The sequence below is a fragment of the Strongylocentrotus purpuratus genome, unplaced genomic scaffold (assembly GCF_000002235.5).
Source record: "Strongylocentrotus purpuratus isolate Spur 01 unplaced genomic scaffold, Spur_5.0 spur5_contig_865, whole genome shotgun sequence".
NCBI classification, from domain to species: Eukaryota; Metazoa; Echinodermata; class Echinoidea; order Camarodonta; family Strongylocentrotidae; genus Strongylocentrotus; species Strongylocentrotus purpuratus.
In genome coordinates this window covers 847,491-991,669 of record NW_022145574.1, presented here as the reverse complement: position 1 = coordinate 991,669, position 144,179 = coordinate 847,491, and the positions used below count along the sequence as shown (strand labels likewise).

Sequence of the window (144,179 nt, the reverse complement as noted above, 5' to 3'; positions counted from 1 at the left end):
TATCCAGGGAAGCCTCAAAAGCTCCAATGCTGTTCATCCTGAGGCCCTGCAACTTAATATCCTCGAGCAATTACCAGGTACACTTGTTTACACCTGGGTGAAGAGTGTCAAATGTGGATTGATATGTTGCCCACATTCTTTAGTGCCGGGTTGCGATTCGAACCCTCAACCCTCAGATTGAGGATCAGGTGAATGAACCACTGTACCACAACCCCCTTCAATTTCTTAAGTTTTTTAAATCATTGCATGTGGGTATATTTTGTTAGGGCTTTTGACTTCAAATACAAAAAGTCCCAGGTTTTAACTTTTCTCAATGCTTCCATTCTTGGACAGATGTATTAAATGGATATCTGACAAGGTTGGACAACTTTAGTTACAGGGCGTGTAAGAGTAGTAACTGATTTAGCTTACCTGGGTTAACAACTTCAAAATATTATCTATATTAATATAAAATCGTAAAAAATAACATAACAGAAATGAACGAAAATGTATGCCATTACCTTAGTTAGGGGGTCATTATTTTACCTATTCAGTTAAATTATTTGATCTTCTATTTCTCAACTACTTTCTAAAAATCCAATCGAGGGCAATTTCAATAGCCTTTTGTATATCCAATCACATTCACGTTCGCATTACGTCATAAGTCATTGTCATATTCGTAAATTTCAATTGGTGACGCGGCACAAGGCTATTGAAATTGCCTTAACTTGATGTTTCGAAAGTTGTTGCGATCGTATTTGAAATTGATTTATTACTTCTCAGGTCCAATCGCCAGTGCCTTGGTTGGTAGGTTTGGTGCCCAAGCTGTTGCTATCGTCGGAGGCTTGATGGCATCAGCAGGTTTCTGTCTAAGTGCTCTAGCGCCCTCTCTGGACTACCTCTTCTTTACATACGGCGCTTTGACAGGTGCGTGACTTAAAGGCTAAGTCCACTCCAAAAATAATTTCATTTTGATAGATGCAGGAAAACAAGAGAAACAGAGCAAACAGAAATTGAGTAAATCGAATAACTTTTAAGGAAGTTATGAATTTGTTTTAAAGTATGAAAAACTATAGAACTTAGAAAATCACTACACAAAATGCTAATTTGATTTTCATTTTGTGACGTCATTGCCTAACTATTTATCAATTGCTTGAATATATTTTTCATCCCATTAATTTCCCTTTTTATCCCCAAAAACTTGATTTCCCCATGCCTTTGCCCAGGTTATATGATTTGTATCATATTGCGTGCATGACATTTCAAAAAATTGATTATGAACTTTGAAAAATTGATAGTGTAATTTGGTATAAGATGGCGGTTTTCAACCTCTCCAAGATTATTTGCACCAAAGAACTTACCCTCTGTTTAATATCTACCACTATTTGCGTTTACCAAATTCGTTTCTTCTTTCCCCCATGTTTTTGGTCAGGTTTTGGATTCGGTCTCTGCTACCTTCCTTGTATTGTCATGGTCGGTCGATTCTTCGAGAAGCGTCGATCTATCGCTACAGGATTTGTGGTCGCTGGTTCCGGCATGGGTACTTTCATGTTCGCTCCCATCGTTCAGATCATTGTCGAAGCAGTCGGTTGGAGACACGGTTTCCTCGTCCTGGGAGCCATGGAACTTACTCTCTGCCTATGCGGCGCTACCTACATCCCGAAGCTGATACCTGAACGTCCTTCTCCTGAGGATTACCAGAAGCACCTTAAAGATCTTGAGAGACAGGAACACGAGATGAGTTTGAACGACATAGAGCTAACGGAACTGGACTCTATTTTTTCACTGAGTACGTACCTGCCTGTTGGAAGTGTGAGTCAAAATGTTAGTCGGAACGTCAGCAAAAATGTGTCTGCGGCATCACTGTCAGCCCCATCAAAACCATCGGCCGATGAGTCAGCAGAAAACCAAGATGCGGAGTCACTAAATACGTTGAAAGCTGAAACTGTGACGCGGGTGAGCATAGCAGAGGATGCACGGACCCTGATAAGCATTATGCCTTATACTGCAGCAATGGACATCTACTCTAACAGGATACCTTCGGCCTCCACCGTAGCAGTGCCAGAGTCGATCCACGTAGACAGACGTTGCGGGCGCTGCATATCTCCATTCTACAAAGTGTTGCGGTTACTGAATAACCGCTTCCTGGTGGTGTTTGCCCTCTCAAACTTCGTCCTTTGTATAGGTTACCAGTTACCATACGTCTACTTCAAATCTTATGCCATTCGTCTTGGTGTCGCCGAGGATGAATGGTCCTTCATCCTCTCGGTCATGGGTATCATGGATACCCTTGGAAGGATCCTCGTCGGCTTCGTGTTTGATCGTGTCCTCGGGAAACATTGGCGGATGTTGGGTTACGTATCAAGCTGCACTCTTGCGGGCGCTCTTCTCCTCATTGTGCCGTTAGTTTCAGGATACCTGAGCCTCGCCGTTATTGCTTCTCTTTTTGCGTTGATTGCCGGATCCACGGATTCGCTGACACCTGCCTTGCTTGTAGCATTTGTGGGGCTGGACACACTAGGTTATTCCTTTGGGTTCGTCATCGAAATGCAAGGATTGGGATTTCTCGTTGGACCACCAATTGCAGGTAATAACTTTATATCGAAATCATAATTATTGTAAAATCGTACATTCTAAGAATCATATTCAAGTTTTTCAAGAATGCAGTTGGTATGGGACAATGAGATTCAGGTGAACTACCACATTAGATTTTATCATTGTCTTAAACGCTACTGCTTTATTTTGTCCAGTTTTGGTTAGGGTAAACATGTTAAGATCCGTCCGAAACCTCGTCTACAATGATTTTAAACAATTATTAAAACCATACTCAACATCTCCCGCCCCTAACGCTTTCGGATTTATTTCCAAACAGGCGCCCTCTATGGCTTGTTCATGGATTACGCTGTGGTCTTCTATGCTGGAGGATTTGCTTTTGTGCTTGCTGGGATCATCATGGTGGTCGAGCCGGTGCTGGGTGGAAAATTCCGATGCCGATCAAGAACCTAGTTGAATTTTTTTAAAGCATCGCCGATCATAACTTTAAGTTTAACCGTAAAGCTCTGTTGGAAGTTCACGAAAGCTCATGAAGTTTATGGAACCAATTCTTTCTGAAGTATGTACGAAATGGCATTTGCAATGTTCCTTTCTTTCGGAAATGATATGTATCAATTAAGAGAAAATATAATTAATTGGTAAGATCTGAGTCTCTTCTTAAAATTCATGATAATATGAATTTAGAGACACTAAGAGCCTCGATGTTTTGATTAGAGAAAGGTAAACTTATAATGAACTAAAACTAGCATGTAGACATGTTTTATGAAAGCAACAATAGCATATCTAGATAAATATTGAAAACAGAAAAATATGATTGTGGAAGTATTACAAAAAAGAAAAGGGAAAACAAATATTAATGACTGGTATTTCTGGCTTACCCATAAAAAGTAGCGACAAATAAAGGAGAAGAGCTGAAGATGGGAAATGAAAGAGACGGAGAGAGAAAGAGAAAGAGAAGAAGAAGAGGTCAAATTTATTTTCAAAAAAGAAAGGAAGGAGGATGTAAAAAGAGAGAGAGAGAGAGAGAGAGAGAAGGAGAGAAAGATAGACAAAACTCTAGAGAAAAAAAAACACGAGAAAAAGTTGAGAAATGTGAAAGAAAAAGACAACGAAGGAACACAGATAAAGCAAGGAGTTTGAGTGTAGATGATGAAAGGGGAAGGAGCTAGAAAGAGAGCGGAATAGGGAGGCGAAAGAGAGAGAGAGAGAGAGAGAAAAAGAGAGAGAGAGAGAGAGAGAAATGGGAGGGAGAGCAAGTGAGTTAAATACATGACATGATAAAACAGATAGAATTTTTACCATGGCCCAATAATAACCTATAAAAATGCAGGAAATGTAGCACAGGGACGATGAATCAAATGATCGCTCTTTTCTGTACTTGTTATACTGACGATAGGGTGATACCCCTCAAATGTTTGCAATTTGCATTAAATTAACTAACGCTCGGTCGATATTTTTCCAAGAACCTAATTTTTATTTTGCGTAAAGTATTTTCTTTCTTCAAACGAAATCGTTATCATTGAATAGCGAATATTTTCGAAGCCTTGAAGGAGCAATTTTGTTTCAATGGATTTTCTGGTTGGTGCTTAATATGTTTGATAACTTTATTCACTGACCATAGTAGTAGTATTAGTAGTGGTAGTAGCAGCTTGCATTCTGCAGGTCTGAAGATCATTCCCGAAAATATCTTTTACTTTGTTCATTTTGTAGTGAATAAAAACAATTTTCAAATTTCTCAGCACGTGTTCTTTCGTTTGATTTGTATATTCAATTGTGGTCTGCAGTGAAATAAGAAATAGATGGAGGGAGAGAGAAAGAGAGAGAGAAAGAGAGAGAAAGACAGAGCAAAGATAGACAGTGAGAGAGAGAGACAGAGAGAGAGAGACAGGGAGAGAGAGAGAGAGAGAGAGCGAAAGAGAGAAAGAGAGAAAGAGAGTTACTACTTCTACTCGGATGAAAATAAGCAATTGAGTAGTGATAAGAATGAGAACAATTTTTTCACAAAAAATCTAACAAGATTCAAAATAAATTCAACGAGACTGAGTTGTTAGATGCTCGCCAGTGAAAGATGAACGACAACCTACCAATAAATGAGTACAATTTTTTTCTCACTTAATATGGATTCATCGACATCCCTTGACCTATTTTCCTTGTTAATCTTCGATTTACCTCATGAAATAAACTATTATAAAACATAGAAATATGCAAACGCATCCTGGATAATTTTGTACTTTGAATGAGACCTTCGCATGTGCAGTGGAAAACTTCAAATATCGCAGTGGAGTGGCGTAAACTGGATCGAGTGGAGGGGGGGGGGCACTGGTCCTTACCTGGGAAATGAAACGTAAACTTACAAGGCTTCTGATTATGGGGAGGGTGCTGGACATGGTCACAGCCTCTTCTTTTCTCGTCTTTTTCCTCCTTCCTTTTCTCGATTTTGTCTTTTGATTTTGTTTTGCTCACTCGATATTTTTATGTTGGGGGGGGGGGGGGATATAGGGGAGGGGGCATTTTCTCCCGTGTCTTTATGTAGCTTCGCCACTGCACCACGGCGCTCTCAACATTGGTCTCCCAACGAGACGAGCCGAGCAGCCCCCGTCATTTAAGTCTATACCGTTTCCATGGTGATGTCGCATCATCGCTCATGCCGTATCGATATGGGATGATGTTAATGTAGTTCAAGACCGTCCCGCGCACCGCAGATCGGATCCAAGGCGAGTACACTGCAGACGATATCGCTTCTGCATTCGGCTGAGCAGAAAATTGAAATAGGTTTCGGATCGAAGTGAAGGCTAAAATGGATTCGAAAAATGTTGCAGCAAATTTTCTCGTAAGTCAAATTTGTATTTTACATTATCTACTTACTCGATTCAATTGTAGATTCATTTTTCATCTACTTCCTAGCCTCTTTTAGTAGTTATTATCATCAAAGTGTACTCTAAGAATTGGTACATATTTTGTACTCGCCGAATCCGTGTATTTCCATAGATGAGTAGGATTACTATTATTAACATTTTGGAAAATGATTTATATCTAAATATCAATTATACGGTTGGTTATATGTAATCTTAAAATTGCCAATCCTTTTTAAATAATCAGTTGCAATTTCGACATAACTTCAATAGCTAATAGATATCACTAATCCAAATTTTTGAATTGGTCGAAGAACAGCCTGAGGGCTTGTTTGATAGATAATAGATAATGAGAAGCAAGAAAGAGGATAATCATGATAATCAATCTAGGCGTTTTACCGAATTGAAAAATCATATGTTTTCTCTTCTGCGGAAGTCAGAGAGAATTTTTTTTCTTCAACTGCTTAAGATTGAATATTTGTTTCTTTTATTGTCTGGCGTTCTTGTTTATCTTATAGTCCATAATTTATTTAAGAGATGCATTTCAATTCTTGGCTCCATATTTTACTTTTAATCAATTTTCACATTGCATTAATGATCTCGTTCATTTTTTTTTTTTATTTCAGTTCATCCTCGTTTTGCAATTTATTTGCATAAGTGGACAAACTACGGGTAAGTATTCAAATTCTACTTTCTTGAAAAGAATATGGAAGATTTAGAGATTTTAGGCCTATAGCCCAGCTATTTTCAGTAATCAAAGATATAATTCCGTTCCTTTCTTGTTGGGAAGAATTTAAATTTTCGAATTTCCGTGACCTTTGTTTAAAAAATAATCATTTGCTGTTGATTGATTATTTTGTCATAGATTGTTAATACCAATCGTCATCAGACTTTCTGCGTTCCATATTATATGGAAAGACTTAATTTCTCTTTTTCCAAATATATAGTTATTTTGTATAAATGTAAATGGCTCACGTTTTAACAGAATATAATTTATTAGGTGAAAAATATAATAAATAGACTCGGGAGTCATTACAATAAATCCTTTGACTTTGATATTGATATTCATTGTATATATTTCATACAAATATCAATATTTATTGACAATAGATTTCTCTCATTTTCAATTTAGTTCCATTTAACTTATTTATCATATAACAAGTAAAAACATATCGGGGGTCTCGGGAGTCATTACAATAAATCCTTTGACTTTGATATTGATATTCATTGTATATATTTCATACAAATATCAATATTTATTGACAATAGATTTCTCTCATTTTCAATTTAGTTCCATTTAACTTATTTATCATATAAGAAGTAAACCATATAACAGTCAAACATAAATGGGTAAATTAATAGATTTATTTATTTTGTTTTGTTTTATTTACCAAGGGCAACCCCATCAGTGAGTAAAACATTGTTGTCTTCCGAAAATGTCTAAAAACTCTCCTCTTTGACCATGATCAACAATAGATTCTTTGATAACTTTTTATGTAAAGCGCTGTGAAACAACAGTTAGTTCGTAAGAGCGCTATAGAAATGACTTTATTGTATTGTATTGTATTGTACTTGAGGGGCCCTGCAAATAGTACAACAAAAGTTTAAAACATATCCATGAATACAAAGCAGCGAATATTACAAAGACATCAGAAGAAAGGATACCTTTAAACAAAGACACACGGCTTGTAAAACAGAAGGCATCTCAAGTTAGAGATAGTAATATTATTGGTATTTAACAGTTCTTTGTCTTATTGATCAATAATTCTTTAGGGTCGTGCCTGACCGACTTCGTCTATATTTCATCTCGATGCTATTACGTAAGTGTTAACGATGTTGAAGGGAGCTTGGCTGAGACGGAATGCGATGGACTTCATCCAGGAACAACTCTAGCCGTTTTTCAAACTGATGCTGAGAAACAGAACGTTGCCGAGAGTTTGAGGTAAGAGATCATCATCATTTGAAATCATCACCAACTGTGAAACGATTCAAAAAAGAGTTTGAAGAAAACATCCATTTTGAAACCTCATCATCATCATCATCCTCATTAGTAAAACAATTTAAATAGAGTTTGAAGAAAATAACCATTCTAAAAACCTTATCATCACCAACAGTAAAACAATTTAAATAGAGTTCGAAGGAAGTTTTTATTCTGTAACCACATCATCACTAACAACAGAACAATTCAAACAGAGTTTGAAGAATATAACTATTCTGAAACCATGCGGCGTTCATTTAACTCACACTTTAACTGGTTGGTTGCATATATATTTCAACCTTAACGCTGACCCAGAAATGGCAAAGCGCTGTGTATCCACTGGAAACGTGCTAAATAAATTAAAAATATTTCATTATTATGACGATGAAAATGATTATGATAATAATAATAATAATAATACAAATTATAAAATTACTACTGCTACTACTAATAATAACAATAATAATGATAATGATGATGATAATGACAATAATAATAATGATATTAATCATAATAATAACAACAATAATAATATTATAATGATAATAATAAAAACAATAACAAATAATAGTGATAATGAGGATGACAATAATAATAATAGTAATAATAATGATGATAATAATGACAATAATTATAATGATATTAATGATGATAACAACAATAATAATAATATAATGATAATGATAATAATAACTAAAATAATAGTAATAATGATGATGATAATAATAATAATAATAACAATGATGATAAAAATGAAAACTTCAGACCTCCTTTTAACCAGACGAAGATAACGAAAGTCATGATAGAAGAGGCATGCCAATCATGATAACGGAAAATTGATTCTTCTTATTTGGAGATATCCCCCACAAGGCCAAGAGCGGTGAAATTGATCCAAATTACTTATATTTCACGACACGAGACAAGTACCTGTTCACAGTCCATTAGCAGTATTTATTAGCAACATGGTATCAACACTGTTATTTTCATTAGGACCCGCATGTTATCGAGCCGTTTTATGAGTTTGGTGACGTACAGATATTGGCGATAGAGCATTTTTGATTAAAAAACGGGGTGTATCGTTTCATTATGATGGGCATCTAAATAAACAGTCTGTGTTTCTTCGAAAAATCTTAGCAAATATTGGCATGATCATTACCGTTTTCAACGTTGTTGGGGTGAGGAAACTTCTAATTTTAACGATTGACAGCAATTTTCTCTCAAAACGAAAACAAGACCATAAATTTGACTGAACAGGATGTCAATTCTTCATGCATTAAAAGTGCTCTGCTTCTTGACTTTCTATTTTAGCTTGTTTTGTTTTGTTTTGTTAGCTCTGATCATCTTCGTGTGCTTCTTCGGAAAATCGTAGCAACCATGGACACTTGAGGGTATATAAAACATGTTTATTTATGATACTGATAGTGTTTTACGCTGTTAAATGGTGAGACCACTTGTCGTGGTGAAGACATTATTAGGGACTTTTAGATTTGCACGAAGACAATGTGGATTGCTACGGTCGACGTCCTTTTAATACACTGCCTTGAATGTACGTCACACGTATCAGTCCACGCAAATCTAAAAGTCCCTAATATCGATTGGAAGCAATTTCCTTTCAAACAAAAACAAGACCATACGTTTGATTGAGCTGGACAAGAGCTTCCATTCTTGATACATCAGAGAGCTTTTGGTTTGGGGGCTTTGTATTTCAGCTTGTTTTCCTTTGTTTTGTCATCGTCAGAGGATGGGAATAATTTCTTTCGCGTTTTATTTTAAAATCAGAATGAAGACAATATGAAGAAAATAGAAGGGGAAAAAATGAAATATTTCATTTCATTTCATTTCATTTATTTATTTCACTCTCTTTTAAAAAACATCAAATCTATAAACATGTTCGTTCATTATCAACATAAGATAAAATGAAGTGGGGGAATCATGAAAGCCAAAATTGGCTTGATGAGAATGATCCCCAAATAAATACTTTGCATAAACAAGATACAAACTTATTTCATATTAAAAAAACATAGTACATACATCCAAATTACAGAGGACAGAGGATATATAAAGATAATATAATGTAAAGCCAGTTACAGGAAGAAAAGACGAGAGAGAAGATAGGAAGAAGGAAGTTGCAGCTTCAATTTTACATTTTTAAATAACAACTGACAATTTCAATTTGTTCCACATAACTAATCCTTATAGTGATATTGATAAGAGAGAGATTTCGAAGGGCGGGCAACAGAGAGCTCTCCACTACCCTTGCAAATAATTATAGCTAATATTTGCATTCCAAGCATGCGATTCTACATACATCACATAAGATAAAATTCATTAAAGAACAGAGCTTTTTATTAGGTTCTCTTTGAAGGACGCTATTCTCTTGATCTTGGTTCGAATTTCGACCACGTTTTTCGACGTTACAATGACCTATATGAACACATCGAGGACAATATTCATCAACATTTATAAACAAAATAATATGGGAATTAAGGGAGTATTGACCTTTAATATAGCACGGTTCTCCCCAAATGTTCATTTTACGTAAATAAAAACAATTTATTCATACTATACGTCATGACATATTATTCTCATTTCTTCTATATCGTAACAATTAATTCTTCCTTTATTTTTCTGAAATATTTGACTGAAAAAATGTTTTGTAGCGTAGGTTTAATTGTAACCTGATATTTCATCCGGTGAGATTTTTAAAATGTAATTTTTTACAATGAGCAATTATATTGTAATCTTTCGTGTGCAATATACAGTGAAATTAATTCAATTTAGTTCAATAAACGATTGTTGTTCTTTTATGATCTATCTTCGAAACATTCCTAAATAGTTTAACAGATGGGACCCGTTATGTGATTGGTCCATACCCTGCGTGTGATAGCGGATGCTATACGATTCGACCAATGGCAAGCCTTGAAACACCGCTCATCGGGCTTATATCTTGTGACACCTTACTACACTATATATGTGAAGCACCCATTATTTATGACGGTAAGAATAACTCTACATATGATTACGGAACAATTTTAGAACATGGCATAAAAATACTGAGAATAATGTACATTATGCAATAATTCAATGCAATTCAATTCACTCACTTCTTTGATGACCTAGTTTCAAGTGCATCCACTCTGTCCTTGTACATAATTTTATTTGTTCCGCTTGCACTTTTTGACCTACAATGATGTTACTAAATATTTATAGTTTTACCATCGTATTTGCACTGCATATTCTACTGCATATACGAGTCTCTCTCTCTCTCTCTCTCTGTCTCTCTCTCTGTGTCTCTCTCTAATACATTTTATAGACCTTCTCTCCCTCTCTTTCTCATTATGTCTCCCCATCTCCCCACACGCTCACTCTTTCTCTAGTCTGTTTTCCCCACATCCAAAAATGGTGCCTCCTGAACTATCAGTTTCTTCACTCATCTCTCCTATCTCCCCGCTCTATCAATCCATGTATTACCTTGATGAACTAGTTCCAAGTGCATCCAATCAGTTTGTCCTGGTACATAGTGTTATTTGTCCCGCTTGCACGTGTAGACCTACAATGACGTTACTAAATAATTATAGGTTAACCGTCGTATTGTCACTGCATATTGTATATGCATTAAATTAAAATGAATTCACCTCTACTTCATATCACAACAAATGTTGCAGTGCCAGATGACGTGACCATTACCACAGTAACCAGCGACTCGACGTCGATCACTGTACAATGGTCCTACCCATCCCCATCCACATCCTACACGGGGTTCAAGGTCATTGCGGTGCCCTCTACGGGTGCCCAACACGCCAGCGTTGAGGTAGCTATGGCCGAATTATCCACAACCTTGAGCCATCTGTACTCCGGGACGGAATATGACGTGACTGTGTTTGCTGTCAATGAAGACCAGTTTAGCGGTGGAGTAACAACGGATACATTTACATGTGAGTGCCTTGATGCCAATTCTGTCGTAGTGTAGTGTAGGGTATTATATCATCATCATTATAAGGATGATGGTTATTATTATTATCATCATCCTCTTTACAGATCCTGGATTTGTTCCATGTCTCTTAGCAACCAATGTCGACGAGGATATAACGATCTCGTGGTCGAGTGCCGCTGGCGAGGTCGATGGTTACCGTGTTTGGGCCTACGTCACTGACAAGACCCAAGAGGACGAAGAGACCGGTGACCCGTCCACGCTTTCGCATACGTTTAAAGGGAAGGACCATAAGATATATGCCATTGACATATACAGTTACGTGTGGATCGCTGGCGTACAACACTGGAGTAGTCCAATAGAAGCTGATTTCGAGTTAGGTATGTCTTAGTCCACTGCCTGGACTGTTCTCTATTCGTACCTCTGAGCAAGGAGGTTGGATTAGCTTGGTCTTAGCGATGTACGCGCCTGCTCACACATTAGCTACGTGTATAATGTACAAGAGGACACAAGTAAAAGTACAACATGTCTACAATATAACTAACTTATGGTTATCGTGTGTGCGTTTTGTGTTTTGTTGTATTTTGACTTTTATTGTGTGCTTTAAGCGTATAAAGAACAAGAAATTGAATACTGTTTATCTGTGTTCGAAAGCATGGAACTGATTAACCAAAGAATTCTTACTGTCATTTTTTCTATGTTATAGATAAAAACGAAGAACGAACTGTAAACGTGGGGTCCTATCCTTGTATGGCTATAACTCCTGCTCCTGTCACAACAACATCCCCAGCTTCTTCTACAACATTTTGTCCAGTTGTTGATATCTACACTACAACGTTACCGACAACAACTGACATTCCTTCGACTCTTCAAACTACAACAGATGCTACAACGACCATCCTGACCACCACTAATCCTACAACTACAGCTCTTCAGACTACTAGCAACCCCACAACGACCGCTCTGACTACAACTGTCCCCACAACAATAGCTGAGACTACTACCGACCCAAGCACAACCTTACGGGTTACTACTGACCTTACAACTCTTCAGACAACCAGTTATTCTACAACGACCGTTCCAACTACGTCTGACCTTCCAACAACTATTCAGACAACCATTGTTCCTACAACTACTGTTCAGACAACGAGTAATCCTACAACGACCGTTCCGATTACTATCGGTCCTACGACATCTGTACTTCAGACAACCTTTGAACCGGGAACAACCGTTCTTCAAGGATCAAGCGACATTCCAATGACGACTAGCCTCACCACCAGTTTTCCTGAGACTGAGACACCGATTGTGGAAACTGACATTTTCACTGCCATCCTGGAGACAACGCAAGAAGCGCTCAATGTGACGTCATATACTGATTCAAACGTCACATGTGATTCAACCGAAGGGGTTTTAAATTCGGAAGGTTAGATGACAGACCTACAGTCTTAATCTTTATTATTTAAGTGTTTCTCCGATAAAAGACTATTGCCCCTTCAGCTTCCAGCTGATAAATCGATCAAAATATTAGCGTCGAATACCTGCGCAAGGTTAATGGTGGAAGATGATGATATCCCATCTTTAATATTACCACTCTTGGAAGTTTTTCTTTCCTTACTGCACCTATATTGTAAACCAAAATAATCAACGTGGCAATGTAATAATATTAATCAATGGATAAAATATTAACGATTTAAAATATCAGATGTCGGAGCAGATATATCAGCTCTGTATCATTTAATTTTTTATTTGGAGGCTAGTATTCATCTGTTAAATTGTTATAATTCGAAAATCAGTTGACTAATCAATGTGTATTGTTTATGTTTACTACAGATTATCTGGCTCTGATAGCCAACGAGAAGGCAAACTATACACAGGATGTAATCTTCGATTTGATTTACTACTTGAATGAGGTAATTTGGACATATCAGTCAGTACACTGTCTTATTACCCTAACGGAGCACTTTATTCTCGATCTGAATTTGGGGTAAATGGTTTTGTGCATTCGGGCTCGTCCGCGATACCTGTGGTATCAGAAATCCTGTGGTATTTGTGTGGTAACGTACAACTCGTACCACATGAAACACCAAAAAGACCACATGGATACCAAAGCCGCTCGCATTACCACACGAGTCTATGGTACATTACCACAAGAGTACCTGTGGTATCGGATATTCCTGTGGTATTTTGTGTGGTAACAACAGGTACCACAGGAAATATCAAAGGACATTTTTGTAAGGGTCATGTTCAAAAGAAATGACGTGTTGTTGACAGAATATTCTCTGTAAATGCCATTAATATTCTGTTGTTGACAGAATATTTTAAACCAGAAGCAATATGATGTTTCAACTACCTTTGAGGAATGCACTTTTTAATTTCAAATGTGGGTTATAACGTCACCATTATTCAGCTCATGAACTCTGTCAATGTAGAGATAACATATATAATTAACAAGGCTTCCAGAATACCACTTATGTAACCAATATCTTACTCAAATGTTTATTGTTGTTGTTTTTGTGTAATTTTCACCACTGTTGTTGTTGTTGTATTCTTTTTTTAATTCTTCAACGATTGTTATAATATCCACAATAAAAAAACGAGAGTAATTCCAAATAAACGAGAATCATTCGCACAGACCAGAATCGGTCACAATTGCCTACAGTGGGAAAAACATTTAACAACAAATTACGAGCATATATCCTTCTACATCAACGTGCAGTATATGATTATATTTATGATCATCTTTTACATAGACCAGAGACGCGGAAACAGTTTTCTCTCACATGGAGTCGGTCTGGCCCTCATTGTTTGGTCCAAACTGCGAGCCCATCGCACCAATCAGGTCCAAGCCGACACCGTTCATGATCGAATACCTCGGAGCCACCCTCTTGGAACACCTCCTCAACGTCACCAACCAGACACTCGAGCTCGCTTTCTATGATGTCGGCATTGTCAAAGGTATGGGACGCCCTCATGTTTGATTAACCCTTCATATGCCATGCAAATAATCCCTTTAAGCCACATTTAATATTTCATGGGGTAAATATATCAAGGGCTATTTGCATATTTATTTCTCCATTGCCGCCTGCCTTGAATATCTTGTGTATGATTTGTTTATTGTGATTGTTTTTTGATTTTGATTGATAACAAGTTAAATAATGATAATGATTATAATAAATATTTCCAGTGCAATATTAATCTATACATTTTTTTAAGGGTTGCGGAGCTATTCCAGATCAGAAATGGGCACTTTTACAAAGCCATTGGAGGTTTGTCGACAAACCTAGGCCATATGACGCGTTTCAGACCAAGGTTCAGACAAACCTCGGTCTGAAACGCGTCAAAACGCGTCATATGACGCACATAAAACTAGGTTTGTTGACAAACCTCCTTTGTGAATTCGGGCTATTGTGTCGCTGAAAAATAATCACGCACATAACCCCCCCCCCCCCCAAAAAAAAAAAAAAAAAAAAAACCCCGGAAAACACACCGACACACGCACAAACGTACGCACACGAGCGGGAGAATAGATACCAACATATAAATTCACCGATCTCTTCGAAGTTCGGTTAAATAATAATAATAAATTACGTATTTTTGTAACAAGAATGAGGCCACTCCGTAAAAACATTTCCTTAGCATCCGATCTTCTTGCAAAATCCTTTCTCCATTTTCTTGTCATACTTTTGGCAACAACTTTAGCTGATGGTAATATGCGCAAGGTTGGTGACTGAAAATGGGATAGTATTTGGGCAGTTGTTCTAGGTGAAAAACAGTCTGTGTTTCCGTTTTTCATTCAATTACATGTATTTTAATCACGCATGAATTGTTTTGTATAAATTTGTAAAAACATATGCAAATGTAATATGATAATCTCCACAAACGACGAAACAAATAAAAGAAGATCCGAAATGTAACGATTGTTTGTTTATTCGTTCGTTTGTCTCATGTATCTATTGTTTGTTTATTGTGATTGCGTTTTGCAATGTTTGCTTAAAATGTAAATATTTCTGATGAATTTTTTACCAGAATTTCGAATGATCGTCAACCTTGCCATCAATGACAGTGATGTCCAGCTGACGTTCGGTGAAAGAAACGACACCTTTATAGAGATTCCAACGTCTGCTCTCAGAAATGGTAAGAATAAGAATGTCACTTTGGCTACAGAATCTAATCATATTTTGGATAATTAAATTGGAAGACAGAAAAAAAATCGTATTACGCCATTCCTTGTTATGTATTCCTGTTTTCAATCATAGCTGTTTAGTGTCACTTTTGAGTGACTTTCAACATTATCTTCTAATCCAAGATTCTAGTAATTACATGGTGTACATGAGCAGAAAAAGCAAAGATCCCCACCGAATTGAATCAATTACCAATGCAGTACAATCTGCCATTTATGAAAAAGAATGATTTGACTGTACCTTATCATTTCAGTTTCTAAACTGGCAACGCGGCGTGAAATGTTTCATTGATATATATGTGTACAGAGCGGCAATCTTCTTGAATTTAGTTATTTTCATACATTTTTGTCCATTTTATATGTATTTTAACTACGCTGTAATGAAAAATAAGAATGAATGATACCCATATGAGAAGGAAAAAATGATTTATTCAGACTTTAAAGCCTATCTGCACAAGTTTGGCCAGGAGGGATTAGACCTCCCTGTCTGGGTACTGACAGGTGGTTATCTCATCAAATCAGCTCTCAATTAACATAAGAAAAATGGGACCATTGGGGACCAACGGGTACCGCTAAGGCATTGTTTATTATATAGAGGGCGCAAGAAGCTACAAGTAGTGTAGTCCCGCTTTAACAATACTGCGAACTGATATGGTTCGAACCCGAGAAGGGTGACGCTCAACATCAATGACAGCTTGCATTACGCCACTAAAGAATAATGAGCTTGTAGCCAATTTACTCTACATCGTGTCTTCATCTCTCGCAGGTGATTGTTGCAAAGGTTTGATGTTCATCTTGTACAATGAGCCGCCTTTAGATGAGGACGGCAAACATTGTGCAGACAGGTAACTGCCCATTCTTATTTTGTCCACTTTGTCCGTTTCAATATGAACATATTTAAACAAGTACAAAGTACATATGAACTCAATTATGTCGTAAAACAATGTAATAAGACTGCACCTCGACATTGTGATTTGATAGGGCTAAAAGGGTCAAGACCATGACCATATAAAATCTCTCTTAAAAGTATTATGTATCACATACACCTGGTTGGAATTAATTATCCCTTCGTTTTACTATTGCATTGAAATTATTCTACGACATAATCAGGAAGATTTGAAAGTTTCAATGAAAATAATCTATAAAATACCAATGTAGAAACAAAAGCCCTTTGATTTCAACAGAATTATATTCAGAAAGTATCGAGATTCACCATTGATGATATTATCATAAAGGTAGATTAATCCCCCCCCCGTACTAACACATTTGCTTGCAACAGAATCATGAAAAAAGCTTACTTGATGCATCTGTCAGCCTTGGTATGGACCTTGCTTTGCAGTCCTCTGAGATGCAGTCAAGCCATCTTTTGGGTGGACGGCCTCTGGGTCGATTTCCTGTGACATTTCCTTCAACGGCAATCTTGGGTTTCATTCTTAGGACGTGGCCAAAATATTTGAGTCTTTTAGTGGAGACTTTGTCCATAACATCTTGGTCGAGGTTGAGGGATTCTTTGATGTGTGTGTTACGGATCTTATCTAGTCTTGTCACCCCCATTATGCGACGAAGGCACGCCATTTCAAACACTTGAAGCCTGTTGCTATCTACTTTTTTAACTGTCCAGGATTCTGTCCCATAAATCAATATAGAGAGGATGAGTGATTGGTACAGTTGCATCTTCGTGTGGCTACTAATGCCTTTTGAAGTCCATATGTTATTTAGCCTTTGGAAAGCAGTCCCTGCTTTCTTGATACGATTCTTAATGTCACTTGAACGAAGCAAACGATGAGAAACTACCTACAGAAATCTTGAAGATAAAACCAACTTTTCCCTCCCAAGATGCTATGCAATTGTATTTAAAAGCCAACCCGTTTTTGTCTTAGACCATATTTTATCGAGTCCGCCTCCATCATTCATAGGTCCTGCATGTCTAGTAATTCTGTTTATATTTTTTTTTCTCTGTCTTTAAATTATCAATATTTTTTGTCTCCAGTGATCAATGTGAGGGGAATGACATCCTGATCGGCGATTTTCTCTCTTTGGAGATTTTCCCGCCCAATCCTGAGCCATTTCTCGCCCCAGTCGTGCTCCACTTTACACAGAAACAAATGGTGGTAAGTACACGTGGCGTTGTTGTTATTTATTCTATGTAGATATATATATGTACTCATTGGCCCGAATTCTCAAAGGAGGTTTGTTGACAAACCTTGGTTTTCGTGCGTCATATGAGGCGTTTCGACGCGTTTTTACAAACCAGGTTTGTAAAAAACGCGTAAAAACGCGTCATAATGACATACGAAAACCAAGGTTTGTCGACAAACCTCCTTTGTGAATTCGGGCCATTGAGTACGTCATGATTTATCAAATCATGCTTAATATATATTTTTTTAGAATTAGAGCTTCGAACTTTGAAAGTAATAGGCTCATATAGCCACGATAGCCGTTTCTGATTGGGTTGATTACTGAGGTAAAATAAAGTTAGGGAAACATTGATCTAGAGCCAATAAAAAACACTAATTGAACTTAAATGAGTGAACATGCCCTCTCAATTTCATGTTTTTGTTCCTTTTTTAAATTTTTGTTTTACCTCTTGCAATAATCCTTTCAGTCATTTCCAAACGAGACAGTGTGCGTGTGGCTTGACGAGACAACGAGGTAAGTTTTTGTAAAGGCAACTCGATCATCCGATTATTGAAAGTCCCTGTAAAATCTTAGATTATGTATCAACTAAATAAATAAACATTCCAAAGGAAGAATAAAAAAGTTTGCTGTAAATAGTAATCGGATTTTTAAAAGGCTAATGAAGACAAGCTCTTCTGAACGTTTTAATCAATTAGACAGTTTAGAGTTTAGACGTACTACTGCATAAAATTATATAGAATAAAGTGGGGAAAATGTTACATAATGCTGCAATTTATCGTGATATCGACGGTTACATACTTAGTTTCATCAATATGGACAAGAATTATTATCGTTATCAGCGATATTGTAATTTGTTATTGTCATCGTCATTATCATTATCATCGTCGTTATTATCTTTATTCTTCTTATTATTATTCATTATATTATTATATCATCATTATAATTACTATTGTAAGTAGTAGTAGTAATAGTAGTAGTAGTAGTAGTAGTATGGTTATTGTTATTACTATCGTCATCATCATCCTCATCCACATCATCGTGCTATTATCCTCTAGTAACTATGACAACAATATATGGAGTACTAGTGGATGTGTCACCATCAACGAAACAGGAACCGGAACCAGATGTGAATGTGATCACCTGACAAGCTTCAGTATACTCATGAAAGTCACAGAGTATGACGTAAGCAGCCTCTTTTAAAACAAGTGACTTAATAAAAATTCACGAATAAATACCTAAATATGAAAAAAGTAAATAAAGGAATACTCAGATAAGGTAAGCTGTTTCAATTTATAAAAATGTTACTTTTCATCAACGTATTTGTTTGCAAGTCGCACACTTTAAAAAAGTTTTATATCCTTGTCCGCACATTTTGAATACTGAGCAATGAGGTCTTATATCGATTTTTCATTTTAGCCTCAAAATAGCAATTTTCGCTTTTTTTTCTCTCCAAGCACTGACGACGGCGGGTGCATGTTTCCCCAAGTGCCACAGTGCCCTCTGTTTGTTTGTGTGTTGGTTGTTTTGCTTAAGAGACCATTTAACATATTAATAGATGAAGTAGTAATAACAAAGCAGATATTTTTGTGATAAACTAAAAAAAAAAACTTTTTGAAGTATCATGCGATCAGGATATGGTCTTATTTACAACTCAGAACCTAGAATATAAATGATCTCAAATCATTTTCTCTTTATCCGACTGGAAGAAACTCATGGGTGATAATGAATATATCAAATTGGCTAATTGTATAATATACCGAGTTTCTTTCTTTTGTACAAGTTGCTTTTAAATGATATATTTCGTTTTCTTTTGACGATTTAACTGATTGTTTTCTTTGTCTCCTAGATACCTATGATCCATGGTAAAGTTTTGTCTATTCTGACATTCATCGGATGTGGTGTATCCATCGTGTGCGCTATTCTCATCGTTATACTGTTTCTTTGTTTAAGGTATGTATATAAAGTCCGTCTGCACTAGTTTGGCCAGGGGGATTAGACCTCACTGCAAGGTCACTGACAGGTGGTTATCTCATCAAATCAGCTCTTAATTAACATAAGAAAGAGGGGATCATGGGGGACCATCGGGCACTGATTAGGCATTGTTTGCTATATAGAGGGCGCAAGTAGTACAGTCGGGATTTAAGTTAAAATGTTAGACCCTTGATCGGGGATCAGGGATCCAAATAAATATGTTTTTCATATGAAAAACATGGAGGAGCGATTGCTTAGTGGTAGAGCAGTGGTCACGTAACTAGAAGATCCTTGGGTCGAAACCAAATTGATGCGCTGCTGCCATTTGGAAATACGTTAAATCCTTATTACCAAGTCCCTCGGAAACGATTTGTGGCCGTTGATCCCCTAATTAGGAACATATTGCATGAAGTGCTCTAGAAATACAATGTATTGTTATTATTACTTACGTAAAAGCATACTTGCTTTCGTAGCATTTCGATAAAACAAACAATTAAAACCTCTAAACCATCAAAAACATTTATTATTGAGAAATTTTCCAGAAAACTCCACCTTGAAAGGAAAGGTCAGTCACATATTATATATTTATAATATATATTGAGATAAAAACCTATCATGTCAGGGCAATTACCAATTAATATAGAAGAATATGTTCGGGGGCTAGCTGCACAAACTACAATTGTATTATATTACCAAAGGACCGGTTGGTGATAGTAAATACTATCGGTGATATTTCCTTTTTTCTCCCTTTGATTTGAAAGGTTGATGAAAGAGGAACGAATTCTCCATTCCATGCTACTTGTGGCTATTGCAGCAGGACAACTGACATTTCTTGTTGGAATAGATCGAACAGATAACAAGGTATAAACGTCGATGTCTTAGAATCCCCTCCTCCTGTACCTCCTTAATTTTCTCTTAGGCCTACTTAAATGCGTGACCGTCCAGGCGCCATTTTGTCTGTTTCTGGTCTGTTCTTGTGCCCTTTTCTCTGCCTTCCTATCTTCACTTTTCAAGATGCCACAGACTTCTAACTAATTGTTGTAGATAGTAAAAGGGATGCTTTTTCATCTGCGTCGTAGAAACACGGACGTCAATGCATGCATATTATTTTGATACGATTGTAGTTCTAGTTTTTTTTAATCTTGTTCATATTCTCCATATCTTTATCTTCCTCCTTTACCGTATTAGCCTTAATTTTCAAGGCCCTGTCTCCTCAAACCTATTTTCAATAACAGTCGTCACATGTTTATAACAAGATTGCTATTAACCAATCAAATGCAGTGATATCAGTAGCCTATAACAGCAATTGTATATTGTTATTGATAACATGTTTCATGAAACAGGGGCCAGGTTTGCAATATAATGTTGTAACACGTTCAAGATATTCCCATTCTTCATTCAGCCCCTATTCATATAGCTATATGTAGTCATATTACTATTTAGAAATCGCGAAATGATTTTATAATCGGCATACCGTCCTTCTTTTATATATATATATATATATATATATATATTCTGCAAGAGACCAGTACAGACCTAAACAATTCACAGTAAGTCATATGTAAGCCTTTAGATTTAATAAAGTCCCCTTTCGATAGGCTCCAAGAAGAAAGTAATACAAGCAAATAAACAAACAACATAACTTCCTTTTTTTATATTACCTGTTTGTATTTAGATCGGATGCAAAGTGATTGCCATAGTGATTCAGTATTTCATGACAGCGAGCTTCTCTTGGATGTTGATTGAATCAATCTATCTCTATCGTCACGTGGTAAAAGTGTTCTCATCTCGTGTTAACATTATCTACTATGTCGTGGCAGGATGGGGTAAGTAATTGTCAACAACAGCGACCTCTTCATTTTTGTTATAGAGTAGGGGTGTTTTCTGGAAATTACATTAAATCAAAAGAAAACTTTTTAAATAATATTTATGGAAACGGCACGAGATAGATGCACGCCATTCGGCCTCGTTTATGGATGATGTTGTAGTGTAATAATAGATACATGTTGTATAATAACAATGACGAGAATTTGAATTCGTCACTGGAGATGAATAAGGTGGTCTGTAATGATAATGATAATAACAAAAATAATAAAACTATAATGAATTGGAAATAGCTTCTCTTCGATATGACATATTGTCATTATCTTTGTTATCACAAAATATGGATTGAAGAAAAAGGTCGTTTCAACATTTATCTTTGCAAGCTTTACTTCTAAAAATGGGAGTTAACAGCTTCACCATTCAAAGCTTACACCTAACATTTATGTTGTTTTTCTTACATTTCAATAGGTGTGCCGATTGTATTGGTTGGTATTTCTCTTGGGATTTCTTTTGATCATATACCAAGTGAAAACTTGTGAGTATTTTATATTATTGTTCCGATTCGCATCTATTGTTTCAGCTCGATGTTTTGCACTGTGTCGTCGTTGCATCGTATTCAATTCAGTAAGCCCCAGAAAATCATACATAGCGGACAGAATCCTCCCTACTCGGATTGGGAGGGGAGAGGGGGATTCATTTTCCCGGCATCATGGGAATTAAAAGGGGCTGGCGTGCGCCTGTGTATCTATTTTCAATTATATCTTTCCACTATATATTTCAAGCGCAGAAAACAAGATTATTATTGACATCGTCCATACAATGTAGATGATGGATAAAGCACATAATAATAAACATTCAATAGGTCTTATTTAATACAGCTCTTCATACAGGCCATATACATTTATCATTACCCTAACATTGCAATGTACCCGTCTACAAAAGGTTACGGAGTTGCACATGCAGATTATAGTCTTGCCAAAGAACGTAAGTGCCGGGATGGGATTCGGTCCCTCAACTCAGGGATTGCGAGTCAAGTGAGTGAACCACTATACCATGACACCTCCATTTTCACCAAACACTGGTATTTTTTCTTATTTGCAGCTGCTGGTTATCGACAGAGGGCGGGGCGATTTATGCGTTCGTCGCACCTGCTTTAGCCGTTATAGTCGTAAGTAGGCTACAAAATCATTACAATACTAATAGATCATTAATCTAATTATTAAGTATTTTGAAAAATGCAAAACGATTTCTGTGAACAATGCTATCCAAATCAGTGTTGGTATGCGAACCATTTAAAATGATTAAAAGCTATAAGGCTTTGGCGAAATTGTCCTTAACTTGTCACACAAAAAGGACATAGGGCTCTCAATTTTATTAATCATGTAATTGTAAGTATTCATAATTGCAAGCCGTTTGCTTTTCTGAAAGATTAGTTAAAGTCATTTGTAATCATTCTGACATGCTATCGTTAATGGTATAAAATACCATTTATTTTCACCTCCGACATTTTCACCTGTTATACTTTTACCTGTGATATTTTACTTGGCACCATCATAACTACCGTCTAAAAATTCTCTCCTAAGGAGATTATAATCCTAGATGATAGTTATCCGGGAGTAGTTGTCCACGACTAGTTGTCCGGGTGGTAGACCAGAGGATGGTACTGTTGTCCTAAAATTGTAAAGCGCAGTAAATTGTAGGTGCTATAAGTAGCAAAGAGACATGGGCAGTGTTTCACAAAGACTAAGATCGTCTTTAAGTTGGACTTAACTATGGCAGGCCATTCTTGCCACTGTTTTCTCTCACCATTTCCTGGCATTGGTTTCTCAAAGAACTTACAAATTGTGGTCACAAATCTTCTGAACTTACCTTTTTTGATAGTTCATTATTGAAGGGAAAATGCTATCTAAAGATCATAATTGAGAGACCAATGGTGAAAGCGACCAGTGGCATAAATGGCCTGCCTTGGTTAAGCCCAAGTTAACTTTAACTTGGTCTTTATGAAACACCCCCCCCTTGGTGTCATAATGAGATACTATCTTGTCTTTCTAACTCGAAACAGATAAACATCGTCCTGCTGGGCATCGTGCTACGAGAGATTAGACGAATCATCGATCGGGATATCACAAAAATCGATGTGTCAAAAGCAAAGTAAGTGTACCTCTATCATTAATTATCATTAATAATTTACAAGAATCGACAATATTTTTGTTTATACCTAAACGTTTCCACAACACTTTGCGTGAAACAAGTTGGCGGCTTTAATATTTTTTTAAGATGATAAGACTTTTAAGTCTTTTTCCTTAAAGGGAGTGTAGCCTGACGAGACTACTGTCTTTCCCGTGGCCTGACTCGGGGCCAATCGGGTATATCACGTGCGTGCAACATACGCGAAACCGAAGCGTGAACTTCGGTTTCTTTCGCGAACGCTGACCACGTAGAGATTAAGTCGGTTCGTTTTTGTGCAGTTGTCCAAAAGGAGACGTAGATGGCATTAACTAATATTCGCCAAGATACACTCCCTTTAATACTTAAATTGTAATAATCTTGACTTTACACATTCATCTTTATCTTTATTACCTTTATCAATATCTTCCATAATGAATGGTATGGTATCATTTTCTTTCTCTCTCTCTTTTTGAATCCATCTCACTCTCTTTCTATCTCTCTCTCCCTCCCTCCCTCTCCCTCCCTCCTTTCCATTATTTATCTTCCTCCGCGCATCCTACTCCTCCCCTTCCTCTGTTCCTCTTCCGTCTCTCCCTACTCATTTATCTTAATCCTAGCTTTCCCTCTCTTTCTGCCTTCTCCGTTCCCACCAGGCACCACCTTTCTTCCGCCTTCGCTTCTCTTCTCTTGTTTGCTTGTTTGGTTGTATTTCTGCATTTTTCAACATAATAGAAAGTAAAATGCAAACTATATACATATATATTATTAAAAAAAAATAAAAAAAAATTGAAATATCTTCTCAAAGAACCACAGCTAAGGTCCTCCTTGTATTTACACCTGTGATGGGAGCGCCTTGGGTGTTTGGGATCCTTGCCATCAACGAAGACACCGTCATATTTGACTATCTCTTCACGGCACTGAATAGTTTTCAGGTAAGAGAAAGACACTCTTTGGTTGGGCCCCAACAAAAAAAAAATCATTATTTCCAAATAGATTATAAACCTTGTTTTACCTACAAGATTTTGCATTTATTTGATATGACTGTTTGCAATTTTAAAAGGTATTTTACATGACTAATTATTTAGGGATTTTTTTTTTGCACAAAAAACTATGCCGACATTTGGTTGACTGTAAAAGATTTGGCCCATGCCTTACGTACACCCTGCCTCGCATTTAACATTGAGGGCTCTATATTCACTACATTATTCGTTGTTTTCCAAGCATTTGCTTGTACTCGGTTTTCTGAAGTTGTGTCTGATTGTTGATATTTATATATTTACAGGGGCTGATGATTTTTCTCATCCACACAGTTGGGAATAAAGAGGTACGTATAATATTCTCAAGTCACCTGTCAACTTAATTGTTACGTAATTTGTAATAGACGGTGAAAAATTATTACCCAAAGGTGTATCCAACACTTTTCTAATAGTCTTCCCCCATTTTAGAGGAAAATACAACCAAATTGCTCTAAAAGAAGGCAGAAAATGTACAGAAGCGGATTGGTGAAAGTTTTAACTAAATCGAGCAAACAAACAATATGAAAGTTCTGAAGTTTTCAAAGTTGTAATCACTTTACGTTTCAAGTGATTCAAATCGGCCGAGTCAGTAATGTCACTGTGGTGAAGTGGCGGACAGCTTTTCCATCTGCTGTGACACACAAAGTTAGTATATGTAATTTTTTTCAAAATGTATGACTCGGGAGTCTCTTTTCAATTAGATGTTTAATATCCACAATTATCTTTAAGACCTATACATGTTACCTCCACCGCCCCCAACCGGCTGATAGGGCTACTGAGTCTCTCTCTGTCTGTCTGTCTCTCTCTCTCCCTCTCTCTCCCCTCTCTCTCTCTCTCTCTCTAAACCCCACTCCTATAACTTTTTACCATTTTTTGTACTTTCCTATTATAACAAAAATCTTTATGTCAATTCTCTTCTCCTCTTCGATTCATAGTTTCGTTCAAAAGTCTACCGCGGGAAAAGGACGGTTGACCCATTCTCGAGCAGCAGAGGGCGCAGTAATCTTTCAAGCAGCGGTGTCACCACGACAACAGTCGTTCCGATTAAAGGAGAGGTTCTTATTTAAAGACCGTCAATACTACTGGGCCAAAAGGGATTAGACCACACAGCAAGGTCACTGGCAGGTGGCTATCTCATTAACTCAGCTCTCAACTAACATAAGAAATAGAGGATCATGGGGGACCAACTGGCACCGATTGGGGAAGTTTTCTATATAGAGGGAGCAAGTAGCTACAAGTAGGACAGTGGGGCTTTAACTCCTGTTTTCCAATAAGGCTGCAGGCACAAACCCTCGTCTGTCGTAAGGTTGTCACAGATTGTCTGGAACTGTTAGACTTATTAAGAACCAACCGTCTGACGCACTTCATGTATGCCCTCTAGGGTTGACTCAAGTCATTCAGATCCCCATTCAATTTGAAATCTTAATTTCTGTTTCAAAGTTCGAAACTAGCTATTGGTGGAATTCGATTTAATGCTTAGAGTCTCCGAAGTGAGGTGCCCGGCAGATTGGGGCATCTTTCCACCTCAAATAATTTGTGAAGGCTGAAACGTGGCTCAACATAGGTCTTGGTCTATCCATGTCTAGTAGGCCCATGGTCTATCATAATATGAGTTGGTCTAGCGGCACGGTCACTTGGTCAGCTCTCTGTCTTCGCCTACAAACTGGCTTAGGGGACCCCGGTTCGACACTGAGCCACATCATTCGGAGGTCGGTCCCCAGACGTAAATAATGATATCTGATTCATACAAGTCTAAAAATACCCAAGTACACACACACATCTCAACAATTCGCAAACTGAAACAGCAGAAATACACAGAGATAATTAATGTAAATGTAAATTTAAATTTAAATGATCCATTAACAAAATTTTAGTGCGAAAAAAAAATGGGTTCACAAACAATAGCTTGAAGAGTATAATAATAATGAAAATATTGGTATTTAACATGCATTCGGGAAGTTAAGTTGAATATGATATGACATAATTGAGGTGAAAATTAAGGTGTAGGCGTAAAATGAACTGGGAGAACTTTCTAATCACAAATCATATTCTGGATTGGTTTCGATTGAAGACTGATATAATTACATGCAGCTATATACGACTCGGAAGAAAAAGTATCACAGGAAAAAAGCCCAATTACAGGTCCATGATTGATATGTAGATTTAGTTGCGCATCATCTGATGTAATTTGCAACTAATATAATGGTATAGACCATGCCAATCCGGACCACCCAGGACAGAGTCACCTATTTCCTTATTGAAAGGGAAAGGTGGAATTTTAAAAGTGTCAAGAAAATAAAGGAAATTAAAGAAAAAATTGAGAGGAATGTCAGAAATATTGAACGATGGGATGGCTCGACATGTGCCTCAGGAGACGAATTAATTTCAAGTAGGCCTATACGAACAAAAAACACAGTTCTATAAAATTGTCTCTAAGAGAGAAAGAGACATTATTTCTAAAGTGAAATGTTAGGGGCTTTGTGACTTTAAAAGAATTACAATTGATATCGCTCGTGATTTCAAAATTGTTACAAAATCAAGAACTTCGTGGGCTCCGCCCTCTAGACCAGGGGCGTAGACAACGGGGGGGGGGGGGGGGGGGGTGAGGGGGATGCATCCCCCCACCTCACAAGGTGGGGGGATGGCATGTACAATCATCCCCCCAGGTTTTGGGGAATGATATTTGCTTACTTAATAAGTCATAATGATGATAATAATAGTAATAATAATAATGATAACAATTATAATATTAATAATAATAATAATTATGATGATGATAATAATATTCCTATTCATTATTGAAATTGAGTTTATTGTTATTAGCCGCATTCACACGGTGAAAGCCAATTCAGACGGTAAAAAAAGAAAATCTTACAAGTATTTTGTGGTTATCTTGTTGTTTGGAAACCACAAGATAACCACAAGATTAAACAGGCGCGGATCTACGGGGGGGGGGGTTTAGGGGGTTTAAACCCCCCTTGGGCGGTCCAAAAAACAAACCAAAAAAAAAGGGGGAAAAAAGGGGGAAAAAAGAAAAAAAGAAAGAAAAAAGAACGCACGCTGGAGAGAAACCCTTTCAAGTGCAAATATTGTGAGAAGATATTCAACTCATCTGGTAACTTAACCAAACACATGATAACTCTGGATATAACTGTGTATTTAACTGTTACTTGATTTAAAAAGACGTTATCATGCACTGCTTTTTATGGTCTCCATTGTGTTAATAGATGCCAGGAAAACATCACTTACGGGGTTCAAATAAACACCCAAAAAAAAATCGGCTCGCCGCTTCGCGGCTCGTGGACGATGCTCTGCATCGTCATTATTGGTCAACCCCCCCCTTAGCAAAAAGCTAGATCCGCTTCTGAGTCATCCCCCCAGGTGTACGAACCTGTCTACGCCACTGCTCTAGACCACCGGCAGAGGATTTGCCCCTTAATTGACCCCATCCGTACAGATAGGAGCAGTTCTCAACCAAGATGCATACAATTGTCCTATATTAGGAGAGAGTGTACGTGCTTTGTGTATTTTAAGCTTCTACCAACCTTACAATTTAGTAGGCCAGTCTTGCTTGCTGCTGTCTCGAGATCTCTGGAGCGAAGATAAACGACAATGATTAGCCATAGTCCCTAAATCAGTGAAGGATTATTCCTTTTTATCCAGATGGATTCTTTCACACACCCCTTTTTGTGACCAGCATTGCGTTTCAAACTGAAAAATATGGGTATCATTCCATCGGATGTTTGGACCTGGGGCCCGTTTCATAATTTAAAAAAATCTATAACAATTGCTTAATTTCTATGATAAATTTGCTCTCAGCCAATCAGATGCCTTGATTTCAGTAGCTTATAACAGTAGCTTGTAACCTGTTATTGATATCAAGTTTTATGAAACAGGGCCCAGTATTGAGGGTGTGTTCAGCTACTGCTGGATGAGATGGAATGCTCAATCTGAGGGCTCTTAATTTTGTGCTCATTTATAAAGATTAATCCTACACTGAATAGGGATTCTGTACAGGAATGTGAGTCTGCATGATTGTGTAATGGTGAGGTTGAGTGAGTTGGAGATGGTGGGGTGGGATAAGGATTTGGGGAGGGGGGTATTATTATTACTGAATTATTTCATTTTCACGATCATAATGTATGATTGTACATGTATTAAAGATTGAAAGGATAGTAGTAGCAAACAGCATGCATATTTAATTGCAGGTAATAATAGTACTGAAACAAACACAACTTAATGAATACATATCGAATGCAGTATTCATATAGCAGTCGGGAGAATCAATTTTTTCAGGTTCAAATTGATATTCTGAAAGAAAAGAAAAAGAAAAATATATACACAAAATGGATAGTTGAATAACGAAACCAGAAGAACATAACAGGGAAAAAAAGAATAATGAGTTGAATCTTGAAATACACTCTGTGATTGTTGCCAGGAAATTATCTAATGGTTACAAGTTACATGTACATGCATAATAGAAGAAACAAAGATTAAGGACAAGAGTAAAACAAGTGAGAAAAAAAAAATCACTTCTTCAGACTGGCAAGATCTGCTTCTGATGAGATGATAATTGATGTTGAATTTCCACCTGTCGCTTTGACTTGAGCAAAGATCCTGCCATCACTAGTCCATGTGCTCTCCAAATAGGAATTAGCACACAGATTTGAACACTTTTGTTGTTGTTGATGATGATGATGATGATGATGATGATGATTATCATTTATTTGTATTATTCTTATTTTATTATTATTATTTGTAGTGTTATTATTATCATCATTATTATAACAATTATTATTATTATTATTTCTGATACATGTATTATTATCATGAGAATTAGTAATTTAATTTCTAATAATATAATACAGGAGGAGCCTCGATCTTGGTGTAAACTTCTCTTTTGTTTCTGTTTGATATTTATTATATTTCTCGTTGATCTTTTGAATATGTTATAAAACTGTTCATCTTCAGAACCAGAATTAAACTGAAAAAGTGTCGGAACTGCATAAAAACGAATCAATCGTGTTTTTATATTGAATGTATCTTGTGTCTGATTCAAATGTAGTTTATGATATGCTCTAGTAGGAAAACTATATTATTAACTTTTAACTGAGAATAAATCTATACAAAGACGATACATTATTGAACAATAAAGTGTAAAACTGCATAAGGAAAAGGATTGTTGCTGATTGTTCTTTTTGACACACATGCTATCATTTAACAGGTCGGGGTAAGTGTGATTTGAAAGTGCAAACTATTAAAGAGAAGGTTCATTGATTTAAAAAACGAACTTTAATGTCATCATTGCAAAGGTGACACTTTGATTGGCCAAGGTTATCAAAAGCCAGTGCTTGGAAACATTCGAAGTAATGATTATTAACAATTACAAAATGCTTAGATACAGCCCCGACATAGCACCTGAAAAGCTCCCCGGTCGCTGCTGAGATATGACGTCACATGTTGAACATGATGTGCACAAGCAGACGATGTCCCATGACATCTCACACAATTTCAGTGCCTGTTTTGTTATCTTTTCTTCAGTTATTTCTCTTACTTCAATACCTTCAGGCAAAATGTTTAATCTATTGCCTCGCTCTTAACCCCGTGCATGGTATTATTTTGATGAAAAAATGCAAGGATTAAAAAAAAAAGGAATCCGTCGCTTGTAAACAAAATAAGACGCCATTGTATTTTCAGCTGCATACACCGCGGCAGGTTCGGCGTTTCAAGAGGGAACAATAATGACGTCCAGCTATCATTCCGGAGGTTTTTTAATTTGAAAGTGTGGTTTCTTTGATCGTTCATTAACCCATATCCTGTGTATTTACAAACAAAAGAATTTAGTTATCAGAATGGGGGTCATATCCCTTTTTGAATGGTGTAAAATTCCATCACATTTATATACACTAAACTCATTATAATTTGAGAAATATAAGCATTGCAATTATGTTCATTTTTTATGGGATGTCGTCTGCTTGGGCAGGGTTGGTTCATATTGTGACGGCATGAAAACTTTTTTTTTCCGGCGAATCTCTCGCATATCCCAGATGCTATGGAGGTTGTTTTATTTGTATTTTTATAAACCACCCGATATGTAGTTGACCTAAAACTTGCATAATAGTCATCTAATAGCTTACCAGTTTCTAGTAATACGCTATTATTTGCCGTATTTCTGATTTTCTATGAACCCGCACTTTAAGACTCTCTCAGGGGCCGCAAAGCGCCATCTTGAAAGGGGTTAGGGTGGGGGTACGACCGAGCTTACGAATGATCTAATTCTTTCATAATTTTAACGTATCATGAAGTCTGCTCAGCTCCCCCTCATTGTGTGGCCCTATTCTTGCATAATTTCGTAGATTTGTGCCAGATACGATAACACTTAGTAAATAGAATAGTATTAGTAGGTTATAAATATGATGCTCTGTTAAACGCGTGGAATTTTTGCACCTATTACAATCGCAAAAGTGTTAGAATAGTTTGACATAAAGCGATTAGACCCTGGGTTCCAGGCTATAAAAATTCCTAACCTAAATAATTTCTTTTAATAATAAGACAAGAATGTTCCGGTATCTGTGATGGGGGAAAATTGCCAATTTCAGCTACTGCCATTATTGCGTATCAATAAACAAGTTCTCATTTAGACTTTTGGGCGGTATTTTTCGTGTTTTTCTTGTGTAATGATGCAGAGGTTATTCGTAGATTTAGTATTGCGTAACCTCTGAATAACAGAGTTTTTTCGTTCATGGGATATAGTACGTGGTCTCTTCTATTCTATGTAATAATTAAACGGATACCCCTACCCCCCCCCCGAATATTTGTTTGTTGTTTTAAATGATATTTTATTTCCTTCCCCAAGAATTCACATCACAAGGAATTATCAGAATAAGTCATATAAAACAAGATCTTCGATAATAGACACTTCATGGGTACCTGGTAGGAATTTATTCCTTGAAACGCAGCGCGCGTAACAGCTGCACTGATAAAGCCAGGGTAATTATGCTGCATTATTGTAGAGCGCTTAGAGACTTCTGACAAAGTAAGTGTTAGGCGCTATATAAGCACTGTAATTATTATTATTATTATTCATAAATTCAAACATCAAACAATAAACAATGAACGTAGGAATATCTCAATTTCATACATGTTTGTACATTTTTTCTTTCATGTAACAGTTCATAATCAAAATAACCATAGAAGAAGGTATGAATTTTACATAGTCCGACCCAATCACACACTCGCACACACTCAACTTACACCACACAAACTCATGACACCCCCCCCCCCCCCCCTAGTCCACCCGTCTCACCTCACCTAATCGAAATAACATTCATGGCGCCATCTATGGCAAAGAAGACAGTAAATGGTTATGCAACAAAGTTACTCATTTGTTATGTTGAATACTGCAATAGAAGGGGAGTGGTGATACAAAACTGGAATGATTTGGAAATCGGGTTCGGATGGAGCTTGGAGTTACGAAAAGAGAACATAAGATCTCGGGGGGGGGGGGGCATTCCTGACAGTGTTATATCACCTGAGATGTTCTCACCTTCAAAACACAATACCTCGAATAGAATAGACCCTTTTCGTAATACAGTCAAATCTAATGCACAATCCGTTGTTAAGTGCCTCGTTACAACTCATTTCATTCAGTATGCCAATTGCGTGCATCATGTGTTGTAAGGTAAGACAACGCCATAAGGTTAAAGATAAAGGTGAGTTCTGGTAAAAAAAAAAAAAAAAAAAAATCTTACAGAATCAAAAGAAAATTAAACTGAATGTTCAAGATTACAAATAAATGTCATTTGCCAAACACATTTGGTAGAAAATAGAAAGACAAAGACAAAGGAACATCCCTTCACTGCTATTATGTAAAAATGTGTAGAAGAGGTGTCACATGCATATTCACCTCTTCTACACATTTTTACATAATAGCAGTGAAGGGATGTTCCTTTGTCTACCTGAGGAACTGTATATTTTGTCCTCTCTCTTTGTCCGTCATATTCATAGTGACTGTCATTCTTATCAGGTGAATGAAATAGTTTGTTTTGAGGCACTTCAAAAAGATTTATGTATTCAATTTGGTTGCATTACGAAACTGGCCTATTAATGAATGCAATTCGCACTATGAACATGACGGACAAAGAAAGCGGACAAAATATACAGTTCCTCATTCTACCCTCAACAATTTCTGTGGTAGACAAAGGAACATCCCTTCACTGCTATTATGTAAAATGTGTAGAACAGGTGAATATGCATGTGACACCTGTTCTACAGATTTTTAAATAATAGCAGTGAAGTGATGTTCCTTTGTCTACCATAGCAATTGTTGAGGGTAAAATGAGAAACTGTATAATTTGTCCGCTTTCTTTGTCCGTCATATTCATAGTGTCGTATACTTACTGCTGAAATAAAATTATTCATAACAGGTGAATTAAACAATTTTTTACATGTAACATGGCGCCTAACAAAGATTTATGCATTAACATGTGATTGCATCACGAAAGTGGCTTCTTATGCAAAGGCTCTGTCACATGCATAGCATACTAAAGCATATTTCTATAAATTCTTGAGCAGCGCGTAAGTCTGCCATTCTCCAGCGCTGGCGGTATTAAATAAATCCTTTGTCTACCTGAGGAACTGTATATTTTGTCCGCTTTCATTGTCTGTCATGTTCAACATGACAGACAATGAAAGCGGACAAAATATACAGTTCCTCAGGTAGACAAAGGAACATCCCTTCACTGCTATTATGTAAAATGTGTAGAACAGGTGAATATGCATGTGACACCTGTTCTACACATTTTTACATAATAGCAGTGAAGGGATGTTCCTTTGTCTACCTGAGGAACTGTATATTTTGTCCGCTTTCATTGTCTGTCATGTTCATAGTGATATGGGGTGCATCCTAGACCATGCAGTCAGCTTAGTCTTCTAGTTCAGCCACTCTGTTACGCAATAAGACTGACAAGGGTCTGTGCTAGCAAACTAGTAATAAATCATAAGTGGCGTTTTATCTGTTTCCCATTCATCTTCCTATAATGGTATAGTTTTTTTTTGAAAAAGGGGCCTTGATTTGCTTTTCTTTATCCCTGGGGTGCGGAGTTATGCCTACAAGAAGGGAAACAATGAGGGAATACAAAACTCTGGGATTACTTTTCACTAAAAACGTCTCTGACAAGGAATTTCTTTTTTAAAAGGGGTGCATTTTTGCACCCGGTGCATTCATGAAAGCACCCAACAATTACCCCCCTGCAGCCAACCAACTTACCCTGTCTGTTTGACAGAAGGCCTTCTTTTGACCACCTGAATTCCAAAATGTCATGATCTTAATTATCCTATTTGTTCAAGCACTCACCAATCTTTTACCTGAAGGGGCGTCATAGTCACGTGACTTAACTGGAGATGTGAAGGACATTGGTTCGATCCCTGACATGGCACTTTTTCCTTAAAGGCATCGTTTAACAATGTTAAATCTGAGATGTATGGCCCTACGTGTTATCAGTGTCTGTGATATGATGTAATAATGAAGCCCTTAAACCAAAAAATGCGCTTCAAAATGATCATGAAGTGCCTCAAAAAAGTAAACATAGTTGAGTGACCGGTTTTACCATACTCATTTTTCCAAATAGACTGTAGTGTTATAAAAAACCGTTAGGAAAACGGAAAATTTAATTTCGATTTCCGATCATATATTTCTTGATAATCAGCCCGCCCCCCCCCCAACTTAGTGTTATTTAGAGTACGCATATGCGTGTTCCCTCCTTTCGAAAACACCCCTAAGTCCGTTGTGCAAAGTCAATTTTGTGTATGTACGAACCGGACTTTAACTCACATGCCCTGCCTTTACCGGACATTTTGGTAACACGCATGCGGTAATTCCGACCCCGGTTTGGGGGGGGGGGGGGGGCTGGGGGCGGGATAATCAGACAGGCGATCGGCCTGTAAAAGTCATGGGATTCCTGACTGACCTAAAGGTTTATAATTATCATTGCAGCATGAGCCAAATCCAGGATTTTTGTTCAGAATCTGAGACAAAGATACCCAATCCCTAAGCAAGGCATTTTATCACCATTGTTTCTCCCCACCAAGTGTTAAAGGCAAAGACCAGTTCTGGTCATGCGATTGCATTGTGAAAGAAACGTTGTGGAATCGATCAGAAAAGGTTGATCATCTAGCATCTAGCATCTGCAAGGTTGTGGAATCATCAAAATGATAAGAAATTTGGCCCATTCTTCGTAAAGTTACAAGCACTATACACAACAAAAAGATGTATATGGGACTAACCTATATCTCTCACAGACCATGAGAGAAACAAATTTACCAAATATATGAATTAGTAGGCGGTTTCCCGGCAAATTTTATCATCATGTATTAGTCAAAACATATTCTTTCACATGATTGGTAATGAGAGCTTCCATTTCATTTTTTGAAATTGGGGCGTTTCCAATATTGGTCTTTACCTTTAAATGGGTACCCCGGTACAGGATTCGAAAGCCATTGTACTTTGCTTAGCATCGTGAGCGTCTATACAAATGGCGCCTGGCTGGAATGCTCCCCGGGGAGTGTTGAATGTGCATATGTTATATACACCTAAGGGTGAATCCGATGACAGGGTTGATGCTATTTCTGTTAAGCGCTGAGAGATATTGTTTTATTAAACGCTGTAGAAACCAAGAATAGAATCATAATTTGTATCTTTCTTATAAGTTGTTGTGTGGGGAATATAACACACTTTTGTTGTTTTTTCCGTAATTTGCATCTTTATGTAATTAAATATCAAAATAATGCAAATAATTCTCCAAAATACAGTTATTTTTCATCACCATGATCGCACCCTGCCTCACACGCACAAGCGCGCACTCCACAGACAGTACTATTTCTGAAATCACAAATGACTTCAAGTTAATTCCCTCGTAATCGAGGAATTATCGAATATACGATGTCCTTTGATCTTCACTAATCTGTACAGATCTAGTAGTTTTCATTCTACTCTATTGTTCACAATGGGGCTACAGCTATTAGCGGGGCTTAATTCTTGCTTCGTTGCCTTTTTTGCCTCTCTCCACAGTCGCTCGTTATGCCATATGTGCAATTTTGCACTAAATAACTGGTCGGATTGAAGGAAGGATTATATTCTTTTAGGCAACTTTGGCTTCAAACCTGTCTGCACTCCTTGTAGCTTTGGTACCCCAATTGTCCCTTTTTTTATTATGTCAATTGAGAGCTGGTTTGATGAGATAACTACCTGTCAGTGACCATGCAGGGAGGTCTAATCTCTCCTGGCCAAATAAGTGCAGATAGGCTTTAAATAAATATCAATTTTTATGGACTTGATTAGCTCCATGACAACCCTTTTAACACAGGTATAGATCAATTCTGCACTGTAAACACTTTAACAATTTTGAAGCCTCATCCCTAATAAGGCCGGAGGGGGCATTATGCCCCCCCCCCTCCACGATTTTTCTGATTGCTCGGGAACGCCCCGCCGCTCGCTGACTTTTTTCTTTTGAGTCTCGCGCAACTTTTAAAAGAATTTTTTTTGAAAATCGGATCTACGGTTACAAGGTCACGTGACCTTTTGTCTTTGCATGTCAGCCCGAAAATCGCTCATTTTCGTGATTTGTGTACAAAACATATGGAAAAGTCATATTCCTAAAAACAGATCAAACATGGGTTATTGGGTTTTGTAAAAAGTTTAGGTGGTTGTTTTGGGAGTCAAAATAGTTGAATTGTAGTAAGACATGAAATGAAACAACAAAACAATGAAATACATAAGAAATACATATCAAAACAAGGGATAACATAAGGAAAAAGCTGGCTCTTCCAATTTTTTTTGTCGTATTATTATTTAGAATGGTCTAATGAATATTATGTAGTGAAAAAGAATGCTTAAATATGAATAATATATGATTCATGGGTAAAAATGTGATTTTTATGACTTTATTTGCATAAATTACCATAAATATGCAAATGAGTGGATGTTTCAAAAAATTGAAATTATCATATTATTCTATACACTTCATTTGACATGCGTGCAAATTTTCGGGGCGATCGGCCGCTTCGCGGCCTAGATCTTAATGGACCCCCCGGCCGTACTAAGACCTCAAATAGCCCGGCCTTTTTAGGGTTATGAAAAATACAATGTGGCACAGGGGTAGTTGTGTGGAATATATAGAGTTAGAGCTACCCCATATGTAGTCTTCCAAATCTTTCACCAACAGCGATAATCTGGATGAAGATTGATTGGTTTGAGAAAGTCAACAGAAGTGAATGAATGCTTGCCTACTGAAGTTTGAGGTTGGTAGAAGCCTAAACTTCATGTTATGACAACACCAACAATGAAAGATTTATATGAAACTGTTAAGTCGAGTGATTTTTCTAAAAGCAGTAAACACTTCAACGTTAAGTGAGGCATGGTATCTTTTTAATGCCATTGTCACGAATATGAAGAAAAAGATTCACTTGAAATATCCACGAAAACAATAGAAATAATCAATGAGTATAAGTATGCATCATCTCAAGGGAGATTTAAATGTTCAGAGGACGGCCACATCATATCACATATCATATCATATCATATTATTTCACATTATATCATATCATATCATAGCATAACAAAGCATAGCATATAGTTTATCCTATCCTATTATATATAGCTTACAATAGCGTATCGTTATCATAGCATATTGTATCACCTCATATCATCTCAACTATTTTGGACCAAGTTCCCAAATGCTCCCCTATGCCAATTGGGGGGGGGGGGGATGTACAGTCCTGGAACTCTTTGGTATTCAAAAGTCAAATAACAAAATATCTCGAAACAGTTACTTATTGATAATCCGAGAGAAATGTATGGTGGCCCTGAAGGGACATCGCGAATAGACTAAATCGCGAAAAATTGGCGATAAAATTCACGACGTCGCCAATTTTATCGCCAATTTTTCGCGATTTAGTCTATTCGCGATGTCCCTTCAGGGCCACCATAGAAATGTCTTTGCTGATCATACATTTATAAACGGAATAGTGAATGATAGTTTTAATAATAATAATGATGATAATGACAATAATAATGATGATGATGATGATGATAATAATAATAATAATAATATAATAATAATAATAATAAGAAGAAGAAGAAGAAGAAGAAGAAGAAGAAGAAGACGAAGAAAAGGAGAAAAGAAGAATAATAATGATGATGATAAGGATGACGATAATGATGGTTAAACAAAAATGGTGAATACCTCCGGCAGAAACCCCAAATCACCACAACCTATAAACCTTTTTGTCGATGTTACGCACTACAGTATATAACTTATTTGAAAAGAAATGTTCACACGGCATCGTCGTAGATTCCCCAGACGACCCATAAACAACGACGCGTGTTCACACGGCACCGATGCAAGGATTGTTCGACGTTTTAAAGTTCAAGTCGGGCAGGTTGAAACCTTAAAGTTTGTTGTGTTTGCACGACTTATAACTACGAATTGGGATATAACAGCTCGATCGCTCAACATGGTTTAAAACTGCGAATAAACTACCGCGAAGTTTGACACCAAAACTAAACTTAAAGTTTGGAGACTGCCGTAACAACCTAGTTAATCACGCCATCGTTACGGCGGTGATATAGGCCTATCTGGACAATTATTAAGTGTAACTTCGAGTCTGTATGTAATGTGAACATTTTTCGTTATGTCTTTTTCTAAATCTCAGGCTTATGGCAGTTGTGCCTCAGTTGTGCCTCCACCTTGCCCACCCCACTGTCGATTGCCTTATGTGCACGTGTTCATGTGCTAACACTGCTGTAAAAGCTTGAAAACTAAGTGTCAGGAGTGGGCCTTGGAAAGTATTTTGCAAGTAATGCTAATTCCGGTATAAGTCAAATAAATTCTGTTAAATTGCAATAAGAGCCTTATACATAGATCAACCAATCAACAGCTTTGCGAAATATGTCAAATGAATTTTACTAAGAGCCTTATAGTATTATATCTATCAACAAAGCAAGGGCTTTGCAACATAGTCTCCGGTGACAGCCGCTCTGCAGTCGATATCCTACACTTTGGACCACATTCCTAACTTAAACCCTGGCCCCAAGACTAGTTCTATACCTGAATAACTCTTTACAGGAAACCTCTCCCCAAGAAATAGCTCTGATTATTCTGAATGATTTATTTTATTTCCCCATTAATCTACAAGATTCCCTGGCCACCAAAGTGTAGGAGAGAGGCATAAAGCAAGAATAATGCACAGTTTCTCAGCACGACATGGGCATCGCCATTTTCTTGATAAATCGTTTATCAAATAAATATATTCAAATTTATGGATGCTTCCTTCTCAGGTGTGTGTGGTGATGAAGCATTTCATTCACCTGCTATTATACTTTGTACTACAATTTCCAGAACGCAAATTGCATAAATAAGTTGGTACTCTTCTTGGATGAAGGTTTCTCATAAATGAAATAGATTTGTCAACTACTATATTTTGGTATTTTTAAAATGAATTAGTTACAATTGTTCCCTGCTACATATTTTGTTTACCTAATATAATTTTCTCAGCTATGATTTTTCCTCATTGAAAAGTAAAGGTTTTGTTATTGATTTAAAAAGTCTTTCCAACTAAAACTTGGTGCATGATACATGTACACCTTTACCTGGTACGTCACATCTTCAAGAAAATGGCTGCGTCAATATCATGCTAAAAGGCATCACATTATGCCAATAATATCTTCATTTATATATCTCTGGTACATTTTCGTAAGGAATATAATGCATGACAGGGCAGGAATACATCTCATTTTCAGAAGACCTAAACTTATTCTTTGGGGTTTGGTTTTGCCATTCATAAAATATATAGCATTCCGAACCTAATAAGCCCGGTCTGCCTCGAGCACTTATTGCCGCGCCGGAGCAAATTGTAGGAATTAAGCACCCAACCAAAATTTCATGAATGAACTCGTTGAATGGAACTAAGAAGAAAACCCCAGATAATTGGGTAGAAAGTGAGAGAAAGAGGGACGAGTACTCTTTGCTGTACTTTAAAGAGCAGAAAAGTCGGATCGTATGATAGGCTTAGCTGAAATGTTAATCTTTCGTAAAGGCGGGGCGGTCATACGAGGCCCCCGTCTTATATAAACAGTTACTTATTTGCGATTTATATAAATCACAACTATGTACATATAAGAGATAGGAGAGTGTAAACTTGCGATTAATTTGGGTCCTGAATGCACATTTTTTTTTTTTTTTTTTTTTTTTTTTTTTAGTCGTGTTTAATCGTGTTTACACTTACAAAGTGCAGCCGGGAAGGGGGCACAAGTCTAAATCATCTGCAATTTAGGGGCTATAATTGATATCGGGGCACATTTTTTAGGCCTACTGTTTGTACTGTACTGTACTGGATGTGTAAATAACGTATATATGCCAGATTAAAGTTTTCCGGGGTCAAATGTCACCCAACTCATATTCTCTATGCTGTAAATTTACATAAATTACTCTGTATTTCTGTCTCTCTATCCCTCTCCCCCTCTGTCTCTCCCTTTTTAATTGGCTTTCCTTTTCTCCATCTTCCTCTCTCCATTTTTTCACCCTCTCTCTTTCCCCCTCTAATTTTTAAAGTAATTTCCTTTCTTTTCTGTTTTCTTCTTCTATCTCTCGCTTTTCTACCTCTCATTTTCTCTTTCTCCCTCTCTCTTCTCCTTAGCTCTCCCTACTCCTTCTTTCTCTAATTCTCTCACTTTCTACCTCTCATTTTCTCTTTCTCCCTCTCTCTTCTCCTTAGCTCTCCCTACTCCTTCTTTCTCTAATTCTCTCGCTTTTCTACCTCTCATTTTCTCTTTCTCCCTCTCTCTTCTCCTTAGCTCTCCCTACTCCTTCTTTCTCTAATTCTCTCACTTTCTACCTCTCATTTTCTCTCTCTCCCTCTCTCTTCTCCTTAGCTCTCCCTATACTCCTTCTTTCTCTAATTCTCTCACTTTTCTACCTCTCATTTTCTCTTTCTCCCTCTCTCTTCTCCTCACCTCTCTCTGACCCCTTCTTTCTCTAATTCTCTGTACTTTATTCGGAATCAGAATAACCCAGAAGATCAATGAAACGGTCGTGAAGCCCTATAAATATATACAAAAGTTTCACCAGTTACACTAAGTTCCATATTGTTGTTATACTTTAAATGAAGGTCCATATCACTACCCAGCTACCGTTTTTACGTACCACTTCAAATTAATGACTTGAAATACCCATTGAAAGCCCTCAAACGAGCCCGATTCCAGCTCAAGTGTTTTTAATTTCCTTTCACGCGCGTGCTCATTTAGTAAATTATCTAGGCTTATCTCCCAGGGCTCTTCGAGTGCATCTAACCAGCAAAGAATGCGTAGTTAAATGTCATGGCTCAGAGACTTTTAAGGTATTTGTTTACAAAGAGGATATATTCCGAAGTCACTTCATTGTTGAGAGATGTAAAATTAACTTGCATGAGTGCAAGGTTTCCCTTCTGAATCAGTTCAATACCAGCTACCAGACAAATAATTTAATTTCATTCATTTATTAGTTCAATGAACATTCAAAATAGAGAAAATTGTTTTGTTCAAATGAAAGAGAAGATGAAAAATTATTTGGGAGCTCTTTCATTCATTTGTATACGATAGTGTGGAACAGTGTCATTAGAAAAGTGTCCCCTGGAATTGATTGCTTTTCAAGCGCCCTCATATTTTTCGTTATGGCATAATCATCGCTATATTTTGTATAATTAGAAAGTGAGTTTATTGTTTCTTCAAAATGATACCCCATTTGCTATGACCATTGAAAGGGGCAAGGTCAAAAGTGAAAAGCTGCAAAAAGGTACTGCATAACAATACCAGTGCTTACCAGTGCATTTTGAAACTTGATACCTTTGACCCTGTCCCAGCTCATTCCATGGCTGCAAAGTTATAACACATAATTATGATATCATTTTCAAGAAGAATAAACATATTATCTCATTATACTAAACAAAGCAATAATTATCCAATGACAAAAGAGATATAATTGGCCAAACATGAGTTTCCAAACTTACATGGCGGATACCGGCAGCATATAGAGGACATTGTTATTTTATTGCATTATTATTTATGCCATGGCGGTTAAGCATGTTGAATATTTCGCATGTTATCTGTAGCTTATATGAATGGTAATACACCAAGCGGTTTCATTGTTTATGAACTAAATCGTCCTTTAGTTTAAAGAATGTTTTATTACCTTACTATTATCTTCAATATAAATTGAAATTGAGATCGTTTGTATTCATGTATGTTTTTATTATGTTTGTAAACCACCGACTAATGAGGAGAACCTACCGAACAGGTATTAATTTCCCTTTGGCTATCCTCAAATCGGTGGCAATTCTTACCTCCTTTGTATCAGTACGTTTTGATTTAACTATGCTTGGAAACTCAATGCATAAATAATTACACACACATATATATATATATATACGTAGCTAAATGAATGAATAGATACATAAATGAATTAAATAAATAAATAAATAAATAAATAAATAAATGAATAAATAAAACGTTTCGAAAGTTATTTTTCAAAATTATTTTTCGAAAAGAAAATGACGAGACCTCTCCCGCATCACTCTCTGTAATATTTATCGGTACTGACCTTGTTAATCCACTATTCATTCGTTGAGTAACACCGGTGCCCCCCTTCCCGGTACCACTAGAAAGAGTGGACCTACGCTATGCAAGTGCTCAATGTTACAGAGCAATATTAAAACCAACATGGCAAAATGCTTAATGTCTCACATGAATTATGGGGGCGTCAATGAATCTTTATGAAGGAGTAAAGTAATTCGGGGCAGGTCGTTTATCTTGTGCCCCTCCTACACATTCTTATATGTATATTTGTTATTCATCCCCCCCTCCCCCATATTTTGGTCAGTGATAATCTTCTTATTCACAGTCAACACAAACCACAGGCGAGACGTTAAAGCTTATCCTGACTTCTAGACCTCGTTTGTAAAGAGTTGTAATTGATCCGGGTGTTGATAAGACGGGGCCCCGGAAATCAATCCTATTTTCGAAACCCTGGTCGAAACCAAAGTTGATTAAAACTATAAATTATATACATATATACACGCACACATATTTTTAGGCGTGTGTGTACGCCGGGGTTCGTGGGTGGGTGTGGCCGGAAGCCGTTTGTGTGTGTTGGCTTACATATTAATGTTTTATTATTATTATTATCATTACTGTAATCATCGGGACTACAGCTTGATACCCTTTGCTTTGTTCGCTCTTTACCTGTTTTGCATTTTCTCCCAAAGTCATTTGCAAAGCATCTCAATTTTATGTTGATTTTGCGACAATCTAGTTCACCCAATACCAGAACTCCTTTCACCCTTTCACCATCTTTGCCAACAAATAAAAGTAGAAAGCCTCGGATAACCAACATTTTGTTCATTCGACTAATCCTAATGCTCTTCGAAAAAAAATCCGCCCTTTATTCTCTTTCATCATGTTCATTCATATGTTCTGACCTCTACATTCTATTTCGATGATTTGCATTTTTCTCCTTTTTTCTATGCTGTATATATATCTTTGTTCGTTAATCCTTTTCTAACTTGCATGAAGGTCAAAAAGATAATGTGATTGTGTGTCTTTTCTAAGAGTCATCTACTTGGATTTAACTCTGTATTAATAGGGACTTTTAAATTTGCACGTCGACATAGTAGACTGCTACGTTTGACGTCCTTTTAAGGCTGCAATCATCGCACGTAGCAGGCCACTATGTCGACGTGCAAATCTAAAAGTCCCTACTTACGGATTGAAAGTCCCGATTGCCACATCAGCTAGCTAGGTTTATACGAGAATCCTTAAACTGTAGGTTTGGCTCGTGATTATAAATTTCGAGGTTTTCTTGTACGTTACGGACCACGTGGTCGCATTCGTGGTTTCGAAATACTCGAAGTTAAAAACGAGTGATTTAAAGAATAACGTGCAACTTTTGAGCAGGGAAGCGGGGGAAGGGGGGAAATCCTTACTCCGAGTAATTTTCCATTCGCGCGCAATCAAAAAATGTGATTTAAAACTGCATCTTGTAAATGGGTCATTGTTTAAAACTTCGAAGTTTCCCGAACGTAAAGCTTAAATGTACGAAGGTCCTGTCGAACATAGCTATTGTTGTCAAATATAAATTGACTCTGTGGCGGTCCACTTCTTCTTCTCTTTTTTTTTGGATAACATTCAAATTACAACTAAAAACCTATTTGTTTCTTTCGTTGTAATTATCGCAATATTTTAATTTACTATGTCTAGGAGAATTCCGAATTTGTTTTTCGGTTTATTGTTTTTTCTTTCTTATGCCTGTTACATGTACTCTTTTCTAAGCGCCATGAGCACCGAAAGGTGGACCTGTGCGCTATACAAGTAGCCACTATTATTATTATTATTATTATAACAATCTGGAATGTTCGGAATTCGTTTTTTTTCTTTCAAACACGCATAATCTCTTTACAGATGAATATATCTTCAGGTATATATTAACGTTCTTCCGTCTTCTTGAATTAAAATCATGACTCAGTTGCAAACGTCTTTTGACGTTGTTTGTTACTTTTCACCGTTTGCGGGGGCACAGAGGTTATTTAAAAAAAAAAAAAAAATCTCTTTTGAAGTCATTATTCATTGTTTTTATGTGGGTGTGTATGAAGGAGATGTGAAAAATGTGGAAGATACACCCCGAAAGTTTTAGGATTAACAATGAAGGTTCACAGATGAGGAAAGAACCAGATGAATAAATGTTAATATATATATATTAGCGTTCTACCGTCTCCTTCAATTAAAATCACGACTCAGTTCCAAACGTCCGTTCATGTTGTTTTTTAGTTTTCGCCTTTTGCGGGGGCACAGAGGTTATTTTAAATCTCTTTTAAAGTTATTATTCATCATTGTTATGTGGGTGTGTATGAAGGAGAAATGATAAATGTGAAAGATATGCACCGAAAGTTTTAAGATTAACAATGAAGGTTTACAGAGGAGGAAAAAAAAAAAAAAATTCAAACAAAAATCAGAAGAATTGAGTTCTTACCTCGGGACGACGAATGGCTTTAAAAAAAGTGTTCATATGAAAACTAGATTAGTAATTTCATTGGAATTTCAAACATTGTTACCATTGATCCATAGTCTTGCTTACCATAAACACTTTAACGACTCATTATTCTCAAGACAGTACAAGCAGAGCATTCACTGCAATACTAATTAAAAGTACATCACCACTCTCTGAAAATCAGGAAGCTTGCATATCGTTATGACATGTTGCTCTTAAACAGAGAAGAGGGGAAATGCCGTATGAAGAAAGGTTAAGGGTTCTCAACTGGTCTACCTTGTCAGCTCGTAGAGATTATCTTTTATGTTCATTTACCTTCAAATGTCTGTACTTTTGTTGTGACTGTGAAACACTAATAGAAAACATAGCCATTAGCAAGAGACGCCTCTTTACACTGTCCTTCATTCATCAGCAATCACGAACACAGGCCCTGTTCCTGTCCGCTTCCCGGAGATTTCCTCGGGTATGGGATGAATTACCGTTAGAGGTTAGGGATGCATCGGTGGTCTCCTCACTTTCATCCTTTCTACTCTCTATGAAGCGGTCCCTTCTCGATTCTAACTAATTTTCAAACTGAGAGGGGCTTCCTCACTGAGAGTGGGGGATTCCTCCTTTTCTTTAATAATCATTGTTTATCAATATCCAAGAACTTATTGAAACACTGGATTCAGAATGTTCCTTGTTTAATTTTTTTTTTTTCTCTCTTTCAATGATACAATGATTATATTAATTGAACCTGGAACAATGGTCCACATTGATAGCTTCATATCCACATTATGCCACTCTTCTTAAATGATAACACCATAGGCCCTACTCAATATTTTGTGAATGATTATCAATCCTAATGCTTATTGCACCTTTAATTTCTGCAAAAATTGTACATTATTGTGGTACATGACGTTTTATAATTTCCTTGATTGTATAGCCCAAAACAATATTTACGCTCTATTCATATGTATATTTTTGTTATATACAAGAAATTGCTGGTCAGATTTACCTTGAACAATTACACATCTCTTCTTTTTTCTTTTTAATTAGAATTTCTTTGAATGAGACACCGTTGGATCAATTGAATAATGACGATTTATGTTAATTGTGTTCTGGTTAGTTTAAGTTTTAAGTTTTTTCTGCATACAAATCTTAAAGCACTCTATTCATTGCAGCTTCATATCCTCTTAATGCATTTATCGAAATTTAATTTAATCATGATTTTCTGAATGATTGTTTGTAATTATTTTGTATACTTATATAATGTGAACCTTGCAATATATTCTATTATGTCTCGGAATGGCATGTGAGGGTGCACATGCCCCCGGGCAACAGGGAAGAATTTCGCTTTTGTGCACCCTGACCCACATGCTATTCCTTCTTTATCTTACTTTGTATTTTTCCTATTTCACTCTGTATACACCTATATACACTGTACATGCTGAATGTGTTTTTATGGTCGAATAAATAATAATAATAATAATAATAACATGTAAGAAAGAAAGTAAATGTTTCAACACCACCTTTTTACACTATGAGGGGGATATCGTTACCAAGAAACCATATTCCGAGTTTACCACAGTGGCTCCAGCAGATTCTACGCTCAAATTATCCGTGGGGGAGGGGGAGGGGGGGGGGGTCGCTGATTTTGTCGCAAAAGTCTACCTCTATCGTGTTCCGTGAAATACACTCAAGAATGAATTAAGACGATGATTATAAAGACTTACAAGAAATCAACTCAATAATGAATTATTGGCAATTCATACATTATTGGATTGCATATAGAAATAAATTTCGGATTATGAAATAAGTCGTTTGCAAGTTCGCATATTCGAATACGTGTCGTGCAAGGATAATGGGATTACTTTAAGTTGATTTTTTTTCTGAAGTCTTTGCGATTGTTTTGCAAGATTAATCGAGTAAAAACGGAACTTTCCGTTCATTCTATGATAATCATGTGTATGCCTAATCCTTTTCATGACGAGTGAATACCCTTGGCCAGAAAAATGAGATGAAATATTATCATGATAATAGCTCAATGCCACACATTTTTCCCCTCATGACCAGGGAGATAATGACTGTTTTTTTTGCAAGCGTGGACTGAAAACCTTAGGCCACGAATGATTGATTCCTATTTTCTCGTCGGGATTTTTTTTCGAAAATGAGGAGGAGGGGTTCCATGTTATTCGATATTTGATATTTTCCTACGGAACTGGGTAAAAATTCAATAAAAACCGCCTATTAAATACAATTTGTTTTGCACTTCAGGGGCTTAAAACAAACTGAAATTGCACAATATTTGTGGATTTTTTCCCTTTCACATTCAACAGATGTTCTTACATAGACCGATTCTTATTTGTTTTCGTTTCAGGATAAAACCATCTAATAAATACGAAAGGGGGGACAAGAAACTTGAAATTTGTTTTGTCAGTGGTCTAAACGTTCATTGACTCAACGTACATTACAAGTTGGAAATGTAAGGAATATCATTACTATGCAGTTGGGGACACTAGAAAGTCATGAATACGATGACGCCACATTACGACCGATTATTACAAAATTGAAACCACATGTACTGCTACTACTACTACTACTACTACTACTTCTACTACTACTACTACTTCTACTACTACTACTACTACTACTACTACTACTACTACTACTACTACTACTTCTATTACTACTAGTAGTACTAGTACTACTACTTCTACTTTTACTACTACTACTACTACTACTACTTCTACTTCTAATAATAATTTGCCAGCTGCCTTCCTATATAGCTTCAATATACGGCGCCGTGACTACATTAAGGCTACATACAGTAAAGTGCAGTATCTAGGTTTGAACCAAGAGCAAGGATCAGGTTTGTTTATAAATAAAAAGGTTGCATGAATAATGATCTTCTTCTGAAATGAAGTGCATGGATTACGTAATGCCGAAGGGCAGGGGTAGAACGCGATGACCCCATTCTACGGCCTATTGTAAGAATTCCCCCCTCCCATACAACCTAAACACCACAAGTCAAGGTTTCCATGTAAAGTAAACATGGGTTGAACCAGTGGCAGTTGTCAGATGTTTGTTTTAAAACAATGTGATGGTATGAATAATAGCTTCATATTGACCGCTGACGTCACGATGAAAAACGAGGTCATGTGGAAGCGATCGTAAACGTCTATGTCCCTCACGCTGATTGGTCAATATATGACCGTGGCGTTACTCATCGCACAATAGGTCTACGCCTTAGTTTTGAAGGGAGTGGCGATGTTGTGGATCCTCGTTACATGAGCGCTGAATTGAATTAAGATGAATTTCAAAATGAGTCGTCTTCAGCAAAAACATTTAAGCAATACAGCGTCCCTTGTTTCATCTGCTTCTTGTTGACCTTTACATTTACAGGGAAAGGGGTGGCAAAGAGATTGTTCCAATTACAATAATACTTTATTACAGTAAAGTATCCCAGTCACACCGCCATGCCAGCGCGACCCCGAAACTACCGATGATCGACAAAATCCGGGTCATTTGCGCAATTTTAAAATTCATTTATTTATTTTATTCTTTTATCCCCCTTCTATTTTCAAAACATTTTATATTTCCTTCATTACACAAGTGTGCACATATTAGAACATTCAATAACAGTCTTCATTTTACGAAATAGTAGAGTATTCTTGTATTACCATAGCTTAATTACAATCAATTAAAGATGTTGTGTGTAGACTGATTCTATTAGTAAATTTGTAAATGTTAAATCCAAATTAGTTAAAAAGGACATTCAATGGTAGGTTTTATTCGGTCCATTGTTTGACCGGTGACGGTCTTGTCCGTGTGACCGAAGTACAAAAGCGAAAGTAGAAGGGTTTCATTCATGGTTTAATTAAGTAGCCCCATCAGGATGAATCAACTCATCAAACAGCCAGACAAATCAACAATGAACAGAGGCAGACGTCCAAATAGACTTAAATGGTGAATCAATTCTCAAACGGACACACCTTTATAGTATGGCAATATTTTGAAATGAGGTCACCCTTAAAAAATAAATAATCCGGTGAATCATTCATCAGAAATCGACAATTAGGAACTATCCCTAAACTGATATATCTCTCATCGTTGATTCTCTTTGTTCTCAAGATCTAATTTTACAAAGCAGTCAAGGTCTAGTCCAGCCGTCCAAAACAATAACTTTCTTAGAAATATGGATAAACTTGAAATATATCTATACTATATAGTACACATGTTTAAGTATTCATCGGATGGGACTACTACTACTGCAATTTTTCCAACGCAATGTATGCACATTTCCACTCCCTGGGGAGCATTCTAGTCAGTCGCCATTTTACAAGCGCATTTGCTACTCCAACCATATTAACTTTCGCATCCTACCGGTTACCCATTTAACACCTGGGTTGAGAGTGACAAATGTAGATCTATGTCTTGCGGACCTTGTGATCCACAGTCCGGTGACATATCAACTCGACCACGCCACCTCTGAAATGACGCCTTATCTATCTATCTATCCATCCACCCATCTTTCTATATCTACCTACCGCACTGGGTGACTTTGGCATTAAAGTAACGGCGCTAAAATAATGTCCGGCACCAGTAATTCAATCATGTCTATTCCTTTATCTAAGGCTGTGTGTGGATATTTTAGATGAAGAGTGTTAATGGTAAATGACACGTTTGTTACTGGGTGAGAAGTTTATGGCCGTACATGTCAAATATCGCAACACAATGACCGTACTCCCCCGCGAAAATGAATAGACATAAGAATCAAGCTAGAAATTCAACTTGTGGATGGATTATTGAGAATCTAAAATAAGATGACTGTTTCTTATGTTTTTGTTCCTTTGTATACTTTGTAATGTATTTATTATGTTCCTGGGCAATAAAACAAGTAAAAACAAATACAGTTACAATGCCCTTAATTTGATAATTGTAATGCATAGGCCATTTTCGTAATACAATCAAATTTGAATAATGATGATATAATAAATACGGTGCTTATGAAGCGCTTTCCACTGAAGTCTCCAAGCGCTATAAGGCCAAATAAAAAAATAAAAAAACATGTTTAGAGTCCTGTTTTTTCGAAAAATAGGAAGGAGGAGGCTCTTTTTTTTTCTTTCAAAATGGCCGCTCAGTACAATTTCCCTAACATTCGGAGCTATATTTCAAGATGGCCGCCGACGTTTTTTTTTTTTTTTTACTTAAAAACAGAAATAGATCCATTATAACAGTGTTTTTCTTCTTCGAGAAAAATTCCAAAAAAAAATTCAAAAAAAAAATAAAAAAAAAATAGGAGGCGGCCCCCAAAAAGGAAGCGGGCGGGGACGCTAAACATGTATGTTTTTTTTTTTTACATGGCCTAACAAACAAACCGACTGCTTTAGGTTCTCTCCGAGAGACCAGCAGATAATGAGGATTAGTGCCTTACCAAATGGCACTAGCGCATCGCCTTGGTTTCGAACCCGGGTCGCCGGATTACAAGACCACTACTGTACCTACTGAGCTATCTGCACATGATCGTTACTCGTAACAGTTGAATGAAATAATTTGTAACTTCACAAAGATTTATGCACTAAGTTTGATTACATGAAAAAATTGCCCATTGTACCACACAAAAAATTGATCGGTACCTTGAAATTGAGAAAACAGAGTTCAATTTTAACATTCCCCTTCATCATTTCGTTTCAATTCGGTGACAGTCTATTTCTATTTCTATTCTGCTACTTGTCAAAGCAAGTTCAGCATCTAGACAAGTCCGTATAAGATTATATTGTAAATCAGTGTGACATAATGATGAATTATAGAAATAACTTGCAAATTAGCCCTTTCACTTATTTTACATTTCCCTTAGATGATGAGAATGGATTAAGAAAGTCAGTCCTATTCTCCTTCTACCTGTCATATCCCCATTCCCATCGCACCCTGTTAAGTTGCACCCCATTTTCTCATAAATCAAATTCATTACATTGAGTTTGTCGGGTGTCCGTTTATCTCCGGCGAGGGTTATTCATCATGTCCGCATACATATTCTAACCACTCCTTTCAATTGTGGCTACTCTCTAAACCGGCGCGCCCGTCTTTTGATGACATTCAGTTATGCAACCCTAGACAAACCTTTTCTCATTCGAATCTGCATGACATAATTATTTGTCCTATTGGCGAAAGATCTTTTTTGAATGGGCCCTGAGCTCTCCATATATGTCGGACATAAAGGAGTGAAATTGTTTTGAATCACAATGGTAATTATTGGTTTAAGCTTGAATAACAGATCACTGTGGTTTAAGCCATGATGAGATGAATAAGAACAGAATGGGCCGTCCCCCCTTACGAAAGAGGGGAGCAATAAATGAAACGCGGTCCCTCATTGGTCCTGGAGTTCCCCATTGAGAATGCATCAGCCGGGGCGTGGTGCGATCCCAATTCTATAGATAGGGGGTAAACTGACAACGCTCGTCCCATTCTGTGTGGATCGCGGTAACTCTTAGCATTGTCCGCAAGCCCTTGAGAGACAGCCGAACCTTTTATTCCTCAACACAGGCAATGAGAGTTTTCTTGAACAGTCGCCATTGTATCACAGGATTCCATCCTTTCAGGAGCCGGCGTCGCAGCGATACGGATGAGCACACCGAGTAGTTCAGGCGTGCGCTCCTCAGAATACTCGCACCATCTTCTGCCCCACTTCACAAGTAATCATCAGTGGTTTCTTGACTCCTCCCCAGCTAGGACGTGACTTCAAGAACCTCACCGGAGACGTTGGGACCACAACGCCACTTCATCTTTACCCCTCGCCGGATATGCAATAATTGCCTGAAATACTTTCAAACTTATTCTCTCAGGAGTAGTATACCCTCGAAGAGGGATTTTGTAGACGTTTATCGTCTTCGTTAATATACTCAAGATGGAGTACAAGATGATTTCGACCGTCCTGGGCTGCTTAATTCTTGTGCATATAACGGTCGCTCAGGGTAAGTCAATTTACACGTGTTACTACAAATGGGTGCGTGATGTGTGTGCGTGTGTGTGTATGCTAGTATGGCGTAACTTTTGTGTGGAGTCAATGGGAAAAGGGTGTGGCTGTAGGGGCAGTGCGTCGTCTTTTCTCCTTGCTTGTCAGTTGGCGCGAAACGTTTCTTTTACTTCCCATCCCCATTGCTGAGCTTTAATTAAAGTTCGTGGACTCGACACACCTTATTAATAAGTGTTTGCATTGTGAAATTAAAAATCTTAGGCGTTTCTTTTATCCTTATTGAAATATTTATTTCTTTTGGGATGAAAGTTCGAGTACAGCAACTCATATTGCAGTCATCCTAAATCTATGAAGTATAACTTGCTTAACTTGAAGTTATGTTTTTAAGGTTGATTTATTATGCATACGATGATAGTTATTAGGCCTCCTATTTTATTTAATAGTTTAAACAAATTCGGGTCAAATGGAGCCTTACAGTATCAAACTCTTGACAGCGTTAATAAAGTATGTACACTCTTAAGGACTAAAATTTTAAATCACCATTTATGAGAACCGGGGATCGACTACTTTATCAAAATGCTAGATAAACACTTTGGACATGCTCGATTCGACACAACATAGTTTTAATGTACAGCGTTAAAAGTTTTGATGTGACATTTTAAAAAAGTGGTCACTCCCGGGACCTTTTAAATAAATAGTGATTTAACATTTTAGTTCTTAACGAGTGAACATACTTTGTTCGGTAAGTTGTTGACTTTTGAGAGTATTCTTGGGAGATGCAGAAAGGCATTCGAACGTAAACTTTCCCAGAAAGATGATTAAATGCGTTCAATAAAATAATAGAGAAAACGATCAATACGTCTTTTGTTGAAACGGTCTACCGGATTTAAAGTGCTAGAAATCGAAATAATCAGAGTGTGGCTGAGTGATTTTAAAGTTTGCATAACAATGTATGGATTGTAAAGTTATACGAGAAAAAAAAATATCAGAGTAAAAGGCCCACTAAATTGTCCGCAGGGAATGTCCATTTTCAAGGACCCGTTTCACAATGCCCTTTTCCAATGATAAATGACAAATCTGCCAATGACCAATCAGAAGCACGAATTTCACTAGTGGATGAGTCCCAGATATTATGCAACGCAATCATGGTAATGATGCTGTATACAGCATAAGTATTTTTTTCTCCACTTTTACAAGTAAAAGCATTTTTATGTGAGCTTTCATCATGAAACAAGCATCGATTTTCATACAAATTTACATAGATTAGATGAAGATGTTTGAATGACTCTTAGAACTTCCATTTCCCAATAGTTGTAAAACAGTTACCTTGATTTATGGATACTTTTTCACAAGTAATTGTCTTGTTAATTTAGCATCCAGCACCTCGGAGAAAAGAAATATCCATAAATTTGAAAGTATTTGTGACGTATTAGCTCTCCTTTGACGGGAAACCTAGTGTTAAAGATAAAACAAAACAGTTCGCACTATTTTTACAGATGCATCAGACAAACCTTTTCCTGATTTGAATAGTTTCGCTTTTCTAGAATATTTACCTATGGTATTATTCAGTCCTGGTAAACAGGGAAAGGAATTCCGAGTGGGAATACCAGAAATAAAATGTGCTAAGAGGTCAAACGTATCAAGAGATACAAAGATTGTCTCATAAAGGTCATAAGTTTAGTTGATCAGACTTTGCACATTCTTCAATAATGCCAAGGAGACATTATGTAACTTTAAGAAGATTGCATTCCTCATAATCCCTGAAAAAAATAAAATACCCGAGCTCTTTAGATTGTGTGGCTTTCCTTTTTCACTATTGTAGTTTTTCCATTCAAATACAAATCTATACATCAAATTTATACAATATATCGTTCGGGGTCGTCACTCCCTTAATCCCTTAATAAATGACTTCATGAAGAAAAGGGTAAAGTAAATTATTCAAAGGCTGAAGAAATATCTTTTGCGGATTGGCAATGCTCGGGATGTAACCTAATTTAATGAACGAATCTTTTTTAAGTGCCCCATACGAATGATTTCATTCGCATGTTACGAATAAATGTATTTTAATAATCAGAATGACAATGGCGTACATAAGTTGTTTCTAGGTAGGATAAACATTATGCCTCCCCTACCTAACACCACGTAATATATGCAATTTATATACTGACTACTGAAATTGTAATATTGTAATATGTGAATGAAACTATTTGTAAGAGGCTCTGACAAGGGTCTGTGCCTGCAAACTGTTGCTCAGTTGGACACCAGAGCGTTCCATTACAACAATTACGCAATATAACAATTGCAGAATGTTTGGCGACTCGAGAATTTACACAATTAGAAGCATCCATAGTTTACTAAATGCTCTTGATATGTTTGACCTCTTAGCACATTTTGTTTTTCTGGTATTCCCACTCGGAATTCCTTTCCCTGTTTACCAGGACTGAATAATACCATAGGTAAATATTCTAGAAAAGCGAAACTATTCAAATCAGGAAAAGGTTTGTCTGACGCATCTGTAAAAATAGTGCGAATTGTTTTTGATCTTTAAAAACGCTAGGTTTCTCGTCGGAGGAGAGCTGAATAGGAAAGGTCGCAAATACAAATGTATGGACATTTCTTTTCTTCGAGGCTCTGGATGCTAACAATGCAATTACTTGTGAAAAAGTATTGCATTTCAATGTGAAGTATGTATGTTCTATCATGTTGCTATGTCATAGAAGTCACTGGCAAGCTTTATCTCGATAGTTGCCATTGTTGTAAAATGTTGAATAAAATTTGAATCTATTTGAACTGGTTTGTTTGGGACGAAAAGTCTAAACCACCAAATTTCTAATATACCCACCCCTATATAATTTAACCGACAACTCTTTATGACATAAGACTACGCCATGTTCGTATTGTTACGATAAAACTGCTTTCTAAAACGAGCAAAAAATATAGATATATCGTAAGCTTACCACGCCCGACAAAAAACGAATACCTTGAATCACATTGGACTAAGTTATTTTTGTTTAGCTCATTGGCATAAGAAAGCTGCCTAATAAACGCAAACACATTCCAAAAGTATTATAAGATTCTAGTTGCATAAGCATAACAGATAGCGATAAAGTGAAATGGCCCTTCAGAGTTAAGTAAATAAAAGTGCGCCTCAAAAAGGCTTCTGGAAGAATAGTTCTACCCCTCCTTTACATTTTATATGAAAGTCGCTTCAAGGACTGTCATAATTGGTTCTCTTTATTCAAATCGGGCTCGATTTTTGGGATCGTCTCTTTATGAATCTGAGATAGGATGATAAAAGGAAAAGCAGTCTACCGAGGAGAAGCAAGATGGCCCTCATACCCAAAACCCCGTTCACACCCACGCTACCAACACCAGCCGAGTATAGAATCATATTGCACTGGATAGCTAAGAACCGGTCGGTTTGGAGTCTGTGTGAATACCCCAGTCACACACAGGAGGCCGACACCACACTGAATAAAGTATCATTTTACTCCGAATGGCCAGGAATGGGTCAGTTTGGATTCAGCTTGATTAACAAAAAAACATGTATATAGTTTTACTATCATGTTGTATTTTTCTTTTTATTTGAAAAAAAAGAAAGAAAGTTGCTAAAAGAATATGAGTAATTTAATTTATTTTCATCCTATTCTATTTTAGAAGAGACATGCAGTAGTAAGTCAATGTCTGTCCAACCCTGTTTTAATGTTTACTCTTGCACTCAATTATCTAGGTTACACTACAATTGTGAAATTTTATTTTAAAATAAGAATCTACCCCCGGTCTCCCTCTCGTTGAGTAACAAAGCATCAAAATGCCCTTTCGATTTGTTTTCCTTGTAAGAAGTTAAAATTTAAAGAGGCACTCTGAAAATCCTGATGACCTCTTTTGTTATCTCTTGACCACACCCTCCAAATTGTGCTACCTTCTATTACAAAATCATGATTCTGCCCCTGTATAATAGTGTCGAGTTTTGATTGCAAAAGGTGGTATATAATCTGTACATTGTATTCATATTATGAAAATGCGCTCCAAATACTCACCAGACTGAAAGAGCTGAATGAACTACGTAAAAAACAATTTCTTCCCCTATTGCGTTGCCAAAAGTGCCATTTTATTCTCCTTCAGCTTGACAGATTGAAAGAGTCTTGTCTCTAGTTTGTATAGTTCTTATCCTTAACAAAGGAATGGTTTGCATTAGTCCTTGGGATGTGAATAAAATGAATATAAATGACCTATTATCACTCTTGCTCATTCCTGAATAAGTAGGTTTACATAAAAGATTGGAAAGGTCTGAATTAAATTGTACGTACCACTTCATAGGTTATTTTAAACCTCTGTTACACTCTTATTACTATTAATTTTCTTATTATTTTTTTTAAAGAGGGGATGGGGTAGAGTTTCCTGCTAGCTCCTCTCTCTTTATCCCGTGCCTCCGTCTCTCGCGTTATCCTGTTCTTTCCCCTCGTTCACTTTATTCATCCTCCCTCATTTTATTTCGGTGTCTCTCTCTAACTCCCATTCTGTGTGTTTCTCTATGTCAATCCTTTCCTTTATCGGACTCTGTGATTTTGTTTACCTGTCCGTCTGCCGTCCCTCTCTCCCTCTATGTCTCTTCCTCTCACAACCTTTCACATTCCTGTTCCCGTTTCTCTTTTGTCCCTTTTATCGTCAAGGAAAGTACAAAAGGTAGGCATAAACATCCATCCTTTTTTTGGTGGGGGGGGGGGGGGGGGGGGGAGGAGACTTGGACTCGAAATATTTATTTGAATAATCTGCATCATGCAAATGATTTCAGTGAATATCCTTGCATGCTCAGTAGCTACTCGCAACTCCACGATATTAACCAACTTTTTCCTTCATTTTTTTTCACCCGGTATTCTTTCCGTTTTCACCAATATAAATTTATTACAAAATAATCGTAACATGTCAATGAATTCCCAATCCATTTGGAACTCAAGAATTAAGCTATTGATATTGTCCGTCGTTTCCTGCAAACATATTTTGTTTAAAAATGAAGGTTTGATTAGAGCATGTCGAATAGTATGTAATATGTGTAATTGTGTGGAGACATATACCCACTGATTATTACATAATGTGTTGTGCTTGATATCATGTTTTGTATCCAAGCATTGATTACGCATCTTTTGTTTAAACGGTCTCTTTTGTTCATGTGAATAATTGGTAACGGAACTTTTGTGTTCTTTACCCGAAGCCAAAAACTATAGCCTTCATCATGATATCGATCGCAAACAAGTGCTGAACTCTTCCACCAATGATAATACACTCGGGTTCAACAATGTACCCTTGGTGTAATGATTTTAAAGCGAAGACAAAAAAACAGACGTTAGTTTTACTAGCTGAATATGTGTAAGGGGTTGTGAAGTTCATTGTTTTTTTTTTGAGGACCGGTATATCCATTAGACATGCAAGCGTTAGATTTTTCAAAACTGTTAGCAAGTGCTTGGTAAAATAGTCCCGTGATTAACGACGACCCATTCGGATCTTCTAAGAACTTTATTATCTAACCCACACTTAAAATCCAACGATGCTGAAAAGTTTACGTCACTTTGAAAATGCCACATCTGATTTTCTCAAATAAGCCTATTGTCTATTTTTTGTTCTCTTTCAATTTCTTCTTGGTTCTCATTATAATACTCTCATTAACTACCCTTATTAACCTAGTGTGTGTCTCACATGCAGGAACGTTTCTAAAAGCATATAAAGGGTTGGGGCATGTAAGTGTAGGTGACAACACGACTCCATTTATAAAATGCTTAAAACAATTTTTCCGAGAATTTATTTTAGATTTGTCCGTGCAGTCGGCAAGCCGCGAGAATAATATTGATTTGTTTTGCTCATGCATGGATCCAGAGCCATATTTTGACTAAATTGGTGGGTTGAAATTTCGTGTGATATAACTCCCTCTCCCCCATACATCGAGATGCCCCGTCTAGGAATCAGGGTGTTCCCTCTCAATTTAGCTGCCATTCTCTCATTCTCTGGTCAAAAGTGTCTTAAGGAAATCATCCAAAGTCTTTGTATTGGTTTTTTTTTAGGTATAGGGTTGAGAGTTTGCGAAAGTCATTACACTGTGTTGACAGGAGTTGCTAGAGTTGCTTCGATTTCAATTGGTTTGTTAAGATTATTAGTGAAGATGTCTTGACTTAGGTCTACAGCTCGTGTTTGCTCTGCTACTTATTCTATTGGCTGTAAAGGTTTGCGCTGCTCTTCTGCGAGAATAATCTGCATTTTTTTTTATGCGTAAAGGTGATTTTCTTAGCTATGTAGGCATACAGCGTAGTGGAACCAATTCGATCATGAACAGGTCATATAAAAATAAAAAAAGTACCTGCGGATCACGAATCGTCACCCTTGGCGTTCAATACACTTTATGTCCAGTTGAATAGTAGATTTTTTTTTAAAAGTCGGATTTCATTTCTTGAGTCTACATGTCCATTTTAAAACTTAACGAAAAGTGCATGGATCAGTCCACATTTAAAAATGTAGCATGTTAAATTATAATATTATGAAATCGGATTATTGGTCCAAGTGATTTCCTAACATTTGTTAGTTTAATAGCGATTTTAAATTTTATGAAACATAAATATCATATAGGCCTAACCTGTTTTCATCATTCATCATTAGTCATCGATTTCTTTATCTGCGCATATCTGCCAAGAAATTCGACTTTGTAATTGAATGAAACTTTTAGATTATGTGCATAATTATCTATGAAATAATTCGTCCTCTAGTCAGCATCTTATATACTGTTTAAGTTGCTGTATATTTAGTGGCAGATTTCAAAGGCTCGCCGACGCCGGAAAAGATAAGAAAAAAGTGTGCGTGCGTGAGTAGTTGGTGTATGTGTATGTGCGTGTGGATGGGTGGGTGTGGGGCGTGTTCATAATCCAGGCCAAGACTCGCGGTTCGTTTGAACTCATTCGGCTAATATTAGTAACAGCCTACTAATAATAGTAATACCCAATACCCGTCAATGTCCAGTGAAATTCTAAATTGTCGGTATGTCATATTAATTGAGTTGTATTGAGACTCCCGAGTTCCGTTTGAGAGAGCGATGTGACGAATTAGAGTCTAAACTAAACTGATCAAATTCTGTTGAAAAGTGTACGTGTGGTCCCATCTATCGCTATTTGTGTGTGTATTCTTTAACCATGTATGTAGTTAACTCCAGGGAGCTAACGCGACGCGTACGGCGGTGGAGCTCCATGGAGTTTGTATGTTGTCTGACTATGAAAATTGAATTTGACAGAAAAAGTTTGTAGAGGATCTAATTGGAGAACTTGCAAGCAATCAATCTCAAGTCTGTGTATTAAAGACGAGGTTACTGTAACTGATTAAACCGTTACTTATTATACCAACCATCACTGACCATCAGCGAACCAATTATGATTGGCCTAGACCTAGAATCTATTTGGAATTGGCTTTTGGAGCTCTAGAGTCTCGGCTCCTTGCAGAATGACAGGGACTATCAGTCATATCTGTTGATATCTGAATTGGCTATTGTGCGCAATTGCACAATATTATACACCCCAAAAAATTGAATTATCAAATTGTAAAGTATGTAGATCTAGGTCTTCGCTATACATGTTTGTTGAAATATTCTTGATGAGCTAAATCTTTAACATTTAATTTTGTTTCTTTTCCATATAGAATGTGCTGTGAATCAGTGTTCCTCCGGTCTCAATTGCTATGATAGGGATGTTCCTGGAGAGCTACCTTATGTCTGCGAATGTAACGTACCCTTTTCGCAAGGCATTGAATGTACAGAAAGTGCTGGTAAGTACACGTATAAAGGGGCTATTATTAACCCACATAGTGCCACAATGTGTTCTTCTGACATGTCCGGGGCTGTGGCAAAAAGCTCTGGAAAACTTCAAAAGAATTCTGTAAAAAAAAAAGAAAAAAGAAAGATTTTGCAACAAAAAATTCAAGAAGAGATTTAGTAAAATTGAAAAGTATAGTCCTCTTTAAAAGGGGTCCTCAGCCAAGCTGTACATTATAGTTCATTTCTATATTTTGAGAAATATCCATGATATCTAATGTAATACATGTAACTATTTATTGGATGCAATATATATATATATATATTTTGGCAGTTAAATTTGAAAATCGGGTATTTGAAAATTCATCAAATTTTTTAAATCGAACATTGGAATACCTGGCACACGTTTTTGATACAAGTGGGATTGTATCAGTTTGCATGAGACAAGTTTAATCGTAATATTAAAGGTAAAGACCAGTATTGGAAACGCCCCAATTTCAAAAAATGAAATGGAAGCTCTTATTACCAATCATGTGAAAGAATATGTTTTGAATATTACATGATAACAATTTTGATGAGAAACTGTATCTCTCGCCTGTTGAGAGATATGAAATGCATGTGTCATGCACGTGTGTGTAGTCCCATATACATCTTTCTGTGTACAGTGCTTCTAACTTTATGAAGACTTGGCCAAATTTCTTATCATTTTGATGATTCCAGAACCTTGGAGTACATCTATGCTAGATGATCAACCTTTTCTGATCGATTTCACGACGTTTCTTTCACAATGCAATTGCATGACCATAACTGGTCTTTAGCTTTAAATGTTTTTGCAAAAAAACAAGCATTTTCAATCTCCATCCTTGTGATTATTTACAGACAACCAGGAAGTGTTTACATGTTATGGAGATTCCTGCCAGAGCGGCATCTTCAGGTCAATCAACTACCCCAGTGATTACAACAACAGGTACAGGGCCTTGTATCTCTTGTATGTACCAGGCGCTCAGAGCATCACATTCTCCTTCAGTGTCGAGTTTGATATTGAGGAATTCAAGGATGAACTCTATATCGGTTCTGGTAAGTAGAAGTTGTGACGGTATATTCCACATTTTTGTGGTTTGGTGCAAGACGTTAGGGTTCAGAGCCCTATAAAATTTACAAGGCCCCCCCCCCCCTGTCTTATAGAGAGCCGTTATTATTTGCAACTTATTTGTGATTGATGTCAATAGCATCTATGTACAAAAGAGATGAGGGATTGCAAACTTGCGATTGATAGAGGACTTGCTATCAATTTGGATCAATCGCAACTCTGTCTCAGACAGAGCCCAGATGTATAAGTCGACTGGGCAAACATTTCTGCACAAACTGCATCAAGTATTATTACCTAATCAATTGCGTTTGGTGCCAGGAATTTGAAAGAGTAAAGTAAGCTTTATGATCCTAAAACTGGCAACACATAGAGATTCAAAATATTTTTTTTCGATCAAAGTCAATCTACCTCTTTGATATAAAATTGTTATTGTCCATAACTATGCATTTTGCATTCAGGATGCGTGTTTTTGTCCCACTACATTTTGCTAATAAATTTACCCTAAATATATGGTCATTTTTATTTAACCTTGGATATATCCTATCTCCCTCCAGGGTTGATGTACAACGATGTTCAGCTTGATGGGCTTGGTAGCCCCCCTGATTGGCACTTCTTTGAGGGTTCAATCCGACCCCAGGATTTCACTATTCAGGGTGATGTGGCCTGGATGTACTTTGGAACTGACAAGAACATTCAGAGGACTGGTTTCGAGGTCTCCTGGAATGCTCTAGGTAAAGTTTACATGTTATTGTTGGTGATATTGATAATGATGGTGATCTGTTTCCCTTTTTAAATTTTTTTTTCCTTCTGATTATACCCCTATTTTTCCTGATTTTTTTTCTCACAATTTTGTTACTCAAAAGGGGGGAATTTTTTGTTAGATGCCATTTTTTTTCCCCTCAGATCCTTTTTTTTTTTTTTTTTTTTAACTAAAGGGGGAGAGTGAGGAAAAAACAACCTATTTTTGTTAAAGTGCTCACTATCACCCCTGATTATGATGATGGTGATACTGGTGATATTGATAATGATATCAAATAATACTGTTATCCCTGCACAAGCTTTGACTCTCAGTAACTGTTGGGTACTGGGTAGATAACAATAAGTTATTATATTTTGATGGTCAGGCTATCTTTGGATATGATGAGGATGAAAATATTGATAATGACACTTAATAATGATAAAAGTTGATAACAATGAAGATGATGATGGTGGTGATGATACTGAATGATGTTAATGGTGACGATAGTGATAATGGAAATGATAATGGTGATGTTGATGTTATAAATTGATAAGGCACACATATCCGTAACGTCAAGGCTCATCAATATTAAGAACACAGATAATAAATGGGTAGTTTAGAGTCATTATGGTCACTTGACCTTGATGTCCCATTCTTTGTATGCAAGGCTATAATTACATTACTATTTTCCAACAGTGGATAATACCCCACCTGTTTTCATCAACTGCCCAAGCAACATTGGGGTCAACGTTGAGATCGGAACCCCAAGTGCCTCAGTCACCTGGACTGTTCCCACTGCCGTTGATGCCAGCAGCGTCTCCACAGTATCCAGCCATAACCCTGGTCAATCCTTCACCACAGGCACAACCACAACAGTCGTCTACACCGCCACGGATGCTTTTGCAAACGTTGGGCAGTGTGCATTCACCATTACCGTCACAGCAAGTAAGAAATGTGTACTGCATGTTCATTTGGGTTTTCTATTTTTGCATTCTAGTAATATTTATATCGCTCTTATTACTAATATTTCTTAGCCCTCTGCTATTAATGTGGCTTCAGCATTAAGCAATTCCTGCAGTAATAAAAGCTTCTTACTACAAAAGTGCTGTTATTCGAGCCCTCTTTACTATTTTTTAGGAATGATTCCCATTTTTTGGCCTTCAAGCTATTGTTTTGATCCCTAGATTCCTCTTGTTCTGAAATATTCTGTGTGAAAAGTATACAACATAGATTGTATTACTAATTTTGCCTTCAGAGATATTTGCTGTGAAAGGTTGGCTTAATAACACTGCCCAGGCAAAATGAAATGACCTAGTCACGGTGTCTTTCATATTTCCTATCTTCCAACATGGTTAAGTACGGCTATAGGCTGGGCTCAGCGATAAGAGGCGCCTAACAAAAATCAAAACTCCAACCCTAAAAAATTTCAAAACCTGATAGAATCTGATAACCTCATTCGAGACCCTTCCCAAAAAAGTTACCTGGTAGCATGGATTCAGGCCCAAGCCCTTTTTTCACTGTATCTGCTATCCATTCAATATTTAAAAATTTACATTTTTTTATTAAGCCCTTTGTGTTTCATTTGTGTCAATTCTTTTCATCTTTAGCCTTAGTTACAACATATGTACCTTTGAATTTGAACATTGATGTCTTGTGTCATGTATGAACTGCCCTCTAGGTGTGCCAAGTATATTGTGTGACCAATATATGTGTGCCAATGTTTTTAACTGGCTGTCAGGTTGTGTCATGTACAGTGCAGGGTAATTTTCAAAATTCGTCGCTGTTTTCACGAAGTGACGGTAGTGGAAAAAAATTACATTCACTTTGCGTTACGATTTTCCTCACTACCGTCACTTCGTGAAAAAAGGGCCGAATTGTCTTTTCATTTTATGAAATATTATTAGTGAATTTATAGCCTCTCTTGGTATGCATCTTTGATACAGAATCTATCAAATTACACATTTTCCGCCATGTGCAAGTTGTATTCTTGATCCTACTGAAAATGTAATCAATCACCATTTCTTTTCCTTTCCATCTTTCATCTTGCTTTTCATGCTACATTTCATTCCGAATTTAGCTGACACTACACCACCTGTCGTAACGGTGTCCAGTAGTACAATCACCCGTCAAGTTGAAGTTGGTACCCCCGGTGTCAATGTATTTTTCACTGAGCCTACTGCTACTGATAACTCTGGGCAAGCTATCCTTATCAGCCGTACCAACCAACCTGGAGACTTTTTCTCAGTCGGTCAGACCATTGTGACCTACACTTTCCAAGATCCTTCTGGAAACCCAGCCTCTGGCACTGTTACTATCAATGTTATAGAAGGTAAAAGTCTTTCACCTTTTATTCCACATGTTAGCAATACCATTATAACAATCTTTCTGTTATTGATTTCTGTCAAACATGGCTACTGCCTGTAAGATTCCATCATGGATTTGTCTTTTATTATTGTTTTATTTGTGCATACATGTAGATGTAATTTTGTCAACATCTTTGTTGGTGTCTTTTTAGGCCATGTCGTGTTTCATATCCATTTATGTGTATATCATATCCATTTATGTGTGCATAATATCCATTTACATGTTTATCATCCTACATAGAAATCTAATTTACTCTCCCCAAATCTGTGCCCTTTCTTATGAGCCAAAGTTAGAAGCTTTTTTTCTTCATCTTGTGATATATCCTGCATTCACCTCTTATCTTTAGTTGACAATATTCCACCCGTCGTAACGGTGTCCAGTAGTACAATCACCCGTCAAGTTGAAGTTGGTTCCCCCGGTGTCAATGTATTTTTCACTGAACCTACTGCTACTGATAACTCTGGCATCGCCAATCTTGTAAGCAGTACCAACCAGCCTGGAGACTTTTTCTCAGTCGGTCAGACCATTGTGACCTACACTTTCCAAGATCCTTCTGGAAACCCAGCCACTGGCACTGTTACTATCAATGTTATAGAAGGTAAAGGTCTTGCACCTTTTATTCCACATGTTTTATAATGATCTTTCTGTTATTGATTTCTGTCAAACATGGCTACTGCCTGTAAAATTCCATAGTGGATTTGTCTTTTATTATTGTTTTATTTGTGCATACATGTAGATGTAATTTTGTCAACATCTTTGTTGGTGTCTTTGTAGGCTATGTCATGTTTCATATCCATTTACCTGTATAATATCCATTTACGTGTATATCATCCTACGTAAAAATCTAATTTACTCTCCCCAAATCTTTGCCCTTTCTTATGAGCCAAAGTTACAAGATTTTTTCTTCATCTTGTGATCTATCCTGCATTCACCTCTTATCTTTAGCTGACACTACACCACCTGTCGTAACGGTGTCCAGTAGTACAATCACCCGTCAAGTTGAAGTTGGTTCCCCCGGTGTCAATGTATTTTTCACTGAACCTACTGCTACTGATAACTCTGGCATCGCCATTCTTGTAAGCCGTACCAACCAGCCTGGAGACTTTTTCTCAGTCGGTCAGACCATTGTGACCTACACTTTCCAAGATCCTTCTGGAAACCCAGCCACTGGCACTATTACTATCAATGTTATAGAAGGTAAAGGTCTTGCACCTTTTATTCCACATGTTTTATAATGATCTTTCTGTTATTGATTTCTGTCAAACATGGCTACTGCCTGTAAAATTCCATCATGGATTTGTCTTTTATTATTGTTTTATTTGTGCATACATGTAGATGTAATTTTGTCAACATCTTTGTTGGTGTCTTTGTAGGCTATGTCATGTTTCATATCCATTTACCTGTATAATATCCATTTACGTGTATATCATCCTACGTAAAAATCTAATTTACTCTCCCCAAATCTTTGCCCTTTCTTATGAGCCAAAGTTACAAGATTTTTTCTTCATCTTGTGATCTATCCTGCATTCACCTCTTATCTTTAGTTGACAATATTCCACCCGTCGTAACGGTGTCCAGTAGTACAATCACCCGTCAAGTTGAAGTTGGTTCCCCCGGTGTCAATGTATTTTTCACTGAACCTACTGCTACTGATAACTCTGGCATCGCCAATCTTGTAAGCAGTACCAACCAGCCTGGAGACTTTTTCTCAGTCGGTCAGACCATTGTGACCTACACTTTCCAAGATCCTTCTGGAAACCCAGCCACTGGCACTGTTACTATCAATGTTATAGAAGGTAAAGGTCTTGCACCTTTTATTCCACATGTTTTATATAATGATCTTTCTGTTATTGATTTCTGTCAAACATGGCTACTGCCTGTAAGATTCCATCATGGATTTGTCTTTTATTATTGTTTCATTTGTGCATACATGTAGATGTAATTTTGTCAACATCTTTGTTGCTGTCTTTGTAGGCCATTTTGTGTTTCATATCCATTTACGTGTATATCATCCTACATAGAAATCTAATTTACTCTCCCCAAATCTTTGCTCCTCTCTCATGAGCCAAAGTTAGAAGCTTTTTTTCTTCATCTTGTGATCTATCCTGCATTCACCTCTTGCATCCCCTCTTATCTTTAGTTGACACTACTCCACCTGTCGTAACGGTGTCCAGTAGTACAATCACCCGTCAAGTTGAAGTTGGTTCCCCCGGTGTCAATGTATTTTTCACTGAACCTACTGCTACTGATAACTCTGGCATCGCAAATCTTGTTAGCCGTACCAACCAGCCTGGAGACTTTTTCTCAGTCGGTCAGACCATTGTGACCTACACTTTCCAAGATCCTTCTGGAAACCCAGCGTCTGGCACTGTTACTATCAATGTTATAGAAGGTAAAGGTCTTGCACCTTTTATTCCACATGGTAACAATACCATTACAACGATCTTTCTGTTATTGATTTCTGTCAAACATGGCTACTGCCTGTAAGATTCCATCATGTATTTGTCTTTTATTATTGTTTCATTTGTGCATACATGTAGATGTAATTTTGTCAACATCTTTGTTGCTGTCTTTGTAGGCCATTTTGTGTTTCATATCCATTTACGTGTATATCATCCTACATAGAAATCTAATTTACTCTCCCCAAATCTTTGCTCCTCTCTCATGAGCCAAAGTTAGAAGCTTTTTTTCTTCATCTTGTGATCTATCCTGCATTCACCTCTTGCATCACCTCTTGCATCCCCTCTTATCTTTAGTTGACACTACTCCACCTGTCGTAACGGTGCCCAGTAGTACAATCACCCGTCAAGTTGAAGTTGGTTCCTCCGGTGTCAATGTATTTTACACTGAGCCTACTGCTACTGATAACTCTGGGCAAGCTATCCTTACCAGCCGTACCAACCAACCTGGAGACTTTTTCCCAGTCGGTCAGACCACTGTGACCTACACTTTCCAAGATCCTTCTGGAAACCCAGCCTCTGGCACTGTTACTATCAATGTTATAGAAGGTAAAGGTCTTGCACCTTTTATTCCACATGGTAACAATACCATTATAACGATCTTTCTGTTATTGATTTCTGTCAAACATTGCTACTGCCTGTAAGATTCCATCATGGATTTGTCTTTTATTATTGTTTTATTTGTGCATACATGATGTAATTTTGTCAACACCTTTGTAGGCCATGTCGTGTTTCATATCCATTTACGTGCATATCATCCTACATCAAAATCCAATTTACTCTCCCCAAATCTTTGCTCCTCTCTCATGAGCCAAAGTTAGAAGCTTTTTTCTCTTCATCTTGTGATCTATCCTGCATTCACCTCTTGCATCCCCTCTCATCTTTAGTTGACACTACTCCACCTGTCGTAACGGTGCCCAGTACTACAATCACCCGTCAAGTTGAAGTTGGTTCCTCCGGTGTCAATGTATTTTACACTGAGCCTACTGCTACTGATAACTCTGGGCAAGCTATCCTTACCAGCCGTACCAACCAACCTGGAGACTTTTTCCCAGTCGGTCAGACCACTGTGACCTACACTTTCCAAGATCCTTCTGGAAACCCAGCGTCTGCTACTGTTACTATCAATGTTATTGAAGGTATTCTTTACAGAACTTTTTACCATTTGTATTCATAATTTCTTACATATGTTTATTATTTTCTGGTGTGGTATTTTTGTCTTTTTCTGTTGGTTTACTTGCTTCTCCAAACATTATTTAAACCTTTAAATTCATTTCCACCTCATTTGTCACTGTTCAACCAAGAATTTTCTCACGAGTCTTTGTAGAATCAAAGAATTAAGTTCATCTATGGATAGTTGCCTCATCTTTTCTCTATCATTTCACATTCCTTGATATATCTGCTTGCATCTACTGCTTTCTTTAATATCCTCTTTTCTTTCTTTTAATTTCTTGGTCTATCAAATACATAAGCATGCCTTTGTTCATATTTTTTCAGTTGACACTACTCCACCCGTAGTAACTGTGCCCAGTACTACAATCACCCGTCAAGTTGAAATCGGTACCCCTGGTGTCAATGTGTTTTACACTGAGCCTACTGCTACTGATAACTCTGGCATCGCCAACCTTGTAAGCCGTACCAACCAACCTGGAGACTTTTTCCCAGTCGGTCAGACAGATGTGACCTACACTTTCCAAGATCCTTCTGGAAATCCATCTTCTGGCACTGTTACTATCAATGTTGTAGAAGGTATTCTTTACAGAACTTTCTACCTTTTGTATTCTGTTCAACTCCTTATATAGGAAGGTTGAAAACATAGTAGTTTCATACATGTGTATTACTTCCCATGATATTCTGTCTATTGTGTTTGTATCCTTGTATTTTTCCAACATTGTTAAAGCTTTTAAATTTCCTTTGTCAGGAGTGTCTGGCAAAGAAAAGTATTAAAGCAACCAAGAATTTGCTCTGAAGTAATTGTAGCACCATAGAATTAAACACATCTGTAGAAAATCATCTTTTTCTTTCTTTAAATCATTTTTCATTCCTGGACCTATCTACTGCCTTAACAAATCAGAAATTCTCAAACCATAAAGATAGTTATGGTTTTCTTTGAAGGCGTCAATGTGCGACACCCAATAGTAAATTCTCACAACCAATTTTTGAATTTTCCCAACCGTTTTCCATGAAAATAAGACATAAAACAATCTTTCAACAATTGAATGACTGGAATGGTATATAGAGCCAATTCATTGCTTTGTGACGATTTACATTCACATTAAATAAATTAAATTATAATTTCGTTGAGAATTCGATCAGATCAGTTTTTCCCACTTTGTATCATGAATAATGGTTCGTTATCACTCAAACTGATTATATTTAATTGTCCAACTAGCATTGAAGTCACTACCTGAGCACCATTTTCTCAAATCTGACCAATGTTGTTACCAAGTCCCTTTAATATCATCTTCTCTTACTTTTAATATCTTGGAAATATCTAATGCATGCCTTTTTTCATATTTACTTCAGTTGACACTACTTCACCCGTCATAACTGTGCCCAGTAATACAATCACCCGTGAAGTTGAGCTCGGTACCCCTGGTGTCAATGTGTTTTACACTGAGCCTACTGCTACTGATAACTCTGGCATCGCCAACCTTGTAAGCCGTACCAACCAACCTGGAGACTTTTTCAATGTCGGTCAGACCGTTGTGACATACACTTTCCAAGATCCTTCTGGAAACCCAGCCTCTGGCACTGTTACTATCAATGTTGTAGAAGGTAATTTTTTTGCACTTTTTGTACCACATTCCATTTTCCTAGGCCAGAAACACCTTGTTCTTGTAGCCAATGGTTTAGACAATGCAGTTTTGTGTTTGCTGAGTTGTGTTTGCTTTCTTTATTGACTTTCTTTGATAGGCTCATGTTGTACATCATCCTTTAAAAAAATGGGCTTTTCACATCAATCTGTTCCACAAACTCATAAATATATATTCATGAATTCTTACATATATATTTATATCACATACCTCTATATATCTTTGATGGTATCTATGGCCTACACGTATATATTCACCAGTCTGTTCTGTTCACGATTGCTGCCTGTTTGAGTGCAATCCCCTTCTGTATGTTTGTTTCCTTTCCATCTTCCCCCATCACTATCACCCCAGTGGACACTACACCACCTCAAGTCTTTGTGACCACCGGCGAAGTTGTTCGCACAGCACCTTTCGGATCCTCAGGTGTAAATGTCTTCTTCACCGAACCAGTTGCTATTGATAACTCCGGCACCGCAGACCTTGTGAGCCAAACGGCTCAGCCGGGCGATTTCTTTCCAATTGGAAGCACTGTGGTAACCTATCGATATCGAGATGCATCGGGCAATGAAGCTACCGGCACTTTCACTGTCACCGTTGAAGAAATGGGTATACATCAATTTTGTTGGTTCCATGATATCTCCAAATAACGTTTCTATCCCTTTCTTGTGAAGGCACATTTATGGGGCTTCTTTTACTATCAACCTTTCCATAATTTTCTAAGTGTTACAGAATTTATTTTTCTTGACGTGTTTTTCAAACGATTTCACGCAATTGCCCTGCCGCTCAAATTCCGCTATGGCATTTTTAAATATCTATTTAACCAGCAGTGCTAATGATGAGGTAATCACTTATTAGCGCGTTTATATCTTGGACTCTGTGAACGTATTTCCAAATTTCTATGTACTTGCATGCTATAACAAATCAACAATATATATGCTATCTCACCAGATTTTGATTTTCTTGCCTAATTTCAACCCTTACCCTGTTGTACTTCTCTCAACATATTCTTGTAATAGTTTGTTCTTATTTACTAAAACAATTGTATGGTATTGCAGTGTAACAAGTTGGGATTGCTAATTATATAAAGCTTATAATGTTAACCTGTATATGCCATGGATATTTTCTTGTAATCCTTGCATTATGTTTTGCTGCATTTGCAAAAGTAATAATAACTGAGTAAGCTTATATTTCATGCTTATTATGATTTTTGTTTTCTTTTATTTGCATTATAATTTGCTTCATTTGTGTTTCCCCCCTAATTAAACGTATTTTTCAGCCGACACCGAACCACCTGTTGTATACACTGAAGACAATGTGATTCTTATTGAGCTAGGGCAACTTGGCATAGATGTGAATTACACAGAACCCAATGCCACGGATAACTCTGGCATTGTGTTTCTTTTAAATCGCACTGCCCAACCTGGCGATTTCTTTCCGGTCGGAAGGACAGTCGTGGAATACATTTTTTCGGACCCCTCTGGCAATCTTGCCATTGCAAATTTCTCCGTCACTGTGTTTGTTGCAGGTGCTAAATAGTAGACAGACCTTAGCAGAATAGACAGTTGTCACCTATGTATTCTCCAAATAGATTACACCCATTAGGCCCATTTCCATTCATGTATTTCATCGCGTGATATCATATCAGGGTTCCCCATGATCATGGAAAAAACAGGAAAGTCGTGGCAAAATAAATTCTTGATGAAAGTCGTAGAAAATCATGGTTAAAAGAAAATGTTATAATGTCACAGAAATTCTGAGGGTAGGGGAACGCCAAACATGAAATGATAAATATCACTTTGTGGTATTCCTATGCCGCCTGGATGTAGCATTTCATACCAAAATGATACTTGTCTAATTGTTGAAAAAAAGCAAAAACGTTGAATGTGGGAATCCTGGTAATGCATGGTTGATATTGTAGCTGTTGGACGGACAAGCTGATCTCCTATGTTTACCTGCATTCAGCGAAATGTCCCTTCCACTAGAATTCATATTTGTGTGTCTGTCCATTTTGTCATCAAAATCAATAAATTAGAAATACTTATTCTCATATTCCACAAGAATTTTCATAGCACGAGAGAAAACTAGCTTCATTGGTAGTTCATTCTCACACACCCCTAGGTTAGCACACATCACCCATCACCAATTATCAACCTTTGAACATTCATCAAAAACTGTTTGCTTGATTTTAAGCATTTATAATTTTCTCTTAAAATTTTTATGCACAAATATTTGAAATTCTTTTGTTGCATTAAATGTTTCATGGTAGAGGTAGCTGTTAAAGACAACACCCTGGATGGTGATTATAAAGATGCTTGGGTGCCATATGATTTAGAATTTGATGTTTGCTTAGCAGTAAATATTAGAATGCAGTAATAAATAAACATGTGCATAATAATAGTTATTACCATACCAGATACCATTAATTACATTTACATGTAGCTTTTCCATACAAACATCTAGTGTAATCAGTTACATTTTAATTTGAAATTTATCATGAATCTACCATATTTTAGGTTAAATTACAATGATCTATGGGTAAGTTAACGGAACAGATCTCATTTTCATCTACTAGAAGAAAGTTTTGATAAAAATACTGAAATGGGGGATCCAAACCAATGCCTGAGCCCAGGACAAATGGTCTAGACCATGAGAAATTAATAGGACTACATGTATTTAACATGGAACATTGTCCAAATTATTTGCACCCGCTTCCCCTTAATGCATCTACAAGTACAACATGATGACCTCAGACCTACCGTATATATTTACTAGTTCTGTGATTCTACCAGAACATCATACCTAATTGTGGACAATTCTGTTTTTCGTTATCAACTTTTGAATTTCCTTTTTATATTAATTTTACTTGATTTGCCTCATTGAATTTCAGTTCATAGAGTTCTGCCTGTAAAATAATTCCTTTTTGAGATACATGTGGGAGGTTTATTTATTCAGCTCTCAATCAACAAATCGTTTTTGATTTGTCACTTTTCTTGCAGTTGATACCACCCCACCTACAGTCACTGTCAGTGGAGGAAACATCGTACGAACCGTGGAGCTTGGCCAGAGCCGTCTCTCGGTGATCTACACCGAGCCAACCGCTACTGATAACTCTGGGGAAGCCAACCTGGTGAGCCGCACAGCTCAGCCTGGCGATCTCTTCCCCGTCGGCACCACAACCGTGGAGTACGTCTATCAGGATCCTGCTGGTAACGAGGGTAGAGGTCAATTCACGGTGACCGTCATTGCTGGTAAGTGTTATTTGTACGACACCTGGGGCCCGTTTCACAAGGCCTTTTTCAATGACAAATGACAAAAATCAGTGACAAATCTGTTAACCAATCAGAAGCAAGGATTTCAGGAGCTTATAACAAACACTGGCATTTGTCACTGATAAGTTTTGTGAAACGGGGGCCCTGGGGTGTTTAACAAAGACTAAAATCGACTTTAAGTTGGACTTAACTATGACAGGCCATTCATGCCACTGTTTGCTCATTATTTACTGGCATTGGTTTCTCAAGGGACGTAGAAATCATGGTCACAAATCTACAGAATTTTCATTTTTTTATAATTCATTATTGAAGAAAAAAATATTATCTAAAGACCATAATTCAGAGACCAATGATGAGAGCAACCAATGGCATGAATGGCCATAGTTAAGTCCAACTTAAAGTCGATCTTAGTCTTTGTGAAACACCCCCTGGTCAGGGCCCAATAACACATAGCTTAGCAATAGATTGTGCGATTGATTTTGCAATTGATTGCACATAGTGATCGATGCAATCAATCAGAAGGAATTGGTAAGATCAAACAGCTTCTGGATGTGCTGTGCGAAGCCAACCTATGTTACCTTTTCCTATTGCATCCATACCTAATGATTAATTTAGCATGCATATCAGTAAAAACCAAAAGAAACATAAAAGAAAAATATGCATCTAGATATAGTAGCCTAACTGGGTCCAGTAATTGGGTGCAAAGTATGAAAGAGAAGTTAATTTGAGGAAGCAAGATGGCTTAGTGGTAGAGCAGTGGTCTCGTGAGCAGGAGGATCTGGTTTCTTCTGCGTTTGAGACCAAGTCGATGCGCTATTGCCCTTTGATAAATCCATTTACCAATTTCTTTGGAGTGGACTTAAAGCAGTCGGTATTCTGGTTCCTTAGTTACAAGCGTACATATGCTTTCTTAGCAGCCATGTAAAAGAAACCATCAAACCATTAATATTTTATATTTCCTGATTTGTATTCTCTTCAGTTGACACCACCCCACCTTCCGTCAACTGTCCTAACAACGTATTCCAAGAAGTGGAACTCGGTACCTCCAGTGCCCCGGTCTTCTTCACCGAACCAACTGCCTTTGACATTTCCGGACAAGCCAACCTTGTGACCCGAACAGCAGCCCCAGGAGATTCCTTCCCTGTAGGGACTACCTCCGTGTCTTACATCTTCAGTGATAACTCTGGAAACGAGGCTGAACCCTGTACTTTCACAGTAACCATCTCCGCAGGTATGTTTTTTATAACCTTTTATTTGCCAGGATTGTCAAGTGGCAGGATAGCAGAGACTTGCTAAATGTGTAGATCAGCACAAATAGTAGATCCCAATTAATGAAAGCTTTGCATAAAACCCCATTTATTTCTTTATTTAGCTAATGTACATGATAATCCTGTTATCACCTGGGGACATAGTTTCCTCACTCTGCAGGCCAATATGGTCACCAGTGCTGACAAAGGCACAGATCTCTGTTGCGATGTTGACCCATGAATTCGCTTAGACCCAACGGCTCTGTGCAGGAACCACCCGGTCCCGTAGGCAATAGATTAATAAGTTCTTGCATTCCTTTTTTCCTCTGCAGTCGATACCACACCACCCACTGTCAACTGTATCAACAATGTCGCTCAGACGGTCCAGCTCGGCACCGGCAGCACCCAGGTTTTCTTTACAGAACCTACCGCCTTTGATATCTCAGGACAGACCAGCCTGGTGACTCGCACATCAGCTCCAGGGGACAGCTTCCCAGTGGGTACCACAAGTGTCACCTACATTTTCACTGATGCCTCAGGCAACAACGCCCAGCCTTGTACCTTCAATGTGGTTATCAATGCAGGTTTGTCTTTTCATTGATAGTTGTAGAGGTTTTGAGGTTTAGTGGATAAGTTGCTGGACTGTGAATCACATGGTTTGTGGTTGTAATCCTGCTGCGGCCTTGTTTGGCAAGATGTATTAATCTACCAAGTGAAGTTATTGGATACCCAGTAGAAAAAACTCTTTGTATGCTTGAATACATTATCATGGTAGCTCAGCTAAAGCTGGTGTAATTATACGATTGCAGAGCCCTTGTGGAGAACAGAATTAACACTGATGAGGCTATCTTGGGTAAAAAAAGACATATTATTAGAGTTATTGTGGTTACCCTGTGCAGAGTTCGGGTATAGACTTTGCCAAAAGTCATCAAGAACAAGACAAGACATGTAATTAAATTACCTGTTCATGAGAATACAATGCATGTTAATCAATTATTATACTGGTCTTAGCCAAGCTGAATGCTTGCTGGTGCTCATGTAATAAAATAGGTTGATTTATGAACCACTTTTCTCAAGGATACAAAACGGGTAATGCTAGTACATGGCAGGAATTAATTTGAGCATTGTAATGGCAGCCGTGCTAAAGCCGGGGTAAGGAGTGGCGATGAGCTAGACGTGAGCACTATACAACAATCCACTATTATAACAATTATCTATTATTCATTATTACAGTTGACACCACCCCACCAACGGTTAATTGCGCCAACAACATTGCTCAGACCATTGAACTTGGATCGACCAGTGCCGTCGTGAACTATGCCGAGCCATCCGCTACAGACATCTCTGGAACAGCTTTCCTAGTGTCCAGGAGTAGCTCACCAGGAGATTCATTCCCCATCGGCTCGACCACCGTCACCTACATCTTCAGTGACCAGAGCGGCAATGAAGCACCACCTTGTGTCTTCACAGTCACCATTGGAACAGGTAAGAGATCATTTAAACAAAACGGCTATAATGAAAAATGTTGTTAGAGGTTCGTTACGTCTTGTCTGTAGCAAAGAGATGGAAGTGATTTGTACAGTGAATATATATGTTGGATTTTGACCTCCTCTGTTTTGTTTTCTAGTTGACACCATGATGCCCATGTTTACTAGCTGCCCAAACAACATTGTTCAGTCAGTCGAGCTCGGAGTCCCAGGAACTGTCATCAGCTGGACCACTCCCACGGCCAACGATGCCGCAGGTATCGCTTCAATCGTATCCAACCTCCAACCCGGATCGTTCTTCACTGTCGGAGAGTCGGCGACCGTCACGTACGTTGCGACTGATAACAGCGGCCTGACCGACAACTCCTGTTCATTTACAGTCACCGTCTTTGCAGGTATGATCGCATCTGCTGTAGTGAACACTTTCCCAAGAAAGACCCTATTCTCATGTTACCTCTGAAAGAACCTATTCAATAAACATTTACCAGTAAATAATAATGGTGGCTTCTTATATAGCGCACATGTTAGTCACGTTGTGACGCTTCTGGCGCTGCCCCGATTATTACCCTGGAAAGACGATTCACGATTTAAATAACATTACAAACAATAATCTGCTGTAGATAACAGAAGGCATTGTCTCGTAAAACAACAAATGTACATATTGAGGATATCTTAAAAATGAAGGGTGGGTACTTTCCATCTCACTTGAAACACGTTAAGATTAAAAGAAAAAGCTTGTCAGTCTTCCAAATTAAATTGATTTCATTATGAAATTTGTTATAATCATAGAATGATGAAAAATCTATGAAAGAACCACATAACAAATTCTAAAATCATATTTCTGATGTGAGGTTGTCAATTTGATGATACCGTTATGGTTAGCAAATCATTTTGTAAGACATTTGAAGGAACTTTTAAGGTAAGGTTCAATGTTATTTGTGCTACTATTATGTGCATGGACCACTTCTTCCTGATTATGCAAAAGTTTTTAACTGACATGCATGGCTGTTCTTTCCTCAATTACAGTTGACACTACACCACCCTCCGTGGTCTGTACCAACAATGTTTTCCAGACTGTCGAACTTGGCACAAACCCTGTTCAGGTTTTCTACACCGAGCCAACAGCCTCTGATATTTCCGGCCAGGCCAACCTCGTAAGCAGGACAAACGTTCCAGGAGATTCCTTCCCGGTAGGAACCTCGACGGTGACCTACGTCTTTGCTGACAACTCTGGCAACACTGCAGATGCCTGTTCTTTCACTATCACTGTCACAGCTCGTAAGTCTATTTTCTTATTAACCCGACTAGGTCGAGCGTACTCGCGTTGGATTGACAAGCTTATTTCTTTTTTTACAAAATCTTTTGCAGCTTTTGCCTAGCTTTTTACTGATCAATCTGAGCTTGTGTCCTGGGTGATATTTTCCCCTCTCAGGGGGGTCCCATAAGACTCGTGCTTCTCCAGTGGAGACCACTGAAACGGTGGTGGCATTCTGTAATTCTAACCTTAACTGGTTTAAGGTTCCTGGATAAAACCCTTTGGTCTATGATCCCTCCATGTTCCCTAAATTCTGAAAACAGGTGTTTCCCATATTAAGCCAATAGAAATGAGAGAATTCTGTAGTCAATGGATCATTTGTGTTACCTCTACATTCACATTAGTTTGAAACCCAAGACTAAAGTTGGACTAAACAGTTATGGAAAGCCATTAGCATATTTGAAAATATTTTGAAAAAGTTATTTTAAAAGGCATAAAATGTTGATTCAAATCATTTATATTTTTGTTTATCAAGGAGATTTCAAGATCTTGATGTGGAAATTATGAAAAGTCTAAAATACTCAAATTGTTTGCTGTTGAATATATTTTATTTAAAAGCTACAAATAAGTCCAACTTAGGGTTAATCTTTGTGAAACACCCCCCTGTATCTTTACCAGCTTTGGACTATATACGCAGACTATATTCGGATAGATTTTCACTGAACTAATCCTGTTGCTTTAAATTCCTTTGATCAGAGGACACAACGCCTCCTACCGTGAACTGCATCACCAATATCGTACGAACCGTGGAGTTGGGTACCAGCAGTGTTCAGGTCTTCTATAATGAACCAACGGCATCTGATCTTGGCCAGGCAAGTCTTGTCAGTAGGACCGCCCAGCCGGGAGATAACTTCCCCGTCGGTGTGAACCCAGTGACCTACGTCTTTGGGGACAACTCTGGCAACCAGGCTGACCCCTGCACCTTCACCATCACTGTGAACACACGTGAGTACTGTCCTTTGTTGCTCTTGGTCATTTTGCTCTAAGCCAGTCCGGACATGGTGATAGAGGTCAGTTGCACAAACACTGTAAAACCCATCAAGACGTATGCTCCTTCTTCCTCCAGGAAGAGTACAGTCCACCATCTGGTTTATCACATACTATTTGGCAGGTCTGGTGTTGTGAATGTACAGTGCACATTTGAAACTTTCTACAATATTATATGTGCAGCTAAAAATTCATTATCTCCTTCTAATGAAGAAGGACGTCTTGTACCTCTTGCTTAAAAACTTCAATGTAGGTACAGTTTCATCAATCCATGAAAGTTATCACTGATCATTTATGCACCAGCAATACATGCCATGATACATAGATGGAAGTGTTCTTTCCAAGAGGTGCATACACAGATATTCATGAAACACTTCATTCACTTTGGTATTGGATATTCTAAAATGCACAAAGTGGGACTTCTCCATGTTTAATAGATCTGCAGATATTTTGGGGTGATTTGTACATGTGCTGTTTGCACTATAGCCTATTGGGGAAAGAAACTAACGGAACAATTGAATTACACACAGAAAGACTTGTATATCATTACAAGACATTAAAGATCACCTGAAAATAGAAATGATACATTTAAAGGATATGTATCATTGCATATTGGAGTGTTATGAATGTCTCGACTAGTCCCTTTTAGATGATTTCATGTTAAAAGATATTTTCAGAACATTTGCTTTAAAATACAAACTATTGAGATATTCTTTAGTGGTTATTACAGTTATAACAAATATAGGCAGTGGTCAAACTATTTCTTCTTGGTTCTAAATCATATGGTTATCCGACATTGATATCTAATGCAACATTGTTTCAGGCAACCAGTAACATAAACTTTCATTTTGAGCAAACGAGGCAGATGCTTTGGTAGATTTTGAGTCAATCCTACAACTGTCAACTAAGAACATGAGGACACGTGTGACATATACTGATATGTAAGATATCACTTAATATATCCCCTTTGGCTTTTTGACTCGCAGAGGATACAACTCCACCAACGGTGACCTGCATAAGCGACATCACCCGCGTTGTGGAACTGGGAACAACGAGCGTCGGCATATCGTACACGGAGCCAACCGCCACCGACATCTCTGGTACCGCTACCCTGGATTCGCGATCCCATACCCCAGGGCAGAACTTCCCTGTTGGCTCCACTGTTGTCTCCTACTTCTTCAGTGATGCGAGCGGTAACAACGCCCAGGTCTGCTCCTTCACCGTCACCGTCAATAGTCGTGAGTAGTACTTGTCTTTCTAGCTTTGCACAAAATGAAGCATTGATAACCTGACAACTAATGCACTAATACCTGGATTCTTTTGGTGATCCCCAGGCATTATTTTTTTAATTGTATTTGCTACTGTACTCCCATTTTCTTGTTTTCTTTGTTATTGTTACACCCCTGTGTGTTTCTAAAATTAAATTTAAGGCGACTGGAATACAAATTTAATCAGAGTGGTTTATCCCATCACACATGAATGAGCGGTCATTCTAGCTCACACGTCCTGACACGTTTTAAATACATTTCTGCTCTGTAGAGGATACAACTCCACCCACTGTTTCCAACTGCCCCTCAAACATTGTCCAATCTGTGGAGTTGGGTACGCCCGGAGCCACTGTGACCTTTAACCCTCCCACCGCAACGGATGTCGCCGGGGTCGCATCCATCGTCTCCAACGTCCAATCAGGAACGTTCATCACCACTGGCGAGACGAGGCAGGTCACATACACCGTCACAGACAACAGCGGGCTCACAGACACCTCCTGTACTTTCACCATCACGGTGTTCTCTGGTAAGATCAGCTTGACCTTGTAAAATTCATTCCCTATACAGTCGACTATAGTAAGAACAAGTGCAGCTTCACATCACCAAATTCCTTGCACAGTCTCCTGTAACCCGTTCACTACTGTATTGTGAAAGTCCAATAGGCTTAATACACAGACCACCAGGTTCCCGTAGGCAAAGGGTTAATAAGATCAAGGATGCCTTGGAGGCTTCGGTGGTAAGTGCTTCATAAGCACCGGTTTTATTGATTTCATGGTGTATACCATTTTCAGACCATAGTTAAGGTATTTTTGTGTACAAATTAGCTCATTCTAGGTGATTTTCAGGCCCTCTGATCAATTGTAACTGGCATCTCTGAGTAATATCCAGGCTTACTTGCTCTCATCAATTTGATTGTTCATTCCTTGTCAGCTTAAGTAGTAAAGATCAAAGGCGATTCTGTGTAATGTGTCCTTCAGGACATAATGTTTTTCAACATACCGTAATTTCAAGCACAATTGAATAATGGTGCTTTCTGGTATAACTCCCTTTTTATAGTCGTAGCACATCAAGACAGCTTTATTCATGGATGAAATTATATGGATAACTGCCTTGTGTCCTATAGGCCACATTGCATGGAATCGCCCGAATTCAATTTATTTATTAAAATGATTGTAAATATGTAAAACCAGACATTTTTGCTGCCTGAAACGTTCACGAATCGATAAGCGCTGGCTACTTTCGCGGTATAAAGCTTTTGCCCAATGCAAAAATCGTGTCGGTACATTTTTCCGAGACCCGTCCGGAAACCCAGTCGGTCAGACCGTTGTGACCTACACCTTCTGGAAACCCAGCTTCTGGCACTGTTACTGTCAATGTTGTAGAAGGTAAAATTCTAACACCATTGATAGTACCACACGTGCAGTAATGTTCTCTTTAGTATTTTACCCATTTGTCTGTATAACTCGCACCTGCCGCATGTACTTTTTTGTTAAAGGGGAAGTCCACCCTGAAATTAAGTTAGTTTTAATAGGAGTAGAAAAATGAGAGAAACAAGTCAGTGAAAGTTTGAGCAAATTCCGATTAAAAATAAGGAAGTTAGGATTTTTGAAGTTGTGATCAATCAAACACAAATTGGCAACTCTATGACGTATCATGCGAGCTCAACTTCCATTTGCTCAGTACTAAAAAAATCTAAAATTTTCATTTTCCCTCAAGAAAAATTTCAACCATACATGCACCCTAAATATAATAATTGCAAATATGTTTCTATACTCCCCCTGCAAGGAACAAATATATATTCCGTCATCAATAACGAAGAAAACATGATTTTATGGAATATTATGCACAAAGCAAATGAAGGAGAGCTCGTATAATAAGTCACAGAGTTGCCAATTTGTATTTGATTGATCACAACTTCAATAATTCATAACTTTCTTATTTTCATTCAGAATTTGCTCAAACTTTCACTCACCTGATTTTCTTATTATTCTGCCTCTATCGAAACAAACTTATTTTGGGGGTGGACTTTCCCTTTAATGTGTGTTTTCTGATGTGCTGTTTGTATTATCCTACCATGAAATAAACTTGGATCATCAGTAATTATGTCATCCATAGCTATAAACATTTTCTAGTCTCATAATCTATCTTGCTTTCATTTCTTGCATGCCCTCTTATCTTTAGTTGACACTACTCCACCTGTCATAACTGTGCCCAGTAATACAATCACCCGCGTAGTTGAGCTCGGTAACTCGGGTGTCAATGTATTTTACTCTGAACCTACGGCAAGTGATATCTCTGGCACTGCCAATCTTGTATCCCGCACTGCACAACCTGGAGACTTTTTCCCAGTTGGTCAGACCGTTGTGACCTACACTTTCCGTGACCCGTCCGGAAACCCAGCCACTGGCACTGTTACAGTCAATGTAATAGAAGGTAAATGTCTTGCACCTTTTTGTCCCACTTTTTTTCTATTGACGCATGATTGCATGTTCTTGCTGGTTTTTGCTGATTTTTTTTCAAATTCTCTTACATGTAGTTTTGTGTAAGATTCGTACATGCATCTTTTTCTTTCATGTTTCTTTCATACATACATGTACACATGCAATTACTTTTCTCAACTTCGTAGACAGTGTATCCTCATGTAATATTGTAATTGGTGTTTTGTGTATGTCCTACTGTGAAATCTCTGCTCGTCCTCTCTCATTGTTGCTACTCTTTTTCCATCTTGCGATCGGGTTGAAGAACACATGCTCCTGCAACAATTGCTCTGGGATGATGAGCGATAGATCGTTTCTTTTTTTTTTTGCTGTCACCTGTACGATTTGTATATGCATCTTGTTCACGTTTCATTTCTCCATGCATGAACCTACCTGTTATTCCTCTACTGGATTTTGTGTACATCTGTTAGTGCCAGAATATCCTGTTTTGTCAAGTCTTAATACAACGTCGGAATTAAGCTGAACTGCATGTCATGTTGCACTTGTATGTCCTTCTCTGAAGTCTTCGCTCCTCTCTTGTCGTTAATTAGATTTTTCCTTCTCATGAAACACGTGCTCCTGCGGCAATCGCTCCACGGCATCTCTGGCCTGAACGCTGTCCGTACCGGTCGCGAAATTTGCGAACATTTCGTTCTCGCAAAAGTTTCTGGTTTTGCAGTTATCGAATGCTGAAGCCGCGTTTTCAGATGATGCATTCGACTGCCTAAAAGAAAGAACAACGTCGACGTGACTTTTTTTCTTTGATATCCAGTTGATACCACACCGCCCTCTGTGGTGTGTACTAGCAGCATCGTCCAGACAGTTGAGCTTGGCACGGCAAGTGCCCAAGTGTTCTATACTGAGCCCACCGCTTCAGACGTCTCAGGCCAGGCCATCCTTGAAAGCAGGACAAACATGCCAGGAGATTCCTTCCCGGTTGGAACCACAACAGTGACCTACATCTTTGCTGACAACTCTGGAAACACTGCGGATGATTGTTCCTTCACTATCACAATTACAGCTCGTAAGTGACGGCGTCCGTTCGGTCATGAGTGACTGCATCTGTTTTGAAAACGTGATATATCCATGAATATAGTTTACAGTTCTGCATGTTCCATCAGCCATAAGGTATGCCTCCAGACTTTGGTACAGAGAAAGTCTCCACATTGGTCTCTTTTGTACTGTGCAACTGGCTCCTAGATCCTAATCAAGTGGTGGGTCAAACATTAGCGTTTGATTCATTTGAGACCATCATGTTTTCATTGTAGTTTCCTGTACTTTCCAGCCAAATTTTAGTTTGCAATGCACAGTGGGCTTAGAGGTAAGTACTCCTTGTTATACTTCTTGTGGGCTACATCAAGTCACAAGATCATATGACGTTAGGTAGCTTAACAAAATGAAGTGGCACAAAATGATGCGTCCGGAACTCTAAATGCAGGATTGTTTGAAATTCTTCATAGCACACGGCCGGTAATTCTATCTGCTTTCTTGATTGGACTTGATATTACCAAAAATTAACTTTTCATCAACAGATGTCATGGAGTATTATGCATTTTCTGTGTCTGACCCGTATGTTTGTGCCACAGTTTGCTAAGTTACCTAAACGACCCTTAGTAGTGGGCTGTCATGGGATATTCGACATTTGGATGTTACCCAAGAACAGGTATTGTCATTCACCAGGATAAGGACCAACAGGCCTTACATAATGCTCTATACTTACCACCCTTACATTTCCCTCACCTGAAGACTCTCCCAAGAGACAAGTACTTCTTGATGGGATCACGGGTTCGCTTTGTGCGAAACTTGTACACCCGTTAATGGTATTAAAACTGAGTGTGGTGTCAGCGAATTATGACCCTACTACACATGGAAACGTTATGAAATGTTATGAATTCTGGGTCTTCTCCTTCGAACAGAGGATACTACACCGCCCTCAGTTATCTGTACGAACAGTGTCTCGCGCACCGTGGAGCTCGGAACCACAAACGTACCCGTCTTCTTCACCGAACCTACTGCTTCTGATATCTCGGGAGTGGCCAACCTAGTGACCAGGACTGCAGCGCCTGGTGATTCCTTCCCCGTTGGCGTTACCACAGTGACCTACATCTTCTCTGATAACTCTGGTAACCAGGCCGACCCCTGCGTCTTCACCATCACTGTCGATACAGGTATGCAAATTATCCACTATGAATGCAATCTAGTATTTTGGTAGTTATCTGTTAAGTGCATATCACACATGACTGCCAACCAATCCCATTCTGGAGGTACTATTCCTAAGTTTTAGCCTTCAAACTAAATGTAATACCTGAAAACTTCTGTGTAAAGTAAAGTTGAAAGGTTGAAAAGAACCTTCCAGCTGTGAATCACAGAATGTACCAACTGTGAATGATTGATGATTCCATAACTTTCGTGAGCACTTATCCAGCATTTGTCTGATGGGTTTCAATTTTTCTGCCCATACACAGATATTATCTCAGAAGTGCCTTATTTACTTGAACCTGACCCAAAGTCTTAGTTTAACAAAGAAAAATGTAGACCTCTGACCAACTACCTTGCATTGACTTTAACCACTTTGTATGCCGTTCAATTAATCTCCCCATGCCACATTGTGTTTATCATGGGGTACAGAAACCCATTTCCAGAGCAAGATTAAACTGTTACTGTGTTAAAAATAGGTAATCTTCCGAAGCCGTTATATTGTACACAGCAATCCTTCCTTCAATTGGTGCCTATGTTTTGTGCAAAATTGCATGTGTGGTAAACAAGCAACCGTGCAGATAGGCAAAAGAAGCGATCAATGTGCTAAAGTGTAGTAGATGGAACGCATGGTAGACTGAGATTTGATAGAATGATGAATATAAGTTGATGACCCCTCTGTCTTGTGACATATACAGTGGATACCACTCCCCCCAGTGTCACCTGCATCGACAACATCGTACGCACCATTGAGTTGGGAACCAGCAGCGTCGTCATCTTCTACTCTGAGCCTTCGGCATCGGACGTCTCTGGACAGGCTTTCCTTTCCTCACGTAGCAACGCCCCTGGAGATTCTTTCCCAGTCGGTACTACCGTTGTATCGTACATCTTCACTGACCCCAGTGGCAATAATGCTGATCCATGCGTCTTCACTGTCACAGTCACCACCAGTAAGTTCTGCTAGGTTTTCCAAAATTATTGTGCAAAATTGTTCTTATCAAATTAATTTGTATGATGTAGCATGTTTTGGAAGCAAACTCATTTTTAAGGCTAGATTTTTAACTTTCTTGAAGCAAAGTCAACTCATTGGATGTATTGATGTATGTAGCTTGTATATGACTGGCAGTAATAAAGAGAAACAAAGAATTAAAATAGGAACTGAACTATGATTATAAAATGTGTTCTTGCCTGTCGCAGCCGATACCACCGACCCGACAGTCACGAACTGCCCATCGGACATCGTACAGACCGTTGAGCTTGGCACCACCGGGACCAGCATCACCTATAACACCCCAACAGCCACGGATCTCGCCGGTATCGCATCCATTACCTCCAACGTCCAGTCCGGTACCTTCTTCAGCGTCAACATGCCCCAGCAGATCACATTCACAGTGACGGATAATAATGGCAATACCAATACCGACTGTACCTTCACAGTAAATGTTATCCCTGGTAAGACTTGTTTCATTCACCGAGTTCTTAGGTTTGATCAATGTTGAATTTACATCATGAATTTAATTATTTATTTAAATTGTTTTAAATATGCAAAACCAGACATTTTTGCAGCCTGAAACGTATCAATAAGCGCTGGCTACTTTTTCGCGGTGAAAAGCTTTTGCTCAATGCAAAAAATCGTGTCGGTACATATTCCGAGACCCGTCCGGAAACCCAGCTGCTGCTCCTTTCGACTGTTGTAGAAGACAGACGTTGTAGCACCTTTCATTTCACATTTTAAAATTTTTTCTCTTCACTAAAACTCACCTACATTTACTCATACTTCTCTGTGCTATTTATACATGAATCTTTTTTGTTTGTTTTGTAAATGCAGATGTAGTTACTTATCCTTCTAAGTGTCTGTGATGTCTGTTTTTTTAAAGGTCTTACTTTGTAACATGTCTTCATCATTTTGAGCTGAATAACATGTCATGTTACATGTGTATAATGTCAACCTACACTGCCCTTAAAAAAGCTATTATTTTCCACTTTAGACCCTTTTTTCTATCACTCTTCGCATTAAGAGTACTATGATTAATTTTCTGATGACATCCTAATTAATTTCTTGTAAACTCTCCATAATGTCTGCATGATTAGGACATGAACCCGCTTTGTTAATAGTTTCTGTGTATACAACATTTCTTTAGCACCTCTTTAGCACCTTTCATAGACCATGTTCTCATTACTTCTGTTTTGTTAATCTTTTGTTCTTGTGCATACATACAAATGTATTTCTTCAAGTTTGTGAGAGTCAGTGTCTGTATTGTCGGGTCTATGACCTTACAGAAATTGAGCTGAACAGCGTATCATTTGTTTTTACTCAAGTACAAAATCTTTTACCTTCTGACATAACTTGTAGCAAAAAATTTCCATTTTCACATCTTCATTGCATGCACTCTTCAGTTGACACTACCCCACCTACTATAAACGTACCCAGTAATACAATCACCCGTCAAGTTGAACTTGGTGAACCGGGTGTCAACGTAGATTACCCCGAACCAACAGCAAGTGATATCTCTGGCGTTGCCAACCTTGTATCCCGTACCGCCCAACCTGGAGACTTTTTCCCAGTCGGTCAGACCGTTGTGACCTACACTTTCCAAGATCCTTCTGGAAACCCAGCCTCTGGCACTGTTACTGTCAATGTTGTACCAGGTAAAAGTTTAGCACCTTTTTTTTATCAGTCTTCTCATTAACAAAGCTCTCATAGATTTCTTTGAATTAAAACCAGCTGTCTGTATAATCCACACAAGTTTATTTTGTTCCTACACGGTAAGTGAAAATGTATTTTCTGAAGTTTGTGTTTCTTTTTGAGTGATATTTGTGTTCTTTTCATCCCAGTGTTGACAAATAATCATTTTTTGTCCTTCTGAATAACATTTCATGTTGCCCTTGTGTGCATTTCATCATCACACTGAACTTGGAACTCCTTGATCCTGTCATAATTTTTTGTTGAAGACATATTTCTATCTTACCATCTCTCTTGCTTTCACTTATTTCATGCACCTTAAACATCTTCAGTTGACACTACCCCACCTACTATAAATGTGCCCAGTAATACAATCACCCGTCAAGTTGAACTCGGTACTCCTGGACTCAACATAAATTATCCTGAACCAACGGCAAGTGATATCTCTGGTGTTGCCAATCTTGTATCCCGTACCGCCCAACCTGGAGACTTTTTCCCAGTCGGTCAGACCGTTGTGACCTACACTTTCCAAGATCCTTCTGGAAACCCAGCTTCTGGCACTGTTACTGTCAATGTTGTACCAGGTAAAAGTCTATTCTTCTCATTAACAAAGCTCTCATAGATTTCTTTTAAGTTCAAACCAGCTGTCTGTACTATCTACACAAGTTTCTTTTGTTCGTAAAAGATGAGGAAAATGTATTTTCTGAAGTTGTGTGTTTCTTTTTTAGTGATATTTGTGTTCTCTTTAGCCTTGTGTTGACACATAAATAGTCATTTTTTGTCCTTCTGAATAACATTTCATGTTGCTCTTGTGTGCATTTCATCAACACACTGAACTTGGAACTCCTTGATCCTGTCATAATTTATTGAAGACATATTTCTACCTTACCATCTCTCTTGCTTTCACTTATTTCATGCACCTTAAACATCTTCAGTTGACACTACCCCACCTACTATAACCGTGCCCAGTAATACAATCACCCGTCAAGTTGAACTCGGTACTCCTGGAGTCAGCGTATTTTACCAGGAACCTACGGCAACTGATATCTCTGGCACCGCCAATCTTGTATCCCGTACCGCCCAACCTGGAGACTTTTTCCCAGTCGGTCAGACCGTTGTGACCTACACTTACGAAGATCCTTCTGGAAACCCAGCCTCTGGCACTGTTACTGTAAATGTTGAAACAGGTAAAAGTCTAGCACCTTTTTGTATCATTCTTCTCATTAACAGAGTTTTCATAGATTTCTTTGAAATTCAGAGCAGCTGTCTCTATAATCCACACTTCTTTTGTTCCTGAAAATTAAGTAATAATGTATTTTCTGAAGTTGTGTGTTTCTTTTTTAGTGATATTTGTGTTCTTTTTAGACCTGTGTTGACAAATTTTCATTTTTTTGTCCTTCTGAATAACATTTCATGTTGCTCTTGTGTGCTTTTCATTATAACTCTGAAATCCAAAATCCTTGATCCTTTCAGAAATATGTTTTCAACAACAAATTATATCTTTTCATCCTCTTGCTTTCACTTATTTCATGCACATTAAACATCTTCAGTTGACACTACCCCACCTACTATAACCGTGCCCAGTAATACAATCACCCGTCAAGTTGAACTCGGTACTCCTGGAGTCAGCGTATTTTACCAGGAACCAACAGCAACTGATATCTCTGGCACCGCCAATCTTGTATCCCGTACCGCCCAACCTGGAGACTTTTTCCCAGTCGGTCAGACCGTTGTGACCTACACTTACGAAGATCCTTCTGGAAACCCAGCCTCTGGCACTGTTACTGTAAATGTTGAAACGGGTAAAAGTCTAGCACCTTTTTGTATCATTCTTCTCATTAACAAAGTTTTCATAGATTTCTTTGAAATTCAAATCGGCTTTCTGTACAATCCACACCAGTTTCTGTTCCTAAAAAGTAATTGAAAATTTGTTTCTCTTTTAGTTATATTTGTGTTGACAAATAGTCATTTTTTGTCCTTCTGAATATCATTTCATTATCACACTGAACTTGCAACTCCTTGAAACTGTCATAATTTGTTCTTGAAGACATATTTCTATCTTACAATCTCTCTTTCTTTCACTTATTTCATGCACCCTAAACATCTTTAGTTGACACTACCCCACCTACTATAACTGTGCCCAGTAATACAATCACCCGTCAAGTTGAACTCGGTACTCCTGGACTCAGCGTAGTTTATCCTGAACCTACGGCAACTGATATCTCTGGTGTTGCCAATCTTGTATCCCGTACCGCCCAACCTGGAGACTTTTTCCTAGTCGGTCAGACCGTTGTGACCTACACTTACGAAGATCCTTCTGGAAACCCAGCATCTGGCACTGTAACTGTCAATGTTGTAGAAGGTAAAAGTCTAGCACCTTTTTGTATTCTGCTTCTCATTAACATAATTGTCAACGATTTCTTTGAATTCAAACCAGCTGTCTGTATTCATTTTTTGTCCTTCTGAATAACATTTCATATTGCTCTTGTGTGCATTTCATTATCACCCTGAACTTGAAAATACTGATCCTGTCATAATTTTTTGTTGAAAACATATTTCTATCTTGCCATCTCTCTTGCTTTCACTTATTTCATGCACCTTAAATATCTTCAGTTGACACTACCCCACCTACTATTACCGTGCCCAGTAATACTATCACCCGTCAAGTTGAACTTGGTACTCCTGGACTCAGCGTAGTTTACCCTGAACCCACGGCAAGTGATATCTCTGGTGTTGCCAATCTTGTATCCCGTACCGCCCAACCTGGAGACTTTTTCCCAGTTGGTCAGACCGTTGTGACCTACACTTTCCAAGATCCTTCAGGAAACCCAGCCTCTGGCACTGTTACTGTCAATGTTGTAGAAGGTAAAAGTCTAGCACCTTTTTGATATCATTGATTCTCTCGTAATTTGTTGTTGAAGACATATTTCTATCTTATCATCTCTCTTGCTTTCACTTATTTCATGCACCTTAAACATCTTTAGTTGACACTACTTTACCTGTCATAACTGTGCCAAGCAATTTAATCACCCGCGTAGTTGAACTCGGTAAACCAGGTGTCAAAAATTGCTTTCGTTTCGGTTTTTCAAAGTCACTCTATGACGGATGCTTCATTTTGTACTGCGCGCACCCGAAGGTTGCTCTTGCGCTATGTATATACACACGCTGTTTATATCATTCTACAATGAAATAACCTATGATCATCAGTAATATATATCATCCTTAGCTATAAACATTTTCTATTCTCATGATCCATCTTGCTTTCACTTCTTGCATGCCCTCTTATCATCTTTAGTTGACACTACTCCTCCTGTCATAACTGTGCCAAGTAGTACAATCACCCGTGTAGTTGAGCTCGGTACCTCTGGTGTCAACGTAGTTTACCAGGAACCTACGGCAACTGATATCTCTGGCACCGCCAATCTTGTATCCCGCACCGCACAATCTGGAGACTTTTTCCCAGTCGGTCAGACCGTTGTGAGCTACACTTTCCGTGACCCGTCCGGAAACCCAGCCACTGGCACTGTTACAGTCAATGTAATAGAAGGTAAATGTCTTGCACCTTTTTGTCCCACTTTTTTTCTATTGACGCATGATTGCACGATCTTGCTGATTTCTTTCAAATTCTCTTACATGTAGTTGTGTGTACGATTCGTACATGAATCTTTTTCTTTCACGTTTCTTTCAACCTCTTAGACAGTATATCCTCATGTAATAGTGTAATTGGTGTTTGTTTTGTCTAGCATGATACTTTTTCATCAAAATTGTCCTATTGTGAAATCTCTGCTCGTCCGTCTCTCATTGTTGCTACTCTTTTTTCCATCTTGCAATCGGGTTGTACGTACAGCACATGCTCCTGCAACAATTGCTCTGTGGTGATGAGCCATGGATTTTGTTTCTTTTTTCGCTGTCATCTGTACATGCATCTTCTTCACATTTCAACTGTCCTTGTATGAATCTGTTCTTACTTTTCTGGATTTTGTGCACATCTGTTAGTCCCAGAATATCCTGTTTTGTCAAGTCTTAATACGACGTTGTCGGAATTAAGCTCAGCTGCATGTCATGTTGCACTTGTATTTGTCCTTCTCTGAAGTCTTAGCTCCTCTCTCGTACTCATAGTTTTTCCTTCTCATGATCGGGTTGTGCGACACGTGCTCCTGCGTTAATCGCTCCATGGTAATCGATTGGTCATTGGCAACCCTGGCCTGAACGCTGTCCGTACCGGTCGCGAAATTTGCAAACATTTTGTTCTTGCGAAAGTTTCTGGTTTTGCAGTTATCGAATGCTAAAGCCGTGTTTTCAGATGATGCATTCGACTGCCTAAAAGAAAAGAACCACGTCGACATGACTTTTTTTCTTTGATATCCAGTTGATACCACACCGCCTTCTGTGGTGTGTACTAGCAGCATCGTCCAGACAGTTGAACTTGGCACGGCAAGCGTCCAAGTGTCATACACTGAGCCCACCGCCTCGGACGTCTCGGGCCAGGCCAACCTTGTAAGCAGGACAAACACGCCAGGAGAATCCTTCCCAGTTGGAACCACAACAGTGACCTACGTCTTTGCTGACAACTCTGGAAACACTGCGGATGATTGTTCCTTCACTATCACAATTACAGCTCGTAAGTGACGGCGTTCGTTCGGTCATGAGTGACTGCATCTGTTTTGAAAACGTGATATATCCATGAATATAGTTTACAGTTCTGCATGTTCCATCAGCCATAAGGTATGCCTCCAGACTTTGGTACAGAGAAAGTCTCCACATTTGTCTCTTTTGTATTGTGCAACTGGCTCCTAGATCCTAATCAAGTGGTGGGTCAAACATTAGCAGTTCATTCATTTGAGACCATCGCGTTTTTATTGTAGTTTCTCGTACTTTCCAGCCAATTTTAAGTTAGCAATGCCCAGTGGGCTTAGAGGTAAGTACTCTTTATTATACTTCTTGTGGGCTACATCAAGTCACAAGATTATATGACCTTAGGTAGCTTAAGGAAATGAAGTGGCACAAAAAGATGCGTCCATAACTGTAAATGCATGATTGTTGAAAATTCTATATTCTCTCTGCTTTAATACTCGATATTTCCAAAATTTGTCATCAAGGCATGCCAAATTACAACTTTTCATAACAGATGTCATGGAGTATTATGCATTTTCTGTGTCTGACCCGTATGTTTGTGCCACAATTTGCTAAGTTACCTAAACAACCCTTAGTAGTGGGCTGTCATGGGATATTTGACCTAAATTGGATGTTACCCAAGAACAGGTGTTGTCATTCACCAGGATAAGCTTTGCCCTACAGTTTAATGACCAACAGGCCTTACATTTCCCTCACCTGAAGACTCTCCCAAGATGGGACCACAGGTTTGCTTTGTGTGAGACTTGTACACCTATTAATGGTATTAAAAACAAGTCTGATTTCAGCGAATTATGATCCTACTACACATGGAAACCTGACTATCCTAATAATATGAATTTTGGGTCTTCTCCTTCGAACAGAGGATACTACACCGCCCTCGGTTATCTGTACGAACAGTGTCTCGCGCACCGTGGAGCTTGGAACCACAAGCGTACCCGTCTTCTTCACCGAACCCACTGCTTCTGATATCTCGGGAGTGGCCAACTTGGTGACCAGGACTGCAGCACCCGGTGATAACTACCCTGTTGGCGTTACCACAGTGACCTACATCTTCTCTGATAACTCTGGAAACCAGGCCGACCCCTGCGTCTTCACCATCACTGTTGATACAGGTATGCATAGTATCCACCATGAATGCAATCTAGTATTGCTGGAGTTTTCTGTTCTTGTTTAGTACATATCACACATTGCTGCAATTCTGGATGAACTATTATGTTTTAGCCTTCAAACTAAATGTTATGAACCCAAGATTCTGCTCTTTCCAAAAAAAATTGTGTAAAATGGTTTGTAATCCTTATTTTTTATTGTGAAAGGTTGGCAGGTAATTGAAAAGAACACTTCCAGCTGAGCAGTTATCCAGCATTTTGTCTGATGGGTTTCAGTTTTGTACAAATGACCTTTTTCTGCCCATGCACATATATTATCTAAGAACTGGCTTATTTAGTTGAACCTGGCCCAAAGTTTTAGTTTAACGAAGGAAAATGTAGACCTCGGACCATCTACCTTGTTAATACAGATTTTGAACAAATGTTTATGCCTTGCATCAACTTTTAATACTTGCATCAACTTTTAACACTTTATATGCCGTTCAATTAATCTTGCCAGGCCACATTGTATTTATCATAGGGGTACAGAAACCATTTCGAGAGCAAGATTAAATGGTGTTAAAAATAGGTAATCTTCCTTCAATTGGTGCCTATGCTTTGTGCAAAATTGCATGTGTTACAAACGAGCAACCAGGCAGATAGGCAAAATTTACTTGCATTAATCGGTAGAATGATGAATATAAGTTGATGACCCCTCTGTCTTGTGACATATACAGTGGATACCACTCCCCCAAGTGTCACCTGTGTCGACAACATCGTACGCACCGTTGAGTTGGGAACCAGTGGCACCGTCGTCTTCTACTCGGAGCCTTCAGCATCGGACATCTCTGGACAGCCTTTCCTTTCCTCACGTAGCAACGCCCCTGGAGATTCTTTCCCAGTTGGTACTACCGTTGTATCGTACATCTTCACTGACCCCAGTGGCAATAATGCTGATCCATGCGTCTTCACTGTCACAGTCACCACCAGTAAGTTCTGCTACATTTTCCAAAGAAAATTTGTTTTCTTTTTTTTCTCAAATGTTTGTATGATGTATCATGTTTTGGAACCAAACTCATTTCTGACGCTAAATTTTTAACTTTCTTCGCAAAGTCAACTCTTTGGATGTATTGGTGTATGTAGCTTTAGACCAAAATTATGAATGGCAGTAATTAAGAGAAACAATGAATTATAACAATGAGATGTCAGAGAAGGAGAAAAAAAAGGGACTGAGCTATGATCATAAAATATGTTCTTGCCCGTCACAGCCGATACCACTGACCCGACAGTCACGAACTGCCCATCAGACATCGTCCAAACCGTTGAGCTTGGCATCACCGGAACCGGCGTCACCTTCACCACCCCAACAACGACAGATCTTGCCGGTATCGCATCAGTTACCTCCAACGTCCAGTCCGGTACCTTCTTCAGCGTCAACATGCCCCAGCAGATCACGTTCACGGTGACGGATAACAATGGCAACACCAATACTGACTGTACCTTCACAGTAACTGTTATTGACGGTAAGACTTGATTCTTTTACTGAGTTCTTATAAGCTTGCTTCCCGTTACAATTTTATCTATATCACCGTGATTTTACTACACAAAGAGGTGAAGGAGTAGCATTCTAAATTGTGATAACGTCAACTATGTGCAGTATGCTCTCTTCCCGTCCTTCACTGAGAAAAATAGATGGGGGTATGGCCAGTTGTCTGTAATAATACTCAACAGACTTGCATGAGCTTTGAGGGTAAAGCAGTGTTGGCCATGGTTTGTTGAATATTTATATTTGCTTTCCTGAGCATGGAGTGGCAAATGTAGATCCATCCATAATTGAGCAAATTACCCATATGCCGGTACTAATAAATTTGCACAATCGCATTCGATTTCCTTATAGTTGATACCACCCCGCCCAGCGTGGTGTGTGTTTCGAACATCAATGAAATCATCGAGCTTGGAGTACCTTCGCTTCAGATCAACTACCCCGAGCCCACCGCAAGTGACATCTCCGGCACCACTACCCTGGTGAGCCGTACCAACCTTCCCGGGGAGTTCTTCCCTGTTGGAACGACGGAAGTGACCTACATCTTCACCGATGCCTCGCAGAACGAAGCCGACCCATGCACCTTTACCATCACCGTCACTGCAGGTAAGACTGCTCACACCTTATGTGTTTATCCTTATTCCCGACTGTTGCTTGACCAATCTGTAATCATGACCGCTGCGTTAACGATCTGTATTCGCAGCATATCTTTCGTGTGATATTTCATCTCTTTTAAAAGTATAGCTGCTTATTCAGAAATGGAACCATAGAATATACTAATACAGTCTAACCTCGGGACAATGGAAATTACTTTGTTTTATAGTGAATCTTGTTATCAGGTTGAAAAAACAAGAATATTAAGAGCTGGGACCAGCAAAATCACTTTGTTATAACAGAAACCTTGTTATAACAGAGCTCTTTATAACCGTGATCCACTGTAATCACATTTGAATAGCGCTTAATACTAAATTTTTACTTTTGCTTTACATTAGTATGCACAACATTCTACAAATTGGTCCAAAATGCAATTTTCATTTGTTATGTGAACAAATTTTCATAAGTTCTCTGATTTTGTATCTGTCTTTGAAAAGTATCAAGATCTATAAAAAGCAGAGAAATATGTGAATGAATGATGACCAATGAAACAAATTAAAGATCTAGATTAGAGGAATAGATGACAAATATGAAAGGTTCTAATATCTGTGAATAACATTAGGCTTCACAAGTGTAATACACGTTACCTAACATGATGTTTTTATTGTTGCTACTACTATTTCCTCTATAACACCTAGATTGAGCAGTCCTGTCAGGATACCACTCCCACCATGTGTACCATTGACCTTATAGCACTAGATTGACCACTCCATGCTAAATTAGCCATGTTTTAATTTATTTTTGATAGTTGATACTACTCCTCCGTCTGTAACCTGTCAGTCTGCCATCACGCGTGTCATTGAGTTGGGTAACAGCGGAGTGGAAGTGTTCTACAATGAACCCTCGGCAACGGATATCTCCGGGCAGGTGAGTCGAACTTCCACCATTTTTTTCTCTTACCAATATTGTTTCCTCCATATTTGTATTTGTGTATCCATTGAGGGTAGTCATGCTATCAAACTTTGCTTACTTTATCAACCCTCCTGTTTGATGTTTTTTTATTAGTTACAACCAGCCTTACTTTATTCTACACATATTGTTTTGTTTTATCTGTTATCGTTTTATTTGTTATATATATATATATATATGTAAAGCTGCAAAAGAAAAAGAAAATCAAACAGAAATAAATAAATCAAATCGAATCATAGTAGAAATCAGATTCTTCATCAGTGCACAGTGCCTGTAATAGAATACCGAAGTGCGACTTCTTACTGGCCAAGTTGTCAAGGTTGCTTGAGGCCCTGTCGCCACCTTTCCATTACAATGTTGGTACGAGATTAGGGAAACCCCGGTGTAGTGGTCCACCTGCACACCCCTAGTGAGTTATAACCAGAAGGAGAGACGCGATCAAAGTGAATCAATACGCTTTTTCGCCTCCTGTCAAAGGCATCACCAAATACTAAACAACAATAATAATAATAATAACACGCCTGCTTTACAATATACCACCTGACAAAGTGTAGCAGCCGCACACAAAACGTCGTGATCTTTTAGATCCCTTGCTGACCATACATTGCGAGACAAACGAATGTCACTAGCAATATTATTTTGGATACTATATCCGCAATGAGTAGCATTAATAATAATTATGATAATAACTATTTTTTCCCAGGTGAACCTTCTTAGCCAGAGTGCGTCGTCCGGTGATGTATTCCCCGTTGGCGTGACCTCAGTGACCTACATCTTTGGCGATAACTCTGGCAACCAGGCCGATCCATGCACCTTTACTGTGACTGTCGACACTGGTAAGAAGGAGCTGTATATTTGTATTACGTATCTGTTTAATTTGGCATATAATTAATTGTTCTGTCATTTTTGTGTTTCTTTTTGTACTTCTCCTCCTTTGTTTATGATGCAGATCATGCTTTTATGTGATCTCTTTGTGGGGGTTTTGTTTCACAAGTGCGCCTTCAGCATTTGATTTCAAGTGTAATCGGTGCCTTTCAAATCTATTATTATTTCACTGCCAAATTGAGATCCGTTTATTTAGAGTTAGCATCAGCACTCATCTTTAAAAAAAAATAGAAATTAGGATTCTGAATCTTTTTGCTTTCACCAATTTAGGAATACGTTGCTTTTCATAAAAAACTTTAAAATCATTAATGCAAGTGTATAGTTTCAGGTTATGAGTAAGTTATAAAAAAGTCACTATTGTATGCGTTGATATAGGACTGCACATTAACTTTATTTATTTAAATTGACTCTGCATGCATGAGACTCTGCATGCATGAGCCCTATGTATTTGGGGTCTGGACCATTCTGGGCCCCATGTGTCCTGTTTAGAAGCCCTGACTAATTAATAAATTTTCTCTTTGTGTCACAGTTGATACGACCCCACCTACTGTCCAGTGCATAGATAACATCTTCCGAAACGTGGAGCTTGGAACCCCCAGTCTGGTTGTCTTCTACTCCGAGCCCTCGGCCTCCGACATCTCTGGCCAGCCTCTCCTGGATTCCCGTACTAGCGCCCCAGGTGATGCCTTCCCCATCGGAACCACCACCGTCTCGTACATCTTCTCCGACCCCAGTGGCAATGATGCTCCTCCTTGCATCTTCACTGTCACCATCTCGGCCAGTGAGTAGTTTATTTTTTTATTGTCTTACCAATATTCATAAATAGAACCTGTTCAATGAGAAGAATACAATATAAAAATAATACACACAGTGAGGGCATTAGTAAGGATTACCCACACAAGGTATCTTTGGAACAGTCTAAACATGCCAGAGGCGATTGCAGAGGGTGTTTGGACTGTTTTGAAGGTACCGAGTGTGGGTAATTTTTTTAATGCCCGAACAAAATGTTTATTATTTGAAATTATATTTTATAACATGATTTTACCAATGACCGGTTATTATCAAAATTACGGGTTAGGCAAAATAAATGCCTGGTCGCGTGTACGCTCTCAACCAATCATTTGATTAGGATCCACCTCATCTTATAAAAACGTATTATCCCTCTCTTCCCACAATCCAGCCGATACGACTACACCCACGGTCACAAACTGCCCCTCCAGCATCTCCCAATCCGTGGAGCTTGGAACCACCGGTAGAGTCATCACATACACCGCACCCACTGGTATGGATCTCTCAGGGATCGCATCCATCGTCCCCAACATCCAGTCCGGAACCTTCTTCGCCGTGGGCGAGACCAGGCAGGTCGTCTACACTGTCACAGATAACAGTGGACTGACCGATACCTCCTGTGCTTTCACAGTCACTATCTTCTCTGGTAAGTTTTCTATTTATTGCAACCAAAAAGCTGGATTTTAAATACAAAGTTGAATTGTATTTTAATTTAAATCAGAAATATGCAAATTCCAAGAAAAGCATATGCAAATACAAAACGGATGCAAATCATTGAACCTTGGGTCAATGGGACCATAAATTATATTCACAAAGCGATACATTACAATCAGACAATAGTAGAAATAGATTCAATTGATACTGTGTAATAACGATTATAGCCACCATATTCTGAAAGCTTGGTAGTATGTTGCCAACACCACTGCAACCACCATCTTATCAAACACATCTTAAAGCCTATCTGCACTAGCTTGGCCAGGAGGGATTAGATCCTCCTGCAAGGTTACTGACAGGTGGTTATCTCATCAAATCAGCTCTCAATGAAAATAAGAAAAAGAGGATCATGGGTGACCAACAGGCACCGATTGGGGAAGTTTTCTATATAGAGGGAGCAAGTAGCTACAAGTATGACAGTGTGACTTTAAAACTTCTGAATCTTTATATTCCAGTTGATACCACTCCACCTGATGTTACATGCGCCATGAACATCATCCAGAGTGTGGAGCTTGGAACCCAGTCCGTACCTATTACCTACGAGGAACCCACTGCTACAGACATCTCTGGTGTGGCCATTCTGACCAGTCAGACCCACTCTCCAGGAAACCTCTTCCCCGTTGGCCAGACCACCGTTACCTACATCTTTGCCGATGGAGCAGGCAACGAGGCCGACCCTTGCACCTTCGTAATCACCATCATCGCTGGTAAGTAGCAGATTCTTGCTTTTCATCCCCCCCCCCCAATTCACAGATGTTTTGAACAAGGAGAAATCCTTTCTTAGAATCATCATTCCCAAAGTGATGGAGGTATTCCATGAATAATGTTTCACCTCTTGAATAGAATACTTCCCTGTGCACATCAAAAATGAATGATTACTTATCTTCCATGAGGTGTTGTCTAATGGATAAGTCATAGGACTGATAACTGATCACAGGGTCCGCGGATCGAGTTCCACCGCGGCACTAATGTCCTTTTGCAAGACATTAATTTACATTTGCCACTCTCCACCCAGGTGTTAAATGGGTACCGGTAGGAAGGAATTCCTTGAATGCTGTGAGCGCCGAAATCGGCTGCCTAGCAGAGCCGGGTAATATTAGAGCGCCTTGAGCACCTTGCATGGTGGATATACATATGTGCGCTATATAAATATCCGATATTGTTATATCCAGTATTTGTCTGTCTTTGTGGATTTTCAATTTCATACAAAATAAATATATCTGCCTTCATTCCTTCCCTATTTTAGATGACACCACTCATCCTACCGTCGTCTGTACCAACGACGTCACACGCACCATCGAGCTTGGGAACCCCAGCGTGGAGGTCTTCTACCAGGTCCCCACCGCAACCGATATTTCTGGCACCGAGGCGGTCATCAGCAACTCCAACAATCCCGGTGATATCTTCCCCGTTGGTCAAACCACGGTGACCTACGTCTTTGCCGACGAATCTGGAAACGTGGCTCCTGCATGCTCTTTCCTCATCACTGTGAATACAAGTAAGATATTCAGAATTTTGATTGATTGATTTTATTCCATTTCATATATCAATTTTTTGCACAATAAAGAACATAGTTGACAAAGTAAGTTCAAAATTATGACATGAAACGTGAACCTACTGGAAAGCATAGCTTTTTTTTCTGTAGCATTTAGACAGGAACATGTTGTAATGGGTTGCTCTTTTGGTAACATGATGGTTAAATGAGTTTTACACAGGTAAGGTAAAGAGCAACGTTTTTATACATCATTGGATATTTTCAATGCTTTGAGCCGTTAGTCACAATTTTATGTGTAATCTTTTTTTTTTAAATTCATTTTACAGAAAATGTAGATACGAATGCTAAGACATAGGTTGTACGTCTCAAAACCTCAACAATGTCCAATGAAGAAATGCTACATGCATCTGTTAGAAATTTAGGATAGTCTCTTATATGAACTTGTACTTGTAATGTTGTCAGTTAAGTCCTGACAGCTTAAGTACTAGTGGAAGGCCAACTTTTAAAAATGCAGGAAGTTGACCGATGTATTTTTAATCCTGTTCTTCTGCAGTTGACACCACACCACCTACCGTCCAGAACTGTCCTCAGGACGTCGCCGTCACCGTCGAGCTCGGCACCGCCTCTACCCCCGTCGTTTGGGGTACGCCCTCTGCTACAGACATCTCTGGAACCGCCACCATCCAGTCCCAGACCAGACAACCTGGTGATGAGTTTGGCGCAAGCACCACCACCACAGTCACCTACATCTTCGTTGATGCTTCCAACAATTTGGCTGATCCCTGCACCTTCACCGTGACAGTCAATACTGGTAAGTACATGTAGAAGTTTTAAACAGTCGTTGGTGCCATCACTTATATTATTCCAGTCATCGGATTCATTCATGCAAACAATATGTGCACCATGTGTCTACTCTATTGGGAGTTTTCCTACCAAATGGTCATCCACGAGCCCACATGTGGTTTTGCTATATTTATTTATGTGCAACACAGTTGTGTTCATTAAATTTAAAGGCCATCTGTACCAGTGTACAGGAGGGATTAGACCACCCTGCAAGTTCACTGGACATGTGGTTCAGCTCTCAATTAAGATGCGGGACCGATGAGGCATGGTTATTATATAGAGGGCGCAAGTAGCTATAAGTAGAAGCAGTGGGGCTTTAAAACTGAATACAAACCCCCTTTCAATTGCAGAGGATACGACTCCACGAACAGTCCAGAACCGCTACCAAATGGTCACCTGAGGCCACTTGTGATTTGAAATATTGATTTATGTGCCCATTAACTTTAAAACTGAATACAAACCCCCTTTAAATTGCAGAGGATACGACTTCACCATCCGTCCAGAACTGTCCAGCTGACATCGTCCGCACCATCGAGGTCAACTCGGCTACTCAGGTACCTATCACCTGGAGTCCACCAACAGCCACCGATACCTCAGGAACACAGTTCATCAGCTCGCAGACCCACAGTGTTGGCCAGTCCTTCCCTCTTGGAACAACCCAGGTCATCTACATCTTCTCCGATGCCTCAGGAAACGATGCCGACCCTTGCGCCTTCAATGTCATTATCCTTACTGGTAAGCAGCTTTTCTATCTGTATGAATGAGCCCTGCCCCTATGTATATTTATAAACAAATATAATGTACAGAAAATAAGTATGAAATTTCAGTCAAAATATGTATATATAACGGGCTAGGTAGAACAGATACTCAGATACTGAAACAAAATCCGGGATTTAGCTCACGCTGCAATCATAATTTATAAACAGTTTTCTGAACATTTTGATATCAAATACTCATTTTGGCAAAATATGGAGTTACGTCTTTGTGTCACTGACCCCTCCATATACAGTTCAGTAATAACATACTTTGAATATTTGGCTCTTACAGAGGACACAACTGCACCTGTCGTCCTGAACTGCCCCGCTGACATCACCGAGACCACACCCCTCAACTCCGGCGGTACCGTCATCACGTTCATCGTCCCGACAGCGGTGGACAACTCCAACCAGGAGCCAACTGTCTCGATCTCCAACCAACCCAACACCTTCTTCGGAACTGGAGAGACTGTCGTCACGTACACCTTCACCGATCAGGCCGGCAACCCCTCAAGCTGTTCTTTCACTGTCACCGTCATTGAAGGTAGGTTTCGGTTACATGATTTTTTTTAGACCCAGCGTGTTATGTTAATTGTTAGATTGATTTCTGGCCTTTACAGTCATAAAACATGCAGCATTTCACCATGTTGGAGTCTTTTTCAGTGTTGTCGTCATAGTAGGTTAGGTAGATTACAACTTATTTCATTCATACATTTGGATGCTAGAAACTTATTTGCTATTGCTCCAGTATTTTAACATGTAAATGAATGGCAACTGCGCATAGCAAAAGGTCTTGTGTGTATTTACCGAGCTGTGTTATATATGATACAGAAATGTGAAATGTATTACACTTTGTGTGATACAAAATACTCTTCGCTTTGCTGGGTCATATCTGAACGAGCCTTAAAATCCCTTTTTGTTTCACCCTGTAGTTGACACAGAGAAGCCTGTCATCCAGAACTGCCCAACGGTAATCAACGTCAACACCCCTCTTGGAACTGCCCTGACCCCAGTCAACTGGCCAAGCCTGCAGGTGTCGGATAACTCCGGACAGACGTCCGTCCAGTCTCAGTCGGCTTCCTCTGGAGATTCTTTCCCACCAGGAAGGACGACAGTCACCATCATCTATCAGGATCCTTCCTCCAACACCGATACGTGTCAGTTCAGCGTCATCGTTACTGAAGGTAACTATCAAAATCTTATTCAGTCGAGAAAGGTTCAGTTGTACAATCCATTATGCATAGTTTACAGAGAGGTGTCATGGTCTTGTGTATTGTTGTATTGCATTATATCAAGCAGCAAAAGCTGACTTGTATTTCCTTGTGATTAGGTCATAAAGTGGCAGTTCAGCGTCAGTGTACCGTGCTGGGAGGCATTTCACAAAGCCTTTTTTCAATGACAAATGACAAAAATCAGCGACAAATTTGCTGAGTAACCAATCGGAAGCAAGGATTTCAGTAGCTTATAACAAAAACTTTAATTAGTCACTGATGAAGTTTCGTGAAACCCCCTCCTGAAGTTTTCACCTTTATCAAAGTCCACAAATGCATGCTTGGACATAACCCATTCTCCCTCTGTTTCTTCTACCCACCCAGTTGACAACGTTGTACCCGAGATCCTGTCCTGCCCATCCGACATTGTATCCGAAGTCCCAGTGGAGGCTTCCGGTTCATCAGTCACCTGGACCAGCCCTGTGGTCACTGACAACTCTGGCCTTGCCCCGACTGTGACCAGCAGCAGCATCCCAGGCAGCTTCTTCCTTCGTGGTACCACCCAGGTCACCTATACCTTCACAGATAACTCTGGAAACCAGGTGTCCTGTTCGTTTGTTGTGACGGTCATTGCCGGTGAGTGTGTGCTTCCACTTGTTACTCAGTAGACCAGTTATCCCTACAATTTGAATCCCACTTTGGCTTTTATTTTTACTAGAAGCGTTTAATGAACTAAAATTCTGTTTGTTAGTATTATAGTTATTTAGAAGCTAAATCAGAGATGTTTTGATTTCCTATGTAAATGCAATTGCCATTTCTTCAAAAATGAATCGCAGGACTTGTGTGTGTGTGCAAAGGGCTTACAGCACCTGCATGAATCACTTTGCATTCTCAAAAGGCAGGTTCCCAACATCAGTTGTGAACACACCCAACAGGTTTTTTATATCAATTCTTAAAGACATGTGTGAACTGGATTATGGTTATCTTTTGTGCAGAACCTTGAAGAAACCTTGCTAAACCAATGACGGGTAGGCCCTTCTTAACTAACGAATGCACTAATTCTTTCTTTCAGTTGATGACGTTGCCCCGATCGTGGTCTGCCCTGAAAACAGTGTACAGACCGTCCTTGAAGGAGTCGACAATGCCTACGTAACCTTTGACCTACCAACTGTGACGGATAACAACGGCGCCACCAACCTCGTGTCATCAACCGCCAACAGCGGAGATGCATTCCCTGTTGGTACCACAGTCGTGACCTTCAACTATGCTGATACCAATAACAACGAAGCATCCTGTAGCTTCAGCGTCACTGTACTTACAGGTGGGATTTGATTTTGGGAGGGATCAATATGATCAAACAAGCTAATTAGTTTTTCAAATTGGCAACAACATAGTGTTGTCCTCGGCATGTAGCTGTGATCACTTAATTCCCACCTAATTCTATCACTGTTTCCTTTATTCATGTTGAGTACACTGATGAGCATAATAGGCATTGTGCAGATGCAGTCGTCATAGGTTATACACATGTGTAGTGCAGGTTGCCATTAGGATAAATTTCTGGAATGGAATCTCAATTATTTTCAACCTCTCGCTTGTTCTGTATTTCATGTGAGGATAAAAACCTCCACTCCATAGTATCGCTAGTATCTTCCTTTTCATCTAAAATTAAAGAAATCTGTAGATCAGCTTGGTTTAAATTCATTTCCCTATTCACCACAGATACTCCATGTGCACCCAACCCTTGCTTCAACGGAGGTGCCTGCGTAGTCAACAGCTTGACCGAGTACCAGTGCGTCTGTACAGAGTGCTTCACCGGCACCAACTGCGAGACCCAGCTCAATGCCTGTGATGCCAACCTCTGCCAGAACGGTGCCGCCTGTATGGCTTACGAGGGATCCTGCGATAGCTACTTCTGTGAGTGTCCGTCCTGCTTCGTGGGTGTCTACTGCGACGTGCCTGTGGATGCCTGTGACAACCACCAATGCCAGAACGGCGCTGCTTGCGTCCTGGATGATAACACCTGTCTGACCTACACCTGCTCTTGCCCACTGTGCTACACTGGACAATACTGTCAGGCCAGTAAGTTTGAAGTTTCAAGTTGATTTATTCCACATTTTACATCCAAAAACAGTTTCTTTTTATACAAGCATTTAGAATCCACACACAAAAAACAATGTAAAATGTGGGGAGCCTAAATAAAAAGCATAGCTTGTATGTGAATAGGCTCCTGTACTGATTAACACCAGGTCTGAATTTAAAAATCGAAAACGGAGTAGTATTGTATGAGATTCTAGAAACGTACAAGGAGAGTGAATATTAGAAGAAAAGAAAAATAGAATGAGTAAATATCTTTCCATTATAAGCATAACTTGGCAGAGATTGTTTGCTGTTATGCATTAATCTGTTCTTGTCATGATGTACGGACACTCCAGTGTAGGCTTTTAACACCATATCTTAACACCTTGTTCATTTTACGGAACAGATGCAAAACCACCTGTAGTGAATACACCCGACACTATGTATTTAACACCCTATCTTAACACCTTGTTTTTTGTACAGAGGTAGATGCATGCGACAATAACCAGTGTCAGAATGGCGCTGCCTGTGAGGCTGTCGGAGAACTGTGTACTGAATACACCTGTCAGTGTTCCGGTTGCTTCACTGGAGATCTCTGTGATGAAGGTAAGAATGTCGACGCCTTAATCAAGATCCTTTGTCAACCCCTCTAGATTCGTACCTAATAGATCGGTTTACTTCTTGCTATGTCAGGCAATCATCAAGGAAACTTTTACGTTAAGAACCCCTTCGTTACAAAATTATACATAAAATTTGAACATGTTTATTAGTTAAGCGTTCTATTGATTGAGAATCTGATGCTCCTTTGCAAGGCTTGTTACAGTAAATAGCTTTATCATAATAAATATGAAATGTAAGATTCCTTGTTTGAATATAGAAAAGAAAAGTTTTTAGAACGAGAAAAATAATTTTGCAATATTGGCATATTATACAATTTACTTTATTTATGAACCATTCCATTCACATATGTATACTTTTGTTTATCATCAGTGCGTGATCCATGCAGCCCCAGCCCATGTCTGAACAATGCTCAGTGTAACGTCCTGGGTGACAACTGTTACTCATACACCTGCGAGTGCGTTGGATGCTTTACTGGATTCAACTGCGAAGATCGTAAGTAAACCTTGGCTCAACGTTCTTGAATTTGACCTAGAAACGTTTTGTCAAAGTGTTTTAATAGTTTGGATAGCATAGGGAAGGTAGATAATGCCCTACTTAACAATTATGTGATATTTCATCTTTTGATGCACCTTGATCTGATTTCATGTGGATTTGGCACCTAATAAATCTTTTATTACAATTAAAACGCCACCATCTACTGTTACAATCAAATTATTTAACATGATCAATATAAGCTCAATATTCCTTAATGATTATATTCAAATTTTATACCATTGTATTTTTCCTCAGCTATCACATCACCATGTGAGAACAGCCCATGTCAGAATGGCGGAGTCTGCTCAGCAATTGCTGGAGTGTGCTCTGGATACCAATGTACATGTCAAAATGGATTCGCAGGGGTGAACTGTGAGGATGGTAAGTGTCTGACCGTTCTGTCTGTCTGTTTCTCTCCCTCTCTCTTTCCCCTCTCAGAGCCCTTCCCTCTCTTTCCCCTCCCTTTGTCCCTCTCTCCTCTTTCTGTTCCCTCCCTGCCTGCCCCTCTCCCTCCCCTCTCCCTCCCCTCTCCCTCCCCTCTCCTCTCCCTCCCCTCTCCCTCCCCTCTCCCTCCCCTCTCCCTCCCCTCTCCCTCCCCCTGTCTCCTCTCCCTCCCCCTCTCCTCTCCCTCCCCCTCTCTCCTCTCCCTCCCCCTCTCTCCTCTCCCTCCCCCTCTCTCCTCTCCCTCCCCCTCTCCCTCTTTCTCCCCCTCTCTCCCTTCCTCTTCCCCTCAATTTATCACCGTTTATACTTTTTCAATCATTTGGACATATTTTCCAATGTTGCCCATCTTTTTCTACAGGCACAAGACTTTACAATGTACACTTTTCTTGGAACTAACCTGTTAATGACTAAGGTTATATTGATCTCATTTCCAAATGTGTTATTAAAATCAAACCAAATGGATAAGAAATTCTTCAATTTGGATATAATAAGTTAAGCTGACCTAATTGAAATCCCTTCCTCTCTTTGCAGTCACCATCGTCAACACCAATCCATGCAACAACTTCCCATGTGCCAACGGTGCCACGTGCGTCAACATTGACTCCAACGACTACACCTGTCTGTGTAGAAGTGGTTACACTGGAATCAACTGCCAGACTCCTACAGGTAAGATGCTGACAGTTGTACCTTGGTACTCTGTCTGAACGCAACCACCTAGCAATATAGGGTGGTGTTCTTTAAATTGTGCCAGGACTAATAGACCGCGGGCCATAGATCAAATATGTGGCTTATTTTTCATTTTCGTGCCTCAACTCTTGTATATACCTAAATTTTTGTTACTCAATAGAACAAAAATCATTGAATAACAATTGATAACTCGTCAGTGCAATAAGTTGCACATTAATTAATTATGCTAATTTAAAAAAGTTACAGCGCCCTCTTGTGTTCAAATCTTGAGATCTGTGTTGTGCTAATGGGTTCCACAGGATTTTATTGGACTTGGAGGTTTTGTTTCACCCAGGGAATAACACCCAAGTCTGTCTTGGAATGGTTGGTGTTATATTTTTCTTTATTTAAAGGTTAAGTCCATCCTAACAAATATTTTAGTTTAAATAAAGTCAGAAAAATGAAAGGAAGACGACAGTGAAAGTTTTCAGCAAGTTTTGAAAGTAAGCAAGTTATCAATTTTTGAAGGTGTGATTAATGAAACACAACTCGACAACTCCACAATGTAACTTTTTTCTGCTTCTATTCAGGATGGACTTCCCCCTTTGATTAAACAACAAACAAAAACAATCTTGAAAATAAATAGAGATAAATAAAGAGAGAGATTAATAGAGAGGGGAGAGAAGTGGAAAAGAGGGGGGGGGGGGGGGTCAGGAGATAATGGGGACTTTGGTAGACTGTGGTACTTTTATTTATGTATTTATTCATTTTTGTTTTTATTTGTTTGGGGGGATATCAATGTGTGCACATGAGGATGCACATCTTTTAATGAGTATAATCATGGTTTCAATGCATTTTGACTACCAGTATTCATCACTTACTACACAACTTGAACCATCCTTCGGTATCCCATCACAAATATAGCACCCCCCACACTTATACTGAAAACTTCACCCTCTCTCTCTCTCTGGCTGTATGTCTGCCCCCCCCCCTCTCTCTCTCTCTCTGGCTGTATGTCTGCCCCCCCCTCTCTCTCTCTCTCTCTCTCTCTCTCTCTATATATATATATATATACAGTGCATACACACACACACAAACAATCCAATAAATTAATTTACATTAAAACACAATTTGAACAGGTGTCAAGATAGATAAGCCAAAATTTCCATATTCAATCAATATTTTTAATCATCTTTTAACTACATGTATCTCAAATACATTGCAAAATCACAGGAAGTTTTGACAATGGGGTGGGGGGGGGGGGGGCAGTAGACGTAATGCATAGTATGAAGTAGATTCATTGTAAGAAAAATAAATTGTATTCATGATGAGGTACACTTTTCTGGCTCTTAAAGGAAATTTCCAGGCAGTTTTGTTTTTGTTTTTTTCATAACAATGATCAAACTCATTCCTTAATACCAAATCTATTAAACTGCCCCAACAGATTTTGAACAAGTATAAGTCTACTGTACTAGCAATACAGAGAATTAATTCATACAATGACTTTCAAATGTTCAATATCATTGTGTACTGTTAGAGGGAGAAAATCCATCATTGATTCATACAAGGCATGGAAACCAGACATAAATCAACTTCCTTGCTACTTGCCTTTGATGATTTGATGATTTAATTATATTTTTAACAATATTTTCCCTCCATTACGTTGATGACAAAAACAAGAATTGCCAGATACCCACATTTGTACAGCATAAAACATAAACTTAAACGTGAATACATTTCAATTACTAATCATGGTATTTACAAAATTGTGAACTACTTAATCTCAATCCTCCGATAGTGCACAATTAGAATATTTTTTCACAATGGAACAAAATACTTACATGTCCAGTTCAAATCTATACCTACAATGGTACAATGTATTTATTTAGCAGTGAATAGAGGCAAAAAACACATTTATCTCCCGACATCTACAAGTATTTTCTTCCCTTACATTAACATATTGAGAAACAACTTTCAGTGTCAAGTCATGATGAAAAAAAAATACATGAAGAACAAATACTTTCCAGAATGACAAAGGGAATGACCATTACTCAACATGTATCAGGAATTTTCAAAATAAAATATTGGTTCCTGTTTATAGAGCACTTGTTATGCTTTATGACACTTCTCTTTACCTGCATGTAGTAATACCTAGCAACAAAATATGTACTGCTCTGGTTAGATGGGTACCCATTTACATGTACATGTACACCTGAGTGAAACATGGTAACAATGGATTCATGTTATGTTTGTCTAAATGACTATGTACCATAAACAATTGAATGTGCAGTGCAGTCAATAAACCACTACTAGACTTGGGCATCAAAAACATTTTGCTGGAAGTATATACATTGACCTCACAAATACTGTAAATGACTATATATTCAAAGTGGTTATAAATTTTTAAGCCTCATCAATCTCTAAAGTTTTCATATAAATCACATGAACAGTAAAATACAACATCATACAAGTGTGACCTTAGTTGTCCCAAACAACTGTGTTTGAACAGAAATTGGTATATTCATATCTTTACCCTGTTTTTGCAGGATTTCAATCGTGCTTTCAATCGGTAGGTTTTGAAGGAGGAGGCATCTAATCCTTCAACTCCCCTGACTTCCTTGATGAAGAGTTGGTTCAGCTTAGTCAGCCTAAGGATCTCCTTATTTTTCATTATCCTTTCCTCAATTACCTTTTTGCAGAAACTAGAGTATGACTTATCATATATTACTGTTTGCTGAGTATCCTGTTTATAAGTATTACATCTCTTCACAACTTTTGTATACCTGTAATAGCACGATTTATGGTACCTTACTTCTATTGCAACAAGATCTTTCCCACGTATGTGTAAAAGCAATTGTTCATCTTGCTTTAATAAAGCGGCCTCTAACAGATGCCCCCCATCTTTTCTTTCACAAAGAATTAATTTTTCTACCTTCCGTTTACCAGAAGACTGTTCGCGGATATACTTAGCTCCTTTGCAGATAATGCAATGGACTGGCAATACATGCGGCTTATCAAAGTCATGGCTGGTAGAGGGTTGATTTTCATGGGATACTCTCGACCGCAGCAGTCTCTTGGGTGCAGGGGCATCCTCACTTGCTGACACTTCCTCTGGATCTTCTGTAGATGTCTTCTCAGCATCTGTGGGTTTAACAAGAAAAAGAGAAGGAAGAAAGGAACAGACAGGGGAAAAAATACTGATTAAAACCAATTTTATCAAAATCATTCTGATTTTCTGAATATATAACTCAATGTGGTGTTGGTGTTGAAAGTGTGGATCAAGCTGCTGAACCAAGCTCCAACACTGACTGTACTTGAGAAATAGCTCAATACTGAGTGATGTCACGCCTTTTATGTGATCCACTCACGATTTCAAGCGAAAAGGCTATACAACGAAAGTGAAATCAGTGAGAAATGGCATTCAAATTTCATCAAACAGGATGTAAAATCTAAAATCGTATTTTCAAATCAAAAGAGAAAATGTTATTAATCTTTAGAAAATAGACACATATATAGCTCTGATGATTTGTAAAACATTTTGACTGTAAATTGGATTTCGCTTAACTTTGCTGTGACGTTATCATTTGGTTCATGATCTTAAGATCACCAACACCAACACCGAACTTCAAATCACAAATTTCCCAATCTCTAGGCGATTTGTGTTGGGGAATAGGGAAATAACAAATAAATCGTCAAAGCGAACCATGATACTCGGTTCAGCAGACAACATTCAACAACATATTTTCCGAGGTCAATTCCAACACCAGCCGCATTTCAAGTTCAGTGTTGTGGCTTTTGACACTGAACTTGAAATCGCCAGTAGATCTAAATGTGTAGATGCAGAACAATTATTGCACAATTGCACCTACCGGTGTCTTCTTTTGCACTGCCTCACACACGCACAGATCAAACACTCTCCTTCTCTTCTTTGTCTTTGTACTGTACTGTTTAAATTATTTTAGCAGCATTTAATCATTGTTTATTACCTCTCTTCTTCTGAAGTCTTGTCAATGCTCTACTGATTGTCGTTACGTTGCAAAAGTGTCGGTAACATTCAGCATGATATCCTCGAAGCCGAGTATGGTGCTCCCTAGTAAAAGAAAATGTGAGAGATGTAGACTAATAAATAATTTCTATTAAAGTTCAATCTGCTAAAATACAAGAACTGCTGGACCTAGTTTAAGTAGTTAGGCCTATGTAAATGGCTTAATTTCTTGACACAAGCAAGAGTCAAGAATTAGACTATTTTATAATTTATCTGTAGACGAAAAAAAGTAGAGGGTCTAGACAGTAGTAGTAGGGACAGGGTCTAGTAGTAGTAGATCTAGACCTAGAAAATCTATCCTGTAATCCAGGACCATAGACATAGTAGATGAGAGGTCTAGATCTAGTCTGTTCTCTACTACTCTAGACCAAATTTGTAATTTCTGCTCTTTTTTCAAGTGCAATTTTTATTTCGGGGAAAATGTGAACACTTTTCATTTCATGCAGGCCTAGATATCTAGATCTATACCAATATATTAGGTGATAACTTACCTGCTTGTTGTCGATGACTGAAGACCGACTTGTCCCACACCTTCACTTTCGTGTACGTGTTCTTGCAACTTCTCTGCAACTTCACTTTCTAAACTCTCTTCCACGATTACCCACTTAGCTGCACACTCCTTACACTTTTGATAGCTTTTATCACTAAATGGTATAATCTTGCTCTGAGTATCGATGACATGTATGGAACAGAAAGTGGATTCACCAGCCTCAGAATTGTCCGTCTCACTGGCATCAAACGACTCAGAAGTCGCCATAGTACACAGTGAAAGTCGCAGTGCACAGTAAAAGTCGCATAGGCGTGCGCATAAAACAAAGAATATGATTGGCCAAAAGCCAGTCACTCCACACATCATGCTATCAGCAACGTATTGTGATTGGTCATTCTTACCGTAGAAAGTGAAAAATTGTCTCAAATTTGTTTTTTGTTTTTTCATATTTTCAGAAAATGTGCAAGTTTTGTTACTGACGAGTTTCAGATGTGACTGTAATAAATATTTTTAAACATGTTGACCAAAATACAGCTAGATACAAATTTGAGGCACGAGATGAAAAGAAAATGCACCTCGGCCCGCGGTCTATAAGTCCAGACTAAACAAAAATTTTAGTTCATACTTTTTTGGAATGCTCGGTTTCATCTTCCTCCAATATTCATGACAAAGATAATCTACCAAAGACTTTGATGAAAAGAGTATGGAATACCACCCATATTGTTTTGTTAATCTTATCAGGTTTTGTACTAGGCATTGATTATCGAGGATCAAAATTTATGTACATTGCATTTGCTCTTAGTTTAACCCAGTAATCTGAGAACGTTTTCTCTCTTCCAACAAGTTTCTAATATTCTTTCTACTATATCTGTTGTAATCTAGCCAACGCTCCAGGTCAGGACCCATGCAACTCTTCACCATGCCAGAACGGAGCCACCTGTGTGAACAGCTACGATAGCAACACCGGAACTAACTTCTATCTACCCCAGTACACCTGCATCTGTGAGACAGGATACACTGGACCAAACTGTGGATCTACCACAGGTAAGCATTGACATTGTCCAATCTACCACAAGAGCTAGAGAGGACAGGATTAGACGTGTATTTTTCTATTTTTTGTTGAAATAAATATTTATCCAGATAACATCATACATAAATACTTAATACTTAATCACATGTTTAAATGAGATCAAATAATATTTCCTGTAAATCAGTAATTATCTTCCTCCACTTAGTAGTATTTACATCTGTTGTCTTAGTTTATTTTCCTCTACTTCTAGTCTGTATTTTAACATAAACCAAAAGTATTTGCTTATTATTTTCGTTGCTACATATTTATTGAATTGTAATACTAAATCAATATATTTTCCTCTGCGCCATAAAAACCATATACAACACTTGTGTATGAATAATGCATTAATAAAGTGTACCAATCGGAAAGAAACATTTTGTGTACCAAAACTAATGCATTAATAAAGTGTACCAATCGGAAAGAAACATTTTGTGTTGTATGTTATTAGTAATTCCATGTCGTAATACTTTATTTGAAATACATGTACGAGCTTCAAATATTACTACTGTGAAGAGAGTTTTCAAATATGCTCTCAATTAAGATAAAAGACTACTTGGCACATGCGTAAGTGCTAGCATAAAGCAGACCCCAAGTTCTACTTGGGTTCTGTGTGCATTGTTATATATTTTTGGTTCCTTTGGTTATATCATTTTTACTCTATTGAAGTCTTGCTGTTCGTATCTGCAGTGTATTAATTTATGAACGACGGGCGAAAATAATGCCAGGATAGTGCCAGGAGTGTCACTGCGTGACAAAGCGACAGACATGATAGACCTTAGTCAAACAGACCTAGACCAACGAAGGCAGGTTTTAATGGATTAATCATTACGTTTTATTGTTTTCTCTACAGCTGCCAATCCATTATTGGATGTATGTACCATTGGTACTGAGTTGGCCTGCCAGAATGGTGGAGCATGTAAGAACATGTATCAGAGCTTTTCACAGGACATGGATTACTATTGTGATTGCCCTATTGGATGGACTGGACATACTTGTGAAACGCCATGTAAGTACAGCTTTCCTCCTATCTCTCTCTCTCTGCCTCCTCTTTCTTCCTCTCTCTTTTCTCCTCTTCCCCTCTCTCTCTCTCTCACTTCTCCTCTCTCTCTCTCTTCTCCTCTCTCTCTCTCTCTTCTCCTCTCTCTCTCTCTCTCCTCTTCTCTCTTTTTTTATCCCACTTTGTTCTGTTTTCCTTACATATCTTTTTTTTCCTTTCCTCACATTCTTTTCTTTTACCTCCTGATATTATCCGTTTTCCCTTGGTTTCTTTTTATGCTTTCTGTTTTTTTCTTCTCTGTATCTTTACCATTTTGAAAAAGATTCTATTCAGAAAGGAGAAATCACTGTTCAGGAAAATAATTAAATTGTCTTGTATTCATTCAGCAACGACGTAAATCAAGCTAGTACTACATTCATATACAAAAGGGAAAAATTGATTGAAAACACTTTTGGAAATTGTTCAATAATATTGAGGCGTATCGGAAATAGTTTGCTCTTTTTTTCGCTAAGTATGCTGTACTGTTGCCTTGAAATTCATGCAATGATATAAGATTATCTTTGTATTTTCCAGCTGCCAACCCATGTGCCAGTGGTCCATGTGAGAACGGTGGTATCTGCAATCCCTCCAATACCTACTTCGAATGCGACTGCCCAGCCGGTTTCTTCGGAACTACCTGCGAGGTCGCACAGGGTAAGTAAACCATGCTTGACAGCTTGAAACAAAATGTGACTGAATATGGAGTGAGAGTGAAATAGAAAAAAGGTGGGGACGACTAAGGTCCTTCATTGGACTTATGTACGAAGTACAAGTAAATGTAAAGGGCACTACCTTTGATGGTATTTCATACCGGACACTGGCCCTGATTATTAAAGAGTTTCGTCGTATTTTTCTGATGGCATGAATACTGGTATGACCGGTAATTTTGACACGAACCATACATTTGTGTACACCAACGGTCTTGTTGTTGCAGGCCTTTCATATTGACCTTTGTCGTTGACCTCCTATGTGTGGGTAGGATTTAAATGGCAAGAGCTCTAATGAGGAGCCACCAGTATATTGAATTGAACAACTTGAATAATAATTTAGACCATGGGGAGGCTGATTATTTAACCTTCTTGACAGGATGGTAAAGCAGAATTCTGGAAAGAAGCCATAACTTATATATGGGGGCACAAATAATGATATAAAGGTCCTACAAAAGAACCTTGTGGCACACCAATATTTTGACCAACTGCATCCTCTCTGTACAGGTGACAATGAACCACCAACCATCTCCAACTGTCCCGAGGACATCACCCGTACCATCTCATCTGGAAGCGGTGTCTCGGTCTCCTGGCTCGAGCCAACCGCTACAGATGCCGGCACCACGCAGCGTTTCCTGCGATCTCACGTTCCTGGATCTTTCTTCCAGTTGGGAGACACTGCTGTCACCTACGTCTTCTCTGATAACAGCGCAAACCTGGCTAGATGTTCCTTCTTTGTCACTGTCACATGTAAGTGGAACACAGACTTACTCTTAGTATAATTGTTTCATTCCTGAACATACATGTTTATACATGAAAATCATATTGAAGATTTCACACAATAACAAAAAGATGGCTGATATTAAAGCTCAATGCCCATCTTAGTTAAATGTGGAGTGTAATTCATTGTTTGGATTAGACTTTAATGGCTTATCTTGGGAACAATCTTCAGGAAAGTCAGGAATTAAAATCTACTCTTCTTAGTGCAAACATACACCGTTGATATATTCTAATAGATGGGATGTGTTGCCCATGGCACAGAAGCAATTTGGCATGACTGAACTAAATTAAAAACAATTGGCAATACATCATGCCTTTTTAATCTTTCTATCCACAGTGGCAGAGACCGACAACGTACCACCTGTCGTCCAGAACTGCCCATCCACCACAGTCGCCCAGGCCACCGGAGGTAGCACCAACGCCCAGGTATCCTGGATCGAGCCCTCAGCCACCGATGACAGCGGAACCGCCGTCAGGGTCTCCAACAACTACAGCCCTGGCCAGAGCTTCCCAGTGGGTGAAACTGTTGTTGCCTACACCTTCACCGATGATGCAGGAAACCAGAACACTTGTACTTTCTCTGTCAGGGTTGTTGGTAAGTATTCTTTCCCTTTGACAGGGAAACATGTGAGAAATGCTTTTATTAGCATAATGTATCAGTAAACCGTGTTGTTGGTAGATACATACCTATTCTTCAGGGATACCTTGAATCTTAAATGTTCTATTTGTGTAGAAATTAAGATATTCAATCTTATTTCTGCGCTTAGATCTTTCCTGATCAAACTTCACTATCAGAATAGCAAAATGCAGTTACTCTAAAAGCCACTGATTATAAAGAAATTAATGAAGAAACCTGTCTGTAAATCTGAAGTTTATTCTTAGTGATTGATGACACTGGCTAGACAAATAAAAGTGTCAAATTCTCAGTTGAGAAGCAGAGATTATGTGTCTTTGACTTGACCAATCTCTCCTGTTCTTGTTCTTTACAGTTGAGCTCATCAACCAGTCCCCGACCGTCACCTTCTGCCCCTCCGGCTCGCTTGTCTACTCGACCCTAGGTGCTGACGAAGTTGTCGTCAACTTCCCCGCACCCACCGCCGTCGACGACTCTGGTTTCTCACCATCGGTCAATTCCAACTACCTTCCTGGCCAGTCCTTTGCTGTAGGATCCTACACAGTGACCTATACTTTCACCGATAACGCTGGCTTGACCAGTGACTGTACCTTCAACATGCAAGTTGTCTGTAAGTTGTACTTCTTCCCCACTATTCCTGTCAAACCACCTGTCAAACCACCTGTCAAACCACCTGTCAAACCACCTGTCAAACCAGTCTATTAAGGTCACACAAGGGAAACCGAATATTAAAGTGGCCTTCATAGACAGGTTCTACAACATACATTTTCTTTCCCAAGTGAGACCAACTACATCACCTCTATAGTCATATGGCCTTTATAGAGAGGTGGCCACTAAGAAGGGATGGACTGTATTTCATGAAATCACTTTCCTTTCATTCCAAGTCGGGAAATTACAAATTTGAGAGGAAAATATAAGGAAAAATAGTTGGTTTCATAACATTCTGATTAAAGAATGTCTGTTAGTTATCTCTTGCACAACTTGCAAGTGTTCGAGGGCAAATTCTTCAACTTCCATTTTCACAGAAATATTGGATAATGACGAGGATTAAATTGATGAGAAATATCTCATTCTGTCATTCGTCTTTCTCTCGCAGCTGGAGGTGACGTAAGGCCACCCACCATCTCAAACTGCCCTGAAGGCGCCGTCACCGCCCTTGCCGCAGCCAGCGCCACAGGCGCCTCCGTATCTTGGACAGTCCCTACTGCTTCCGACGAGTCCGGCTCCGTGAGCTCCACCAGCAACTACAGCCCTGGAGCAGTCTTCCCGATCGGTACCACGACAGTGACCTACACATTCACCGACCTTGCAGGAAATGAAGCTAGGTGCCTCTTCAATGTCATTGTTACAGGTAGGTCTCAAACTTCAGTTTTATTTGTACACTCTCATCAAATCAACAATCAAAATTAACTTGTTGAATACCAGGAAAAAGAAATTGTTTTCTGTAGCAGAAATACACGTATACTAATTATTTCAAATTTCTAACATTTGTACTTTGCTTCGATTGCTGAAAAGTCCAAACATTGGAGTGTATTTTCTATCTATGCCTTATCTGCAACCTTGTGCTTGACACGCAAATGCAGATTCAACCGGTTTGGTAGGCCTAAAGTTATTTATCTTAATTGATTTATTTGCCATTTTATTATTCATTTGAAAATTTTGAATTCAATCATGCACCCTCAAGGATGTTTCTATTCAATCCCTGTATCAAGAACATTTATTCCTGCATCTATTGAAACAAAATTAATATCGGGGTAGACTTTCCCTTTAAAGATGACTTTTTTATTTAAAAATGTTCTCTCTCCAGGAACCAACGTGAACGAGACCCCTGCACCATCTAACCTAAACCTTTCCCCTGGCACCAGCACCATCACAGCAACCTGGTCGCCGCCCAACGGTGCTTTCAACAGTTACCAGATCACCGTCAGCGGTGGTTCCACTGTCAACACCGAGACCCTACCGCAATCCTCCAGCTCTTACACAATCACTGGCCTCAACCCTGCTACCTCTTACACTGTCACTCTGACCGCCAACGGCAACACTGGATCTAGCAACCCCGTATCAGCATCGACTACAACCAGTCCAGGTATGTGCTATATTTACCTCTTTGTAAGGCTTCATGGTGAGGTAAAAAGCTGCACAAAAAAAGAAGCTTTTTTAAACTTGTAAATCAATGTGGTAAAATCAAGAGGGTAAACAAATTTATTCATGAAACGCCTTGAATAAGTCTAAAATGTGTGAAGTGGGAAGGCTTCTCCATGTGTAAAAGATCTTTTGATATTTAGAGTTATTTGTACCATGTGCTTACTACGAACTGGAACCCGTTTCACAAAGCTTTTTTTCAATGACAAATGACAAAAATCAGTGACAAATCTGTTGATAACCAATCAGAAGTAAGAATTTCAGTAGCTGATAACAAAAACTGTCATTTGTCACTAATGACAAGTTTTGTAAAACGCCCTCTGGTCTATTGCATCATCAATTGATCTCTTTCACATCAATTTCTGCCTCTACAGAGCAAGGCCAGCCACCTTCATCTCCATCCAACATCCGCCTTTCCCCCAACGAGAACTCTGTCGTCGTCTTCTTTGATGCCGCCTCTGGGGACATCACTGGCTACTCCATTGGTCTTGGTACCACATCCAGCGCCAATGACGTGACGGCTACCCTCTCCCCCGGGTCAACTGGGTATACCTTCAGCAACCTGGCACCTGACACCCTCTACTTCGTCTCCCTCCAGGCTTTCAACAACTTTGGCTCGAGCCAGTCCGTTGTGGAATCCATTACAACCTGTAAGACATAGTTTTGGGGTTTTACTTTTAAAAATGTAAAACAGTTTGCTAGTCAACTGGTTTGTTATGATTTATCAACAGACACAGATATTACTTTACCTTACATGAAATTGAATTGAATTAATAATTTGTAAAGGGCAAAATAATGCCTAAACAATATGTTCCCAAGTTTCTAAATTCCCCTTTTATAACGTCACTCTTAATTTGGATAGTACACAAACTGAGATGTGTAGGACATGTCACAGTGCAGTCAAAACTCTGGAATTGAATCCTTGTGTAGGTGTTTGTCTCCTATGCCTAAAAATTAACAACCAAAGTTATTGTTACCTAGTGAAGAGACTTGCTAGTTAATAATTTATACCTTGCCTTAATCCACTCGTCCATTAGCAATTTTTTTGGTAGCCTTAAGGACATTACTGTAACACAGAGTTGATGCCTATGTGGCTCCAAACGGACAGTAAACATGTATTCTAAGATCACTACTCTTTCCGCTTACATTATCTTCTCATCTCGTCTTTTCAGCCAATGTTGTCGTCCCAGGATCTGACATTGTAATCGCCAACTGCCCTGTAGCCCTCGCTGCATCTCTGCCCTTCGGAACCTTTGCCTTCGTAGACTGGGAAGAACCCACCGCCACCTCTTCTGTTGGTGCCGTCACCCGGGTGGGCGGGCCATTCAGCCCCAGCGGTTTCTTCCAGCTTGGCGTCACTCCAATCATCTATGAGTTCGAGGATGTCAACGGGAATTCCGCCACCTGCGCGTTCTCAATCTATGTTACCGGTGAGTTAATTTCTTTCCCTTGATGAACAGGTGCTTGGATAGGCCAGTGCTGTAATAGATACGGTCAATTTTGTCTAAGCCCACCAAAGGGAAACAGAAAGTGGCCACTGTTGACAGGTAGCCTTTTTAGACATATCCTTCAACACACATCTCTCAAGGTTGACAAATTTTTTCTCCAGAATTTATTTTGTTGAAATGTAAGAGTAAGATTAGGGTTGGAATTGGGTTCAAGGTTAGTTCTTTCAACTAAGTGAACATGAGATAAAGTTCTTTGTCCATAGTTGAACCCAGATTTTCACTTTATGTAATATCTCGGGCCTAATTTTCATTGCATTAATAAATAAAATTTCATCTGAATTTGACCTCCATCACAGACGGCAGCGACACTACTGCCCCAGAGATCACATTCTGTCCCAGCAACGTCTTCGTCCAGGCTGCGTCGGGTGCCAGCAGTGCTACGGCCTCCTGGGACGTCCCTACCGCTACCGATGCCTCAGAACCCATCACAGCAGTCAGCAACTACTCGCCTGGTGATTCCTTTGACGTTGGTACTTACCTGGTCTTCTATAACCTTATCGATAGTGCTGGTTTCTACTCGACCTGCAGCTTTGAGGTCACCGTCACTTCAAGTGGAGGTTAGTGATTGTCCTTCCTTTAACCCGTTGACTACTGCATTATCTAATTCCCATAGACTTAACACAGGGACCACCAGGTTCCAGTAAGCAATGGGTTAATGATTCTAAATATTTATTTTGGGAGTGTACGACATTATTGTGAATCCTTGCTGGCAAGCCATTTGAAATTACCCATTATGTATAGAGTACCGATGTGTGACGTCATACTGGCCAAGTTGTCACACCCCCTGTCCACACACAACATTTTCTGTGATTAGCTATACCGTTTCGCGATAGTGATACCGTTTCACGATAGTTTTACGATGAAATTGTGTGTGTGGACGCTCACTAACGATACGTCGTATAACGAAACTAGTCTAACGAAATGCAGGTTTGGGCATCGTTTCGAACTGAAACTCAATAAAGAATCACGCCTAATCACGAAAATGTTGTGTGTGGACAGGGGGAGTGTAACTAGTGTAACTAACTGGGCGGGGCTTAATGTGACCTCGAGCGAAAAGAGACCAGACTGTAGAGTTTCAGGATTACTTTCTTCTGTTTATGGACATCCTTGAATTTATGCGATGATTATTTATATGAAGTTTCTTGTGTGTGGACACTTTGAAATTTATACTATGATTCTTTATACGACGTTTCGTTATAGAGTTTCGCGATAAATTGTTTTGTGTGTGGACATGCTGAAGGTTGCTGGTTCCAAATTTGTGCTAAACAAATGATATGGTGGTCACAGCAGTGCCAAACACTAAATTTGCCCTGCTCTAGCTTGTTGTTTGAATGATTTTACAGTGAATCTCATAGACAGGCTCTATTTAGAACCAGTATTTAGTAACCTGGACGACAAGTGATTATGACGTTAGCACTTTATTACAGCAACTGTTTGGTTTAAATTCTTCCACATGTTGCTAGTTAAGTAGTCTGTTTCGTGAGCAGTTTGACATCTGACATCATTTTTTATCCGATTTCTTTATCACAGTGGTCATCGACAGGGAGAACCCCGTCCTGAACGGCTGTCCAACCAACATCGTTGCCAACGCCAGCCCTGGTAGCTCGACCACTGTGGTTTCATGGCTTGCTCCTGTGGCATCAGACAACTCTGGCTCCGCTACCCTGACGGTCAACCGACCACCAGGCAGTTCCTTTGCTATTGGATCTACCCAGGTCACTTACACGGCTACCGATCCCACTGGGAACTTTGTCACCTGCAGCTTCGACATCATTGTCTTGTCTTCCGGTGGTAAGTCCTGTAGAGACTCCTGTAATTGATTCTTGATTGAGTAATCCCTAACAGCTCCCTCAGGAAGATACTGGGATGATACAAGTGAGAATATTGGCTGCAATGAGTGCCATATAGTGCAGAAATGGTGTGTGGACAAAGCACTACAGTAAATTCCTTAACACATGTACTCCTACAAGTCCACCATGTCTAATGTCCTACATTAGGTGGCTTAGTGAAATGGAGGGGCACAAAAAGATGCATCTGCAATGCAGGAGGCATGATAGGTAACATTAAGCCAAATCAAGGTAATACATGTATTTATCAGCTCAATACCCCCAAGATGTGGTTCTACCTTTGTGTGATAAACTGATTATTTTCAACAATTATGCATTTTGCGCTCCGGACACTCTTTTCATGCCACTTCATTTCGCTACGCTACCTTAACATAATTCTAAACCTTAATTCTGGAGCAAAGAAACCTAACACTAAACCTATTCTGGAGCAAATTCACAATAGTCTTTGATTTTCATTTCGTACCTGTTTTGTGCATAATTGTATGTGTGGCAAAGCTCTTAATATTATTTTCATAAACTTTTTGTTTTTCCTCAGACAACACAGCTCCAGTCCTGTCCAACTGTCCTTCAGACCAAACCGTATTTGCCTCTCAAAATGCCCAAGGCGCTGTAGCTACATGGTCAGCACCGACTGCTTCTGATAACTCTGGTGACTTCGTGTCGATCAATAGTGACTTCAGCTCCGGAACCGTATTCCCGATCGGCGTGAGCACTGTGACCTACACTGCTACGGACAGCTCAGGCAACCAAGACACTTGCCAGTTCTCTGTTACAGTCATAGGTCAGTTAATGTTGATTTGTCAGCAATTTCTGCCCTTAAGTAGCTCTTCGGCATGTCCAAAGTGTGTTGTGCTCTCCTGCCAATACCTACATCATACCTGCCAACCACCCCGATTTAGGCGGAGTTTCTCCGCATTTTTCATACCAACTCCGAATTCCAAGTGCATGCCTCAAAACTCCGATTTTTTTAATTTTAATTTTTTTTTTTTTTTTTTTTTTTAATAATTTTTAAAAAAATTAATATTTTGTGTGTGCGTCCGCCATTTTCAATGGCAAAATGTCCATTCTGTCCTGTAAGTATCCTACAAGCATCTCACATCAGCAATTTGGGGATGTTCATTCATACCTGCGTACAGCCCACGTGTATTTATATTACATGTGCAGTTGATACGCCGTGCATAAACACTGTATACATTGGCATGTTTTCTTCAATGCTTGTGCGATGACTGCGATCGTGGAAGCTTGTTATTTACCGGACTTCCTCGGATTTATTTTGGATTACTACTACTATATACCTTTGCAAAATAGGGCTCCTAACTGAGGTGGGTAGTGAAACATGTAGTTTTGTGAGTGTTCACATTTCAAAAATTGTTTATGTGTGGGGCGAAAAGGTTGAAGGAAAAGGCCCATTTGCACCATTAAAATGGAGAGAAAAAAATAGACCCTAAAGTCCTGTGTACCCCCCCCCCCCCCCCCAATCTACGGGCTACTACCCCAATCCTTCGGTGGTTCGCGACCTCGTAGTCCATCCAGAAAAATTTACTCCTAATTTCTCGTCTCAGGTTGGCAGGTATGCTACATGTACCTTTTACTATTTACATTCATTCGGGGTAGGCGTCTATGGGCATCCATCTTCTTCTGAGTCCGTGCAAAGCACAGTATTGTAAATAATTACGTGGTAAGGCTTTAATCTTTTCCAAGGAGGATGATCCTTGGCTCACGTGGAACCTGTCCGTCCTGTATTCCCCCCTCACCAGACTGGTGTGGTTCAAGGCTTAGTAGCAGATGACTTGACCTACAGGTTGTTCTGGCTTACAGGTTGACCAGTAGCAGGTATAATTGTAGATAACCTGACCAGGGCACCGTCTTATAAAGAGTTGATATCAATGGTACTCAAGAGATGGGAGACTGAAAACATGGGATTGATTGGAGGACTAGACAGGGGCCCTGACCTGCGCTGTATTTAAACCCATGTGACTATGTGACATTACACTATTTGACCACATGAACCTCCAGGGACACCAACTCATTCATTCACTATTGACCCTTACTTTACAGGTGCTACTGACAACGTTGGCCCAGTCACCTCCAACTGCCCTACATCCCAGACTGTCAATGCTGCAGTAGGAGCCAGCTCTGCAGTCGCCACCTGGAGCGAACCCATCTTTACCGATGCTTCAGGCGTGGCCACCGTCACCAGCAACTTCGTCTCTGGCTCCTCTTTCGCCATTGGCACCAGCACCGTCACTTACACAGCAACCGATTTCCTCGGCAACTCTGGAGAATGTTCCTTCAATATCTTTGTCAATACCGGTATGTAAGCTTCCATTAAACGCAGAGACGAAATCTAGGCTCTGTCTTTTATGAATTTAGGAGCACTAGTAGAAGTAAACTCCACTGCATAACATGTTTAGGAGGAGGCTATACATCTGTCTGTAAAATGTATTGCAACTCAACTGAGTTTTATAGTAATTGCAACTCTGTGCATGCAAAAGATATGTAAGTTAGCATAGGGTTGGGTCATTAGAAAGACAACCATAGGGTGTAATTGGTAGGAGTTAAAAGGAGACATTAATTATAATTATTTTGTTGGTACCATAGACATATAGACATATGCTTAGTACTGATAGGGGGAAAAGTATAAAGGCGATATGCCATTTAAAGAGATATTCTTGCTTCATTATGATTCATCCAGGAACGGACGGAACTCGACCAACCTTCCTCAACTGCCCAAGCAACATCGACGTGACCGTCCCCTTCGGTAGCAGCGGAACTTCCGTCACCTGGACCGAGCCCATTGCTGTGGACAACAGTGGTGTAGCCAACAGTGTGGTCTCTCAGAGCCCTGGATCTTTCTTCGCCGTGGGAGCCACTAACGTGGTGTACACCGCCACAGACCTAAGCGGCAACACTGGAACCTGCTCTTTCTTTGTCACCGTCTCAGGTAGGTCGGAACTTGTGTTTGGAGGAGAGTGTGGGTGAAAGGAAAGAAAGGTAGAAGCAAAACTGTTGAATGTTTTAGAAACCTTGGATACATATACATGTGTTAAAGTGTACCAATCACCGGAAAAAAAGATAATCTTATGCATCGCTGGAATATATAAGATCAGTGAAACAAAAATTTCTAGGTATTTTACAGAATAAAGGAGTATGACTATGAAGACAAAGTGTAACAAACAAACCCATAGAACGGAGTGCGCACGATACTGAAGTCCAACTTTGGTTCTATGTGTGCCCTATTCAAGTGTATTCTTGCTACCGAAAGTCTATTGAATCAGCTGTTACATGAGCATATCTCTACCTTCAATTTACCAGGACATGGCAACTTGATTTGATAAAAACTATCATTTCTGAGTAGAAAGTACATATTGGGTTTCATATAAGGATTGTTGGTACCGTACATCTCGTAAGTCGGCAAGATCTGCAAGACTAACAATCCTCTCTAAACATTACTGTCTTTCAGAGGAGGCACTTGTTGATGTGACTCCACCAGAACTTTTCAACTGCCCTACCGGAATCTCTGCCACCGCAAACCCTGGCTCATCCTTCGCCGCCGTTACCTGGACTCCTCCCACTGCGACAGATAACCTTGGCGTCCCCGCTGTCTCTAGCAACTTCCCGTCGGGCTCGTCCTTCCCAATCGGCACCACCTTGGTTACCTACACCGCTATCGATAACTTCGGTAACGATGCCTCCTGCAGCTTCAACGTGGTCGTCTCCTCCGGCACCAGCAATTCCGCACCAATCGTCACCTTCTGCCCCAATAACGGACAGATCTATTTCACTGCACCCGCTTCCAACAGCGTCATTGTCAACTTCGCTCCACCCACTGCGACGGACGACTCTGGATCCGTCACATCGACCTCCTCCAACCTACCAGGAGATGAGTTCCCTGTTGGAGTGAACACCGTCACCTACACCTTCAGCGATGATCAAGGACTTACAGCAAGCTGTAGTTTCTCATTTGAAGTCCAAGGTAAACCCCATGTCTGTAACCACACTACAGTCTAATCTGGCTTAGCAGCCACCTCTCTTAAGTGCCACTTTCTCTATATGAGTCTTTATAGGCAGGGCTTGACACCAACATGCACCCGGGACACATGGCCACTGAAAATCTGAATCTGGACTCCCAAAATTTTCAATTTTATACATAGGGGTCTCCCATACAGGATCAATTTGGAACCCCTTCCAGAAAGATTGGTGTGGATCGAGCCCTGTTAAAGGTGTACCACGTATTAGGCAGCTGTGAACGTAATTTGACATCCAAACTATTGGTTCACTTGACGTTTGGTCGACCCAAGCTCTGAGGGGCATATTAACTCTAAAAAGGAATGCTTCCAAGAGAGCGAAGAATGTGCACTTTAATGTGCAGAATAGTAATTGAATCCAGTGACCTGGGTAATAATGATACTGTAAGCACTTTGGTCAGCTAATGGTAAAGTGCTTCAAAAGGAACAGGCAAAATTATTATGACAGTCAAACCTGTACATAAAGACAACTTGTCTTTAAAGATAAGATTTCATGTTTCCCTTGAGCTGTCTTTATGTACAGGTTACACTGTATTATCATAATCATTGTCATGTATTTGTGTGTTTTTGCAGTTGGTGCCAACCCGTGTTCCAGCAACCCATGCGCTCCCAGTGAACAGTGCTTCTACATCCCATCCCGATTCCTGTGTATCGCCAACGGCAGGAGGAGGAGAGAAGCAGAGATGCTCGACCTTAGCGGTAAGAACCTGTCCTCTTTCTATCTTGGACGTTCATCCATCAGACATGGGCCTTGTTTCATAAAACCTTTTTATCAATGATAAATCGTGCATATATAATAACAAAAATTAAAATGAGATCAAACATAAGGTCAAACATAAGATCAAACAAAACAACAAACAAACAAAGAATAAAATGGTGTGCACCTCTTTTGACCGACTCACAACTGCATAATAGCATTTATGAATTAAAAAGGTGCGTTTTCAGTAAGGACTTAAACTGGTCAAGAGAAGGAGTATTATGAATATGCGCTGGTAATTTATTCCAAAGGATAGGGGCATTTACTGAAAAAGCTTGATCGCTATATTTTGTAACAGAACGAGGTCCAAGGGTTAACTGCAAGGTTGATGATGATCGAAGAGGTCTTAAAGAACTAGAAGAACGTAAGGAAATCAAATCAAATGTAATGATTTCAGTAGCTTAATATAGCAGTTACTGTAACTCGTCATTGATAACGACTTGGAACATCTAGTTGCTCTTTCATGGAAGGCCTTGACAGCCTGGTGGGGCATCAGCAAAAATTATCATTCATTAAGTTTGCATGCCATTGAATTAATTATATCGACTATGGAATTTGTTCTTGACTTTGCTCTTATACACCTATTTTTCATGTGCAAAAGCAAAGATTTGTAGTTTGTATCTTTTATTTGAATGTTTTATACTGATATTGCCTATTTTTCTGTATACAGACATCTGCCCCTGCCAGAATGGTGGTATGTGTCTCCTAGACGACGCCACATCCTCGGCCACCTGTGAATGCCCTATTGGATACGCTGGTGTGCTCTGTCAGATGGGTAAGACACCTACTGCTTCCATACTAGCTGTTTTACAAAGTACGGGTATTCTGTAAAGCGGACTAACTTTAGTCCATGGTTTAATCCACCGACTTTCGTCCATATGAATATATTTTTGAATAATTTGATATATCCCTAAATTACCATGATAACATAATTGTATCGTAGTTAGGCCTAAAAAAAAAAGATGTATTGCCCTTTAGGTGCTAAAACATGGGTTGGTCGGAAATCTTTGTTTTGTTTTTTTACTCCCTCTTCTGGCTGATATTTCTCAGTTTTGAATAAAAAACATTTCTAACAAACTGGAAATTTTTTTGTTTTTTAAAGCTGTCTTTCTAACCCACTCCATCGAAGTGACTAGTGGCCAAACGCCACATTACATTAGTAACTGTTGTAAAGTCTTGTGATGCTATTTGAAGTTGTCAACCAAGTTTCCATTGAAAGTTGAAATAACTTCTAGATTCCTTTGTCTATTTCAGATACAATGCCTGCTGCAAACGTTAACGTCCACAACAGGTATGCTGACGAACATGAGATCCAAGAATGGTCCAATGGAAACAGCGCCCTCTTGTGGTCCGTAATAATCTGCATGGCGATTATGCTCGTCGTCGTCATCTCTCTATCTGGGTTGCTTTGTTACGTCATACCGCGCATCGGCATGGCTCGTCGACAACATAGCAAGATAGATGAAATCCCAATCCTTCAATAAACAGAACACTGCTCACAAGACTTATCTAAATCTAATCTAAGTTTGATGCTTTCATGCCTTCACTAGAAAGAGCCATTGTGTAATCCCAATGGTAAATTATTGAAATTGAAATATTGGGATGTACATGTGAGGAGAAGTTTGATATATTTCTATGCAAAACATGAATTCAAAAGGCCGGTAATCAGTATTTTCAAAAGTCAAATCTTGTGGCCATTTTGCAATGTTCGTTTGTCGATGTATTGTGGTATAAATGTCTGTAAATACTGTACGCTTAATGGTAGATTCTTAGTTCCATAGTTTCATGTTGATATAAGACGTAATGGAATGCTGATACATGGAGGTGTCGTTTTCAATGTGCTGCTTGGATGTCGATGCGATTTCTTTTACGTCTCTTGAAACTATTTGTTAATTATATGTTGTGTTAATACTCTGGGATTACTCTAAGAATATTCTCTCCCCGTGAACACTTACTAGCCTTTCTCTCTGAAATTCAGTCTAGAAATGCCATAATGGTTTTGTTCCGACAGAACTGATCATTTGTTTTTTTTCAAACTAATTGTTGACGGCTTAGAAGTGAATGCCAACTGAAAAATAAGGCTATGTTTGGGTTGTTTTGTTGGGAGGGAGTAATGTTTGGAAGTATTTTTTACTTTATTTCGCTTCAGGTATGCTTATAAGCGATGTCGTGGGGTTTAAATCCCGGCTATCATATATTGAACCTACTATATTCCATTTTCAAAGTATGCAAACACCAAAGCATTTCAGAAATGCCAAATATATAATGTTTTATATTGCATTGATTTATATATATTGCAGAATTTTATATTGAACTACATCAATTCTGTTTTTTTATTTCAAATTTTATCTTTGTCATGAAGTTGTGGCTATCTGGAATATGAATTCATTTAGTGACTTGTGTTTGTGTTCAAATAGATATGAGTTTTGAAAATATCTCAATTTATATAATGAAATTAAAAATGGCCTGATAGCATATACATATATATCGTTCGTACTGATTTTTCTTGTATTGTGATGGTGATGGTGATAAATTATGGCAGTTGTGATCAAATTGATGATAGATTTGGTGAAAATGACGATGCTAATGATGGTTATGACAGTGGTGATAATGGTTATGATAACTGGTGATGATGACTTTGAGATAATGACGAGTATGGTGATGATTCGAACATGATGGTTCAAGTTCATATTTATTTCATTTGTTTATTTAAAAAAAGTACTTTTACACAATTTATGAGATCATGAAATAACAATGGATGGAAGAAGAGACTTAAGGTGATGATGGTGGTGATTGTTGTAGTGATGTAGATAACGCTTTATACATGTAGGTATAAATACTCCTTTTCCTACTTTTTCTTTTGTTTGCATTTCAAATTCATGAATTTCAGTATTAAAGGCACACTGCCATACTTGTAGCTACTTGCTCCCTCTATATAGAAAACTTCCCTAATCGGTGCCTGTTGGTCCCCCATGATCCTCTTTTTCTTATGTTAAATGAGAGCTGAGTTAATGAGATAGCCACCTGTCACAGTGACCTCGATGGCTCTCTGTGTGGTCTAATCCCTTCTGGCCAAGTAGTGGTGACGATCTTTAAAGATCTATGTCCCTTTTGCAGCCAACATATCAAATTCTCTAGAACTTTGCAGGTATTATGAATATGTCATGTTTGTCCTATCTTCGACATTTAAACGTTAGCAGTGCCCTAATATTCAAATTATGCAAGGAAACCGTTTACTTGCTAGACTTCACTGTGAGACACTATTGAGTGACTGACTGGCTTTTTTCTTCTTTGGTAAACATACATAAAATGAGCTGTAAAGGGTACATAAGCATTGGTCTACATCAATAACCCACTTTTTGTAATGGCCAAAATTAAACTGATTGAATCTTTGTGCAGCATAAAACGTACAGCTATTCGGTACAATGGTCTGAAAATCAGACTATTACTCACTGGCTCTGTAGCTCCTAAGTCGATTGGACAACGAATAGTCATTATTTTCCCACTTTAAGACATTTTCAAGCCCCGCTTTTTATATGGAAGTTCTAAATTAGTATATTTCAAATGCCGTTGGAATTTAACCTTTCTATTTTTGGAGCCTGCAAATGGGACAAAGTACCTGAGTTAGGAGCCTGCACATGACAAAAAAAGTTTAAAGTGTATATAACCATAAACATTATGCAATGCATTATAAAAAAATGTTTCTCTTACCGACTAAACTATAAAAACAAAATCTTCATGAAAACAATTCAAAAACAACAAACCGAATGTGGGTGAGGACAATCTTCATATGATGGTTTTAAATGAAGGAAAACAAATCATCAAATGTCTATCGAGTTATAATCATTTTCTCTTCTCGATCCTAGGCCTCTCTTCTTCTTTTCTCTCCCCCTCCCCCCCCCTCCCCCTCTCTCTCTCTCTCTCTTAATTGATCTCTATTTCTGTCCGTCCTCGATCTTCCCTCGGGCTTTTCCTCTCGATCTCGATTTTTCTTTCTCTCTTTCTCTTTTTCTCTTCTCCCCTCTCTCGATCTTTAATATTCCATCTCCCTTTTATATTTACCTTTTCTCTCTTCCTTTTACACGTACTCTTCTCTCTTTCTCCCTCTTTCTCTCGATCTCCCTCTCTCCCTCAACTATCTAGCTCTCCTTTCCCTTCTTTCTGCCACTCTTTCTCTCTCCCCGTAACTATAAACGAAACAAAAGAAGCAATTACCAGGAAAATAGAAGAGATTAACATAACACATTCTCTATTTTCATTGTTATCCATTTTCATTGTTATTTTCATGTCATATGCGAGGGTAATTAGTATGAAAGGACTCTCTCCGTTTTTGCGTTGAGGGTTTCTCAGCTGAGTGGGCTCGCTTACAGTCCAGGCAGTGGACCTGCACATGCACATCGCTACATACATACCATTGCCACGCAAACACACGCACTATCACAAAATCCACGCACTATCACAAAATCCACACACAAAAACCCCCACACAAACACCAATAGCGCTACCTACATACTGTAATACTGCGCGTTCTCTTGCACGCGATACATAATACTCCATCTCTCGAATATTTCATTAGGAAGTTGATACATACCGCGGCGAGATGGAGAAACACACGATACCGAAAACAAAAGGGATTCCCTACACCAAGGCGTATTGATGTTGAGCATCTAAGCAATAATTTAAACCAGCGGAGAACCCAGAAAAAGTTTATTTGATATTTTGTGCCTCAGTGGTCGACCAAGAACCACTGTGGATTGATGTTGTTGCGTGCACTGGAAGAAATAGCATATTCCTCCAATTCTGCATTTTTCATTCTTAAATTTTCCAACTACGCACGGGATTTGAGAGTGCACCCGGTGTATTTCTTGTTTTTATCGCCTTGGACATACATACTAGTGGAAGATTGCACCAAATATTTTATATTCATCTCAATAAAATGTTGAGATGTGGATGTATAATATTATCTAGCTTCATCGTCTATAGAAGACTCGGCTGAATATTATATGGAGATTGGAGTTGTCGGCATATTAATCTCTATTGACAACCAATGCGAATCTACACCGCTATGTATGCGTCCTCCCTGCACTGTGCCATAGCGCATGAACGCTCTAGCTCGACTAGAATGCACATACACTCCGGAGAGGTTTCTGTCAATTGTAAGTACACGTACTTATTTCTGACTGTCTGTGAATCTTGAAGAAAAAAAATGATCACGCACTTTACCTACATGATTATATCGCGAGTATTCCTTTTTAACATGTTGAAGCGAATAATTCAAATTTATCACAATATATGTTCTTTAGTCTTTACGTATTTTATTTTCATTTTTGCGTATTAATTTATAAACGTAAAAAAGAGTGGAAATCTATCACTTCATAAAGAGGATATTATTTTTCAGTCATATTTTTCTTGGATCATTTCGTTTGGAGTATAATCCACGCAAAGAAATATTGAACTGGAATCTGCTGTAAAAAGAGATAATAATTCAGGCTCAGCTAGCCCACCGCTTTGGTGTGAATGTCACTATAATGACTCCAATATTTTGTGACTCCTATAAGTATAAGAAATGTATTTCCACTCCCATGGCGATCAAGTCCTCTCAGTGATAAGAGAGTACACGCATGACCTTTGATATGTGGTAACAAAATCCTTTATAATATGTTTATAAATTATATAAACATCCCATGTTCTCCCCTTTGCCAGGCTGTTTATTTCATTCTCATTTTGCATGTGCACGACGCAACGGAGAGATAGTAGGCTTATGATTTGGAATATAAATTATTATGTTCACATACTGAGCTCTGTCATTGCAGGTGCGATGCATATCCTTCTACTGGTGCTAATTATGATAATGCATCGACAGTAATTAATGTTAACTTATGCCAGAGAGGTGATGTTATGCACGCTGATAGTTATTTTCAAGAGGTTTGACAGAGTAGGCCTACACTACCCTATTAAAGTCCAACTGTACTACTTATAGCTACTTGTGCCCTAGGAAACAATGCCTAATCGGTGATCATTGGTCTCATGATCCTCTTTTTCTTATGTTAATTGAGAGCTGATTTGTTGACATAACCACCTGTCAGTGACTATGCAGGGAGGTATAATCCCCCCTGGCCAAACTAGTGCATAGGGGCTTAAAGGACGCACTAATACTTTTCAAATATCTCATTCATAGACCATGAAAATCAACAAATTTCACAAATATGACTATCGATAAATGCTACACAGCTGCCAAGAATAATATAAGAAAAAACGGTGATCATAAAAATGATATTGATAATAGTGATAATGAATAATGATAACAATAATAACAATAATGATGATAATGATAATAACAATAATGATGATACTAATAATGATTATAATAACAATAACTACATTTATATTGCACACATATCCATCCCAGGGGATGCTCAATGCGCTTTAAGCTGCCCATAGGTGCTCAAAGCATTCAATAAATAAATTCATATCAGGTTTAATACACCTGGGTAAAGAGTGACAAATGTAGTCTTGTCAAAGAACATTAGTGCCGCGTCGGGACTCGAACCGCGAACCATGTGATCAACAGTTGTCTATTAAGGTTGAATTTCCCTTTCAGCAGTTTTCTACATCCGATAGTGGTGTGTTTATTGATCAGAATAATGTCAGTTTCAACTTTCAAACTCTAATTGGATTTATTTGATTTGATTTGAATTATTTATTTCTGTTTGGTTTTCTTTTTCTTTGCCCTTTTACAAATATATAACAAACAAAACATTGCAAATTTTACCCATGACAAAAGAATATGTAGAGTAAAGAAAGGCTGGCGGGTAACTAATCGAAAACATCAAACAAATGGGTTGACAAAGTAAGCAAAGCTTGATAGCATGACTACCCTAATGTTGAATGTTGTTTGATAAAAAACTTTTATGAAATAAAAATGATCAATATGTATTTTGTTATCAAACTCAACGGCTTCTCATGCTGCGTCATTTTCTTGTTTGGAAAGAAAAAAAAAAAAAAAAAAAAAACACCGACACGAAAATGTAATCTTAACGAAAATCTCTAGATCAAATCATACTAAACACACAACGTGATCAAAATTAATAGATGAATAGGTGAAATATGCATTCCTTAAAAATAGAAAGCGGATAATCCAGAAACGTATTTTCTTTTCTGACCGAGATCAACGTAAAGCCTCATTGCAGTTGCTCTCACGTATATTGTACGTCATCCGTTCTGATTGCCAATTAAATATGCATGTAATTTGACTAAAATCCGCTGTACTAACGCAGAACGGTTCATGTAGTGTTCAACTTTCATCGCCCTATCGGCTATATTATATATTTATATCCTGCATCCAAAATCTATTTGTATTGATTGGTTGAGAGCTCGTCATGTGATCAGAATTTTTTTTCAACTATTTTAAGGTTACTTTGAAAAAGTACAATTTTTCGAGTACTATTTGGGAGTAGAAGTATTATTTGGGGGTTGATATTTTGTTATTTTGTTTATTTTTTAAAGTCTTAATTTAATTATTTATTTTAATTTTAATTTTAATTTTAAATAAAACGGTGTAAATTCTAACATTATTTTTTTGTATATAAAATATACCTGTAGCTATGTATTTATCAATACTCATGTAAGTTGAATTCAGTGATGTTTTCAATTTCGACATTGTGACATACGAGTTTAAGATTCCACACTTTTTAGATTGTCAAAATGTTCGCTTCGCATTTATAGAGAATATATATGAAATATATTTTACTCTTTATTTATTTATCTTTGTAATTATAGGCTTACATGATGTTTGATCAGGGATATTTTAAATTATATTATTCCAAGTGTGTTTTAATGTCCTGTGGTCTATTTTACTGACCGTATTAAAGGTATTACAAAGTTTTGGTATGGGGTCATGAATTTGGTTCAAATTAACATATTGGAAGCATATGCGTTCCTACAATATTCATTGATCGTTGTCCCGGTTGAAATCGAGTCTAAAGTTATGAAATTATAAATAATAAACTCTTTATGTTGTATAGCTCCCTCTCAAGGTCAATATATCAAGTCAGCTATGAAACAATGTTTCTTGACTAAAATCGACCGTTTAGCTATTCCCGTTTGGAAATTATATATCACAACTACATATTCTGAGATCAATGGTCGCAGCTACCATTGTACGGCCGTAGGCGCTATTTGAAATTTATCAAAATTTACCGGGAGCACAGGTAAATGTTTATATTCAATTTTTCTCGAAAACAGAAGTGTTTTAGGGGTTAATTTTTTTAGTGCTTATAATACATCCACAGGGGCATCCAAATATATCAAAATTGTAAAGATTCACTAACCACCCAATTTTCAAAATTTCCCAAAACTTTGTATTACCTTTAATACATAGCATGGTTTGAAGAGTGCCCTATTTTTCCGAAGAAAAGTAAATTTTTTCGTTATAGTTATAAAAGGATTCTGCTTACTGAATGGTTTTCTATGTCACGTTGCTGTTTGAAACACTTAAAATAAACAAGCGGAGTCCCATTTCCCATGTTAGAAAAGGTTGACTTGTATCTTTAACTTAATGACCTAATACGGCTTTGATAAAACGTCTTGTATTATTATCTTTCTCGGCGAGAATCCGTTACGCTTATGTCAATATCATTAACAGTTTTGTTTAATTGTTGCTATGGATGCCCAATTACCAGTCATGAGTAAGCTATCTCTTACGAACTTCTTTTTGGCGATGTGGACAAATATAATTACTTCATGAAATGCGATCGGAATAGTAGTAGTAGTAGTAGTAGTAGTAATAGTAGTAGTAGTAATAGTAGTAATAGTAGTAGTAGTAGTAGTAGTAGTAGTAGTAGTAGTAGTAGAGAATGAGAAGAAGAGAAGGAAGATGAGGTGTCGAATTACTGGTAATAATTGTAAAGTAATATCGGTGAATTTCTTTGGGAAATAGATCAACAATAGTAACATTATATAATAACAATAAAACAAATTATATTGCCTAGCCCTAGGCAAGAGCTAAGTTCTTAACTTTTCATATTTCTAATAATCGAAATCCCATCGTATACAACGTACGGGCTTATACGCCTGACTGGAAGTCGTAAATCATTTTGATCATTACCATACATGTATCATAACAACAAGAAGTTCGGTCAATCAACTTAGCAAACATCGAAGGTAATCGACGACCAAAAGTCCCGTATTATTTATAGGACATAACAACCAGGGAATTATAATAGAACAAGGGGGATGAATTTCTTCTGATCTTCTCGTCTTAAACAAATCCCTGTAATGTCGGTTTTCTACTTGGCTTAATCTCCATATGACGCAAACTGATCACGTATGAACAGCATCTTTCAAATTCATCCCGTTGCCATGGCAGCCGACATTGAAACGGGGAAAAGTATCCCGCGAAATAAGCCGCGCGATCGAGTAGGTATCGTGCCATACTCCGTAATGTCGTCTGCATACAACTTGTGTAGGTAACTAGGTATGATGAGAGGCGAAATTTTTGTTTTTTTAACATGCTACAATCTTTTTGGTTTTCTACATTTGGCGATGGGCGTGGTACTCTTACAATACAGCGGAATGGAAAACTGTTTAATGGGTTATACTAAGGAAGCACTACTTATAGAGTTGAAGAGGTATATGGAGAGGTGTCGTAGTCTAATGGATACGTCTTCGAACTGTTGATCTCATGGTTCGCGGTTCGAGTTCCAGAATCATACAAAGACTTCTTATTCTTATTTTGGGGAAGGGGCAGATTGCCCCCTCTCCTTCAACGGATTGATAGTCAAGTCGTGTTTCAGAATTTTGGTTAATTATTCCAATGAATGATGTATAGGCCTATATCCAGTGTCACGTTAAATTGAATAATGTTCCATTTTGTTAAAAGAGATGTTTTTGCTACATATGTAAGTTCAAAATATAGAGTAATCCTATCATAATTATATTGTGCATTTATCAGGAAATATAATTCAGGGTAGGCCTGTGGCCTAAAAACAATTAGGAAATCCCCCCCCCCCCCCAAGAAAAGGTTCTAAATTCAACATATTCATCATTATTTTCCTCTTCTTCCCCCTCCTCCTCCTTTTCTTCTTGTAGTTATTATCATGTCTATCATCAGTTTTAAAGTCGTTATTAGTATTATCATCATCATTATTATCTTTAATAAGTTTTTTTTCTTATCTGTCTGTAAATATTACTATGATTTCGGGGACCCCACTGGAAATAAGTTCTCGAGCTTTCGTGGGTTATCTTGTTCAAGCTGATTTAACTTTGATCTGTTATTCCTGTATATTGTTGTATGTGGGAAGCTTGGCGAATATAAATCAATCAATGAATCAACTAATTGAATAATAGTCCAATAACAGAAGTAGAACGTTGAACAAGAATCTTACCAGAAGTCGTTTCTTGAGGTTGAACCCGTGGAAAGAGAAAATGTAAATAATAATAATAATAATAATAATAATAATAGTGAACATTTATAATGCGCCATGTCTGTCAAAAATGACACTCCTGGCGCAGTTGTGTGGAAATTGTATAATTGTGGGCATACGTACGACCATCAAGTAATTCAAGAAAGAAAGTAAAATACACATAAGTTAAAGTTTAACATAGCCTACAGTACTTCAGGACATAATTTGCAATAATAGAATAATAGAATAATACAATACAAATCATGTATTTTCAGGACTCCTCAATCCTCGCTCTCTCTCACACGGTGCACCCGCAAGCCTACGGAAAAATACAAATCATATTACAATAATAAAAGTTATATTCAAATCAAACTTATTTCCGCTCAAATATGAATTAAAACATAGTAAAAATATGTATGGAGTCGTATTTCAAGCATGTGAAACACTGATATAAGAAAGAAAAAAAAGTTACAGTAATTGTACGTTTAGATTTATATCTTGATATAATCTCGATGGGTATCATGTAAAGTTGTTATGGTGAAATTCACGTGTTTTTCAACAACGTGCTTGCTTATTGCTATATCACGATAAACATCACTACGTATAATCCTCCACTGTCGTACAACGAATAAGAAAGCTCACAGTATACATGTGCTTCATACCTCTTTCAACTTTTGACCTTAAAAAACTTGATTCTGACAGATTATGGTATCAGCGCTCACGTACACGGACACGTATATGCATAAATTACCAATTGAATGCTTAGACGTAGTTTACAGGCACTGTAGCTAATTTGATACCCAAACACAATTCTATGAAGAGTATTGAGCTGAGTCTATAAATCTGTCAGCCTCTGATCGTGTCAGGAGCAGTTATAGTACAGAGCCTACCGTGGTCAGTGGACCGTGCAGTCTTCATAGTCTACCTGTTCAGACGCTCGGTCACGCATGACGGCTGGCAAGGGGTTTGCGACTGCAGTGCAGACTAGCTTGATTGTAGTGATGCCTTCCCATTATTGTTACCACGGTAACCCATCTCTAATGATTAAGGATTTCGAACGAGCGTTTTTTCTTCTTCAAATGATATCCTACACGCTAGCAAACAAATGGGAATATAAAAGATGACATAACTTTGCAGGTGTGTATGATTTTTCGTTTAGACAAGTGAGAGTTTGCAGTAGCCGCCATCGATTATTTCTCAATTATGTATTAAATGTATAAACCCGCCCCAGTAACTACAATATCTCTGATTATTGTTGGTGCCTAAGGTTCTTGACGGAATTGAAGGAAAAAAATGACGGATTACCCATCGCACCTGTGTACGATATCAAGCCTTCACCCCCAAAAGAAAAACAAAACAAAGAAACAAAACGTAATTTAATAAAACTAGAAAAAATGATATTATAAAAGCAAAGAATTATGTGGAAAATTTCGGTCATATTCATCCGGATGACAGTGAAAAAAAAAAGTCACAGAAGGTAAAGATGTGCATAAGAGACGTAACTTACTCTCTACTCCCGTTGAACATTAGGTGTCATAAATGTCCGATCAAGCCGACGTAGGCCTGCGCCAAGGACTTCCGCCGTCCTTGACGCACTTGGAGCTGTAAAAGCGTGAATCCCGAGTTATCCTTCAAAATTATATTTCGATGGAATACATCACAGATGCCCCGCCCCCCCCCCCCCAACAAAAAAAAACCCCACACCACACCAAACCAAACCAAGACAAAACGGTACGTAACAGAACTAAAAACGTGTAAACGTGTGCTGATTTCTTTTTTTGCCAACGCACAAACTTCTTTCATAAGTTTTCACAGATAATACTTGATTAGCGTAATCGAAAACCACGGCTCATGTGCATAGGGCATGATGACTGACGATTAAACGTTTATTCCTAAATGTCAGTTGGTTTATATGAAAGTCAATGGTTGTTTACTCCTACGGATGAGACAAGACTTGATTGATGGTAAAACCCAAGCGAAGATGGGTAGAGACCCCACCCCCTTCTCTCTCTCTCTCTCTCTCTCTCTCTCTCTCGTTCTGTCTCTCTCTCTCACACATACACTCACACACACACACACACACACACGCACACTTCCTCTTTTTTCTCTCTCTCATGTATTTACTAATTTTTATAACGTACGTGTCTTGAAGCTTGATGTTATGAAGCCATAATTACACGCCTAATTGTAAATAATGGAACTGTTTTCTACGTGAACAATGAGAACTGTGCCTTCTTCGCCATAAATCCTTCGTACTAATTGCTGTTTACATCCTCTTGCATTTTTCATCTGAAAACATCACAGTGGAAAGAGATTTGATATGAAAAACATTACTTCATCCTTGCATTTCCAAGAGCTTTCCTCTTTCAGTATCTCTCCCCCGCTCTCTCTTTCTCCGCCCAAGTTATCTTCTTCTCTTTTAGTCTTTCTCATTAGTCTCTTCCTGAACCTCTTGATTTTTTTTCTCTCTCTCTCTACGTCCCTCAACAACCCCTTCTTTACCAAATGTTTCGTACCCCCCTCCCCCTTCCTGAAACAAGCTGCTTGTCGTTTTTTTTTTTGGGGGGGGGGGGGGTAAGAATTTACTGAACTATTTTTAGAGTGAATAAGCATACTCCTCCGCATACTTCTTGTACTGCTATTTCATCCCTTTCATTCTTACCTTTTATCTTACAGAATGCTGTGACGTCACAACATGAGCACTACGACGCCATTAATATCAGGTGTGTTCGGTGAAGCTACGGAGTTCGTCACATCCAACACAGATATGGCTATAGAGGGTCGCTTAGTAACCACCGAGTTAAGCACGTCGCCATGGGAACAACCCACACTGCCTGGACCAGATCCAGGAACAACTCCACAGAACCAGGACCAAGACAACATCGTCATGACATTTGGAACGGTCATGGGGACTATCGCTGCTTCCCTGATGTGCATGACGTGCATATTCGGTAACATTCTTGTAGTTACCGTGGTGCAGCGAAGTCGTCGGCTGCAGAGCACGACGAACTATTTTGTGATATCGCTCGCGATTGTGGACTTAGTCATGTCTGTTCTTTGCATGCCTTTCATGATTGGTCTTATCATAGCAGACGAATGGGTGTATGGTGTCTTTATTTGTAAGCTAGTGAGGTTCTTACAATACATGAAACCTGGTGCAACGGTCTACGTTTTAATAGCCATCGGCGTCGATCGTTTCTATACGATTCTTTATCCACTCAGCTTCAAAATCACTCGAGGAAAAGCGAAGAAAATGATTATCATCAGTTGGTCCATCGCGACTCTTATCTCATGCCCTGCCTTCTATTTCTTCATGCTTACTGAGCTTGCAGGAAACAAAACAGTCTGTACGCCTTTTGTTTCCTTTGAAGCAGCCGGAATCATGTACATCACCGCTCTGCTCCTAATCGAATTTATCTTGCCCTTGGTCTTGCTCTTGATAACTTACGCGCGAATTTTCCGCCATATTTGGACGGTGGGCATACGCGGACGCGCGCTGCAGCGGACAATGAATAGCGTACCGCGCGCGAAAGTGAAAACCGTAAAAATGTTGATGATAGTGAGCAGTGTTTTCTTCGTCTCGTGGACGCCGTTCTTTGTCGTTCAGGAATGGTTTACGTGTGCTAAAGACATGTCAGAGATCAGCCAATCAGAGGTGAACATTTATTGGGCCACGGTGTGGGTATCGCTGACGTCTTGCGCGTGGAATCCTGTCATATATTCGTGCTACAACCCGAACTTTCGACGGGGTTGCAAAGAGGTTTTCTGCGTCTCCACGATGAAGTGCTACCGGAAGGACACCTACGCCATTACGAACTCGTCCAAGTTCTCGCGTAAGAATCACGTTGGAGTGCTCACTGAGGATGTCGATGGAGGGCGCTCGTTCACGTCGTACCGTGCGTTCGATCGCGATGCTAACGGCGACAAAAAGATGGCGTGGCCTCTGCCTACCACTACGTCCACAACCTATCTCTGACAACACTGAGTCAATGGAAATCCTTTACAAGGATATCCACAAGCCTTGCCATCTCTGCACAACTCAGATAGCAGAGAGAGAAAAATTATATATTTGATTATGTATTTATTTATAAATATCTGATTTAGGCACTGTACGGATTGGAAGTTTCCTTGTTAGAAGAACCGATTTTATGTAGCTTTGATACGGATTATTGTGCTACAAAGCTTATAAAGACCCCTACTTAAAGCACAAAATGTACACGTCCTATTAAATAGGATATTTTGGTGTGCGCGCTTAATTATAAATATGACAATAGGAAAGATTTTTTTTTAAAATTGAGCAACCCACTTTTTATGAAAGCATAAAATGCTGAAAAGGGGATGTCTTTTATATGTTCTCTCTTTGTGAAATTTGTTTTCTTGTTAGGGAAAGGTTTTGTGATCTAATAAAATTCCATTAGGTTTTACCGGTAAATTTTCCAAGGATTGGAAGGAATAGACCTGGTTGCAAATTGTGAAAAGTTTCTATCATAAGCTTTGATAATACAGAATGAGCTATCCTGGATATCCCAACTTTTTTGTGAAATACGCATCAAATAAGGCCGAAAAATATCCCTAAATCTCATTCTATTTCGTACTTGATGCTATTTAAAGTCTCTCTTAAAGTCTTAAACCCTTGCACATTGGTGTAGGAATGTCAAGCCTTGTAAGTGATACAAACAACTTGGGACGTAATTAGTGCTGTTAATTTTGTCCTGTTGTTTTATTAATGGTAATAATGTTTTGTCGCATTCCTCATGCATGTAGTTGATTGCAATCCTACCGAATCACTAGAAACGGAATTGATAATGAGCAAACGCATCACGAACAAAGATATTATGGTAGGCATTTGATGCCATAACGATCAATGTATTAATATTCGATTTTGTCCCCCAATCTATAAAATACAGATTTATTATTATTATTATTACTATTATTATTGCTATTACTATTATAATTATTAATTTCACTATTTATATTAATATTATATTGATAATAATAATGAAAATAAGTATTATTTATTATTATTATCATTGTTATTAATAATAGCATTATAATAATATCGTTGACATTGGTATTTTTATCTTCATCATTATCATCATCATCGGAATTTTTTTTGGATTAAGCAAAAGGTCCATCTTTTCGGGAGCTCGATTTATGGCATTGAGGGCCTGCCATAAGACAAAGAAATGCCAGTTGATCAAAGTGCAATGCTTTTCCTGTTATACATGTGTACATATTACTGTTATTTGTCTTGAATGTGCAAATAGCCTGGTTACGAAGACAAGTGCGTAGGTCTATTTTTATATTGTGTGACTGTGTGTTCATTAACGATTTCAACTTGTATATATATGTTCCATGGTTTTCTTTGTATAAATAAATGGTATCCAGAAATCAAGGTTCAATTAACTCCAATAAATTTGTTCAGTGTGCTGGCTATTATCGGAAAAATTCTGCAATCGTGGCATGTACAATGTAGATATTTATATGTTGTCCTGAAACGATATTCATGATTGTGCCTTTTCTAGAAAATGGATATTTTGTCGCGAACATAAATTTTGTCGACTAAAGTATCTATACGGTATTATTGTTACCTTCTCCTTATACAATATGACATTTTACTGTACTGTGCATTTGATAAAACATTACCATGTATTCCCACCACTACATTTATAAATTTTTTTTAAGGGTGTGTCTGGAGCTATTAGAAACTTTTAGATGTGTATTACCACAAAGTGGACTGCTACGGCCTACGTGTGATATCATTTTGAGGCAATGTGACGTCCTGTTAAGGCACTGGTAGTGCCTTAAAAGGACATCACACGTAGCAGTCCACTATGTCGACATGCAAATCTAAAAGTCCCTAACGTCTAGAGTCTGATGAAAGGGGGGGGGGGTGATTGATTGAGAGGGATAGTTGCGACACACGGATTCATGTCCAAGTATGGCGCTCCCAGTAGTTCCCTCCCCCATACATCTCTATGGGATGGAACTGTATTTGGAGCTCAATGAGAGAGATTACTTCTGCTGACGTAACTATTACTCTCAACTTGCTATGGTTGCACACCGCTCGAAATTTGGCAAGATTTTACGATAATTTTGGTGAGATTTATCACTTTACCATTATTATTTCACCATACGAATATTGCTGATGTGGAGGGACGGATCAGTTTATAAGCACAAGATATACGAGTGATATGGTTGGTGCACTTTGTCTTTAAATGCCATCTCGGAAAACAGATCAAATGTTCCATTTATTCTAAATTATAAAATGGTGCCTTTCTTGCCACTGTATGTAACTCTAGGCCTATAGCATCACTTCTATATTTCCTGTATTAAGAGCCTATGTATAAATTGTGTATCACTTTTCTGACGTGTGCGTGTGCAATAGAAACCTCAGTGACGAGTATTTTATAGTGATTCAATTTTAGTTTTTTAAATTTAATAGTTCATGTATCTATTGTCAATATATTTTACATATATCCTTGCAGAATCAGTCATTTCATCTTGAATCTTATCAGCTAAATGAGAATCCACACATTTTCAGGATTTTGTGAGCTCCCACATGTATTTTTCTCTATATTTCCTTTGTATAAATTAATTAAACAACTAATGAAAAAAAGTAAGCCACGACCGTATATTTAGTTGGGAAAGAGCGAACAAATTTGTGTATATTTTCCAGCTGCCTACCGAAATATATAAACTAGACTATCCATGTCAAAAGGTATTGCAAGGAAAACTGAAGTAATTAAGATTTTCTGTTTCACCAATTCTTTGAAAGATTGTCATAAATTAACCCTTGAGTCGTACTATGTGGTTGAAGTGCTACCATTATTTTTTTTGGCATGAAGTATTTTACCTGGGTCTTTATTTTACCGTGAAGGTGCCAAGTATACTTCTGCTTCTGTAACAAAAACTTGGATGAAACTTTAAGACACACACTTCGGAAATTTGACCAATATTTAGACAGTTTATGTATTAAATGATTCTTTAATTTGAAAATCGTTGATAACGTATTTTTTCCCTTTCTCATTATGTTTCACTTTTGTAATTTGTGTGCTCTCTCTCTTTCTCCCTCTTTCCTTTTCTCTCCCTCTCTTTCTCTTTCTCTTTTTCACGCATGCACTCACACTTACACACACACCCACACACACTCTCTCTTTCTTTCTCTCCTCCTTGTTATGTTGTCTTTGTCTCTTTCCTTGTTCTCAGTTTCTCTCTGTCTTCCCCCCTCCCCTCTCCTCCCCTCTCCTCCCCTCTCTCTCTCTCTCTTTATTCCATTCTCTCCCTCACTCCCCTCTCTGTCTCCCACATTAAACATAACCTTTCCATCTTTCTTCAATCTGTACGTCAACAGTGATTATCGTGTTGTACATTTTGTAATTTCAAGTGATACGATCATCTATATACAATATTGTGATTTCCTATGACACAACTGAGATCAGAGAACAAAGCTTCGTAATAAAATATCAACTTACAAATGAAAAAGACGGGTGTATTATTTCTTCTTTTGTCGTGTTTTTCTTTCCATTTCAGGTAAATTTTGGGCGCTTTGTTCACCATTTTTCACTATTCTGTATGTACAGTCATTGGACAACTGAGGAAAATAGTTTTTTTCATCAACCTTCAACAATGTTACCGAGTCACTTTAACCCCACGTCCTCTTTGTATATCATCAAAATCATTTTTTATACAAAGATGACGTGGTGATGCCTTGGCACAGGAACCGGAAAACGCTATATGTACGGCTTTACCGGAAGATGGTGCAAGCGCAATTGAATACACTATATTACGTAAACAAATTGATACAGAATGCTTATATATACTGATTCATAAAATCACGTTTTATTTGGTTCAATAATTACCCACGTGTCGGCAAGTTCAGGTCATATTGAACCCAGTGCACGGCAATAAATACAATTTTTTTCTTCAACAGAGCACACTTAAAGAATATAATAAACAAAGATAACATAAAAAAATTATAACGAAGATTTATGTACGTTTTGATGGTTGATTTATTTTCGGATCATTATGGTTGGAATGATTTGAAATATTGATATGCTTTTAATTGTCTTACCTGAATTAATTTACAGTTAAAGTTAATTAACATGGAAATATTGAAGGGGTATTGTATCATTAAAATGACGTGAGTTGTGTCAAGCTATTTCTTTGTGTTTTCTTTACCCTCGTTTTCCAAATTAAATGTAGGGTTTAATACAATTGTTTCCTATGAAGATTACACAGTGAAATACAGCAAAAATATACTTTCAAATAGAAAATTCACACAGCAGTATACGAATCAAAATTTTATATAAAAAAAATACATTTCGAAAAGGAAAAAATGTCAATAACTTAGAAGCAAACATAAGATGAACTTTAGATAATAGTATGAATGAACAGGCCTACTTGAATAAAAAAAAAATACATTCGAACCTTAATGACCACCCCTTTCTAAAGGCCACTTGTCTTAGATGCCACGTATTTTAAAAAGGATTTCAAAAAAAAAAATATTTTGTCCCCCTCGACAGAGAAATGTGTTTTAAAGAACCCATATACAATGGCCGCTTTCTCTGTATTTCTTGATTGGCCTTAATAGACAGGTTTGCCTGTATGAAAAATTAAGTACTGATGCACTTTAAATCCGTTATTATAGACATAATATAATGACCAAGGTTTATATTCACGGATAAAGAAGATGGTAGGCCTATATACATCACTTGTTATCTGTTCAAGTCATGAATAGTTCATGAGTTTAGGGTGGTAGAAATATAATCGCTACCCAAGAGTGTCAAGAGCACTTGTACATGTCAAATTGCGCCGGGGGGAGAGGGAATAAACAAATGACAGACTTTGCTCTCATTTGCCCATCCCTCTCAAAAACACCCAGTTTATGCCCAATTCTAATGAGTGGTTCGGGGGTCTTTAAATGAAATAACAATTGTGATAGCGTCTTGGTAGGTTTTCGAAAGTTGTGGGATGGCATGGTGCTTTCTTTATGTTTTCGAAAGTATTGGGGTCACATGGGAAGAAAAATTATCTAATAATTGCGACTACCAGTTATCAGACATGTCTTTA

The 144,179-nt window shown here is 38.5% G+C and overlaps 5 protein-coding genes across 36 annotated transcripts; 4 read left to right on the top strand and 1 right to left on the bottom strand.

Moving 5' to 3' along the window:
- The first annotated feature begins 710 nt into the window (after nucleotides 1–710).
- LOC115919609 (monocarboxylate transporter 12-like) lies at nucleotides 711–3,518 on the top strand. The gene is made up of 3 exons (XM_030973655.1): nucleotides 711–906; nucleotides 1,412–2,566; nucleotides 2,852–3,518. Exons 1-3 carry the CDS (start codon nucleotides 711–713, stop codon nucleotides 2,983–2,985), a joined length of 1,485 nt encoding a protein of 494 aa, XP_030829515.1. The 3' UTR covers nucleotides 2,986–3,518.
- Nucleotides 3,519–17,578: 14,060 nt separating this feature from the next.
- Nucleotides 17,579–24,649, top strand: LOC105447597 (adhesion G-protein coupled receptor D1-like). Its single transcript, XM_030973654.1, has 11 exons — nucleotides 17,579–17,584; nucleotides 18,079–18,125; nucleotides 18,668–18,794; nucleotides 19,459–19,562; nucleotides 20,345–20,444; nucleotides 21,259–21,409; nucleotides 21,876–21,942; nucleotides 22,509–22,575; nucleotides 23,470–23,558; nucleotides 24,382–24,508; nucleotides 24,596–24,649. The coding sequence occupies exons 1-11, from the start codon at nucleotides 17,579–17,581 to the stop codon at nucleotides 24,647–24,649; spliced, it is 939 nt and encodes a 312-aa protein (XP_030829514.1).
- A 26,668-nt stretch (nucleotides 24,650–51,317) lies between these two features.
- On the top strand, nucleotides 51,318–127,187 carry LOC590790 (mucin-17). 32 transcript variants are annotated; one of them, XM_030973186.1, is made up of 76 exons: nucleotides 51,323–51,617; nucleotides 59,291–59,416; nucleotides 60,282–60,479; nucleotides 61,047–61,223; nucleotides 61,928–62,176; nucleotides 63,309–63,560; nucleotides 63,942–64,193; nucleotides 65,140–65,391; nucleotides 65,736–65,987; nucleotides 66,352–66,603; nucleotides 66,942–67,193; nucleotides 67,552–67,803; nucleotides 68,581–68,832; nucleotides 69,222–69,476; nucleotides 71,867–72,118; nucleotides 73,119–73,370; nucleotides 73,719–73,970; nucleotides 74,620–74,871; nucleotides 75,014–75,268; nucleotides 75,900–76,151; nucleotides 76,885–77,133; nucleotides 78,162–78,413; nucleotides 78,715–78,969; nucleotides 80,625–80,876; nucleotides 81,693–81,944; nucleotides 82,837–83,088; nucleotides 83,815–84,066; nucleotides 84,314–84,568; nucleotides 85,514–85,765; nucleotides 86,132–86,383; nucleotides 86,735–86,986; nucleotides 87,350–87,601; nucleotides 87,910–88,161; nucleotides 88,413–88,664; nucleotides 89,095–89,346; nucleotides 90,169–90,420; nucleotides 91,295–91,546; nucleotides 92,257–92,508; nucleotides 92,788–93,042; nucleotides 93,417–93,668; nucleotides 94,465–94,583; nucleotides 95,329–95,461; nucleotides 96,040–96,291; nucleotides 96,691–96,945; nucleotides 97,469–97,720; nucleotides 98,260–98,511; nucleotides 99,062–99,319; nucleotides 99,829–100,086; nucleotides 100,399–100,650; nucleotides 101,039–101,290; nucleotides 101,702–101,953; nucleotides 102,390–102,638; nucleotides 103,037–103,396; nucleotides 103,877–103,999; nucleotides 104,384–104,506; nucleotides 104,804–104,929; nucleotides 105,524–105,658; nucleotides 111,076–111,237; nucleotides 112,116–112,271; nucleotides 112,836–112,955; nucleotides 113,516–113,758; nucleotides 114,126–114,383; nucleotides 114,778–115,032; nucleotides 115,519–115,773; nucleotides 116,230–116,508; nucleotides 116,939–117,214; nucleotides 117,737–117,994; nucleotides 118,369–118,629; nucleotides 119,603–119,863; nucleotides 120,455–120,700; nucleotides 121,978–122,232; nucleotides 122,615–122,863; nucleotides 123,383–123,895; nucleotides 124,521–124,646; nucleotides 125,375–125,479; nucleotides 125,959–127,187. In XM_030973186.1, exons 1-76 carry the CDS (start codon nucleotides 51,551–51,553, stop codon nucleotides 126,186–126,188), a joined length of 17,808 nt encoding a protein of 5,935 aa, XP_030829046.1. In that variant the 5' UTR covers nucleotides 51,323–51,550; the 3' UTR covers nucleotides 126,189–127,187. The 32 variants fall into 32 exon arrangements, with proteins under 32 accessions (XP_030829204.1, XP_030829046.1, XP_030829078.1 ...); XM_030973218.1 differs by lacking the exon at nucleotides 65,736–65,987; XM_030973263.1 differs by lacking the exon at nucleotides 66,942–67,193.
- Nucleotides 106,821–110,784, bottom strand: LOC115919472. The gene is made up of 3 exons (XM_030973384.1): nucleotides 110,195–110,784; nucleotides 109,645–109,748; nucleotides 106,821–108,799 (listed from the first exon to the last, which is right to left on the bottom strand). Exons 1-3 carry the CDS (start codon nucleotides 110,638–110,640, stop codon nucleotides 108,180–108,182), a joined length of 1,170 nt encoding a protein of 389 aa, XP_030829244.1. The 5' UTR covers nucleotides 110,641–110,784; the 3' UTR covers nucleotides 106,821–108,179.
- Nucleotides 127,188–129,571: 2,384 nt separating the features above from the next.
- Nucleotides 129,572–139,392, top strand: LOC115919426 (probable G-protein coupled receptor 19). The gene is made up of 2 exons (XM_030973180.1): nucleotides 129,572–129,860; nucleotides 137,784–139,392. Exon 2 carries the CDS (start codon nucleotides 137,803–137,805, stop codon nucleotides 139,081–139,083), a length of 1,281 nt encoding a protein of 426 aa, XP_030829040.1. The 5' UTR covers nucleotides 129,572–129,860; nucleotides 137,784–137,802; the 3' UTR covers nucleotides 139,084–139,392.
- Nucleotides 139,393–144,179: the final 4,787 nt, after the last annotated feature.

What these genes read in the sequence shown, in the direction of transcription:
- LOC115919609 (XM_030973655.1), top strand. Translation starts at nt 711, where the DNA reads ATGTTTCGAAAGTTGTTGCGATCGTATTTGAAATTGATTTATTACTTC. An exon ending in TACATACGGCGCTTTGACAG is followed by an intron (nt 907 to 1,411) that starts GTGCGTGACTTA and finishes GTTTTTGGTCAG; the next exon opens with GTTTTGGATTCGGTCTCTGC. An exon ending in CGTTGGACCACCAATTGCAG is followed by an intron (nt 2,567 to 2,851) that starts GTAATAACTTTA and finishes ATTTCCAAACAG; the next exon opens with GCGCCCTCTATGGCTTGTTC.
- LOC105447597 (XM_030973654.1), top strand. An exon ending in CTGCTTTAGCCGTTATAGTC is followed by an intron (nt 22,576 to 23,469) that starts GTAAGTAGGCTA and finishes AACTCGAAACAG; the next exon opens with ATAAACATCGTCCTGCTGGG. An exon ending in ATCGATGTGTCAAAAGCAAA is followed by an intron (nt 23,559 to 24,381) that starts GTAAGTGTACCT and finishes ATCTTCTCAAAG; the next exon opens with AACCACAGCTAAGGTCCTCC.
- LOC590790 (XM_030973186.1), top strand. Translation starts at nt 51,551, where the DNA reads ATGGAGTACAAGATGATTTCGACCGTCCTGGGCTGCTTAATTCTTGTG. An exon ending in CACCATTACCGTCACAGCAA is followed by an intron (nt 62,177 to 63,308) that starts GTAAGAAATGTG and finishes TTCCGAATTTAG; the next exon opens with CTGACACTACACCACCTGTC. An exon ending in TACTATCAATGTTATAGAAG is followed by an intron (nt 65,988 to 66,351) that starts GTAAAGGTCTTG and finishes TCTTATCTTTAG; the next exon opens with TTGACACTACTCCACCTGTC.
- LOC115919472 (XM_030973384.1), bottom strand. Translation starts at nt 110,640, where the DNA reads ATGAAAAAACAAAAAACAAATTTGAGACAATTTTTCACTTTCTACGGT. An exon ending in CAGTCATCGACAACAAGCAG is followed by an intron (nt 109,749 to 110,194) that starts GTAAGTTATCAC and finishes TTCTTTTACTAG; the next exon opens with GGAGCACCATACTCGGCTTC. An exon ending in AAGACTTCAGAAGAAGAGAG is followed by an intron (nt 108,800 to 109,644) that starts GTAATAAACAAT and finishes TTAAACCCACAG; the next exon opens with ATGCTGAGAAGACATCTACA.
- LOC115919426 (XM_030973180.1), top strand. Translation starts at nt 137,803, where the DNA reads ATGAGCACTACGACGCCATTAATATCAGGTGTGTTCGGTGAAGCTACG.